The sequence below is a fragment of the Talpa occidentalis genome, unplaced genomic scaffold (assembly GCF_014898055.3).
Source record: "Talpa occidentalis isolate TD23 unplaced genomic scaffold, MPIMG_talOcc4v2.1 talOcc4.7, whole genome shotgun sequence".
Taxonomy (NCBI): Eukaryota; Metazoa; Chordata; class Mammalia; order Eulipotyphla; family Talpidae; genus Talpa; species Talpa occidentalis.
The window spans coordinates 40,037,559-40,169,113 of NW_023605083.1; the positions used below are offsets into that span (position 1 = coordinate 40,037,559).

A 131,555-nucleotide genomic window follows, 5' to 3' on the forward strand; every position below is an offset into this window, starting at 1 on the left:
TCCCTTGACAACTTTTTTCCAAATAGTTAAGATGTGCAGTGAGAAGTGAGCCTCGTTCCTCCTGTCTAACAACAGAAGCAGGTGGTAGAGGGTGGCGCATGCTGCCTCTGAGGCCACCTCTAGCCAGAACCTTCCACAGAGGCTCTTAGAAACAGCACCCACCAGGACACACAGTCCGAGTCCTAGCAGGGAGCTGCAGTCTTTGCTCCAGGAAACGGATGAGAGGACACGATCACACGGACACTGTCTTGCATTTATTCACACAGAGGAGTAAGAATTGGTACAAATAATAAACATTGCTTTAAATACAAATAAATAGCTCTGGTTTCTAAAGGAAACAACTCTATGTAATTCAAAGTTAAGTATTTTCTAAATTCCTATTAAAAATAGAAGACTATTTTGCATTAAGGAAGTCCTACTTCACCATAACCCTTTGAGGACTTAAGGATAAAAGGGTGAATTCTATACTCTAAGAAGTCACCAGAAAAATGGGAGATAATGCTCCCACCTTCCCTGAACTATCCCCCACATGGAAGAAGAGTTACTTTTATTATAGACATCATCACTAATAAACGCAGAACGTATTTAATATCTAAAGATATCTAAAAAGATTTACCTTGGGAAAGCTGTAAGAATTTCTTTGAACCAGCTGTGTATATTCTGAAGCCTTACTAGGCGATGGTTTTTGTTCAAGCGCTTCAAACTGATGCTCATAGGAAGACTTAAGTGACTTTACTGAAATGTTCCTCTTGCTAGGAAAGGTAGTGGCGGACAGGGTGCGATCACTAAGAATGGCCGCTGGGGCAAGGGTGAGGCGGGCCAGGTGCCGCAGCAATGGTGCTACCCACGCAACAGCGCCTGGACATGGCACCACCGTGACCAACACTGCTGACACAGAAACATTCCCGAACCTGCGGACTCATTTTTTTTTTTTCCTCTCTAGTGTTACATTTGGAAAGTCCCAAATAGCAAAAATGGGGGAGAAGTACGTTCCAGGAATGAAGAATCATTTAAACTCATGCTGTCTTTCAATCCTTGTAAAACTACACCAGCCACGAGGTCATCATATTCTTCGTCCCAGAGCAGTGCCTGTCCCACTGGCTTCCGCGTCTCTCGTGTGCCCCCTCCTCACCCTGCCCAAGAGAGTTCAGCTTCTACTCAGACCCCTACACAATGGTCAGAAAATAGTATGTGTGACAGCGATCGATGTAGCAACATCTAGGCTGTTAAAGAAAATTTGCTTTTCTATTTAGATTGGCCATGATACAATTCCAAATAGAACACTCTCATGCTATAAAACAACCTCATGCAATAAGAGCAATTTTAAAAGTCCCACGTTAATAACATTTGGTATTATAGAAGGCAGGATTATTTAGATTTAAAAAAAAAATGATCACTATAAAATGAAAGCTGGGTTTCCAAATAGATCTTCTGTTGTGGTATAAAATGCTAAATTTGATTCTACAGTTTTGTCGACACAAACAATTTAAAGATATACACCACGTTTTCCTAATTGGAATTCTGAATCAATAAGCATGATTCTTAAACAGATTACCACAACATTTGCTCAAAGAACCAGCTCGGTTTTGCCAAGAACTTTCCCTTTTTAGTCCAATTGGAGGGATTTCTATGGTAAATTCTGGAACAACAACTCCAAACACGATTCGTCTTTCACTTCCCTCCATCTCACACTTTTTTCCTATGTTGTAAAGACACTTGAGCACAGAAAAATGCTCAGTTTTTTTTAGTTTCCTGATTTAAATAACGTGTTTTATGTTTGCCTTTCTCTCTGGCACATTATACAATGTTTCTGGAGTTACGAATCCAAACAAATCAGCCAGCTAGAGCATCCCAGTGTTCAAATCACAATTTTGGATACAATCCTATTTATTCTGGAAGATGCTCAATTCCACACATACTTCAGGGAAGAAACATCCATAAGAACATCCAAAAAGGTTATGTCGCCAAACTCTACCATGTGATTGTGCTGTGGATAGTACCGCTCACATCTACAAAGTACAAGGCAGAGGGTTTTAGGTGTGAAGATCAATTTGCTGTTGCTGCAACAGTAAACCATCATCTTCGAGATTTCCAAGCGGTTCTAGAATAAGGAGTAGTCCTCTTTTTATCCGGTGGCTTAAAGTAGGAATAAACAGGAGCTGCTGGATACTCTGCATCAGGATTTTCTGCCATCATCTTCAGTTTTGCTTCAATGGCTTTTATTTTTGCAGTGACGCTGGAAAAAGGAGGGCAGAAGATCAGAGTGGGCCTGTTGCATTCAGAAAATAAATACTTGTGTTTTTCACCTTTCTCATGCCTCTGATGCATACCGAAGCAGCAACAGATCTTCAACTATGAACATTCAAACATTTCATGTGTTACTTAATGACAGGGCTATGTTCCGCAAAACATGCAGGCAGGTGACTTCACGGCTGTGAGGATGTCACAGTGTGCTTTGCACAAACTCAGGTGGTGTAGCCCACGACACACCTAGGACAACGTGCGGCCTATTGGGACCACTCTCTCCGCGGTTGAAGACCGAGATGTAATTAAGCAACACATAACAGCGTAAGTTTTTATTGGAAGTCCAAACACTGTGCGAGTAGTTCACATTTTGTTACATTTAATTCTCAGGCACAAACACTGTCCAGCACCTGTGCCTGGTGGATAGGAGCACTCACAAGTAACCCATGTAGGACTTAAAAGCAGAGTCTACAGAGCGATCTGCATACCCATGTTCCCAGCAGCCTCATTCATAACAGGCGTCAATAATGGTTTAGTGAGTGAGCAAAACAGAGTGTCACATTTTAAAAACATTCAGCCTTAAAAGGATGTAAATCCTGACATGCTACACGTGGATGAAACACAAGGACACTATGCTAAGGGACATCAATCAGTCACAAAAGGACAAATACCGCATTTCACTTATATGAGGTACCAAGAGTAGCCAAAATCACAGAGATAGAAAGTAGAAAGATGGTGCCTAGGCTGGGGGAGGTAGGAACGAGGAGCTATTGTTTAATGGGCACAGAGTTTCAGTTTTACAAGACGAAAAGCACCATGGAGGTGGATGGTAGTGGTGTCGGACAATATGAATGTATTTAGTATCGCTGAGCTGTACACTTAAAAATGGTTAGTATATTTCATGTGTATTTTAGAAAACTGAGGGAAAAAATTCATGTAGGATTGAAAACATCAAAGTAAGGTAGATTATAGCCTTATTTTGCAGATGAAGGAGCTGAGGGACAGAAAGCTGTCCAGGACACAGCTAACACAGCTAGTAAGGGGTGCATTTGAGATCTGAAAACACTCTGACTCCAAAGCCTAGGCTATTAACTTTTCACTCTACCACCCTTTGAATCACTGAAGAATAGTGGCAAAAACACCCTGGAAATTCTATATTCTCTTTTTCACTGACACACATGTGTTTATATAGGCCAACATTTATAGGGTGCTTATAAGAGCTGGGGACTGTGTCTAGCACTTCACTTACATTGTTCCTAATCCTTGCAACAATCTTGTTAAGTGTCATCACCCACATTTTATAGATGAAGACACAAATGTAGAGAGGTAGAGATCTGCCCTAGGTGCATACAACTAACAAGCTGTGGAGCCAAGATTCAAGTCCCGTTTGTTTATCATCGACGCCCAAGCTCTCTCTCCCCCTCCACCAGGTTGAAAGCTGAGCAGCCCTGTATTACGGAGCAGGGTGAGGAGACACTGTGGAAGCTGAGAGGAGTTCCCTCCTGATCAAGGGCAGTGCACAGCTCTCGGGCAAAGGCTGCTTTCTGGCTGACGACCCCCTTTCTTTTCCCTTTTTGATGCTGTCAACAGTCTCTAGGCAGGGAGAGAAACTTGCAAGGGAATACAGTCACAGTCTTTTACAGATCCCACAAAGTATACACATCTGCGGCAAATACTCAGTTTTACACGGGCAATGTAAAATTAAAGAAATTAAGTTACAGTAGAAGTGAACAGTGAGGCGTGACCAGATACACCCCCACACCTCTTCCATTAGTGGCCAGCCACTGGTTCATTCTGCGCGAGTCACAGGGAAACAACCTTGTCTAGTGAGCCAGAGATAATAATAGAAAGCTACAAACTGAGGTTCTCTGGATTAAAAAATGAATTGGAAACACCAGACTATCTGTAAAAAGAGAAAACATGGAAACGAAGAAACATGAAGATCATCAAGCACGAAGGCATCGTCCTTTGTGGGTGATCACCCCTAGTAGACTATTGCAAGTATCAGAAACAATGTAAGTGAAGTCTGACTTATGGAAACCAATCTGGGATCAAAAAGGTTCCCGGTATGGGGAAAACAGCATAGTGGACTTAAGTTCCCAGTGAACCTACAAAAGTCATTATAATTAAAAAAAAATTTTTTTCCAGGACTACAAAGCAATAAAGCAGCACAAAACTAAGAAATATCGATGACATGAAATTCAATGAACTATAAAATAAAATTTAATTTACTAGTTTTATCACTCCTAAAAACTTTTCGGGATTATGGCTGCTTGCAATTTAATGAGATGCTTGTAATGAGATGCTCGGTTTTGTTGGTCCAGATAATACATGAGGGGATTTTTCTTTTTCTGTCTGTCCCTCCATCAAACAGGCTCAGCTTTCCTGAGTTTGCAGCTGAGAGCTGATTTCTTTCCTCCCCCGGAGCAGGCTGCAGAAGTGTACTCCTGCATTTACAGCCTCGCTTGCCCATTCTGAAGCAGTAACTGAAAGACTGCTGCACAGTAATCCTGGCTTTGAATCTGGATTCTGCTACCTGTGTAATCTTGGCAAAGAAATTTTACCTTTCCTAGGAGGGTTTGGGGTCAAAATAAGGGGGATGCAATTGTACAGGGAATATAAAAATTAAAAAAAAAAAAAACAAAGAAGTTTTACCTTTCCTAGCTTCAGTTTCCACAAATATAAAACGAGGGTAACAATATTTTTACCAGTATTTTTATGATTATTAAATGACAAGGAGCATGTGGAGTATTTAACACAATGCCTGCTTCATAGTAAGCTCAAAAAACTCTGGCTATTGTTAAATTTTCTCCCTAGGCAATGCAAAACAAAAAAACCTAAAAAACCAAAAACCCTCTACTTCTGCTCAAACATCCACTTAACTTCCCCTTTCTCTACCCAACCCGTAGTTCCTTCTGTTTTGAATTAACTCCAAAGAAGTGACTGACCATTTGTATATATTAGAAGCAAAACTGTTATAGTTGCTGAAATCGTACACAGAATTAAAGTGTTGCAAACTGAAATTTTACATTAAGAAACTCAGACTCTGGGAGGAATTAAGTGTATAATGACAAACCTAAAGAAACTCAACACCTTACTGAAGTGCTTGTTGTCAGGACAAGGACTGTGCGTGACTTACCTTTGTAGTCCAGTGCTCAGCACGATGGCTGTTGGGCAGTAGGTACATAAGTATATCCAGCCTTTTTTGAATCAACAAATTCTACAAATGGGTAGTGTATGATCCTTGGGGCAGGGCAGGAAATGTACACATTCTGGGGGATTAACTGAACACCTCTCTCTCAATATGTCAAAGTCAGTAGATTCACTTACTTAGTAGATTCTACTCTAAATCAAGAGCCTGCAAATTTTCTAGATTTAGGAATGAAGTTCTGGAAGAAATGGCACAATTCCGTGAATAACAGTCTGTCCACGGGACACCATCTTACCTTAGATTGGACTGAGCAGGCTCAGTGCTTGAGGATGGCTCGAGACTGATTGGAAGGATCTTATCATTCTTGTTATGATCATATCTCTGAAAATAAGAAAAAGGGGAATTACTTCACCTCAGTGAAAACCAGCACGTTACTACAGTGCTGGATTCAGAAACACCAGCCCCACAATCTATTGTGAGTGTATTAACAGACATTTTAGGACTGCTTTACATTGGGGATTAATGCAGAACTCCAGAATTTTGGCCTATACATTTAGAAAAAGTTTAGAAGCTTCCCACTTAATCATTATCCCTCCTTAATCTGCAGGGAAATAACTTCAACTTCCAAATTCACGGAATGTACAAATACCCAGCAGGACTGCCCCCTCACATGCTTATTTTCACTATCATATATCACCGCTTACAATATTTATTTTGCTTTATCCAAAACACTTAAAAATTTTGCTAGATTTTCACAAGATACCAAGCGTAACAATCAACTCTTGACAGGTCTGAGTGGAGAATAAAAGTAGTAAAAGCTTTCAGCTACTGATATTGACAACATTCTACCACAAAAGAACTGTTGAATTTGGTGTCAGATAATTATACACTTCCTGGAAAAAGTAAATATAATATTAAATAAGTCAGAAGACTGATCAAAAAGACTTGTAGAAGAGAATGGCGAGGCAGAGCAGCTCTCACATGAGAGACAGGAAGGAGGATGATTTCTCTTGCCAGTCTTCTCAGGGAGGTGCAGAACAAGAACATGACAGTATGGCAAGTGAGATTTGATTTCCTTGAGTAAAAACGCATTTAGTAATTCTCCTTGTTGGTTCTATTGTTAAAGCAACGTGTCCTAGAAACTGAGACAGCTCTGCGATTGCCTGAACACTCGTAAGGAGCTGAAACAGTGTCTGTTTCAGCGTGGAGGCTGTGTGCCAGTGCCTGATTTCTGTGAGACTCTACTGGGAAGTGTGCTGGGCAGAGTATCTGAGCAAAAACCAAGCTCCTATGACTAAAGATCGAAGCTCCAATTTTAACTGTCACAATCTTTTCACGGGTAGGTCTGTCAAAACCCCACCACAGAAGGAAGAGAATCAATGCCGGGGACTGCTCCAGTCCACACACATCACCACCTCTGTGCTGGGCAAAACAGAACGTCATTCAATTCTTTTTTAATGGTCATAGTCTTTCCAGTGCATTCTCCCAAGAGACCAACTACAAGATGAACAAGGCAGTTTGCCACTTCTCCGGCATTGGAGACAACACAGGCACTGCAGGTTCCACAAATAACCCTCAAAATCTCTGGAGTAAGGAGATGCCATTGCTTTAAGCACTCATACAAACTACCCATTTCCTAAGCATTTAGAATAAACATATTCAAACCCTCCACAGAATTGAGAGGCTGGGAAGAGTCTAATAATGCCTAAAGCAACTAATTTTAAAAATAAATACATTTTTTCCTCCAAAGAACCCCCACACCAAAAAAAAAAAAAAAAGAGAGAGAGAGAAAGAGAGAGCGCGCGCGGGAGCGGTCTGCATATACACATCAGCCACATGGAAAAATCAATCAAAAACAGAATCTGTGGGTATGTGGAGACAAACAACCGAGGAACTTAATCCCTCCTGAGATGTTTCTCAAAAGAAAAATCTGGCAACACACATGGTAAATACAAGTAGGAGACCTAAGCCTGGCTGTTCCAGATGTGGAGGCTGAGATGCAAATGGGGAAGTGGACAACTGTCTTTTGGGAAACTCATTTAGCATGAGCTTGACGTTGCCTTTCTAGCCCACTAGACTCACCTTGACTTGAGCATGTGCCCACCGCACCACCAGCTTCTTCGACAGAGCCAGTTTGCCATTGAGACACTGGATAGCTTGTTCAGCTTCCTGTCCGGGAAAGAGACTGATGTCAGTGAAATAATCAAATGCCTACCTAGCCATATGTAGTCTCCTAGGTCCTCAATGCTTTTCAGGGTTGAATTTTCAACCAGCTTTTGGTAAAGAACTGGCAAAAAGGGTTTACAGTAAGAAAGCGTGACTAACAAAAAGGATAAGAGTTTTTAAGTCAAATAAGAATTCAGAGCCTGCCTGTCACTGACTGGGGGTGACAGTGAACTATGGGGGAGATCAGTCTCTCTGAATAGCACCTTTTTCACCTGTAAAATGTGGATACTATTACTTGTGCCTCTCTGGTAGATGTGAGGACTCAGAGAGCGCATGGTCAGCACTCAGCCAGTTAGCTAAAGGTACTGTTTTTCTTAGGTGACACCTCTCCACATACAGTTCTTAGGGTAGCACTTCCTGTGTCAAGAAACTGCATTCCTCTCAGGAACCCTAGAACTATATCCTGGACTCGGGCTTATACTCCCTGGATTCAAAGTTAAGAAACAGTAGTAGCTTCAAAGGATATGGGAGTGAAGGAAACTAGACCGGAAAAAGCAGGAGTGAGTCAAAGAGGCTGCGAGCAAGGTATCTGTGTGAGCCAATCTGTGCACCTGGTTTCCAGGGCCAAAAATTCCCTGACCCTTTCCCCATCAGACACGGGAGCCACAGGGTTGAAAGGAATTCCTGAAGCTGGATAACAGTCACTCCAGGACCTTCCCAGGAAACCTGGCTGTACTTTTCCATCCTGCCAAACCTTCTCTGCTCCATTTGTATCCATGAGGCAGTCAGCCAAGTGGAGCCCACGTTGGCTGGGGGTGAAGAAGCCCTTAAGGAACAGGAAGAGGAACAAGGAGCGTCTATGTGAGACTGCTGCGTAACCCCAGCATTCTAGTCTAGTTTCACAGAAATCTCTTACTCCTTTGGAGCTTGCCATCATGACATTCAACAATTTATTTATTGAGTCCACACTATGGGACTGACACTGAAAGCCACTGGCACCCCTGTCTCACTACTGCACATAAAGTGAGAGGGATAGATTTTATTCTTCTTCTAAGTTTCACTGGAAAAATCAGTGCCTATGGGGCACACTCTACAAATTCCGTAGAATCAGCAGTAGTCAGATGCGAGCAGGGCACAAATGTTTTAAAAATAATTTTCTATCTTTGTATGTTATTTCAAAGACCATATATTTAAGAATATTATGAAATGACATTGGTGTTTTCATATGTGCCCTCGTTTATTCTCTCAATTTCCGATAAGGTAAAGAAAGAGAGGATGTATTTTTAACCCACTTTTTAAATGAAAACTGAAACCAAAAGAGGTTAAGAGACTTATATAAAGTTAATAAAGGGGTCAGAGGCAGAAGTTAGGCTTTGTGATAGCTAGTCCAGTGTCTCTGAGCCAATACCCAGCCCCAACATGACCACTGGTTTTAGAATCCTCATCACATGCTCTCATTAAGGAAGAATAAGAGTTTTCAAAATGCTAACCTTATGGGGCATTCTTTCAGTTCCCTCTGAGATATTTAAACAACAATGTGCAACTTATCGGAATAACAATGTGCAACTTATCACCTACCATACCACATTTGTAAAAGTTAGAAATAAAAATTGCTAGCAGTGGTAAGGACAAGGATATTCCCAAACAGACTCCACCAACATCATTTCTCAAAGGCTATCCGGTAGTTGTATGAAGAGAAAACATGCATGGCTTTTGCTGATGTCCTCCATTTCCATGAATGCAGTGAGTCTGGACACAGAGCTATAAAGAGATTCACTAGTGTGTGTGCTTATAAGTCAATGGGGACAAACGAAATGAGCTAACAGCTGGGGATTAGTCAAGTAACTTGGCACATATTCATATAATGAAATATTATACAGGCATCAAAAATTATGTTGATTAGTTTTTAAACTGAGATGCAAGTTACATGTAATAAAATGCATAAATTTTAAAGCTGCACACATCAATGAATTTTTATACACACACATGCATATATACACACAGTCATACACAGTACACTGGTGAGGTCACAATGACATAGAGCATTCCCTTGATGAATACCAGATGACAGAAAAATTTTATACTTTGAGTGGTAAACATGATAACATGATTCTGTTTGTGTACTGTAAACTGCATGTGTTTATGTCTGTGTAAATGTGCAGAAGAGATCAGAAAAACATATATCTAAATATTAAGTGATTATATCAACTAAAACATATATCTAAATATTAAGTAATTATATCAACTAAGTGACGTACTTATCTATATTTTAATCTATAAAAAGCATGTATTTCTTCTTGTTTTTTCTTCTTTTTTTTTTTTAATTTTATTTATATGAGCACTGGGTACAGTCAGAAGCGTGGAAGGGTGAGAGAATCCATCAGAGCCAGAGCGGGGAGCAGAAAAGGCAGACTGACTGAAATACACTGCTGAGGGGAGCAGAGGACGTGGCAGGAGAGGTCTGTGCGCCATATGGGACCCTCGCCAGCGGCTGGGGATCGAACCAGCGCAGCAGAGGCTGTAGGCAGCTTCGCAGCCCAGCGCTCAACCGCTGCGCCATCAGGGGAGGCCCACCCCCCTCCCAAAAGCATGTATTTCTTTCATAAGAAAAACATCCAAATACAATTATTAATAATATATGAGGCAATGCTTTTTACAAATGACTAATAAAGTTACAGAATACTAAGCAGTATCTCCACATCATTCAAATTCAACTTATCAATGCATGTCTATTATAAGGGCTAAATTTTAATACGAGATAATACATGTATATATCACAGTTGAAGCTGAAGGTCCTCAACCTCTACATATATTTATTTATTTATTTTAATAAATGGATTCATTTATTTATTTATACAAGCACTGGGTACAGTCAGAGGCACGGGAGGGTGAGAGAATTCACCAGAGCCAGAGCGGAGAGCAGAGCAGGCAGAGTGATGAAGTACACTGCTGAGGGGAGCAGCGGGCGGCAGGAGAGGTCTGAGCGCCATGTGGGACCCTCCTCCAGTGGCCGGGGAGCAGCCGGGGATCGAACCGGCACTGCAGAGGCTGCGGGCAGCTTCGCAAGCCAGCACTCAACCGCTGCGCCACCGGGGATGCCCTCTCTACATATATTTAAATCCATATGCATTTGTTGTGAGACACTGAGAAGGGTACATTTAAAAAAAAAAATCTTTAAAAAGAGTTTGTGGGTGGTTCACCACAGAGAGGGAGGCCTTCTGTACCACGGGGCAGAACTATGGAAAGAAAAGAGGCTTTGTTGGCCAGCCACTGAGGGGAAAAACAAAACAGAGCAGGGAGGAGGATGGCCATGTGCTTCATGTGGGCATCCCAAGCATTTGGTCAAAAAGTAGGTCAGCTGCCTTAGCCGGCGAGCCCAGAAAAGCAGGTTTCGAAAGCTGCTCACGAGTGCACGTGTGCCTGAGGACGTCCTCTCAGACTCGGGGCCGGGCACGGAGAGACGGTAAGACACGGCTCCTGCCCACAAGAAACTGCGACTCTAGTCACCTGGAGAGATGCACAAATAGGGATGCGAGAGAGTGCTAGGCAGTGTGAAGGCTGGTGGGGGAGCCCAATTACCTGCTTAGTTTCAAAGTTAACGAAACAGTACCCTCGAGGCTGTCCCTCCAAAGCACCTGACTTGTGAAAGAGGAAGTCAAACTGCTTTACTGTGCCGAACTTCTGGAGGAGCTTGAGGAGGTGGTATCTGTGGAGAGAGAACAGCCTGTGAGCATGCACTGGGAAGTTGGTGTGTCACTTAGCTGAAGTGCAAGATAAAAGCAGGAGATAATTTACCCCAGGGAGAGAATCTAGTGCCCTCACCCTCCGCCTTCCTCTGAATCGCTATGTTAAGTTTATTTGGCAAAGAGAGTTGTTTGCCTCTATTTGGAATGGGAACTAGAATTGTCATGGCTATGCGTCTGTCCAGCACAAAAATACCAAACAAAAAAACCACACCTAACAAACAGCTGTCTGGCCCACAAGCACCATTTGTTTTTCTTTTGGAGAAAAGCTCAAAAATAGTGTCGATTTATTTATTTTTAATTTCTTGGCAATGACATAGTATTTGTGAGTAACTGTAACTCCATCAGAAACACACACCCACACTCCCAAAGTCAAAGCCTATCCTCTCTCAAAAACAAAGTAACAACACACAAATGACTAATAAAGTTACAGAATACTAAGCAGTATCTCCACATCATTCAAATTCAACTTATCAATGCATGTCTATTATAAGGGCTAAATTTTAATACGAGATAATACATGTATATATCACAGTTGAAGCTGAAGGTCCTCAACCTCTACATATATTTATTTATTTATTTTAATAAATAGATTCATTTATTTATTTATACAAGCACTGGGTACAGTCAGAGGCACGGGAGGGTGAGAGAATTCACCAGAGCCAGTCATTTGTAAATTTTACACATATTCACATAAGCAAAGCAACATCACTGGAAAATTTCCCTATTAGATTTCAGTTAGTTAGCCCCAAACTGCACTTGAGAGAAACTGCCCAACACTGAACCACAGCAAGGGGCACTTCCACAAGTGCTTGAGAATTTCAATCCGTGACGTGACTGGACGTGACGACAATGTGGAACCTCAGCAGACTGCGGCTGGTTCCGCACAGGGCAGGGGACCCGGCCAGTCATATAAATCATCCAGCCACAGATAGTTAAGCATCCTCAGTTGCCTTAACACAGCTTGTATTCTGGAATATAATGGAATAAAGAATACAGACAGCCAAGGAAGAAATTTACTCCTAGCTGGAGCTCATTCCCAGCTCTTGCTGCCACTCTACCCTTGTCTTCTTAGAGTCCTTGCTCTAAAACTTATTTGGTTTCTATAGAGCTTTCAAGTTATTCAAACAGATGTGGCCTTAACAGGTTGCTGTGGCCAATCTCAATCCTGACTTCCTGTCATCTGATGTAAGGGTGAGACAAACCAACAGTTCTCCTGTTTCCTTTTCCTTTGGCCTTCCTCCTGGCATCCTCCGCACTATTCAAATGGAGTCAAGGCTTTCTCTAAACAATGCTGTCCCTGTGATACTAAAAAGGTATCAGCCCACATGCTAAATCTGTTATTACTGGGAATTCTACCCCATAGGGAGTCAGTAAAGCTGTCATTACAGCCACATTTATATTCACATTGTTTTCTAGAAGAAACTCATCAAGATTTTATTCTTGAGTAAGAATCTCCTTTGGGAGGCAGAAGATATGAGATGGATCATAAGCTATGCTAAATTTGATACTGATGTACATTAGCAAGCAAGTCCATTACCCTGGATCACGTGCCTGACACGGTGGAGCAAGAAGACATAACGCAGGTCTTGGACTGGGGCAGGAGGCAAGGGTCCCAGAGCACATTGTGGCTCTAAATCTGGTCTTTAGACCCATTTCAAAATTCTCAGCTCCCTCAGCAGGAGACCTTAATTGCCAGTGAGAATGTAGGGGGTGACCATCAGGGGAAACGGAGCACGTGAAGTGCAAACCTGTGGTTTCACTTGATTTTCTGAACAGGCTTACAACTAGGGTGACTCTCAAATGCACTGACAGATGGGTTAGAAGAGTGTTTCCCAGAGTCTTTAATTCACAGCTGCAGCTCCCACTTCCTATGCCCATTCAAACCTCAACAGTGCAGCACCCGTTGCCATGAATGGTGGGGTCAAACCCATTTAAAAAAAAAAAACCCAAAATGATCTAGAGCCCTGCAGGCTGGTCATCTTTTCATTAGTTCCATTCTGCTTGATAGCAGGAAGGTAAGGCGATCGGCATTTCCTAGGAAATGAATTTTAATTTACTCAGGAAAAAAAAAGCCAACAGATTATTCTTTGAAAAGCTAACAAATGCGTTCTGCCCAGAAGTGCGACCTTAAGATTCCAAGAACATCTGCTTAGGTCTGTGTCTTTCAACTTCTCCGGCATTTCTTTTCTTGTTTGATAATTTCTTGAAATTATCGGAACACCGAAACAAAAGGAATGAAATGTTTACTATTTTGCTTCCTGGAGATGGGGACTGCAAGCTCTGATAGTGAAAAAAGCCTGGAGAATCTTGCTTTCACATCTGCAAACACTTTCATCTGCTGCTGAAGTAGTGGAGAGCTCACCACTCATCAGAGCCTTGCTTCACTCAATGCAATGTGGGCCTTGCAGCCCCCGGGAGCTAGAGTTAGTGTACCAGTTCCGCACATATTTCTGCAACTTAATCAGTGCTTTCCGAAATGGGTCTTTAAAATGGCCTTCCTGTCTAATGGCAAAAAAAAAAAATAACTCATCTATCCAAGTGTCAAAACATAACCCCACTAAGTGGCAGGAGTTTTATCAGGTATCTGGCTATCCAGACGAATACAACTAGGTCCCTGCCTTCAAGGACTTCACATTTTGGTTAGAGAGCAGAGACTTGTAATCATACAATTACAAAACAGTGCGATACTTGCACACAGAGGCATGAACAAGAGCACACAGATGAAGAGGGCCAATTGTGCAGGGAAGGTGGTGGTTAAGAAAAGTTTCTTGAAAGGGTGTATCTGAGCGGAGCGCCTCAGTGTAAGTGCAAAGACATAAAGGTGAGAAAGTCTGATCCACTGGAATAGAGTGGGTGTGGGCATAAGAGGCTGAAAGGCAGCAGGGGGCAGATTGTGAAGGATGTTTGCTTAGTAAGGGAATTTTAATTTGATGCCGCAGGCAATGGGAAGCCAATGAAATGACATTTAAGATTATTTTCATTGCACAATTTTAGAGAAAATTCTTTTTATAAACTTACAGAAATTAGTACCACAGGTCTTTAGGGTCTATGTGCTCTTTGTTATCACATTGTGATTCAAATTTAAGAGAGCAAATAAGAAAAGTTATTTCATGGAAACCAAGGCATGAAAAGAAGCATAGGCAATGAAGGAAAAGTAAGAAATGGGCTAAAAGCGAAATGGGTACTTTCAGGGTTGGCTCATGCATCTGTTCTTCCCTGTATTACAGTGTACCCAGAAAGCCACATCAGAAGGACATTCCCACCTGGATGGCTTTCCACTGCTTTTCAGTTCACTGAATAAACCTCAAAACTGACCCTTTAACTGGCCTCCCTCCCCGCCCCAAGCAAACCGTCTTTTTCCAGCTACCCCACGGTCAGTGTGGACATGATTTTTTTACATTTCTTAGGCAGAAACATTTGGGTCACCTTTAACTCTCCTTTCTTCAGTCACCTTCTTCATCTCAGACTCACCCATAGGTCTGCAAATTTACGGTGTCTATCTAGGTGGTATTAATGGCAGGTGGTGATGACGGCAGTCTCTCCTAGTTATTCTTCATTTTAGTCTTTGCCCCTATATATCATCCTACGGATATTGATGTTTGATTTCCCTAATAAGACATTACTTTTATGAAGTGAAGTTCCTGCTAAACACCCACAATAAACTCCTCTGCATGAAATTCAAGTGTGGCTGAATAGATTTAAAGACATACCTTAATCTAATGGAATTCTATCTATTCAGCTATCACTTTCAATGTCATGTTTGCAATCTGCTATCAGCACAAATTAGAGTATGTCACCATTCCCCTAAACCCAAGTCTCTAAGACCTACTCAGTCATCCAAATATTCAGACATTGTTAGTTACAAAATGGTCACTATTGCAATTACAAAGTGAACACAAATAAGCAAGGAGCAAAATATCAGAGTGCTAGATATCAGCAATGCATATTCTGTTAAGAGGAGACTGAGGAATAATTCTACTATAACTTCAGCATTAAAGCTAGGCATACACGCAGAAGATTACTAGAGTTAATTATGAAATGAATGTTTTAAAAATTGCCACTGTTTTACATATTCCAGTAACCACTCATGACAGTAGGTAGCACAATTTGTCTTCTAGCCAGAGGTGAGAACATTCAAATCAGGAGGGGCATTCAAATCAGCTTATACAGCAGATCAGGAATAGGGGGGTAATGAGTACATGACGGTGAAACAGCAGGAACTGGCAGCAATGTGTAGGTGGGTGTTAGTTTAATCACGAAAACTGGAGGGTGATTGGCAAACTTCTATCAAGAGTCATTAGAAGTTTAGAGATCTAGGTTCAAATAATACCTTAAGATTGGACTTCAAGCCAGGCACTAAATGTTTACATAAATTATATCAAAAAATCCTTCAATGTTTGGCCATTACTCTATCTCAGTAATTAGTCTGGGCCCATAGTTACCTAATAGAGAAGAAAGGGATCCAGAAATTGAAAAATTGGAAGGAAAACACATATTTTCACAAAATAAGAACTACCCTACTAGAATGTTAGGTTGCTTTGTTCCAAGGAAATCTCATGCTGACCAAAGGTTATGACTGACAGTTATATTGCTATTTAGTTTGCTACTACTTAGTTGTTTAATTAGTTACTACTTAATTAGTTTTGCTTAAAAAAGGAAATGTTTTAAGATAAGGACTCCACAGGAGAAAATGAAAATGCACTCTGGTGAGACAGACATGGGAGGCCGTCAAGGCCCTGGTCCGCAGCTCACTCTGTGATGCGATGTAAAGAGCACAGGGTTATCAGTGGGGAAGCTGATTCAGGGTTCCCACTAACAGCTCTAGCTGAAGAAAACATTCACATACTCTTATGACATACGCTGAGGTGCAAGATGTCTATTTGAACTCTCCTGTCAAGTATGGGACACAATTAGAACAAGAGTCTCATCGCAGGGAATTGGAGCCCAAAGAAGTGTTTCCACCCTCCAGATTTCCATTAAGATAAGCAGAGGTGCGGATGGAAACCACTCTTGGGAGCCTCCTCTCACAGCTTGAATTTTAGACGATGGAAGTAGTTATTCTGATCAATAGACATTAATTGAGAGGTTGGACAGAATCACACATTCATCACCAAAATCATGAATCATAAAGAGAACCAAACTAAATGCACTGTCTATATTCTAGGGCCTGTCATCAAGATAACATGATATGGGGTGGGGGAGCAACACTTCTTAAATATCAACAGTAATTTGAGCTTGAACAGGCCAAAGGAACTAAACTTTCCATCACAATCTTGTTTCCTTAATTTACATTCCTTCTCCTCTCTCCAACCCCAACTCCTTACATATATTTCCTCTCATTCCAGACTTAATCAAGTAGGTTACCTGTTTCCTCTCCCTTCGCCTGTAATCCTATTCCAAAGGGTGTACCTTCTAGGACTGCTGATCTGCTCCATGATTGCTTTAAACACTGATCCCTCCATCCACACCCGATCCGCATTCCCCCACCCCTGCAAACAGCTTAATTCACTTAATCTTAACTCTCCAGTCACCTTTTCCACAATGGAGGGAGGAAAATCCTCTTAATTCCCTCTGCTAAGAAGTTCCTTTCTATCGTAATGGCCATGATGGCGAGAGGGGAGTCAGAGCAATTCAACTATTGATAGTTTTGTGACCTTGGGCAAGGCACTTTGGTCTCCTGGACCTCAGTTTCTATTGTAGGATAAGAGAGCTGATCATAACAAAAGTGTTCAAATATATTGCATGGAGCCTCTAAGTGATTGCCAAAGAAAGGGTGGCAGTTGCCAGAAGCTTTTAGATGTACTCTTCCCCACCTTAATCAGAATAGCTCTGGGTTTTTATTTTATTTATAGTTTTCAATTACTTTAAGATAAGGTTTCTCAGACTTAAAGTTTGAAAACAACATAGCATGGCATTTGGCACACGGCAGGCGCTCAGATCATTTAATGAATAAATGACAATCAAAGGGACCAGGATGATCTCTATGACTGCTTTTAGGAATGACCCTCCCATGACTGCTCGACATGAATTACAGTCAAGTGGCAGCTCTCTGTCTGCAAAGGTACTAAGACTTCTGCTTGTTCCTTCAATTTGAGGAAGAAGAGACACTCAAGGCTGATTGTGAAAATAATTTCCTATAGTCATGGAATACAAGGAATCAAATAGTTGCAAATACCACACAGAACATCTTTGGCAAGCAGGAAAAAAATGTATTTGTTTTAAAGGACAGCTAAGTCTGTGTGCCTGCAGTAGAAGAGTCCTCATGTAAGAAAAGTGACAAGATAGCAAGCCAATATCATCACATCTCCTTCAAAGATAATTAAAACATAATAAAAGGGCCAAAACATATCCTACACCCCTTCAAATTGTCTGAACATCATCATCACAAACATCCCAATTTTGTAAATAATAAATTAAGATGACTGAGACTTACTCGGTGATTTTGGGGTCCAAATTGCCAATCCATAACCGGTGCCCTTCCTGTAGGGAACCCTCTGAAAGGATGGATGCGTTCTCCAGGGGAAGAGTTTTGGTTTCTGCTTCCATCAATCTCTATGAAATGCTAAAGAAAATGTAAGTATTCAGGCAGGAGAAGAACAGCACTGTGTGAATGAGAAACTTCAAATTTGATTCAACAAACATTTATTCAAGGAGGGCATGCTCTGGGCAGTCCCTCAAAGGCTACAGTTATTCCACAACCAGGGCTCTAGCACGAGTCCCCTTGGGGCAGCTTCTCTGGCAGCCAGAACCCAAAAGCTTCCATTTAAGGTGAAAGGGGTGTGGTTACGTGTGTAGAAACTAGCTTCCCTCTTCTGAAGCCAGAGGCTAACTGGGCAGGAGTCCAAAGTTTCTATTACTACATGACACGTTCAACTGTCACCCAAAATAAGTTATGGAAACTACCAGAGTCTTAATGGCAATGAAGGGGATGGGTGAGGAAGAACAGCATATACCTGTTTTTTCTCATCGAAGAGGGTAATAAAGGAAATTTAAGACCACAGACTTTGGAGTCAGAACTGGGCTTGGATGAAGGTTGTGACGTGGTGAGTTATGTGAACTTTCTAGGTATGTTTCCTCAGATATAAGTGGAGATGACAGTTCCTACTCTATAGGACTATTGTGAAATCAAAGATAATGGATGAGAAAGCATTACACACTGCATCTGACAACAGTAATCAATAAATGTTAACTATTATCATGTTTAATATTTTGAGACAGACTGGGAAGAAGAAACTAATTTCCTTCTTAGTCATCCCAGATCCACCATTTACCATCAATGTAATCTTGGGCAAGTGACTTAACCACTCTATGTCTCAGTTTTCTCACCTTTAAAATGGGGGTAATGCCTTTTAGAGTAGTACAGATTAAGTGAGTTAACACATCTTATGCATTAAGGACAATGTATGGTACCTAAGAAGCTTCCAATTAATGTTAGCTTCAATTATTACTAGTCTCAGACCCTGAAATGATTCATCTCACAGACATAAAAGGAAGATGAGGGTTATGATGGAAATAGTAATGGAAAGAACAAAACTGTGTGGTCACAAGACCCAGTTTCTTATTTTGGGATTTCTACTGGAAGTTACTTTTCTCTAAGCTTCTGTTTCCTCATCTCTACAAAATATATTTTTCATACATAATAAACCATATCAATTTGTGGTTGCTGAAAGAACCAAAAATAAGAAGACAGATGTAAAACAAAGCATTAATAAATATATAGTATGGTAGAGAAAGAAAAGGCCGAAGGGCTCAGAAAATGGCAGGCTGTGCCTGATTTCAGAACTCCCTGGCAGAGAAAACATGTGTCCTATGTAACCCAAAACACTCAGAGGTCAGTGCTGCAGGAACTGAGTGGTAATAACCACACCTGACACTATTGAACACTGCCATTACCTCTTATTCATCTCAGGTCAGCCTATAAAGTCTAGCATGTGTCTGCCTCCACATATGGGCATTATTCTCACTCACGTGTTCAACCTGTTCAGTAACGTGTGACAAAATAACTACTAACTGCTAAATGCTGGGCTCTACTAAAAATAAAGAAATGAGTAAGCCCTAGCTCTTACCTTAAGAGAGAAAGGAGTGAAAACAAGGGAGAAGAAACATTTTGTCCTCTCCCTGCTTTCCTCCTACTTTCCTACAGATAATTAAAAAGAAAACTGTTTAAAGGTTTATTTATTTATGCATACGAGAACTGGGGTACAGGCCAGAGTTGGGGGGGGAGGGGTGAGAGGATTCACCAGAGACAGAGTGGGGAACAAAAGCAGACTGACTGAAACACACTGCTGAGGGGAGCAACGGGCAAGACAGCAGAGGTCTGCTGCGCCATATGTGGGTCAGCTCCCTGGACGGCCAGGGATCAAACTTGTGGCTGTGAATAGCTTCACGGTGCTATGACTTAACCCCTTGTACCACCAGGGAGGCCCCCTCAAAAATTTTTTTGAACTGAATTCTGTATTCTAAGCACTGGGGTGGAGGAACTGGGGACAGATGAATGAACAAGTAAAAGCTTCTGTCCTAAAGATATTTATCTATTTGGAAGTGGGACCACACAAAAGCAAAGAAATAAACAAAATTACTGATTAGTGCTGTGAACATTATTAAGCAAGGTGATCTGGGGGCTTGACTGGACCACTTTAGAATTAGTGGAGAGACGGTCTATAAAGGAGATGATATTTGAGATGAGACTTGAATGATAGAATCTTCTGTTTTCTCTTGCCCCAAAACTGCAATAATACCAATATTATGGGAAGGTGCCATTTTTAGTGGGAAGAGTGTAGGTCATGGGGCCAGAAGGTTTGGCTGCAAATCCTGACTTCTGCACCCAGTTACTGCATGAATTTAGTAAGTCATGATCCCTTAAAAGCTTTCTCTAAGAAAGCAGCACCTTGTTGGTTTCCATCACAGTCAGTTTTTCTTTCTACATCATTCTAATTTCAATGTGTCGCGTACTCTTCTATCTTGTCTGCCTCCTAGAATGTAAACTCCTAGAGAGCAGGGCCTTGTGCATCTTGAACACTCAGTAGTCCTGTGACTAGCTCAAGACTGGTATTCAATATGCACAGAATGAATGAATGAATGAAGAGCCATTTCTTCAGGGAGCTAAGTCTCATCTTCCTTTCCAGAAAGGGCAGAATTATCCTGAACCCCTCCCCCGCACCCCGGTCGTTATGAGGCTTAAATCAGACAATATTTGGAAGAGCTCAGCACAGGGCTTTTTGAGGAGCAGCAAAGTGTAATAAGAGAGCAAAAAGGCTTGCACAGCACAAGTCCCTCGGGCTTGCAACGGTGATAACCTCGCAGCCTACCAGCTGCAAAATCGCTTTTACATCTACCCTCCCAGCTGCACCGCAACGACCCGGGGCGCCAGGGGCCGTCATCTGGGGGCACCCAAGCCCGGACAAGCAAAGGCATTTGTGCCCACAAGCGAACGGTAACGGCCGGGCAGGCCCGGAACCCCGGCCTCCCGACTCCGGGCCGAGAATTCCCAGCCGCGAAGGGTCAAAACCCGGATTGTTATTTCCGGGCCAGCGGCCGGACAATCCGGGGCGGGGCCTGGGAGGCCGTCTCGCCGGGGCGGCCTGGGCCGCCGTGGCCCGCGGGGCCGCCCCGAGGGGCCGGGGCGCTTCGCGGCCGGACTCACCTCGTGACTCCGGCGTCGTCCCCTCGGCTCATGCCCCACGGCAGGCCCCGACTCCGCGGCCCCACGGCCTTCCTGACGCGTCCGCCTCAACGCCGCCGCAGCCAGGCCGCCGTGACGCACTACGCCCGCGCCGCCGCGCCACCCCGTGACGTCACGACGTCGCTCCGTCGCGGTCGCACGAATCTTTCCCCAGTACCCTGAGCGGTAGCGGGTGAGTGGTGTGGGGCCGGCCATCGGGCGCGCTGGGCCCGGGGTGCCGGAGAGCTCCACGCAGGGACGTCCGGGGCGCGCTTCTGGGGGCCTGATCGCCGTTCCCCGACGCGCCCCAGTCGAGTCCGGCTTGACCTTTCAGATGGGGCGGGGCCAGTCGCCCCGGAGCGTGTCTCGGGGTGGGGGCGGGGTCGGGGTCGTCCCCGCCACTGGGAACCTCGCGTGGGGGGGTTAGGGCTGCGAGCAATAAATAGTAGCCGCTGCTTTAGTGGCGCAGTACTTGGCAGGAACACTTAATTTTCAGAGCCATCCCACGGGCATGGGATTATTGAGCCACCATGATGAAGAAACGAAAGCTTGGAAGAATAATTGCTAGGGTCTCACGGCCAGCAGTGGACGGAGTTTCCATCCCCAAACCTTATTTTTCAATCTCTGTCTGTGCCGTCCAGTGGCAAAACAGTTGTCATTTCAATATCCTTTCTCTTTTACAAAGTGAATTCGCAGCCCTTATCTCATTCAGTCTTCCGGTAACCCTAACAAATAGTGTTGTCAGGTACATTTTGCAGGTGAGATTGAGGTGCAGAGTGTTTGACCCGAGGTCCCGTCTCTAAGCAGTGCTGGAGCCAGAACTCATTCCCAGGTCTTCTCGAAGTTTGGTGCCCTTTTTCCCTTTGACCTCATGTTTGCATTTCCCAGCATCCTGGAGAGCTTTGCAGTGGGAAAGAATGAAAATTTTGTTTGGCCCTTCATTTTATAGCTGGGGTGGGGAAAAAAACCCGGGTAGGAGAAATGATTTAAGTCACAAGTCAGTAGTAGAGCTGCCGCACATGCTTTTTCAGTAGGAAGTGGTTGTGAACCCAAAGGTGACTGACTGGGAGTGATGAGATAGGGATATTGTAACCCACACCTCCTAGCTCTTAGGCAAAAGCCCTTTCTCCACCTGTTAAAGTCTATCATCCTGGGAGGTCTTTGGCTGTGTCAGGAATATGGCTCTGTGTAAAGTCAGATGCCACAAATACTTTTTTTTTTTAAAGATTGATTTATTTACCCATACAAGAGCTGAGGTACAGGCCAGAGATGCGGGTGGTGGGGGGGTGGTGAGAGGATCCACCAGAGACAGAGTGGGGAGCAGAACAGGCAGGCTGACTAAAATACACTGCTGAGGGGAGCAGTGGACGAGGCAGGAGAGGCCATGTGGGTTTCTCCCTGGCCTGCCGCTTATCGAACTCTTGTGCTGCAGAGGCTGTGGATTGATTCATAGTGCGGTGCTTAACCCCTTGCGCCACTAGGGAGGCCCGCCACAAATACTTTTTATTGCACAAAATTTAGAGGACATGCTATTCCATCTCTAAATGAATATCTGGTGAACCAAGAGACAGTGGAAGTGGTGCTGGGAAGTAGAACCCAGGACCTACTATCTGAGCTTAGATTCCAAATCTGGAAGCAGGATGACCTTGAGCAAGCACTTAATTTTTCTGGACTTTCATTCACAGGTTCATCACATTTATTCAGCACCATTAGTATTATTGGATTGTGCTTAGGCACTGGGGATTTAGCAGTGATCCAGACAACCACAGATTAGTGCTCATTTTTTGGAGAGAATTAGGCAATAATAAAAATAGCCGCACAGATTACAAATATTAACTGGCATTGTTAAAATAAGTGCTCTGAAAAGGTATGGGCGGTTAGAAAAGTGGACTAGGACACTAGGCCAAGTTGGGCTGAAGGAGAAGGCCAAGGAAGGAAGGCATCCTTTGAAGATGTGATGCTTAAGCTGAAATCTGAAAGAAAAATTGGAGCTGCAGTAGTTTGTTAGAAAGGTGGGGGAAGAGCCAAGCAGATTCATTGGTATGACTGAAGACGCCAGAACTGGAGTATTTAAGGAAGTGATCAGTTTACTTTCGTAAAATATGGATGGTAGTCAGTAATACTTTGTTTATTATGAGAATCCGAATATATTTAAACACCTTTTTTTTTTTAACAAGTCAAGGGCCTGTTTTGTGCACCTCTACATTTGTAAAATTGTACATATTATGAGTCATCTATAGCTGCGTTGGGAGGGGTTGCTGGGACAGTGGATAAACTTTTTGTACCTCATCTATTCCTTTCCAAAATTAAAATGAATTTTCCTGTTCATTATAGAAGATATAACTTTGAGACCTTCAACTTTGGAAAAAGAATGTGTATTTCAAGTAGTTTTTGAAAACATTTCAACAGTTTAAATAACATATTATGTGTACCTACTAGACTCCAGGAATTGTATACTTTATGCACACAAAATAGTATAGTAGATAAGAGCACAGACTCTGGAACTAGACTGTCTGAAATAAAATTGTGAGCAAATAATTTACCTGTGCCTCTGTTCCCTATTCTGTTAAGTGCACATAGTAATAGTAATTATATATGGTCAGGAAGCTCAAATAAGTTGATGTTTGCAGTATAGTATGTAGAATCATTTCTAGTAACTTTATAATATCTTTTTAAAGACTCAGTATCATCATGATAAAAATGTGGTGGAAACTGTAGCTCAGAGAGGCTTAAATGACCTCTCCCAAGTCACACAGCTAGTAACTGGGGAGATTGTGAGTCCAGTTCAAGAATGCATACAGAAGCCCAGGTGTTTCCCTCAACATTGCTTCTGCATATAGGTTGGTTTTGTTGGATAACACTTGGGATCCCGTAAGGGTTTCTTCCCTCAACTTCTTCATTTGTGCTGGACTGAGTGTTAACGTACATGTCTTTATGGTAAAGGGCCCAAGGGACAGCCTTTATTGAACTTCCACTTTGAAATTTCCTGACTTCTGTGCAATAAAAATGTACGCTTTAAGCATTTCACCAATGTGGTTTATTTATAGAGTTGTCTTCCGGTTCACGTGTACTAGGTCTGCTTTTGGGTGCTGCGTTTTCTGTCAAAGGTTGTTTATTTCTAACCCTTTTTGATTTCCTGTTGCTTTGTGGATTGGTATTATGACCTGCAACAGGAACACCAGGAAACCTATCTTAAATGGAGTAGCCAGATTGAGATCCAGTAGATTAAAAAAAAAAAAAAAAAAAACAAACCAAAAAAACCACACATTATACAACCATATTTGGATATGTGTGGGTTAGGCACTGGCTATATTAGGCAAAAACCTAGATATAGAAACCTCTCTTAGAGCCAGATTTTTGTTAACAGTTTTTCTGAAACAGGGTGGGGCTATTTGCTCTACGCCCTTGGACAATGACAGCCTCTTTGAACCTCAGTTTCTACATCAGTAACATAGGGGTTATACTTTGTGCCATTATTGAGAAGAGTAAATGAAATAATATGGGGAAAGCAAGCCCAGAGCAGCCCAAGTCTGACCTTAAATAATAGTAGCTATTGATAATAAGAGGAAGAGGAAAAATACTTCCTCATTTTGAAAGTCCGGATATTTTTAACTGACTTCACATACCAATCACTGATATCTAGCATCCCTTGCTATTAAAAATTTCATCGGGAGAAATTATTTGCCTCCATACTTATTTGCTTTTTTTCCCTTTTAAACAATAAGGATAGGCACTATCTATTAAGCAGGTACGGTAATCCTGGCACTGTGCTAGGTGTTGTGCATGCATTCACAGTCTTATTTTATTCCAGGTTCAGGATTATTTTTTTCATTTTGCAGATGAGGAAAGCTGATACCCAGAAAGGTGAAATGAATTGCCCAAAGTTGAAACTTACATCAGACCTGATGACTCTATGATGCTTTGTATATTAGTAATGACACAAAATTTCTTTATTTTTCTCTCACCCTGGGTTGAAAGTCTTTGAAAGGAAAGACAAAAAAGGACAAAAAAAAAATGCCCCTTTTGGGGGGCTGCTGCTATCTGGTAGCCACTGTGCCAAGTATTTTGCCTTCAGACTGCATTTATTACTCCCAACCCTGAGAAATAAGTATAGTTATCCCCATTTTACTATTAGGGAAATCAAGGTGCAGAGATGCTCAGGAATATCAGAACTGGGTGTTTCCTCAACATGATTTCTGTCTTCCTGACATCAAAGCCCATGCTGTTATTCAGTCTGTTTTGCTGCATCAATATTTTCGGACGGGATTTCTTTTTTTTTTTTTTAGTGGGGTACGGGACTGATTTTTAAAGATAGTAGCTTTCAGATATTTGATGCTAATTGTTCTTGATTTTAACTGAGTGATAGCCAGATTCCTAGCAGAAGGTATTCAGTTACAAATGTCAGTTCACTAGCACTGTGTTCTAGCCCAGAGATAACTAGGCTCTAGCATCTTCCATGGTCAAAGACCTCAGAAGGATAATGTGTAACTTGTGTTAACAAGAGGAGGGTGGCATCTCCAGAGCTCTAGTTCTATAATATGGAAGAAAGACCTCAAAACCTAAACCATGCTTCAGACTTACATTAAAGTACATTCTAATTGGCAATCAGTGCATAAGGAACCAAAGAAAATTTTAATTAAATGCTGTCGTGTGAATTTTCCAGTCATTTTATGCCTGTTGAAATGGTTTTCTTATTTAGCTTAAAGTCTTCTTCCAGTGCTCTGTTCTCTTTATAGTACAGCTTTATCAAGATTTTATGCCTTTCCTCATGTAGGGGTTTAATTAGCATCTTTAAAAGTTTAGGCTGATACACATTCACTTAACTCTGTGTTCCCTGTGTGCTAAGAGACATTTGGTGCAGGGGAAAGAGCAAGGGATTTTGGAATTCTATAGACTGGACAAGTTAAATCTTTGAGTTTCAGTATTTTTGCCCTGTGAAACGGAGCTAACATATTTCCCTGTACAGCTGTTGGGAGGAGGGTTGGAGATAATATGTTTAAATGGCCGAGCAGATAGTTCGGTTTGTAGGAGTCACTTGACAAACGACACATACTATTTTCTCAAGTTGCTGTCGTCGTCCCTTTTACTTAGATTTCCTTTTTGTCTCACTCTTTGTAGTGGATTTTCTCGAGGATTGTCTTCAGTCATGGCCTTGGGTTTAAGGTGCTTCCGCTTGGTCCACCCTGCCATTTGCAATTCCCTTGCGAGCTTCACCAGACCTGTGTCAGAAGTTCCACGGAAGGCAGTGACTGGAAGACAAAATGACTATTGGCAGTACTTGGCCTCTCCAGCTATACCGAGCCGTCACTTTGCCACCAAGAAAGCCAAAGGTAGAGACCCAAACCCACCTCCTCACACCTCCTCACCACTTCTTACATTTAGTCCTTGAGTTATCCCAGCTTGAAGAGATCTTAGCGATGTACTGGAGTTCTCCCTTTGCCCACAGTTGGAAATGGTGTCTCAGACAGGTCACTTGGTTAGCATCGAGGATTATGGTGGCAGGGATGGGATTAGAACCTGGGGTCTGTTTTCTTCTTATCAGGCTGCCTTGTCTGTTTTCTGAGTGGCTCAGAAAATGCCTCATTTCTCTCTTTTAAATTCCAAATGAGAGGTATAAGTGCCAAGCAAACCAGAATGCTTGTGGCAGGGCTTAGCATATTTTCTCCTTATAGGAAGATCTATGTTGGAAGTAAAATTAAAACCAGAAGGTTGCTGGGCAAGGAGGTATTGGAACCAGGGATTTAGATGGATGATCTTAATGGTTTGTGTCATTCAGGAATGAGACTTTGATATACCGCCGGGCTCAGCTTAAATGTCTCTTCCTCAGGGAAGCCTTTCCCTGGCCTCTTAGACCCCGTCAGGTCCCTGGTTACATTAACTTGTGCACACTGTTGCTTTACCTTTGGCATATATATTGCAGCACCAATTAATTAGTTAATTATAGGATTGATTATTGTTTGTCACACATCTTTCTATTAGGATAGGGTCTGTATCTTTCTTATTTACGACCTAACAGGGCCTGACACATACTATATATCAAAAATTTTGTTGAATGAAGGAATGAGTGACAAAAAATAGTCAAGCAGACCAGCTGATGCTGGAAATAGGTTGCTGAATATTTTTCCACTGACTTTCCTTTACTGATTTCATGCAAACCTTCCCTTTTCTGTCAAAAGGGAAATTAACAAGTTACTGAAAGAGCATGAATGCCTTGAAGACTTTTATTCTGTTAATAGTGATAACTGTCAGGTCTCTTTACAAGTATGGCTTGAGCTTTTTATTTTGTCGAAATACTTTCTCCACCTTACACTAAATTCCTCACTACCCAAGTCCCTGTCATAGAGTCTTGAAACTGTGTGGCACAAATCTCCCCTCTTGCTACGCACACACTTTTCTTTTTCCTCTTGGACTTTCATTTTTCTACATGAAATTTATAATCATATGGTGTGAGGTTTTCTCCACAAAGATCTTTCTCAGTTCTTTATTCAAGTTTTATTTTGGGGGTATCATTTTTGTGACTTTCATAAAGCAATTTTTCTGAGTTATAACACATCTACAGAAAAACCCATGTGTAAGTTTACGTGTACGGCTTTGAATTTTTGTAAAGTGAACACAAGAGAGAATCATCTTTCAGAGCAATTGATAGGACATTGTTGGAACTCGTGGCGCTTCCTCGTGTCTCTTGTCACCCTTCCAAAGGTAACCCGCTGTGTTAATTTCAATGCCATAGATTAGTTGTGCCCTTTGTGAACTCAGACAGATTCTTTTATGCTTGGCTTCTGTTGGTAACAATCTCTTTGTGAGATTTGTCCATGTGGTTGCATGCAGTAGTTATGCAGTTTTATTTCTTTTTGATATTCTGCTGAATATGTATATATATACACCACCATTTATGTATTCTTACTACAGTTGATGGACATTTGGGTTGCTTTCAGTTTTGAGCTTAAACAAGTAATGCTGCTGTGAACATTCTGGCACATGTCTTTAGGTACACATGTACATGTGTGTGCCATTGGTGCACATACGTTTGCCTTTCTGTTGGCTAAATACCAAGAGGTGGGATTACTGAGTCTCCAGCTATGCATGCGCTCCTACCAAAAGCATTGTAGCTCTTTGTACTACATATTTGCCAACACTGGTATATGCTTAATATAATTCTAGTCATATCTCATCGTAGTTTTAATTTGAATTTCCTTGATGAATAATGATGGTGAGCCCCATTTCATTAATTATTTATTTAAATATCCTCTTTCCAGTCTTTTGCCCATTTGTAGGAGTTTTAATATATTTTAAATACAATCCTTTTGTCATACAGTTGTGTTGCTAATAAGAGTAATGTTTTACTCTTTTAATGGTATTGTTGGATGAACAGTTCTCAATTTTCATATAGTCTAATTCATCATTTTCTTTATGGATTGTGCTTTTTTCCCTTTACTTAAGAAATTTTTCCCCCACGTTAAAGGCATCTATATGTTCTATATTACTTTATGGAAGATTTGTTATTTTAAGCTTATCTCTTTTTTAAAAATTGTGTTCTGTTTGGTAGCTTTTTAAATTTTTTAATAGAAATAACTAGACTTTTGGTGGTGGTCATAATATAGTGTATATAGATTTGAATTATACACTGGAAACTTACATCATGAATTAACCAATATTACCTCTATAAAATATATTTTCAAAAAAAGCCTATAGAGAAGCTTTTTTTTTTTATATAAGAAAAAATCTGGATAGTTTTTACACACTGATAACGCTTTTGTAATCAGTCATTACCAGATCAAAAAAAACAGAACATTTCCAGCATGTCACAAGTTCCCTTTGTGTCCCCTTCCAGTAACTACAGCCTTTCATCCCTTGCAGGTAACTATTTTTCTGATTTCTAGTGGCATGGATTAGGTTATTTTTTTAAAATTAAATTTTAATTGTGGTAATATTTGGATACCCCTATCAGGTATTACCACCATAGCACACCCACCACCAAATCACCCACGGTACATGTGTATCCTTCCCTCTTTGCCCTCCCCACTCCCCCATCCCTGTCCCCCTTGGATGCTTCAGTTCTCTAGTCAGCTTTCAAGGTTAGTTTTTAACCTTCTCTTTATCTAACCCTTAGTTTGGTTTCCCTATATTCCACACATCAGTGACACCATCAGTATTAATCTTTTTCTTTCTGACATATTTCACTTAACATTATCCTTTCCAGCTCCATCCATGTTGCCACAAATGACACAAGCTTCTTTTTTGATCACTGAGTAGTATTCCATTGTGTGTCTATACCACAGCTTCTTGATTCACTCACCTATTTGGGGGCACTTAGGTTGTTATACTTTGGCTATAGTAAATAGCACTGTAGTAAACATGGGAGTGCAGGTTTCCTTTAAAATCAGTGTTTCTGAAATTTTTAGGTAGATGACTAGGAGTGAAATTACTGGGTCTTGTGGCAGATCCATTTTTAATGTTTTAAGACACCTCCATATTACTTTCCATAGGGGCTCAGCCAGTTTGCATTCATACCCAGTTGGCATTCTTACCAGCAGTGTAGAAGGGTTCTCTTTTCTCCATATCCTCACCAGCACTAGTTTCTAGTCTTTTCGATATGGGTCATTCTCACAGGTGTGAGATGGTACCTCATTGTGGTCTGGGTTTGCATTTCAATAATGATTTGTGATGAACATTTTTTCATATGCCTGTTTGCAGTCTGTATATCTTCTTTGGAGAAGTGTCTGTTTAGTTCTTCTGCCCATATTTTGATTGGGTTATTTTTCTTTTTGTTATGTTGTAAGAGTTTTTTGTAGAGGTTTAATATCAACCCCTTGATGTGTGTTCTGCCAACATGTTCTCCCATTCGGTAGAGTGTCTTTTCATATTAGTTATGGTTTCTTTTGTGTGCAAAAGATTTTTTAGTTTGTTGTAGTCCCAGTTGTTTATGTTCTTTTTTGTTTTCCTTGATGTTGGGGATGAATTCCTAAAGGCATCTTTTGTCGTGAGTGTTTTAGCATGGATTAGTTTTGTTGGTTCACTGTATATTCTCCTGTTGGCCTTTTGTACTGTAGAGTCTGTATTTTGTCTAACATCTCAGCTTTACATTATGTTTGGGAGATTCATTTAAATTCTGAGTAGTAGATCATTCTTTTTCATGGCTATATACTATTTCCTTATAAATACCACTGTATTCCCTAATATTGACGGGCATAATTAAGATTTTTAACATGTACACTGATTTAATATTGACACTGACTTCTCCAGCCAAAGCGAAAGGACAGTCCCAAACCAGAGTGAGTCTTAATGCTGCCTTGGTTGAAGATATAATCAGCTTGCAAGAGGTGGATGAAGAAATGAAGTCTGTGATGGAAGGACTCAAGGATAATTTCAATAAGACTATCAATATAAGGACCTCACCAGGTTAGTGGCCGAGCCAGTGTTTTGGAGGGGGCATGGGAGAAAGCATGGCTTTGGCAGAGTGGGATTTTCGTCCCACTTTGTCACTTTCTAAGTGGTGACATAAGCCGTCATTTTTCTTTTCTGGTCTTCTTTTCCTTGTCTAACGCCTTCCTTCTAGCTTTGGGATGGTGTTAATATAAACGAGGTAGAATATGTAGCAGTTTCAGCACAATGCCTGGCACACTATGAACACTACATTTATTTACCCATTCAGCAGATATTTGTCTGTCCTAACGAGGCATGCGCTAGTCCATGGAGGTGAGCAAAAATATGCATGGTCTTTACTCTCATGGGATTACACTGGTAGATATTTAGCCTCACTCACAGTAACTGACATCTTTGGTCTGGTTTTTCCAATATGTCCTACTTGACCATTCTTATTCCTTATTGGGAACCACCTGCCCACCTGAAGTTTGACCAGGAAGATTCCATTTGGGTTAATAACTTCCTGAAAGTGGCTTTTCTAAGTGGGAAATGTCAGAACTGTCTAGGAGAACTGTTTGCAGATGTGATGGAAGAAGTGAGTGGTCAGCTAATGGTGCAGGCAAGCAGGAAAAATCCAATTGCTTTTAAATTGGCCTTTTGAAAATTGTCATTCTCGAGTCACGCCGGGACCCCCTCTGAAGATATCTTTGGGAGCTTGGGCTCCTCCTACTCACATCTTGGATGGGGTAGCTAGTAAGGAAACTAAAAAATGTTTTATGAACTTGTTCTTAAGAAAACCAGGTGAAAAATACACGGTTCTATTTATAAACACCAGCAGAAACATACTGAGTTCAGACAAGATCCAGCGAGAAACCAGAAGACATTCCATCATGTGTCAACCTTTGGCTGGGGCATTTCTGCCTTTGCTGACAGTAGAGCATGCCATTCAGTCTCTCCCAACTGTTTGTTTTAAACTTGCTTATTATTTTAGGTATGAAACTGATAAAGTGCTTTGTCTCCCTTGTGCTTTCTGGCCTGTTAACATTCTGCAGCCGAAACCAGAGAGCAGTTTGAGAGGAGCTCAGGGAGAAATGTGATACTTAAAATTAGCCAGCAAGCTCCACTCTTGTGGAACTTAAAAAGATGATGGGCCTGGAAAGAGGTTGGGAGTGTAATTTGTTAAATGTTAACCTCTGAGAAAATGAGGGGCAGGAATGAGGCTGAGAGAGATTCTCGCTGGGGACAGACTGAGGGGAAAGGATTTGATGCATTATGTCAATATGGATTTAGGGGACAGAGCACCGCGTTTCATACTGCAAAGCGCACGCTGGGACTTCTGTAGCAAGGGGACTTCGGGCAAGTCAGGAAAGCTGAATTAAGATCCATTTTCAAAAGGCCCCCCATTGGTATTTCCTCTTTAGGGTTATGTTTGTGTAACATCCTATGTAGAACTTGGGCTGTGAAGTGACTGGGTGAAGCAGGCTGAAATTTAGCCAGTCTTTTTTTATGCCAGATTCTTCCATCTCGTCTTTCATTACTATCTGAACCAGCAGGTACTTTTCCTTTTACACCTCCATCTGTCTACCAGCAATTTTTGCCTCGAAGATAGCTGATTGCTTTTAATAGTTGTCTAAGATACATGTTTATGCCATCTGTTCTCTCCCATTCACCTATACGTTCATTTGTTCATCAAAGCATTATTATTAATAATTATTATTATATATTATTATCAAAGCATTATTTTTATTGCTCATCAAAGCATTATTATTCATCAGCACTTATTCTGTGCTGATTAATAAGTGCTGTAGATACACAGGGAAAAGCTGTTGTCCACACCTTCCAAGAATTAGGCTTCCTATAGCCTAACATGAGGGGGTAGACAAGTAAGCCAGCGTGTGTAAAACCAGCCAGCAAAGCAGGGTAGTGAAGACCAGGGCTTTGGAGTTGAGCAGACTTGGGTTTCAATTCAGGCTTCCCTACTAAGAGCTGTTATGACCTGGGGCAAGTTACTCTGCTTCAGTTTCCTCATCTGTAAAATGGTGGAAGTAATAAATCTCTCATAAGGTTATTGTGATAATGAAAACAAATGGATTACAGAAAGCACTTAGCACAATGTCTTGCTTATAGGAAGTGTTTAGTGAATATTGGTTATAGTTGTCATTATCATAGCAATGTACAGAAAGATGTCTGGATGCTCATCAAGGGTTTATTACCCAGTCTAGGAAGTCAGACAAGATTTCTAGACTAGATGCTGTTACAGCTGAGTAACAAGAATAAACAGGAGTTATCTGAGCAGAGAAGGGCATTCTCAGTAGAAGGAAAAATATATGATAATGTTCTTAGACAGGAGAGAACAAACTGTATTAGCGAAGTTATAAGTAGGTTAGTTTGGTTAAAACGGAGAAAGTCAAGAAGTAATACTCATAGTTAGCAATTTTTGACACATGCAAATGTCAGGACACAGCTCCATGTGCTTTCCATAAAATCTTTCATTTAATCCTTGTAAACAATGCTATAAGTATGGTTTTTTTATGCTTCATTTAAAGATCAGGAAACAGACACCCAGAAAGTTGAAGGAATCTCCCAAGGGTCACACAATTACAAAGGGACAGAGTTAGTATTTAAACCCCTGTCACTGGTCTTCAGTTTCATGGAGACTTTTACCACTATACATGCTGGACTTTTCTAGATTGACGCCTCTGTTGTCAACGACTTTCTCTCGCAATGGCATTGAATCTGGTTGAGTACTACACGTCAGATCCTTGGGCCGTAGTATGTGCTGCATTATTTTAACAAGAGCTTGCTGGGACAACTCCCCATTTGTTTTAAACACTCTCTTTCCCCTCTTGCTCTTTGTATCTCAGAATGAGCCACCACGAGTGGGTTTTTTTTAATGTTTATTTTTATCTTTTTTTTTAATGTTTATTGTTGAGTGCCTATTGTATACTTGCTTTTTTCTTTAGTTGTAATCCTCCCTTTTATCCTTTAAGGCAGTTACTTTTTGACTGAGTTGGAGCCAGGGCACAGAGATGATAAGTAACTTGCCCCAGGTCTCATACTTAGTCGATGGCAAGGTTGTAAGAGGGCAAAGCAGCTCTTTCCAGTTTAGCAACAATAGTCCTGTGTCACAGGAGCCCCCTCGGCCCAGGATGGTTGGCCATCTTCACTCCTGGTTGAAGAATTCCAGCCTGGTTCTGTCAACATCTCAAAGCTCTTTCCATCACATGCTGCTCCTCTGAAAGCCCCTTGACTGGCCTTGGGGACAGGGGAGGGATCCCTAAAGGTCAGTTGAACCTGAATTAGATAGGGACTCAGTGCCAGCTACAAAGGGCCTTCTGAATTCTCGGACCTACAATTTTTCTTTCAGGATCCCTCGATCAGATCTCTGTGGTAACTGCTAATGGGAAACTTGCTTTAAACCAGATAGGCCAGATCTCCATGAAGTCCCCACAGCTGATTCTGGTGAATATGGCCAGCTTTCCAGAGGTAAGGTGACCTTGCTGGGCGGGTCCTGCTCCATGGTGTCTTTTGGAATGGAGGAAGCCAGGTCAAGTCAGGAGGAAGTGTTTCCTCCAACTTGGGATCAAACAGGAGAGAAGGCGTTATGAGTGGAACTTAAGAATAAGGAAAAGCTCTCTTCCTCTTTCTGAATTCCTTTTCTGTTAAACTCGAACTCTACAGAGGCCAGACAAGTATTCTGAATACTGAAATATAGGACCCATCTATGAAAAACAGTAGTGGTGATGCAGTAATTGGCACTTAACCAATAAGCCAGGCAGAAATTTCTGTAGGCCTGGTAATCAGTGTTAACAGAGTTAAGATTTCCATTTCCAGAAGAAACTGGTCACCTAAGTTTTCATGTAAGCTCTTTGTTAAATGTTGATAATTAATTCATTTTTCTTTTAAGACTGTGAGATAAAGAAGACACATTAATGAGCCAGATTGGGCCCCCAGGCTGCCTGCCTGACCCCTGCCTTAGTATTTGGAGTAGACTCTGCAGGAATTCACATTCCTTTCCAAGTAGACCAGCCACTGCAGAGCGTTGCACAGAGCTTGTTGCTTCCAAGGCGGGCAGGTGGTTGCCTCAGGTACTCGCAACCTTGAGGCTCTGATTTTGAGTCTAGCTGGGGAAGATTAATGGGTTTTTCCCTGTCAGTCCAGTCAGAACGGACCTTGGGTTTGGCATCCTAGTGAAGCTGGCATCTGGCCTCTCTCTGCTGCTGTCTAGCTGTTTGACTCTGTGTAAGTTACTTCTCTGAGTCTCCATTTCCCCATAGGGCAATATGAGGTGAAGGAATCCGAAACCCCTTCCTGTTCCTATTGTGTGTCCCAAAGACAGGCCAGAGCTGTGCTGCTGCATTTGACCAGCTGGGCTAGAGGAGTGAGCAGGGGAAAGCCCTGTGATGAGCATGCGATTTCACGCAGAGGCCCTCACAGCGACACGCTCGGCACGCTGGTTGGGGCCTATTACTCTCCGCTCTCCAGTTCCTTTCTCCATACCGCAGCCAAAATGAACTTTTAAAATACATATTGGATCATGTCATTTTCATGTTTAAATTTATCAATGGCTTCAAATAATCATCAAGAAGAGCACTGTGGTCTAGAAGGCTTTGCACAACATGGCCCCGCCCTCTGTCTCTAAGCTCCAGTTTTGTGCCCCTGTCATCCTTGTACTCTCTTTATCATACTGGCCCTTTACTCCCTCCAACACACCAAGCCTTCTGCACCCCCAGGGCCTTTGCATATGTTGTTCCTTTGACTTGGAACTTGCTTATCGGGTTAATTGCCACTCATATTTTGGATAACAACTTAAATGTCACTTTCTCAGGGAAACCTCTGATCTATCCTATCTATGTTATTGCTGCACACTAACCTCTCTTACTACACACAGTTCTTTACAGGTTTATTTTCCATCTCACTTTCACTAGATTTAAGCCTGGACTGTAGGAATCCAACTTGTTCCTTGTATCTAGTGGCTAATACACTGCCTGGCATGTGCAAGCACTCAGTGGGTTTCCCTCAAGTGGATGGACACTTGTCACCAGGTTGACGGAAGGGAGGTGCTCACTCTGGTGTTACTAAGGAGCAGAGAAACAGATGAAAGGGGAACTATCAACTCTTTCTGTTCCTTTTTGGACCTCTGAGGTCTCTCTGCCTTGTTCATCTAATCCCATAGACACTGCGGGCCAATTTAGGGAATAGCCTCCTAATTACACAGCTTGAAGACCTCATCAGCCAGATTGCTTTTCAGAGCCAGCCACTTCTGTTATTAAATAGCAAATGGCATTCACAGAAGAAGTCTCTGATTGGCCACCAGAGCATCTTATGAGGCAGGAGGAGGTATTAACAGCTTAATTTTTTTCTTAGGAAGTTGGAGTGTATCTTCATTTTTCAACCAAAGCATCTTTGCTGTTCTCCAAGTTCAAATTCTGCAGCTTTGGGGGGAAAAAAACTTTACAAGTATCTCAGTGGAGAGGTTTTTTGCAAGGACAGAGTGAGGAAATGTGAGTTACATTGTCTTTTGAATTCCTTTATCTCATCTGGTGTATATATTAAACAAATAGCTCTAACTAAACATTTCCTTCCTCTGGTTTAGAAGCTGTCCGTAGAGCACCCAGGTTCATAGCTTCAAAATGCTGAGCTAATCCTCTTTGTGTTTATGTAATTCCTTTCTGTTTCACATGCAGTTGGCTTTCATTCTAAGTCTGAGCATTTCTGTGTCATGCTGTAGTGACACAATGCAGATTTACATGCATAATCTGTTCAAATGCACTGAAGACAGAAAACTGTTGCATTTGTTTAACATGTGTCCTGCTTGATAAATAGTACACACAGTTGCTGCCTTCCATAAGCTGGCCTGCAGCTAGAGTTAATGATGGGAAAGAAAAGAAGGGAGTAAAAACCACAGCATGATTTGAACAAGGCAAATGAAAACAAAATCTGCAGGTTCCATCATTGCTCTGGTGAAAGGAGGCAGGCTGATGTGTGTTGAGTATCTGTCATGTTACCTGGAGCATCCTCACGTTTTGTTTCATAGGATTAACAGAGGTATGCTCAAAAATAGGAGTTATTTATTCCATTTCATAGATGAGGAAGCTGTGGCTCAGAGAAGTAAAATAATGACCCCCCAAGTTCAGACTGTCATGATTGAGTCAAGATTTGAACATAGGTCTGATATTGAAGTCTGTGCTCCTTTCACCATTCATTCATTCATTCAGCAAACATTTTTTGAGTCCCTGCAAGTTCTTAGGGACTTTGAGGTGCTGGAGATTCCTTGATGAGTCAAATAAATAAGGTCTCTGCTTTCATAGCTCTTCCATTCTAGAGATTCACTGGGATATAAAGAAAATGGAAGACCAGTCGTCAAACTGGCAGTGACAGTTACTTGAGCCCAAACTCTCAAGGATTTGTTCACCTGTCTATGAAGGTTTTGTCATGTTTTGTCCTGTAGCAGAGATTAGTTTCAAAATAGCAGTAGCCGCCATGCTGATTGACCACATCATTCTTTCCTGGCTGGTTCTGGATAGTGTCTGTGGACTTTGTCAACACTGTATCCCCCGCAGCCTCAACTGGTTGGTCAGCATTACTGTTTTGCCCTGGTACTGGCAAATATCCCTTCTTTTTTTTTTTTTTTTTTTTTTTGAAAAAGATTGATTTATTTATACAAGAACCGGGGTACAGGCCAGATGCATGGGAGGGTGAGAGGGTTCACCAGAGACGGAGCGGGGAATAGAACAGGCAGACTGATGAAATACACTGCTGAGGGGAGCAGCGGGCACAGCAGGAGAGGTCTGCCACGCCATGTGGGACCCTTGCCCGCCAGCAGGGATTGAACCGGCACTGCAATGGCTGCGGACAGCTGCACAGCGCTGCGCTCAACCTCCTGCGCCACCAGGGGAGCCCACAAACATCCCTTCTATGAGGGGATAAGAGATGGACATGCTTTTTGTCTAAACCATTAGCAGTTTAAAAGTCATGTTGGGAGAATGACTAATTCCCTGCATTTCTGCATTCTGCCATATCAAAGTAAAATATACATATTCAAATATTTTAGAAATGCACCTCTTTTAGTAGGTTTCTTTGCAAAATGAAATCTCTTCTTGATTCCCTTATTTTTTGCATATGAAAGGATACAGGAAAAGAAAACTATGAAATAAGGTTTTAGGCAATTATATCCATGAAATTGAGCAAGGGAGATACATTTTCTAACAGATAGGAGCCATTTCATTATATGCTCATTCAGCAAGCTTTCACTGAGCGCTTACCTTGTGCCTGGTGCTGGGCCTTGAACTGGAAGATGTAAATATTGAGACATAATTCCTGCCCAGCTCGGTATCAGCAGTTGGTGCTTCTGTGCCTGCAGAGGAAGATTGTGTGAAAACACTAAGCCAGATTGTGAGCGGGAGGTAGTGGTGGTGGTGGTGGGATGTTTTAGCAATGAGTTATCAGTTATTTAATGAGAAACTTCAGAAGAAAAGGATTGAGATCAAGTCACCCCTTTATTTAAAACTTTAGCAGTCTTTGCTTCATTTATTAGGAAAATAGCAGTTCTCTTGCAGAGAGGGAAAAAAAATGTTTTTCTTTACCTCTTTTATTGACCTTGACCCTGCCCTTTATACACTAGATCTAATTCCAAATTATTTTTGACTGTTAAAAAAAAATCAAACCTCCTCCTCTTACCCTCCCCCAGTAAGTGAGTCTATTATCTGGGGAATCTGAAAGAAAATACAGACAAAGTAATATTCCTGCGCTGAATGTTGAGGAGCCTAGAGTCTAGTCTTAACTCTCTCAGTCACTGGAGATAAGGGCCTCACTCTGCTGCCTGTGTTTTGGAGGTAACCCCATCCCATGGGTCCTGGGTCCATTATGAAGCTGTGTTCTTGGTTATGTCAAAGGTCCCCTCCAGCTCTAGTAGTCTGTGGTCAGAGGTACTGTTTTAAGAATTTGCTATTTTAAGCAGTAGCCACAGCAGCAGGTTCTATTGCCAGCCTCTTAAGGGCACGATTCACCTGCATGTAAACATTCTGGCTTCTCTCTTTAACCTTGTAGTAACACCTCATGTACCTACCTGTACAATTAAGGCCATTTAAAAATAAGATGGATAGCTTTGGGCACTCTAACAAAGAATAAAACAAAACCTATAAAACTAAAATAGGTGTACAGCAGACCCCAGTTTATTTAAACCAGAAAGTCTGGAGAGGAACGCAAGGCCAAGAACTGTGGTGCAGACTGGGTCTGGTGAAACCTAAAATTCTTCTGAAAATGTCTCCCAAGCTCCACGTTGTCATCTCTCTCTTGCACAGGGCTCACCTTTATTTTTCAGGGTTGCTACCAGGTGTGGCTGTGATGTTGCTTGAGGTGAGGTGAGGCACTTTGGGAAATCAATGCACTAATGTCCCAGCTGGCACATTAGAGAGAAAGATTAAGTCAGAGAAGGCCCTGGAGGACGTCAGGTGGCACAGCCGGGCCTCAGCTTAGTGGCCCCAGCTTGTCTGGACATTTTCGTGTGTTCTTGTTTATGTAATAAATTCATATAGTTGTATATGATAACTCCCCTTGTCCCAGGTATTATTGTTTTCCCGCCACAGAGCAAGATATCTCACTGTCTCTGAGGTGTAGATACTGCATAGTTTCAGATTATGAGGCTCAGGGCGGTCAAGCTTATTTCCGGGGGTCACGTGGTTAGCAGAGCCGGCATTTGAACTGAGATCTTCCTGACTCCAGAGCCCATGCTTTTGACCAGCATGCCATACTCCTTCCCTGGAGTGTAGCCAGCGGAGATTCATTGCTCCTTCCAAAAGGTTGGTGAGTGTAGATGCGAATGAGTTAAATTTATTTACTCATTCCAAATCGGCACTGGTATATTTTGAGTGTAAAATGTCAACTGGAATTTTTAATGTATAAAATCTTTCATCTTTCTTTACACCAATCTATGCACAGACCAGCCCCCCTCCCTTGAGGATTTATTGTGGTTTTGATCTGTGTTGCCTCAAACCATTGAAATCTTTTCAAAGACGCAGAGCTGTTTTCTTTTTATTTTTTCTCTCTGCTTTTTTTTTTTCCTCCCGCAGTACACTGGTACCAGGAGTGGACATAGTTTGCTATTCAGCTTGATCAAAGCACTCTACACCAATGTAACTTCCTGATCTTACTGGTAACAGAACTAAATGTTTCCATGTTCTGCCAAGATGGGTTGCCAGTTATCGACAGAGGGCTTGCATCTGGTAATAATTATTTACTAATTCTGTTTACCTTTTGATCTGGTTTTCAGTGTACAGCTGCAGCTATCAAGGCTATAAGAGAAAGTGGAATGAATCTGAACCCAGAAGTGGAAGGGACACTCATTCGGGTCCCCATTCCCAAGTAAGTTGGCCTACAGTGTCCCTATTTTGATGCACTGGGCCAGTTGTCCTTGGAAGGAAGCCCAGCCCTATATGATACAGTTCGGTCGGTAGTGCATTTTGCTTGTACTTCCCATCCTGGCAAACTCTGACATCTTTTGAGATCAGTTGGCTGAATCAGAAATATTGCTGAGCGCCTACTGTATACTTGGGAGATGTAGCAATAAACCTGGCAAAGCCCTGTTCTTCTGTAGTGTACATTCTAGTCAAGAAGAGAAGACGTAAGTCAGATTCGTCATTCCAGATAATGACATGCCAGGAGGAAAGAAAGGGCAGTGGTATTCCGTAGCGAGTGACTTGATGAGGGTAATGGTGGTAGAGACAACTTTAGCCTGGGAGGATTCTCTTGGGAGGTAACATTTTGGCTGAGAGCCGAATGCCACGGCAGAGTCGGGTTAGGGCAAGAGCTTTCCAAGCACGGTGAACAGCAAGTACAGAGGTCCCGAGTCAGAGATTTAGTTAATCTGTAACCTGTGTTCCTTGGAGAGCTATTTTTACATTAGTCCTTCCTTCTTGAAAAATTTTAGGCATAAGAACAGAATTTGTTAATTATATAAATATATAGAACATGGAGTTTTAAATGAATAAACATGTACATTCATTTTTAAATTAAAAAAAGGAAAGAAATGGCAAGATCTGGGCATGTTGAGAAAGAGAATTTGGCAGCACATCTGAAACTCAGGGAGGGGACAGAGTGGGAGGGGAGGGGCTGGACAAGTGGTTGGAGGGTGGAGAGCGAGGCCTCACGCACTGCGAGCTGAGGAGTCTGGGCTTCTTTCTAAATGTAATGGGGAACCATTGGAGGGATTTAAGCAGGGGAGTTACCTGACTTTTCAGGGGTCTCTGTGGCTGCTGATTAACAAATGGAATGTAGAGGAACAGAGTAGGTACAAGGAGAATATTGGGGAGGCAACTGCCTTAGACCAAGTAAGTCCAGGTAAATCTTATCCGCTTCCATGGCAGGCAGAATTAATTTCTCCTTCAGTAATCTCATTTCTTAATTATCTTTTATTCCTTATTCCTACATAGTGTTTCGTATGTAACAAATTCCAAATAAATGTTGAATTAATTCATCCACTTGCCTAATATTTGTTAAGCTGACTACATGCCATGCACTTTCCTAGTTGTAAACAAAACAAACAACATTGAAACCCTCCTCCCAGGGCTTACCTTATTGTTGGTAGTCATAGTAAGCAGGAAAACAAATATATACTGTAATGTTAAATGTTGGTAAAGACTGTGAAGAAAAATAACCAGGCTAAGGGACTGGAGAGAGTTGGCGGCTCTTTCTACATAGGGAGGTTCAGGAAGCAAGTGACATTTGAGCAGAGACCCAGATGAAATGAATGAAGCTTCCACGGAACTAGAAGGGAAAGGCAGTCACACTAGTTGAGTCTTTTTGTGCTGTCTGTCATCCTGTATGCCTGTACGTAGATCACCTCAATTGTCTGAAATGGAGTTTTTTTAGGTGTGGAAATTTAGGCTCAGAGAGGTAATCTCTGAGGTTCCCTGGTTTATGCTCAAATTGGTACCTCAATCCAGTTTTTTTTTTAAAGATTTATTTATGCATACAAGAACTGGGGTACAGGCGAGAGGTGTGGGGGGTGAGAGGATTCACCAGAGACAGAGTGGGGAACAGAACGGGTGGATTGGCTGAAGTACACTCCTGAGGGGAGCAGCAGGCTAGTCAAGAGAGGGCTGCTGCACCATGTGGGTTGCTCCCTGGCCTGTCGGGGATGGAACTTGTGCTGCAGTAGTTGCAGATAGCTTCATAGGTTGCATCTTAACCCCTTGCGCCACCAGGGAGGCCCCTCCATCCAGCTTGAATTAATTCCAAAGCCTCATTTAGTCACCCCTGTTACCAACAAGAATCAATACCAACTCTGAGAGTCCAGGAACTCCCCTGCCCCCCAAATTTTTTTCCTGCCTGATGACAGATAATCGCTGTTTCATTCCATTGTGTACTCTGTAAGTCAGAAGTAACACTGCTTTGGAGTCCTGTGGATTGGTAGTAATACAACCTAGTATTGAAGAACCAGATAGAACCTATGCAAGTCTGGGGCCTGCTTGACTGTTAGGTCATTGATTCACTCAACACACGTTCTGCAAGTGTGTCCTGTGGCAGGATGCACAAACTTCATGTTGGTCTTGTTGGAGCTCACTGGCTGTGTTCCAGGCCCCTGGCTTATGTTACCCGTTTCTCCCTTGTCCACGGACGAAAACTTTTAAATCCAGAGAAATTAGGGGACTTGCCCATCATCACATGGCCAGTAAGTGGCAGTCAGGATTTGAATGCTGAATTTTTCTGTTTCCTGCGTACAGGCTTTTTCTTCAATACTTTTTTAAAGATAAAAGGGTTATTTTTATCTTTATAAAGGGGTTATTTCTCGAAAATGCTCAACATACTCATGGACAGTAGAAGCAGGATTTGCCAGTGAAACGGTTAGTACTCAGCATTTTTATTGTTTAATTCTTACTCTCGTGTCTGTCTGAGATCTTGAAAAGCTACCCAGGCCTCTGAGGCCCACTGTCCTCATACGCCATTGAAGGGGTCGTTTTCAGTGGCCTGCCAGTCCTTGCTTGAGCTCCAGACTCCTGCAAGGCTGAGAATTTTTGCAGCTAAATGCTCGTCATTGACTTGGATTCTTCTTAGAGTGACCCGATTGTTTGTTATCTTTTTCTTTCAAAGATCTTTTGGGCTGTTGGAAAAAGTCATGACATATTTTTTCTATATTTTCTATGCAAAAATACATCACGACTTCTCCAACAAACCAATAGTTGCCATAACATGTACCCCTGCAGCCCACTGGAGTCAGTGGCCACCCCTGCTGTGTTGCACATGAATCTGGAGGATCAGTGAGTTTAACTTGAATTTCCACAGACTTGGGGATCTTTTTACATTATATTTTATATTACTTTATGTCAGTTAATGGGCGTAATTCAAGAGAAAGTTGACAGACCAAAACCTTCTGCTCCTGCAAACCTCATTTTTTATGTACTTTCTTCCCTTTGACAAGGTGGTAAGGTCATGAGGCCCCTCGCTGAATTATGTGTTTGGTAGTTCTCCAGATAAAAAACGACCTGTTCTTTATTATGGAGGCAGTGTCATTTGAGAGGATAAAAGTTGATATAGATGTAAAAAGGACCAAGGTTTTTATCTGGTTTTGGCAATGACTTCCCTGGGACTCTGGGCACTTCACCCTAGCAACTTGCTGCCTTCTAGTTCTTGTAAAATAAATGAAATGATAAATAGCGATAGAGATTTGCGGAATTAGTAGAGAAAATAGATTAAGTAGTATGGTTTCTATACAAGAGTGAAGTTATATAAATATAAGATCCTAATATTATTTCAGGACATCTCAAATTTCCTATATAGAAGTCATTTTACTTTAGGAGAAAAGGAGGGAGTGAGGAAGGGAACTGATAGGTTGAGTACCTACTATGTGCCAGGAACTGTTAAGTGCTCAATATATACAGGGAAAGTGTAATGGTCGAACTCACGCCCTAGTATCACAGAAGGAAAAAATTGAGTTCTGGCTCACCTGCTTTTTATTTATTTATTTTTTTGTGGGACCCTCACCGGTGGCCGGGGAACAAACCGGCGCTGTAGAGGCTGCGGGCAGCCTCGCAGCCCAGTGCTCAACCACTGCGCCACCAGGGGAGGCCCTCACCTGCTTTTTAGCTGTGTGACAGTGGCCACTGTGTCCACTGCTCTGACTCTCAGAGAGTTCACCTGAACCAACTTTACAGTCTTGCCTTAAATAGCTGTCAGGTTGTGTATATTCAGTGAAATAACATACTTGTGTTTGATGTTTCGCAAGCCCCCAGTAAACGTTAGCAACTGTTGCTGTTCCTTTCATTCCTGTTCACGTTTAGGTAAAGGTAAAGGCATCATCCCCTTCTAAGATAAGGAAACTGAAATTCAGAAAGGTGCGGCTTTGGCTCTAGGTCGTACAGCTGTTCATTGGCAAAGCTGTGAGGAAGAAAATAAACACCAAAGCTTATGTTATGAATTTGGCAGGGGGACGAGAACCCAAAGGGTCCATTCCTGATCATAAAATTGCAAGTTTAGTTCTAGGAAAATTTGTCTTTCCTGAATGTGATCTCCCTCTGCCTAATAATATCTGCGGGTTTGCTCCTTAGCACAGAGCTAAGTCCCGTCTTCACTCACCGCAGAGCTCAGCTAGTCCCTTACCCTCATCATACGCCTCCGTTTCTTCTATTCTTGCTTAAATGCAATCTACCTAGTATGTGCTCTGAACTATAACCTGCCTCTGATCCTTTCAGGAGGTGGTGAGAAGATAAACCCTAAATCAGTAACCGATCAAGCTTAGAGTCCAAGCAGTCCTTGCCACCGAGTGCTCCTTGCAGTGTGCGAGGCATCAGCTCTGTGTGGCTGTGCGCAGGTTTTTCTCTGCTTCTCAGTAAAGTACCTTCGACCTTGAGAGACTCTGGGTGAGATCCGTCCCCACCGACTCCGTTTATGCCTTTCGTTTTCTTCTCTGACCAGTTTAGAGAAGCCAGTCAACTGGGTGATTCTGTGAATATTCCTGCTAATCAGTATTCACTGGAATCGTTCCTTCTATTTCTCTTTCTCATTTATGTAATCAAATTTTAGGTAGTTTTTTTGCTTGTTTGTTTTACCATTACACTTCAGTTGTAGTGCTTAAAGGTACTTTATGGTTTCTCTCTGAATCTCATCACATTGCTATGAGGTCCCGAGACGATCCTTAGGCCCATTTGACTGAGGAGAGGCCTGAAGCTCCCGGAAGTTTGTGCCCAGTGCCCTAGCGTGAGTAATGGGCAGAAGCAGAGTTGAAACTGGGGACTTTATTGTTGCCTTTCCCCTGTTCCTGTCTCCTGAGAGCAGATCTCTCTAGAATATCAGTCTTCCACTTAATCAAGGGCCCAGAAAAGTTGTGAGCAGGAGTTCATTTTGATCCAGCCAAATTTCTGCCTCTGCTCTATTCTCATTAGTTATGCCACAAACAAACACACCCATCCTCATTGTTTTGTCCAATATCAAGGAGAAAACCACCCAAAATAGAATGAAGCTGCTTTGGTTTGAGAGCACTGAGTTCATATCTGCCTTTAAATAAACCTGTAAGGAATTATCAAAGAAACGAGAGTACGTATGATTGACTGTCTCCCCCACTGAGGTGGCATCCTTCCTTGATTATCCTCCCCTTTCATTATTTTTCATCAATGTCTGCATTAGTTTTATTTTAAGTAGAATTAAATGCAAAATTAAAATGCCTCCATCCTCTTCTCCATAGGGAAACACTTTTAGCACCTTGATTTTCTAATTTTTTCTGTGCAAAATCAAATGCATGCCTGTCTCTGCTCCATTTTTCTTATAATGGTAGGGGATTATACATACCATTCTCCACTTTTTAAAAAGGCTTAGCAGTGTGTCATTGCTCCCTCCGATGAGAATTCTTCCTCATCCTCCTTACAGGATACATAATGTTTGCATTTTCTCATAACATTAACTGACTCCCAATTGTTAAATACCTTGGTGTTTTATATTTTTTTCTTATTCTAACAGTGTTATAATGCTCTTCTAAGGCCTTGCTTTCCGTTTTTCTGCTGGGAGCAGGAGAGCGGGGATGGCCGTTGGGAAAGAAGTGCCTGGAATGTGGGGCCTTGCTGCTGGATTGTCTTGAGTGCTTGTTCGCATCCACACACTGCCTCTTGCTGAGCTTCCGAGAGACTGCCATTGCAGCCTCAGACAACCATCTACAACACACCCACACTTGAAATCATTCTCTTAGGAAAGCCCATTGATATTTGAACGATTCTCCTGACTCGCTGCTTTGCAATAATATATTCAGCAAGTGACTGCTTACGGAGTGCAAACTATATTCTCCCATGCTACATTATTTAATGCATTCCGTTATTCTTTTTGACTTCAAAACCTATTATCTATGAACTTCTGAGAGTTCGTTTTTGTATATGTTTTTGTAATAAGGGATAGCAGTTGGCATTTTAAAATTTAATTATACACCAATCCGTATAGAACAAAAGCCTAATTGCTAGTGAATTTTGTGCCACTTTGTGGTGTGAGAGGTGCTGTAGAATATCAGATGTTTGCTGTTTTCTAATCAATTTTATGGAGGTGTAACTTACATACAAAAAATTAACCCATTTCAAGTGTACATAATGAGTTTTGACAAATGTGTTTCCCTAACTACTACCTCAACCAAGATATAGAACGATTCAAGCACCCCCAAAACTCTATCCCCTGTGTCCCTTCTGTCAAGTTCCCAGATCTGCAGTTGGCAAACTGGACAGAGCAAATGGTGTGGTTCCCGCTTGAAGGCCAGGAGCTCCAGGCCCAGAGAGAGCCTGTGTTGCAGTTTGAAACAAAGGCGGGAAAAACCAGTGTCCCAGTTTGAAGACGGCTGTCAGGCAAGAGTCCCTCTTACTCAGGAGAGCAAGCGTTGGCCTTTTTGTTCTGTGTAGGCCTTTGGCTGACTGAACAAGCCCTCTCACACTCGGAGAGCAACCTGCTTTATTCAGTCTACTGAAGTAAACATTAAACTTAACCCAAATCCCCTCACAGCAGCATCCAGTGTAACGTTTGACCAAATATCTGGCCACCCAGTGAGCTGGTCAAGTTGACTCATAAAGTGAACCATCCAGTCTCGTAGACCCTTCTCAGGACTTCTGCATCTACTGGGAATGATTACCGCCCACCATCCAGGAGTCCCCTGTGCCCTCAGTGGCCATTATGGGATATGCGGCCCACAGTATGCCCATTGCTGTGACCTTGGGCCACTTGCTTAAGTTTCTGAAGCTCCAGGCTCCTGTTCTGTGAAACAGGAATCATTTCTCTGGTTTTGAGGAGTAATGGGATAGAACATGTGATATTCCTGTTGTGAGACCTGGCCTAGCATAAGTTCTTCATACATTTTAATTCCTTTATCTGACATTATTTGTTCCTGTCTAATTCTCCTGGTTAGTGGCTTCTTGGAAACATTCTTTTTCTGATTATTTTGGTGGAAACCAATGATATTTTATTTCCTTTTAGTCCTTACTCTTTCTTTCCCTCTTTTTCACACTAACCCTGTCCCTCAAACCCTTGTTCTTTTTTTTTTTCTACCTGTTCTCCATTTTTAGGGATGGGAGGAGTCGAATCATTATGTTGTAATTATCTTGGAATTTAAGTTGCTCAGGAACACTGTAGTTTGATTGTTAATGAGCACTTGGTTTGTTCTTTGAATATGAATTATGGTGAACAAGACCTCTGGGGAGGTATATCCCAAATAAGAAAATCGGAAGCCTCATCCTGCCTGTGGTGTGAGATTTGCTTTGTGTTTCTGGAAAGGCCAGGGACCTTGGCTGTTCTCGACACCAACCCATAGAACTCCCAAGTGGGTTGCTCCCAAGGCCTCGTGATAGCTGGAGAAGCACCGATCTAGTCAGCTCCTCCTTTCTCTCTGGTCGTTAAGGGGTGGGGGACAGACCTTCTGCCTAAACTAGGCTCCTAGCCCCCTGCTTGGTGCAGAGGAGCCTCATGGGGGAGAATTTTACTTAAAATTACACCTGGGAGTTTTACCAGATAATAATAAAAAGGCCTTAGTTATAGTTCTCTTCGCCTGGATTCTCTTTCTTAAGTGCTTTCTCCTGTCATATGGTCATGTCCAGTTTGTCATGGAGGCAAACCAGGTTTCTCCAGGGCAAGAACACCTCATATAAGGGTGAGGTGAGGTAGCACGGCCCCCAGGCTGGGGAAGATAGCTACTGTGGAGCCAGGGAGAGCCAGAATTGAGAGCTGGAAGAACCAAGGTTAGTCAGAAGCACTAAAAACCAAAGCCAATAAAAAGTTACACAACCTAAAGCTAATTATTTCAACTCCCCGAGTCTCAGTTTCCTCATCTGTAAAATGGGACATTAGTAGAAATTGCGAAGTTATTGAGTCTGACAGGGCAGAAAAGAATGAGAACTGTGTAGCTATACCACTGACAATCTTAATATTTTTTTGACATCCAAAAGAAATCCTGTACCCACTAGCAGCCACCCCACTTTACTCTGGTCCTCAACTGTTCTAGGGAACTACTAATGTATTTTCTGTATCTATAGGTTTCTCTATTCTGAACATTTCATATAAATGAAATCTCACAATATGTGGTTTTGTGACTGGCTTTTTTCACCTTGCATATTGTTTTCAGGGTTCATCCACGTGTGTAGCACACACCAATATTTCATTCTTTATCACCAAATAATATGCCATAATATAGAATTTTATGTATCCATTCATAAGGTGAACACGTGGGTTGTTTCGATGTTTGGCTCTTGTGAGCAATGCTGCTGTGAATATTATTGCACATGTATTTGAATTAAATGTTTTCAGTCCTCTCATTTGTTTTCCTACAGTTAAATTGTATGAATTCCTTGCAGATCTTGTATATCAGCCCCTTGGTAGATGTGTGGTGTGCAAATATTTTCTCCCATTCAGTAGAGTGTCTTTTGTTTCAGTGATAGTATCGTTCACTGTGCAGAAGTCGTTTAGTTTGATGTAGCCCCAATTGTTTATCTTTTGTTTTCCTTGCTTTTATTTTATTTTTTTTAAAGATGTATTTATTTATTTATATAATCACTGGGTACAGTCAGAAGCGCAGGAGGGTGAGAGAATTCACCAGAGCCAGAGCAGGGAGCAGAACAGGCAGAAGGACACTGCTGAGGGGAGCAGCGGGCGGCAGGAGAGGTCTGCGCGCCATGTGGCCGGGGAGCAGCCGGGGATCGAACCGGAGATGCAGAAGCTGCGGGCAGCTTCGTAACCCAGAGCTCAACCTCTGCGCCACCAGGGAGGCCCTGTTTTCCTTGCTTTTAGAGATTAATTCATAAAGGCATCTCTGAAGCCTATGTTGTGGAGTGTTTTGCCTGTTTTCTTCTATGTGGTTTATGGTTCAGGTCTTACATCCAAGTCTTTTATCCATTTTGAATATGGTGTGAGATAGTAGTCTAGTTTCTTTCTTCTGCGTGTGGCTGTCCAGTTTTCTCAATACCATTTGTGGAAGAGACTTTCCTTTCTCCATTGTATATTCTTGGCTCATTTGTTGTAGATTAATTATCCGTATAAAAGTGGGTTTACTTCTGGGCTCTCAATTCTTTTGGTCTCTGAGCCTGTTTTTGTTCTAGTTATCATACTGTCTCGATTATTATGGCTTTGTAGTATAGTTTGAAGCCTAAAAGTGTGAGAGTGCCATTCTCCTCTTTTTTTGGTCAGGATTGCTTTGGGTATTTGGGGTCTTTTGTGGTTCCATGTGGATTTCAGTAATGTTTGTTCTATAAATTTGAAGAATGCCATTGAAACTTTGATGGGGATTACATTGAATCTATATATTGCTTTGGTTAAGATTCTGTTTAACTTTTTGAGGATCTGCCAAACTTTTCCACAGGAATTACACATTTTACATTCCCACTAGTCATATATATAAGGGTTTTAATTTCTCCGTATATGCCAACACTTGTTATACTAGCTGTTATTGTTATTAGTATTATTATCCTAGTGGGTATGAAGTGGTATCCTTTTATAGTTTTTATTTTCATTTCCCTATTAACAAATGATGATGAGCATCTCTTCATGTGCTTATTGGCTATTATACATCTTTAGGAAAATATCTCTTCAAGTCATTTGCCCATTTTTTTATTGGGTTGTTTGTTCTTTTGTTGTTGAGTTATAGGAGTTCTTTATATATTTTGAATACTAAACTTTTAGCAGATATATGGTTTTCATCTCTCCTTAAATTGTAAAAATACCACATTTTAGCAAATATTTACATTCTACAGAAAAATTAAAAGTTATTTTACTGTTCCTCAGTTTTTCTTCCCAGCAGTAATTGTTGATAAATATAGTATATATCCTTCCTGGTTTTAAAAGTGTTGCATATCCAAAACTTTGTGTACATGTTTACTTTCTAGAAATGAGGTTAAATAGCTGCAGTACTACACCTTTGGTTTTTTGCTTAACAAACATCTTTTCATGGTGAGATCATTATTTTTGTGACTGCCACAAAATACCCCTTGTGAGGGGCATTATATAGATGAGGAAACTGGGGATCAGAAAATTTAAGTAATTTGCTCGAAGTCACAGATTAATAAACAGAAGAGTCATTATTCAGACCCAATCTGTCTGCTTCCGAAGTTTATGTTCTTGCCACATCATTATGCTGCTCTCTGGGCTTCTGGCCTGGGACTGCCTCCATCCAGCTCTGATTTCCTTGTCTAGCTGCTGCGTCGCCTTGTGAATCTTGCACCAGAGGTAGTGTGTATAATGTGTACATGCCAGGAAATATTGTTAATACCCTTTTCTCACACAACCCACGTGCATATAAATCTTAAGCGATCTTGAAAGGGAAAAGGGGAAAAAAAAAAAAGAAAGAAAAAGTACCTAACGACCTGAGTTGGGCGCGGGCAGCCACAAAGTACATTTGAGCAAATGCAGCTGCTTCTCCAGCCTTTCATCCCCTGCCTGCTCGCCAGGTCCCCAGGGCCATTCCCTCTGCTGAGCCCCAGGGCAGGGTTTTTCTCTGCCTTCCAAGCCTGGGCACGCTTCCTGCAGCCCAGGGTGCCTGCCTCTCCTATTTAGCTTTGCTTCCCACTGGCTTTTTAGAAGCCATTGTGGAATGGGGGGTGGGGGGGGGCTTCTTCCCAGCACAGATGTTCTAGATGGAAACACAATAGGAACTGAGAGTAGAACTTGAGCTGAGGAGAAAGTTCCTCCAATATACGTGTAAAAGCTGCTTCCTTCCCTGCCCCTTTTCTGGCCCACCTAGCTGCTGGCTGCTGGAGTTCAGGTCATTATTCCATTGCAACCTGCTGCCTCCCCTTTCTCCACGTACCCCCTGCACTTGGATTGGTAAGCTGACCCTATATACCTAAGAAAGCCTTAGTGTGAGTTGCTTAAATAGCTGTTCTTATCACTCCTCCCAGTAAGAAGACGTGCTTAGATTTATCCAGCACCAAGAAAGGGCTGTCTGCAATCCGAGAGTCAGGCTGCACTGGGCTCAAATCGCAGGTCCACCAAGAACTGGTTTGCATGGCCAGGGGCAGTTCCTTGACTTTTCTGAGCTTCCTTTTTCTAATCTCTAAAATCCAGGTAATGAGACCACCGATGTCATAGTGCCGTGAGGGGCCCCTCAGCTAGCACGTGGAGTCTGGCCTCTGAAGAACTGTGCAAATAGTGGTCATCAGGTTGTTATTGTGGAAGAGGAGCAGTGATATTGGGGTCAGATGTGAAGGCAAATAGAAGGGGGCCCCCACATGACAATAATAAGGTCTCCCCTTATCTCCTATCTTGCTATATTTTCCTCACAGCACTGTGTCATTGTGTGTGTGTGAATATGTCTGTCTGTCTGTTCTGTTTACCCTCTTCTTCTCTGGAATGTGAACTGGGGAAGAGCTATTAGTTTTGCTCAACCTATGTCCCTCGCCCCTAGAACACCCCGGCATGGGGCAGGTACAGTAATGCAGTCAGTGTTCAGGGAAGAAGTGGTTGTGAGCGCCACTGTGTGCCCCCTGCTGTTCCAGACACTGTCTGTATACTTAGTAATATATTTATGACCCTCTTTAACAGACAAACGCTGAGTCACAGCGAAGTGGGGTTCTTTGCACCCCTGTCAGAGGCTCAGTCAGTGGAGGAACAAGCAGTCTTAATCAGAGTCCGGGCTGGTGCTACTATGCTGTGCTCTCTCTCTGTAAGAAACATCACTATTACTTTTATTACTGTTATTATTGACAACTTTTAAAATAGTAGCTCTTGACTCATCATCTCTCATTTGTCTCTAGTCCTAACTGTGGAGGAAAGTTAGCCTTTTTATTACCCCTGCATTTGACAATTGAGGCAGTAACAACAGATTGTGTTCATTTAGCCTGAGCACACTGAGTAGCTCATTTTATCCTCACAACAGTCCTGACAACCATTGGCAGTTGGGAAAACTGAGGCAAAGAAGTACAATTATTTACCCGGGGCCACACAGCTAACAAATGATGGCTCTAGGCCTTCAGCCCCAGCAGTCTGGCATCAGAGACTGGTTCAAACACTTCACTTCTTTGTGATTCAGGGAAGAAAGTTAATTGTCTGGTTTCTCAGCTTATGAATAGCAGAACTAGGGCTGAAAGCAAGTCTGCCTTGACACTGAACCTGTATTCTTCCACCAGGAGTTATTGCCACGTATCTCCAGACTTGGATTTCCATCCCTCCGGGGTGACAGGGGAGAAGACAGTTGACTTAATCAAGGTCACTCAGGGCTGTGACCCCTGACCTCAGCCTCCTTTCTTCTGTTAAGCTGGGCTGTGTTGGCCTCTTGTGCCCCCAGAGAGAATGAAGCCACAATTGGTGTAGAAGTCTTCCCAGAGTGTGTGCATGCTTCGCTTTGGACTAAAGGGGCACCTGATGTCTTTATGAGACCTTAGTATATATAGGACTTGCTGGTGCCTGCATGGAGGAGGGAGGGGCTGGGAGCGTACCTAAAAGCAGAGGAAGGCTGGCTGGGCCACACAAATAAAGACTTTCCTTTGGGCCCAGTGGCCCCAAGGCTTTGGGCACCCCCTTGACCCCAGCAGACTAGGAGGTGGACGTATGCCTGTAGATGGCAGGTCGATGATTCTATTGGGTGAGAGGTGCTAGGGGAGAGGGTTCCCTGAGCCCAGTGAGAAAGTGGTGAGATTTTTCTGAGTGGAGCTGTCAGAGATGTGTTTTGATGGGCTGCCCTGGAAGGGCCGCTTCCTTCTCCCTCAGCTTGCTCCCCACGACTGCAGGGCAGGGCTGCCCTGCCCCCATCCCTGTGCCCATTTCTCCCCTCTGTGCCCACCAGCCACTCAATAACCCAAGCTCCAAGGGCTAAATCCTTCTTAAACATTTTCCCCCCTCACCATTCATGCCCCTTATGCCCCAAGTCCTGGTGATTCTGTAGTAAGAACAGCCGCCCTGCCCTGAGCTCCTGCGGCGCAGACGCACGGGCCGCGTGCCCAGCCCTGTCACCATCCCTTCACTTGATCCTTGCCGCCGCCGTCACGGTCATGTTCATCCCCATTTCATACATGAGGAAACCGAGTTTGCCCACAGTCTGAAGTGACAGAGCTGACTTCCACTTATGTCTTCCTGGCTTTCAAAAAGCATGTCCTCGCTACCTTTCAAGGCCCCTCTCAGGCACCTCAGAGCCCACTGACGTCGAGTGTCTGTTGTAATTGGCTTTCACTGTCATTGCTGGAGCGAGCAGAGGCGCCTCTGGTGCTCACCGGGTAAAGAGTCCTGAACGTGTGTTCTGTTCTCAGGGAAACAGTAGAAGGGTTGCTTCAGACAGTGGATTCTCAGCTGAGTTGCCCTCGGGACTGTCCCTCTTCTCATTCGTGGGAAAATGGTCAAGGAATTTTGCAGGAAGGCTCCCATCCAGAAAGTTGCTGGAAGACCTCCCTGGTGGAGCTTGTACAAAGCATGATCCTCCCAGCTCAGCCAAGCCCCCTGCCTCTGCTGGGGGGCTGTCTGCCCCTAGTGGGGAAGCTGGCTGTCTTCATCACCCAGCCAAGAAGCTGCTACAGGGTTGGACCTGAGCCCTTGTCTGCCTGCCTAGAGGTTCCTGGCAGACTTTGGCCTTGTGCTTAAAGTCACTCAGCAAGTAAGTGGCAGGTCCACAAGTGGGAGTCAGACTACAGCTAAGCTTCGAAGGGCTGGGGCAGAGCGCCACCTCTTCCCCTGGTGCCCTTCCTTCATTAACTAGAGAGTTCTTTTTATCTGTTTCATAAATGGGCCTCTGCTTTGGTTTTCTTTGAAGCTGTAGTTTGTGGCTAAAGAAGAATCTGGAAACTCTGCAGAGCAAGTTTGACCCCGACGTACCCTTTTCAGCCTCTTGCCCTCCTACCATGCTATCTCCCACCATGCTCTGCCTGAAATGCCCTTTCTCTGCAGCTGACGCATTACTAGCGCCTCCAGCGTTTTGTTTTCTCAATCTTAAAGCAGAATGAGCTGTGCTTTCTGAAGGTCGACCCCTCCATCCCTGCAGCCGTGTGCTCCTCCTAAGCAATGTCACAGGTTTGTCTGCATCACTGGACTGAGCCTCTGGGTAGCTGGGTCAGACCCTGCTCTTCTCTGAGTACCTCAGCCTGACCCAGGGCCTGGGAACCCAGGAACCTCAGCCAGTGCTTGATGAACGAAGGAGCACGGAGCACAGGGGTGCAGTGCCCGCCACCTCCAAGTCCAGAACCCCAGAATTCAAACTAGCCTGTGCGCACAGAACCCCATGAATAGTGAGATGGAGATGATCAGATGTATTAATCACTGGTTTGGAAAGGAATTAAAATATTTCCATAATATAGTATGTTTCTTTTCTAAAACAGATGTGCCCTCGTTGTTTCATGAGGAAGTAATTAAGTGTGTTTGATTAAAACATTCATAAATGCTATCATTTATTCAAGGCTACTAGATGCTGCTTCTTTATTGCACTTTATACGTGTTGTGTCTGCTCCTCCCGATCCCCCTGCAAGGTGTTTCTGTTATCCACATTTTAGAGAGGAGGAAACTGAGGCTCAGAGAGGTCACGTTCCTTGCCCATGCGTAGTCGGTGCTAGATACCAGGATGGGACCAGGGCCTTTCTGTCGCCCTAACTGCTTCTGACCTTGTATATTTCAGACACCTTTTAGCTCAGCACCTGAGCCAACACCGAGCCAGCACCCACGTCCTTTCTTCCTCTCAGCCTTCCCTGTGCCCAGCGCCGCTCCCCACCCCTTCTTCCCCTCCTCACTGCACTCGCCTCTCCATGTCCTTTCCTCTGTGTCTGCATCCTGGACCTGCGATATTTTTGTCAGCATTAATCATTGGTGCACTATTATGCACGGAAACTGGTGTGGATGGTACTGTGCTGTCGCATTTACATTAATAAATACACTTTATTAAGGCCAAACTGCATGTATTATATTTGCTTTCTTTATATAGTCCGACTCTTAAGATTTTTTTGAGCCCCAATTTATATTTTTGAAAATGTATGTTTTCCCCCCTCCACGTAAAATATAAATACAAAATCTAGTGAAAAGGCAGCAGCATGAAGTTTATTTTATTCGAGGTGGTCAAAACAGTAGGATACCTATTTCAAGTGATATATGAAGTTTAAGGTTGAAGCACTTCTTGGTAGAGACGTTCAAGAGGTTTCTTACAGACTTAGATTCATTTGTTTTCTGCCCCTCCTAGTATTTCAGCAGGATTAAGTTTTTTGAATCAGTGGATCAAGTTTTAATTTTCCTGTTCCTTCCTTATACTGACATATGCTTTGGCAGAACACAAAAGAGACCTAAACATGTCAGCATGATTTTTGCTCAATGAATTAAAAACCATAAAAGTAACAAGATCTGATTCAAATCCCTAAACTCCTGACATGGTGGTTTTGTCCTTGTCAGTCCCCAGATTCAGATTACTGACTTTGAAAAGCTTCCTGCCTGGAAGCAGAGGGAAGGGCAGCAGCAGGGTTTATCTGAGACAGATTACGGGGGGAGGCAGCGTGGAGTCGTGGAAGGAATACAGACTAGAAAGATCTGGACTTGAATTCCAGTTCTGTCATTCAAGCCTGGGGCAGGTTCCTGTGTGTCTGTGCACCCCAGTTTCTTCCTTGGAAACTGGACAATCAGGAACTAGTTTGAAAAGCTGTCAGACGCAGTGAGGTCGTGTAGGTGAGGTACCCACCGGGCAGAGAGGGGCTCGCCGTCGGGGTCAGGACCACTTTTGAGAATGTTTTCAAATAGCTGAATCCAGAAGGATTTATGTATCTACAGCCACGCCAAACATTTTGTCTTCCGAGCTTATATCCTTTCCTCAGAATTCTTTTAAACTTTATCTTATCCTGCCTGTCACTGTCTTGCAGGAAATCTATACCCAGAACTTGGAGTTGTCCCTATTAAGCAAGGAACCGGCACCATACTCTGGTGATGTCCATTTCAGGATCCTAGGGACAGAGGGATCTTGTCAAACAGGACCACTGGCTTTGAGACAGGCCAGCTTGAGTTGGATTTTGTGTAAGATACAAAGCAAACTTCTTTGGCCCTCATTTTCTTCATCATGAGTTCATGATCTTTGAAGACCCTGGCTGATGGACTTTCCAGTCAGTTTTCTGCTTACACCCTTCTTTGTTATGCATATTCCTGTCAGTTCCTCAGAGGAAGCCTGGTGTCTTTGTAGCTTTTAGCCTTTGAGTATGGTCTTTCTTCCTCTTGGACATGTCTCCTGGCCACACCAGTGCTGGCAGCCCATTCTTCAGATCCTGGGTGGTGTGTTAGGATCAGATGGGCTATGCTGTAGTAACAAGCAACCCCAATACTCCATGGCTTCAGTCAGCAGAAGTTTATTTCTTGCCCATGCTGCGTGATGGAGACTATGGAGACTGTTCATCACAGTCTCTCTGGGACCCATGCTGGTAGAAGCACCATCTCACCCTGAACTGGAAATGGGCCATGGTAGAGCACATGCTGCTCTCCAGCTCCTGTGCTGCAGTGGCATCCATCATTTCTGCTCACATTTAACTGCAAAAGCAAGTTAGACAGTGACATTGAACTTGAGAGGGGATAGGAAGCTCATTCCTCCTGGAAGGAACGGGAACTAGGATACGAATGAGCAGACTGAATCGTGCCACATTTAGATTTGATCTCTCTAGGAGTTTCCTTACGGCACCCTCTAGACTCAGACAGTTGGTACTAAGTCAGCAGAGCCACTTTTGTGCCTGTACTTTCCACACTTCCCACAGCAGTTCTCATGCTCCACTGTAAACGGCTCTACTCTCTCCCTCACGCCCTGAGAGCAGAACAAAACTCCATCACGTTCACTATTGTACCCTCAGCACCCAGCACTGGCCTCGGCAAGTAGTGGGCACTCCGTGTGTACGTGACAAAGAAAGGCAGGACAAACACGCCAGGTTACTTTGCTGGGTGGTTGTGATGATTGAATAGGAGCTAGGGATAATGTAATGGGGGTCAGCTCACGGAGTGCCTGACCCTGTGGTGTGTCGTAGGCCTCAGTGTGGCCATTGTTGTTATGATGAGGGTGTGAGGAATGACTGGAACTGGCATTTATTAAGCACTTACAACACGCCAGACACTCAGGGGTTCTTCCTGGAAGCTACCTGGCGCAGCGCTTCTCACATCTGATGGTGGGGCTCGTGTTTTGTCTTGCTCCTGTTTGAAGACACTCACAATTTGCTGTATAGTCATGAGATCTGAAGGTTGCTACTTTTTTGTCTTGGGTGATTTAGAGGTGATGCTATTTCCATGGCATCATTGTCATTTGCAATGCTTTTTTCTTTGGTGGGAGAGAAGAGGGTGCAGGGATAGCTAAGAATCGCTTCCTTTTATTGAGCATTTAAAACCTGCCAGGGTCAGTGCTAAACAGTTTATATACATCACCTCCTACAGTCTCCCCGCCACCCCTTTAGGACAGGTACTGACAATCCCCACTATCCAGACGGGAGCTCTGAAGAGGAAGTTACTTAGGCCTCTAGTAAGCGAATGGGCAGGATGTGAGGCCGCCTGCTTGGGCTCCAGGCTTATGCTTTTAAATGACATTCTTAGTGACTCCTCAGCTGAATCACTAGGAACTTTGCTGGCCCCGAGCACCCCCGTAGGTGTGTGTGAGGAACGTGCAGGTCATCCTCCGCCTGAGAGTGAGGCTATGCACAGCTGAGCTAGTGGACGCGTGATGTTCAGTTCATCTGGCAGTGATTCTGGAGGATAATTTTGTTGAATGTTCTTTTGTCTTTTTGTCAGAGTAACCAGAGAACACAGGGAAATGCTGGTGAAACTGGCCAAACAGAACACCAACAAGGCCAAGGAATCTTTACGGAAGGTTCGTACCAATGCGATGAATAAGTTGAAGAAATCCAAGGACAAGGTCTCGGAGGACACCATTAGGCTCATAGAGAAACAGGTACTGCCGCCAGCAGACTCGGTGCTTGTGTATCTGACCCACAGAATCCCTGTTCCCATCTAAAGGGAGGAAAAGTAGAACCACCCCCCCCCCACCCCCGCTTCTTTCATCGACGTCATCGGCATTGACTGAGCCTTGTTCTGGGTCTGGTTCTGTGCCAGGATACAGAAAGGAGATTCTCTTGACCCTATACTGTGTGCCAGCCCCTGCACTGAACACTTGACGTCACTTCCTTTACCCTCATCACTACCATGCTGTGAGGTTGGCAGTGAGGGAACTGAGGCTCAATGCGGCTGAATAACTCGCCCAGAGTCACTCATTGGTAAATCACAGAAATGGGATCCAAGTGCAGCCAACTTTCAGTCTCCCTGGATGTGCTTGGCTGTCTGGTGCTGTGAAGTGAGGCCTCATGTCCTTAGTGAGCTGAAAAGTGGCCTGTGAGTGAGTCTAAAAGGAGCTCCTAGAGGGAAAGCAGTGGGGAGGGAGGAGGAGCAGGGTGTGGTGAGGTAGAGGAACATCGCTCCTCGAGGTCACACCATGGCTTGCACTGGGGGTGAGCAAATTGCAGGCTTGGACCATGCCTGCCATCACCGGGACAGGAGGCTTGAGAAGGGAGCTGGTATCTGTTGGACAATAGTCTACCACTTGCGTCAGTCACTTGCGGCACTTTAAAAAATCCAGGTATTGTTTACTGCCCCACAGTCGCCCGTGGAAGATGGACTTTAGATGGATTGCTGGGTCCTGCTCTGCATTCTCTAGTTTAGCGGGTGTGCCTAGCAATATGTATTTTTAAAAAGTTCTCCAGTGGTCCTGAAGAAGCATGTTCCAGTGGCCCTGTGACCTGAGAGAGGCAGCAGACTCCTCGCAGCTTGTTTGTTCTGTAAAAATGGGTTTGTCATTCCTGCCTTGCTAGCAGCACCATTCAGGCAGCTGACTCTTGGGCTCTCAACTCCCTTCCTGTCATCTTTGTGCTGCTCTTTCATGCGCCTGCTAAAATAGTTTTGGAGACCTCTTCTGAACTCTGATCAGGCCTCTCGAGAGTTGGGGCCCTGGGCCCAGCAGGCCCAGCTCCTTGTCCCTCTCCAGGGGCTCCATCTGCACTCCACACTTGGCCGTTTTGTTCTTCCTGGGGGTAAACCTCGGACCCCGGGCCTGCCAGGCACACCTCATTCAGCAAGTCTGGGCCTTCACCTCAGGAGTCAGAGAGGAAGAACGACCAGGTAACCAGGGCTCTTAATGAAGTCCTGACAGAGACCTTGCTGGAAGCCACACTCGTTAGCGCCTGACCTTTCATCTTTCTCTTCACATTAGGTTGTTTTTTCTTCAGTGCTTGTTACTATTGATTATTATTCTATTTCAAAATGAAAGCAGTTTTTTTTCCTGATACTGAACTAATCATGTTTAGTGTAAATTTTTTAACAATTGAGAAAGTAATTGAAATCTCCTTGCCCAGGGATGACCATTATTAACATTTTAGTGCAGAACTTCAAGTTATCTCTGGAAGCACATAGGTAATAGGAGAAAATAGATCACACCGTATGTATTTTAACAGTGCACCCAGTGCGCTCAGTGATCTTTATTATTTGACATATTGTCATTTAAATACTAGTTCTTACTACTGTTGTTAACATTATTTACTGTCATGTGGTTGGAAGTTTGAGCAAGAAAATATTCCGGGAACAGTCTCATGCACACTTCATTCTGTTCTTTTTACTGACAGAAGGCACAGTTCTGGAGTTCCAGGTATACATTGTATTGTGTGTTTTTTGTTTTTGTTTCTTCCCCCTGTCAACATGCTCCCTGGTTTTGTTTTTTAAATAAACAAGGCAGGTAATGTTGTTTTCTCAGTTTTATAAGATGTACTTGTTGGTTTTGTTCTTGGTTATCAAAGCAATGTATGCACTTTGTATAAAATTTTGAGGAGTGTGGAAAGGTCAAAAGACTTTTTTAAAAAATGGGGGAAAATTTATCCTATAAGCCCACATTGCAGAAACAGGTGCTTTTTACATCTTGTAATATTTGTCCTCTTCCCCTATCCCTTTTAAAACTATATAATTTTTACTGTGATTGGGTGCTTGTAGTATGCACACAAGGTTGTATCCAGCTTTTAATTTTCTATTCAGCATCAAGCCATTAATATTTTTTTATGACTTAAAAAATCTTTGTACACTATCATTTCTGATGGTTGCAAAATAACCCTTGTGGTTTTGCTATAATTCACTTTCATAAGCCCTGTTGCTGGACACTGTTTGAACCTTTTTCTTATTGTAAAGATGCTTCTAGTGAACACTTTTGTACACGAATCTTTGTTGAGATAATTTTTCTAGGATACAGTCCCGACTGTGGAATTAGGGCACAAAGGGATATGTATTTTCAAGGTTCTTGATTTGCGCTGCCCAAACCTTTCACAGAGTTTTTTTTTTTTTTAAACTTTTTTTTTTTTTTTTTTTTTTTTTTTTTTATAGAGGCATGCTTTATTTGTTTGCTGGTTTGTTTGTTTGTTTTGTTTATACATGCACTGGGTACAGTCAGAAGCGCGGGAGGGTAAGAGAATTCACCAGAGCCAGAGCGGGGAGCAGAGCAGGCAGAAGGACTGAAGTACACTGCTGAGGGGAGCAGCGGGCGGCAGGCGAGGTCTGCACACCATGTGGGACCCTCCTCCGGTGGCCGGGGAGCAGCCGGGGATCGAACCGGCGCCGCAGAGGCCGCGCGCAGCTTCGCAACCCAGCGCTCAACCGCTGCGCCACCGGGGAGGCCCACACAGAGTTTTTAGAATATGGTTTTGTTTATTTTTATTTTGCCTTTTCTAATTCCTGTCATTTGAAACTAGAATTTTTACTATGAACTTAAAATGTTGCTTATCTCAGAAGTATTGCTTTTACTTTCACATTCCACAGAAGTTGATTATATAATCATATAATTCCACATAACCTTCCTAGAGGATAAGATGATAGTATATACCAAAATTCATCCATTCTGACTCAGCAACTTAGGAATTTGTCCAAAATAAATTGTCAGGAATCTTACCTTTAGAAGTGCTATATATAAATAGTAGAGAATTGGAAACTGAATAAATTTTGGACAGTGGAAATTAAGTTGTTTAATGTCCATTCATTTGAATCATTAAAGAGTTACAAAAATATTTTATAGACTTGGTAAATATTTTTAAAGACATGTAGATTACACAACAGTATTATATGATTTCATTTTTATAATGAAACATTTGATGTATATAAAAAGATGGGCAGCTTATCCACGTCAAATGTGAATGGTGGTCATCCAGGTAATGGGATTATGAACAATTTTAACTTCATTCTTTGTGAAATTTTTTTTTTCCAAAATTCTTCGAAGGTCATATTTTTAAAAACTGCATCATAAAAAAGTGTCATCTTTGGTGTGTAGGCATGAACGAGTCCGTTGTTGTAGGTGTCGCTCTGCAATCGCATCAGACCCCAGCCCGCCCTCCCTCCAACTTCTCAGCCCCTTGGCCAGCCTGAATCTGCTAAAGGACCCGGGTCTTCCCACCCAGGACTCTGACATCTGCCGGCCTGCTGTTTCACCTTCGCTTTTGTTTGCTATAAATGGGCCTGCTGAACATTAAAGCCCTTGGCAGAAACCGCCAGTAAATCCCGCCAAGATCCTTTCACTGCTGCCTTTTCTGAGAAACAGACTGCTCTGCAGCGAAGCCGGCGCGAGATGGGCTGAAGGAGGGCAGACTCCCAGCAGGCGGGCGGGCAGGCCCGTAGGTGGGATGCGTGAGGCAGCAGTTGGGAGCAGCACCCTGTGGTTTGTGGGTGTTGCGAGCCAGGCCTCCGGAAGGACAGTGCGTTACCCAAGCCTGCCCAGATGTATTCTAGCTTCCTGCCATCCCCTTGCTCTGTCTCTGCCTTTCATTTTCCTGAACATGTGGGAGCGAAGGTGATGACAATGACAGTGATTACCACCATGATGTCTTCATCTTTATGGTTTTATATTTATTGTAAAGGAAAAGGCTCTTGCGTTGGAGTCAGAAGGACCTGGGATCAAGTCCTAACATTTTCACTTCTTGGCAGTTCAGGTCAGCAAATGGCCTCGACCTTTCTGAGCCTCTGTTCCTCAACTCTGCAGTGGGAGCAGCAATGCCTGCCTTGCGGGCTGGGTAAGAGGACCACATGCCACAGCAGACTCGTGTGGGGCTGGCGTGGTTGCGGAAACTCAGAACTGGCCTTCTTGTCCATCCACCTCCATCTCCCAACCTTGTGACTCAGAAGGTGGAGCTGGGGTTGACCTTAAACCTTATCTGAAGGAGGAAGGACGAGGCCAGGTGCTGTGGGCCCCGGATGCAGTGGCAGCCCCATGCCCGCAGTCAGGGTGAGTGAGTGCTTGGCTCCGTCACTCACTGACTTCTCCTGTGGTCTTGGGCGGGTTAGTTCACGTGGTTTAACTCTTTTACTCTGTGAAATGTGGAAAATACCTGTTCTGCATGCCTTGCAGAGGTTAGGTGAGGTTGCTGGATTTGAACCAAGTAAGAGAGGACAGAACACTTGTGCATAGTATGAACTGCTAAGCAACTGTCAGGTGAATAATTATCATCCCTCTTATGTTAAAGGGAAATAATGGTATTTCGGATGTTCTGAGGATAATGTGAAAAAGTGGGTGAAGTTTTTAGCCCCGTGTCTGGCATGTGATAAATACTCAGTACGTGGGAGCTGTATGGGCATCTTGCTGTTGTTAATCATCATCCTTTTAAGAAGTCTGATGATGATGATGGAAGAGATGCACTTGCAGGCATACTGTCCCAAGGGCACTTGGTGCCGGTACTATGGGAGCAGGTTTGTAAATATTTTCATTAATTGATTAATTGAAAAGAAGTCAGGAAGTGATAGTAAAAAATCAGAGTAACACAAGCAGTATTATTTGCATAGCAAATAACCAGTTTAAAACGACCTGCATATTCATGATTTTGTTTAACCCTGACAGCCACTGTCTCAGGAAGGCACGGGCGTCCCCATTTGATAGATGAGGAAACTCAGACCCACAGCAGGGAAATGGCTTGTCCACTGTCACCCCATTGAGACATCCCACTTAACCAGAACCCATGTACAGCGATGTTACTCTAGGTCCCCTTCCCCCACCCCCACCCCAGTCCCTGTCGCTGTCCCCTTTTTCCCAGAGAAAGCTGGCCGCCTCCTTCCTGGTTCTCCGGAGCTGCCAGCCTGCAGGTGCTGGGGTGCTGCTGGGCACCCCACCACACCTCATGCAAGCAACTGTGTGGGTGGGGGCAGAGGAAGCCGCTGAGGGGCTGGGGTGGCGAGTGAGGAGGGCCCTCCCATGTGCTGGCAGCCTGAGCTCTGCTTTCCCTGCTGAAAAATGTGCAGCTGTTGCCATGGTGAGAACCTGCTGTCTCTAAATCCTTCTGAGGTTCTGCCCCTTCTGGTTCATGCGGCTCTCAGCTCCTGGCCAAGGCCTTCGGTCTGTAAATAGGGTGTCACACAGCTGCGGTGCTGAACACCCAGATCCTGGGCACCACACCACCCCTCAAGGCTTCCTGCCCCGGCTTCCTGCCTCAGGCCCCTCGTGGACAAGGAGGGAGGCTGCGACACTGACTAAATTGTATTGTTTTGTTTTTTTATTCTTAGAGGGAGAACATACTTATTACTGAAAACCTGGGAAATAGAGAAGCGCACAGGAAACTTTAATATTTATTCATTTAGTAAATATTTCCTGAGCACTTGCTATGTGCTAGGTCTTAGGCTGGCTGTGACAGAGACTGGCATGAATAATACATCACCTATCTTCCCGTCACTGAGAGATAATCACTATTAATATTTTGACATGTATCCTCCCAGCTTTAAAAATATGCATATTTTTAAAACATTTGAAATCATTTCTACTGTGTGTACACAGTTTTGTATCCTGCTTTTTCTTTCATTGAGGGTATGTGACCATGTTCCCCTGATATTATAAATAATATCTTGAAACGTTTATTTTTTTCTGATTACAGAAACATCCCATGCTTGTTATAAAACATTCAGACATTCAATATTTCAGAAATATAAACTGAAATGTTATCCAAAATTCTATCCATATATATACCCTCTCTGTAAGCAATAGTCTTAACTGTTTTTATGTATTCGGCTGTTTTTCCATTCTGTCACTTTAGAGTTTTCTGATTTTTCATTATTAAAGATAAAGCTTAGGTAACTATCTTTGCATATAAAACTTAAGAAAATCTTTTAAGATTTGTGTGGTGAGAATTTCCCAGTTGAGGGTGTTGGGGCTTGAAAAACGGTAGGAACTTTTGCCTGTTTGGCTCGTACGGGTGATGTAAGCTTATCCACTTCACCAGCGCTTTCTGGCAGTGAATATTGTAATTAAAAACCGCAACATCAAATTTTTGTTAACTGTGATAGCTGAATTATATCTTGTTTTAATTTGCATTTCTTCAGTGTCTGTTGAATTTTCTGTGTTTGTTAACCAGATATACTTCATCTTTTTTTCTAGACACATTTTTTTCCCTACCTAATTATTGACATCTTAATTTTCTTCTTCTCAGCTAGTAGGAGGGCTTTATATAGCAGAGATTCCTGAGGTGTAGGAAATTCTACATCCACTAAGGGACAGATAGGCTGGTGTCTCTGTGTTCTATAATAATAGTTCAGAATTTGGGGCTGTGGAATCAGACCACCTGGGATTAAATTTCTTCATGGCTGCTCTCTAACTCTATCCTGAACAAGTGGTCTAACAGCCTCAGTTTCTCTTTTGTGAAATGAGAATTACGGTAACATCTCACTCATGGGGTTGTTGTTAGGAATCAGTAAAAGTATTTGTAGAAAGTTCCTGGTATAGTGCCTGGCTGGGACTCAATTAATATGAGCTTCTGTCACCATTATTGTCTCTCAGGCGATCTTTGCATAGTTCTGGATTATTTGTCCCCTGCCTGTTTCCAGCCTTGGTGACCAGACTCTCCCATTCTGTGTTTCTGCAGATCAGCCAAATGGCCGATGACACAGTTGCAGAGCTGGATCGGCATTTGGCCGTGAAGACCAAAGAGCTCCTTGGGTGAAAGTCCACCAGGGCCCCTGAACCCCAGAGCCTGGCTTCTCGCGGAGCCCTCGGGTGGCAGATGGTCACCTCTCGTCCCCGTGCGCGTGGAAGACTGTCACAGTTCAGTGGTCCACCCTGTGAGGCCCCCGCCTTCTGGAGGGACACCCAGACCTGCTCATCGCTTCCTCCTGCCCCTCCTGTCCCCCTGCTTTGGGCCTCTGGCACGGGTCCCTCTCAGAGGGAGGCTCCAGGGGCCTTTACTTGGGGCGTTTACCTCAACTGTGACGTTGCCCAGTGACTAGGACCCTGGACAAGCTTTGCACCGCCTGCTCCTTGTTTCGGGAATCTCCTTTTCAAATGATGGGTTGGGCCCTGTCCCCAACCTGAAATCTGCTGGGACCTTCACCTGTGACTGCAGACCTTTGCTGGAGGCCCGTTACACCGAATACAGCTCTGAATAAAGTGGGACGCATAACCACCAAGGAGAGCAGAGTCCGTCTGAATCCCTGTTCTCCAGACCTGTCCGTGTGTTGCACATTCAGTCCTGTGCCCCTGAGTCATCTTCACACTCGCTCCTTCTCTGCCTGGACCACTCTTCCGCTCCCCTCCCGGCCAGTTCATCCTTCGCGCTCAGCTCCTATCGTACTTCCTCCAGGAAGTCTTCCTTTTCCTCCCAACCTCCCGCCCCTGCTATCGCCTCTCATAGCACTGTCTGCTGTTCTTATCGGAACCTTAATTGTTCTTTTGATAACCAGTGTGTACATCTTCAGTTCCTCGGAACTTGGCATCATGCCTGGGACATGGTAGGCACTCAGAGGCTGTTGATGAGTCGCACGTAGTAGCTCCTCAACAGCGCTGGCTTCTTTTCCTTTCTCCCCAATCCTGACACTTCATCCTGTCATTTTCCACCCTGGTCTTTGTCCTCAGCGTTCGCTTGGTCATGCAATACCCTCCCTCCAGGGCTGCCACAGGCTTGTGGTTTGTTGTGGCTCCTCTGTGGGTACAGAGTTAAGTGTTTTCCCTCCAATAATGTTTTCTTCTATTGGTTCATTCATTCGTTCATTCGTTCATTCTGTAGCCATCGTGAGCTAGACACTGCTCTGGGAGGTATTTTTAACCTTCACAGTGAACTTGTATTATTTCCATTTTGTAAATAGGAAAACTGAGACTTGCCAGTATTAGGATACTTGCCCAAAGTAACAAAGCTAGTAAGTGATAAGAGGCTTTCATCGTCCAATTTCAGCCTCATCCTCCAGAGCGCAGGTTGCGCAGAGAGGAACCCACAGCTCGCGCCGCGGACGGGGGTTCAGATGGAGGTCTGCCCCGCAGCGTGTCTCCACCCCTCACGACCCCTGCTTTTGTAAACTCTTAGCACCAACTTTAGGTCAGCCACTGGGCTATGCCCTAGGGACACAAAATGGGTCAGAGGGAGCCCTGTCTTGAGGAGTGCCTGGCACCCTGGACCAAGTTTCCATGTCTCGGGGAAAAACTAGTTCATTCCAGTTCTGCTGTGTGTCTGCCTCTCAGCCGGGCCCCTGGATCCTAGTGTGTGCCTTCAGAGCAGCCTCCCACTGGTCTCTGCTGCCTGACTCTGTCCCTCCTAGAGGTAACGGTGGGCGCACTCCTGCCCTGCTTGTACGGCCCGAGCACACTACATAACAGCGTGGGATTCATGGGCAGAACTCGTTCAAAGATGAAAGAAGCCAACACAATCTGCCCACTTACCTGTCCTCGCTCCGACCCGATTTGCCAGCGCCGAGTAGCCATCACACCATCGGAAGTCAGCTGGGGGAGATCAGGGATAGAAATAGCAATCAAGAGCCTTCTCAGGGGGTAAGCCACATGGCGAGGGCTTTGCAAGTCTTTCGTGAGTGGCCGAAATCCCCCACTCACTGCAAATGTGCTTCTCAAAGATGCAGGATTTTTTAATAAACAGAGGAAATGATAAATTATGTTGTAACTCCACTCCAAAGGCATTTGGTTCTTAACAGCCAAATCCTCTGTAGTCTTTAAATAAACAAAAACTTATTTGGTGAACAGACGGGGGGAAAATGAAAGATTTTCTGTACTTGGGTCCCACATGTCAACAATTTCTCTCCTGTGTGTGTGTTGGCCAAAGCCGTATATCATGATAAATGAATAAAGGAAAACCTCGAGCCCAGGGCGGTCAGACAACTCAGCAAATGGCTTTCAGCTGATTGCTCTATTTCAGCCGACATCTAGCAAAGAGTTTCTCTGTTCCTCTGTCAGGGCTGCAGTGGTGGCAGGGACGAGAGAGAGACTACCTGTGGGGATGTGCTGAGTAATGAGTAACACTGGAGCAATCCATCTGCCCCCCTCAGCCTCTCTCGCAAAGAGAAAAACTGGGCATGGAAATCCTCATGCTTGCCAGGAGAATGGTCCCCCCCTTCTGTTTAGCTGCTTTCGAAGTCCTGTAAAAAATCCAGGCTAAAGAGAATTACATGACTTTTTCTTTCTGCTGTTTATTCTCGTGTGGATGTGTGTGTGTGTGTATTGGAAACTATAAAAGAAACTGGGATGTAAAAAGAGAAACTTCTCACAAGTTCCCAACCTTACTCTCCTATAACAAGTAGATATATATTTTCCCAAACCTTTCTACATATTTAATTATTTTTTAAGTGGAGAGCGGAACTATCCTGTCCATATTCTGGAGCCTTCCCTTTTCTCCCCAACATGGCCATTTATCTGTGTGTCCATGTATTGATACATGTCCTTTTTCATGGCAGCACAGTATTCCACAATATGTTGCACCATAACTTATGTCACTATTACCCCTGTGGTATTTAAAAAATGATTACGAGTGCATTAGCACATGTTTCTATTTAAAGATTTTTTTGAGAACAAAAGAAACCCCTACTTTATATTTATCTGTTTGATAAGTTCCTCTATTCCTCAACCTCATACTAACATTTATTGATTGCCTACTGTGGAGGACTATCACTGAACACTTCATATGTGTTTGCATTTAAACTTCTGAACAGTCCTCATTAGTGTTGGTGTTACTATTATCTGTGTTTATGCTTGAGAAAATTGAGGTTCAGGAAGGTCATTTAACTTGCCCAAGGTCACACGGCTAATAAGTATCAGAGCAGAGTTTCGTGAAATTGGTCTCAGCATCCCACGGCTTGTAAGTCCTCACGGATCACTTACTTAAAATGCACTTGGCAATGTTTGGGGCCCTGAAGGTGATAAGAGAAGCAGAAAGCTTCCTTTCACCGTACGTTTGACAAGGCGCTTCTAATACAGACCTGCATGTAGCTGGCTCGTGGTGAACGGTGGCAGATGCTACGCTATGGAGACAGTAAAGACGACATGTTCATGCCTCACCTGTCGGGCTGACTCTAGAAAGTGTCAGAGGACCAGGGAGAGGCAGAAAGGCCACCCGGCAGTGAGTGGCAATAGTCACTTCTGTTTCTCAGCTTGGTGCATTTTCATATTCAGTGTTTCTGTGGATACATCCTTTTTCCCATAAGCCCACTGGGCGAAGCTTTGCTGTTTCTTTTGCCCTCTGTTGTGCCAGCATGCACAGGGCAGGTTCTCTATTTGGCCAAGTGGATCAAGGAGAGTCCTGGAGCCCTCAGTGGCTTTTTCAGGCTTTACTGATCTTTCTACACCAATCGTTGTGGGGCAAGCCCACAGGCTGGCAAGGCAGGCAGGCTGGGGGGCCGGGAGGCTGGCAGGCCTCCCAGCCTCCCACGAATCTTTACTCTTTGGGCTTTCTCTGGCGTCCTCTCATAGCTGTTCTCCACTATAGCCATCTGAGTAATGCTGCCCTTATAGCCTTAGCCTCCAGGCTCGGGTGTGCACACTTAGGCGTGCCCACACCACACTCCAGGTGTCCACAATCAGGCATGTGTGCCCCAAGCCCACACTCCCAAGCACCTCCCGCATTCAAGGCTGCAGGTGATGGCCACAGAGGCCAGTGACATAAAAGCCTGACCATCACTTAACCCTACATGTATCAGTTTCACAATGCATGTCTAAAGGGATGCTTTCTTTTTGGGGTGCCCATTTCGACATGTACCTAGAACATGTAGTCTGTGTGTAGGTTTCCTGTGCTCTTACTCTTTTGACCCTTTGATGAGTCTTGACCAGAAAGTGGTATGTTTCCACCTCCTGTTACAAGCATTTCTTTCCTTTTTTTTAAAGATTTATTTTTTAAAGATTTATTTATTTATACAAGCACTGGGTACAGTCAGAAGCACGGGAGGGTGAGAGAATTCACCAGAGCCAGAGCGGGGAGCAGAGCAGGCAGAAGAACCGAAATACACTGCTGAGGGGAGCAGAGGGCGGCAGGAGAGGTCTGCGCGCCATGTGGGACGCCTCGCCTGGCAGCTGGGGATCGAACCGGCGCTGCAGAGGCTGCAGGCAGCTTCACAACCCAGCACTCAACCGCTGCGCCACCGGGGAGGCCCATTTCTTTTTTTTTTTTAAAGATTTATTTATGCATACAAGCGCTGGGGTACAGGCCAGAGGTGTGGGGGGTGAGAGGATCTACCAGAGACAGAGCAGAGCAGAACAGGCAAATTGACAGAAATACACTGCTGGGGGGAGCCCCGGGCCAGTCAGGAGAGGTCTGCTGCGCCATGGGGGTAGCTTTCTGGCCGGGGATAGAACTTGTGCTGCAGAGGCTGCAGACAGCTTCATAGGTTGTGTATTAACCCCTTGCGCCCCCAGGGAGGCCCTGTTATTATCATTTCTATGTCTTCTTGCATTTCCTGTAATTTCTGCTTTATGAAAACGCTGTTGTGTCATTTATTGACTCATATCTTCTTCTCCTGCGCTGTGTGGAGTCTGAATTCTGTCTTGTCACATATCAGCATCAGAGCCCTGGTGTTTGCATGTGTTTGCTATCTCTTTCCTGTTCTTTTATTATTAGCCTTTTGAGTTACTGTTGTAGATGTTTCCTCTTTAGAGCTGGGTTTTGTCCTAAGAACCATTCTGAAACCTCCTTAAAATTTTTTTTCAGGGCCTCCCTGGTGGCCTAGGGGTTAAGTCTCAGCGCTATCACCTCTGCAGCCTGAGTTCGATCCCCGGCCAGGGAGCTACCCACATGGCGCAGCAGACCTCTCCTGTCTTGCCCACTGCTCCCCTCAGCAGTGTATTTCCGTAAAATCTGCTTAATTTGCTCCCCATTTTCTCTGGCCACCCATTCTTTCTCTGGCTCCCCATTCTGTCTCTCAGCCCGCTCCCCGCACCTCTGGCCTACACCCCAGCTCTTCTATGCAAAAATAAAATCTCTAAAAAAAATTTTTTTCATTGTGGTAAAGTCCATAACAAAGTTTATCATTGTAACCAATTTTAAGCATACAGTGCAGTCGTGCCAGCGTTAAGTACTTTTTCTTTGCCGTGCAAGGACTCTCCAGGACTCTCCAGAACGCTCCCCACGTGCTTACTAAACAGCTGCCTTTCCTCCAGCCCCAACACCTACCATGCTACTTTCTCTATGTATTTGACCACCTGGCGTAAGTGGCATCAGTGTCTGTCTGTGCTGGCTTGTCTCGCTTCGCGTCGCTACCCTCAGTAGAACCTGCTTACTTTTTCTGCATTATGAACACAAAGCGTTCGGGTGTCTAAATCCTCGGCTCATGAGAGGCTGGAGATTAGCTAGAGGAAGTTTGCCCTGCAGAGAAGTTCACTGTTGAATGAACAAGTTAGCGATGGTCCCTGTCTGGGTCCCTTTCTTCTGATGTTTCAATGCAGCCTGCACCGCTGGGCGTCAGAGTGTGGCCTTCATGTTACCAGCGCTCAGAAGCCCTGGTGGGCCCCCGCTGCCCCCCGCCTGTGGCCAGACTCTGCTCCCTGGCTCGGGAACTCTGCTTTTCGGGTGCATCAGTCTCGGAACTGCCCTCATGCAACCCGCACTTAAGCTGAATGGAATTACTCGTTTTTTTCCTGAAATTTGTGCTGCCTTGTTCCATTTTTTAAGGCTGTTTTCTTTTCCTAATATGTGCCCCGTAAGTCCCTGCCCCACCCAATGGGCAAAATGTATGTAGCCTTCTTGGTCCTGCGGCCTTCCTTGCACAAATGCATTCATTTCTTTGGCCTTTCGTTTCTCCGGATCTCTAGACCGGCCTGTGCCTGTTGAGTATCTCTAGTGGGCTGTGCCTCAGTTGCCCCTCAGGCCCTCTGTTTGCAAGCACGCACAGGGCAGGTTCTCGATCAGTTCAGGCAGAGAGCCAAAGGAGGGTTCTGGAGCCCTTAGTGGACTTTTCAAGCCTCCCTTGCCTCTCCTCTCCAGAAATGACATCATCACCTACCCAGGAACCATGTGCTCTCAGGAACCAGGCACACGAGGCAAGGAGGCTGGCGTGCAAGGAGGCAGGCACGGACCAGGCAGGGGGTGCTGGGGGCCAGCGGGCCAATGAGCGTCCCAGCCCCCAGCGCATCTCAGCCCGCTTTCTCCCGCCTTGCTGGCGTTGGGGCGCGGCCCCACCTCTTCTGTAGTCACACCCTTCGTCCTCCCATAGCCGCAGCCCGTCTCTGAGTGACACCACCCTTATAGCCCTGGCCTCCAGGCTTACGTGTGCACACTTACACATGCATGCCTGCCCTCACTCAGGGGTCCACAGTCAGGCACGCGTGCCCTGCGCCCACACTCCCAAGTGCCTCCTGCATTAACACCATCAAGGCTGCAGGTGATAGCCACAGAAGCTAGTGGCGTAAACAGCCTGATTAATTCATTTACCCTGCACCCTCCCTGCCTGGAATAAGGCTCCCTTGCCTCTCCTCTCCAGAAATGACATCATCACCTACCCAGCTGCCAGGTCAGGCCAGGCAGAGCCACCTGTCTCCCTCCCTGCCAGCCCCTCGCTCCCCCAATAGGTCACCCAGTCCCAGCAGTTCTACCTTCAAAGAGCCCCCCACTTCCCCCTCTGGACACCCTTCACATACTCACCAGGCGTCAGATGTGACTGATGTTCCAGGCTGGCCTCACCTAGGGCTGCTCCCCAGAGGCAGAGCACCGCCAGGCTGCAGTGCGGCAGCCGGGCGCTGGGAGGGCAGGGCCTGGGGCTGGGAGCCTGCAGGCCTCCCAGCCCCAGTGAATCTCTATGCTTTTCTCTTTGGGCTCATTCTGGTCTTCTCTCCTGGGCTCTTTCCCTCACAGCCATTCTCCGCCACAGCCATCCCTACGTGACCGGGCCCTTACAGCCTCAGACTCCAGGCTCAGGTGTGCACACTTACGCGTGCCCACACCTCACTCCTGGAATTCACCATTGAGCATGCGTGCCCCGCCCCACGCGCCCAAGCGCCTCCTGCATTCAAGGCCGCAGGTGATAGCCACAGAGGCCAGTGGCGCAAAGGCCTGACCATTTCACTTACCCTACACAGCCCTAGGTGAGCCTGTGTCAGTCCGTGGAAAGAAAGTTCCCTGCTGCTTTCACCTGCTTCCTCTCGCGAGCACAGTGCTTGGCGCAGAGCAGGTGTTACGGAAATGTTTGTCCAATGGTAACAGGCCTGGCAGGCCTTGAATACAAATGAAGTCAATTTACATCAATAACCCAAAGTTCCTCTAATTACTCTCACCTGCTTGCTCAGACCTCCAACCTCAGGTGCTCAGTCGACCTCAAGAGTTTCTGGGCACCTAAAAAGCTGCCTCCCTTGGGGTCCACAATTGTTGCATCCACTGTGCTCCCTTCCCCACCCAGGCTCCTCCTCACTGGCATCTGCACCCTGAAGGCCACCTGAGGGAGCCTCGCCTTTGCTCCTACCTAGCGTGTCAGTGCCAGTGCCAAGAGTGCTGGCCCCTGGGCCTGGGATGTCTGAGATGCCAGGTGGGTCCCTGCAAAGGCAGAGAAGAGGGCTCCTCCCCACTCCCATGTCCCCCCTGGACCCTCAGTGCCAAAGCGGCCTCGCTGGGGTCTAACCTGGAGAGTCCTCCAGCTCAGCAGCTCTTGCACAGGCTGGCCCTGATGCCAGGCTCACTACTGGCAGGGTGTGGGGGCAGACGCACAGGCCTTCTACCCCTCCACGCTTCAGCCTCAGCCAACACCACTCTCCTGTTAAGAATAACAGTCCAGGGTCTTGCTCTGCACCAGCAACTCTAGAAGCAAATTCTCATTTTGCTTATTTTACAAATGAGGAAACTTACGTGCAGAGGTGAAATTACTTGTTCACAGACACATAAAACCAGAGGAAGATTTGGGGTACAGTGTCTGACCCCCAGCAAGGCCACCCCAGTAAGTCATTTTAATTAATTGACCAGAGGGGCTGGGAAGGGGCTGGGGAGGTGCAGAGGTGGCCAGAGAACCTGTGGGGCCCGTTTTGCCTCCTCTCAGTGAAGGTCACTGTGTGTCCTGGGTCCAGAGGGGTTTGAGCAAGATCAGTGGTTTCCACATGGGGCCAGAGAGCCAGTGCTGGCCCCTGCAGCACCCCCTCCCACCTGGGGCAAAACAGGTGTGAAAAAGGCCGTGTAGCCAGTGTTTTCATAAAGTTAAATTTCTTTAACTTGAGGAACTAGTCCATAGTCTGGATTAGATCTTGCTCTTTCTACCCTTGTTTCTGGCATTCAAGTGTTCTTCCAGTGAGGAGCCTATGAGAAGTTGGTGACTCTGCAAGAAAGAATCCTCCTTAAGAAAAACAAAAAGTTGGTCACCTTCTGACGGCCTCTCCATTTTTTCAACTTTACAAATTCCTGAGTCCGCCAGCCTGGGCTGCGGGGGCCGCACGCCCACTCCCAGCTCTGACGCCCCAGGCCGCCCTCCCAGGGGCGCCGGAGCCGTAACCAGGGAGAAGCAGTTTGACCCGCGTGGGTGTCAGGGCCCCAGTGGCTGAGCCAGCGGCGCGGGCAGGCAGGGGTTGGAAACAGGACAATAGTCAATCAGGAGGGTTCAGGGACCCACGGAGGCGGAGGGACAGGTAGGGAGAGGTGAGTCAGAGAGAGGGAGACAGAGACAAGCAGAGAGGGAGAGACAGACGCACACAGGCCCGGAGCGGGGAGGGAGGCAGACTCAGACAAAGACGGCCACGCACACGCGTGCTCGCGCGCCTGGGTCGCCGAGCGGACAGACGGCCACAGAGACGGACAGATGGTGTCAGGGAGACGGTGAACAGACACTCGGGCAGAGAGAGGGGGAGACCGAGAGGAAGTCTTCTGCATGAGGCTCAGAGACGCAGGAGGGCGAGCCGGGCCTGGTGGCTGGGGCTGGTGGCTGGGGCTGGGGCACGCAGGGTGTGGGTGGAGGAAGGGGCAGCCGCGGCCGGTGGGGCTGCAGGGACCAGATAAGGCCGCCTGCCAAAGGAAAGCAGGGGAAGGAAAGACGTTTAAAAATCCCCGGGGGAGAAGCCAGGGAGGCTGCCCCAGGCCCGGAGAACAATGGGTACTTGACTCCAGTGGGTCATTAATGAGACAATTAATGGAAAGAGTAACAGAGGCCTCCCCGGGGAGGACTTGGAGAGCAGCTAAGTGGAATTATCGTGGAGGGTGTGTGGTGGCTCTAAGGGCGGGCCTGTCCCCCATCCCAGATGTCCAGCAGGCTCACTGCAGATTCCTTCCTGAGGCGGGGCCCACCCCACCGCCCCTCCACCTGCCCTCGGAGCCCCACACCCTGGACCCTTGCCAGCCTCCAGCTGCATCCCGGCCTTCCTAGCCCAGCCTCTGACGCTGCCTCACCCTCTACCTGGAATGTCCTCCCTGATTATCTCCATCCATGGAAGCCCTACCCTTTCCGGGGTAAATAAAGGGGGTGCACCCACATGATGCAATCGTGGGGAGGCATCTTTCAACAATAGGACCCCCGAAATAGAATGTGTGGTAGAAAAAGCGAATGGGTCACATATGTACAGTATGAGGCCACTTATAATAAATAAGAATGCTACAAGTACAGCAATTCTTAAAAAAAAAAATATTCCTGAGCCTATTTTGCATTACAAAATTATTATTATTATTTTTGGAAAGGGGATTTTTTTTTTTTTAATGAGGGGATACTTAACCAAATGAATGATGATATCGCTGGATAGAGGGAGGCTTAAAGGGTGCCCTGAAGGCATCTCGTATATAGACACAGGTAGAAACTTGACAAAGCGTTAGTTTTGGTTCTGAATATAGGAGTGGTTGTTACCATGTTTTCATTTTCTTCTGTGCTTTAAATTGTTTTACCAGAGCAAAATCCTAGCTGTCCTTCAGACACAGCTCAAACACCACCTCCTACAGGAAGCCTTCCAGGAACCCACCTACCAATCATGTGGTTTCCCTCTTCCCTGCTACCCAACTCTGGGATTCAGAGCCCTTGTCCCCTTGTATTTCCCTTGGTGAAATTCATGGACTGTCTTCCCAGGGGACAGAGCCCGCCCCTCACAGGGACTTCCAGCACAGGGCAGCACAGAGGGGGTGCCCAGAGTGTCAGAGACTTTCCATCCCACTCTGTAGGAGGCAAACCATGGAGACTCTGGCCACACCTCAGGTCCAATACACAGTATCTTGGGGGCTGTAGGGTGGGGCGGGGCTGAAATTCAAAGCACAGCTTCTAGAATAGGGACCTAGGGTGAGGTTGGAGCTGCTAGTTTCAAAAAAGTTCATGGAGGAAGGAGGAGGTCCTGTTTGCTGTGGTCAGGACATCGCCCTCTTGCTAGTTAGCTAGTTGCTGGCGGCAACATCAGAAGAGTCTCAAGCTAGAGCTCCAGGGGGTGCGCCCACCCCTCCGAGGGAGCAGAGGGGTGTTTAGCTCCTGCCACCCAAATCTACCCAATAAAAGGACGCCTGGATCCCACCTGTCCCAGCGAGCCCCAGTTGCAGGTACAGTGGCGCCCGTGTAGCCGTGGGATGCGGGACCGAGGTCGGGCACAGCAGCTGGCAGCGCCCGACTGCCATAACCACAGCCGCATATTCTGAGCATTTACTCCAGGTTCTGCCCCAAGCTACGAGTCTAGTCCAATCCCCCCACAGCCTTCTGGTTTAAGATTCGTCACCCCCGAGTTACAGATGAGGACTCGGGGCAAGTGACTTGTTCCAGGCCACAGGACGGCCTGAAGGGGACACCGAGGCACAGAGGAAGCTCATCCACCGACAACACAGCAAGCGGGTGGCAGAGCTGGGACCTATTTCCTGTCGGCATCAGGCCCCAGGGCTGCCAGGGGGGCTTCCGCCTACAGGGCAGACTTCACGGGGCATTCTTAACCCACGGGGCTTGGCAGTGTCTGTCCCCTCACCTGGTGGAACAGAAAACCGCAGGACTTGGGGGTAGTGAGGGGCGCAGAGATATTCCTGTCTGGCTCCCTCTTTGTCACGATGAGGAGCTTAAGGTTAGAGAAGGTAAATGACCAAAGGCCTCTCGAAGGCAGGCCCAGGCCGGGATGGCAGCCTGTGCATTCGCAGAACCTATTGACTCCAATTTTTTTGTGCTTGATTCCGAATTTAGAGTCCATTTTAATAACATGTAACTTGGGCACTGACCGCAGAGCAGACGGGAGTCTGGAGGGAGGGAGGGAGGGGGGAGGGGTGGGGGAGGGGCAGATAGGTGGATGGGTGGGTGAGTGGGTGGATGGATGGGTGGGTGGGTGGATTGGCAGGCGGCTGGCTGGAGGGAGGGAGGGCTGATTTTGGCGACACACCTGCTCTCTCTTCCTTGCTTGCTGTCAAATGAATCGTCGCAAAACAACCTTCGCCAGGACACGGCCCTCTTCAAAAGCCCCTTGGCCCGGCTCGTGGAATAGTCTCCTCACCAGTGTCCACAGCTGGCCCCTCGGACCTGTCTCCACGCGGGAATCCCTTGGAAATGTACATCATGACACTCCCTTCTGAGACCCCCGATCACCCCAAATTCTCACCTCGAGGTCTCCACTGCGAGGTTTGACCTGGACTGTCTTTCCAAGCCCTCGCCTGCCGCCTCTGCCGTGTCCTGGCCGGGACTTCTGCTTCCCACGGGGGCCTGTCCCTGCAGGGGCTTTGCACGTGCTCTTCCTCCTGCCTGGGGCTCACCGGACCCCCTCCCTTACCGCCTTGTTCTTTAGATTTCCACCCAATCTTACTGTTTCTGGGCCACCTTCCCTGACCCCCACCCCACACTGGATCCTACCCTCCACAGCACCAGACTGCCCCGCGCTGCACTGTCCCGTTTGATTAGCTGCAAGGCCTCCAGCGTCTGCCCCACCAGACTGAGCCGCGCGAGGACTCCCCTTCACCCCCGCAGCTCGGTGCTGGAGGGCGCCAGGCTCGCTCGCTGCTCTCACCAAGGACTGTGCTGAGGGATGGAATCAGTTTATTTGTCTGCTTATTGAAATGGAGGCATTTATTCAACCGCTATTTATTGAGCATCTACTAAACATCAGACCTGATTCTTCAAAACCACCTGCCTTCGTGGAGCTCACAATCCGCTTGGAAGAGGCAGGCGTTTCACGGGTCAAGAGATAACACAGGGCCAGGCACAGCTAAGTGCTGTGAAGGAAAACAGAGGAGTGAGTGTGTGTGTGTGTGTGTGTGGGGTTGGGGGTGCCGATTTAGAGGGGGTGATCAGGGGACGCCTCATGGAGGAGGTGACATTTCCGTGATGAGCCAAGAGAGACACAGACCTTCTCCCTCCCTCCTGGGGCTGCCTGGGCCCCAGGTGTGCCCAGGTAGGACAGACCCAGGTCTCCGGGGCCCTGCCTGCCCCTCCACCCCCAGGGACACACACACACAAAAACCTTTGGCGGGGCTTTTGAGGCGGTCGAAAGCCCAAAGCTGCTCTTCACCACCGCTGTGATTGGGCTCGCTCTGCGCGGCGAGAGGCGGCGATTGCTTTGTGCACGAGGAGGACCGGGCTGATTGTGGCCGGGCGATTGGCACCCACAGACCGCGGCCGCCAGGGTTTACCGCGCACCCCCAGCGCCGCGGCGGGCCGTGCGCAACGCGCCAGCCCAATCTCGCCTCCTATATTCAGAGTTGATTAGACGCTATTTCTGCCTGGATTTTCAGAAGGCTCAAGAGCTTTTTTAATCACTACAGTGGCTCATTACGGTTTTGCAGTGACACTCATGTCCTTCAGTTCTCTTCTCAGATTAGATTCTATAGTCAGATGAATATTGGATGATTTCATTACATACAAATGCAATCAACAGTTTTGCATAAATTTCTTCTCTTTTCTTGAGTTTCAATTGACCCCAGCACCCATGGTGGCAGGCGCGATCCACATGCAAATGAGCCGGGTTTGCAGCCGCCGCGCGGGCCTGGAGGAGGCGGGCGCTCGCGCCGCCCGGGGGGGAGCGGGCCTTGATTGCTCGGGCTCCGGGAGAGGCGCCGGGGGAGGGGGCGCCGCGCGGGGCCGCCCCTGGGCCGAGGGCACCCCCGGCGTGGGGTGATGGGCCTGCGGGCGGGTCCCCCCACACATGCGCCCGGGGATGCTCTCTGGGGACTGGGAGGCCCTGGCAGGGGAGGCCTCGCTGCGCTCGGGCCTGCTGGGCCCCGCTTTTCACCACCCAGTGTGGCCTCATTGCAATATTTTAGCAACTCGCAGGGCCCTCCTGGTGCATTCTGCTGCAGGCCAGCGCCGACCCCGTGAAAGCTACTGTGATTTCCATCGCCATCAGCGTTATTTCGTGGGGTGTGGAGGGGTGTCTTGGAATCTGGTGGTGAGGACAATAAGGAGAAGTAGAGGCCAGCTCCGAAAGCCGGGGGCAGCTGGCCTGGCATTGCTTCTTTCTTCAGGCCGCCCCGGGTGGCGGGTGGCGGGGCAGCTATTCCTGGAGCTGGCTCTCAGAAGGCCCAGTCGTCTGGGGACTGAAGGCTTCCCACCCATCTCCCCGTGGCAAGCAGCTGCTGCTTGTTCTCCCCTGGGAATGAGGAGCTCCCTCCCTGCAGCGCGCCTCTTAGGGCCCATTCAGCCCCTGCTGACAAGGTGCTTCCTGTCTCCCCCAGAAGTAACAACCTCCAGCTTCCCACCTGGATCGTCTTCCCGGGTCTCCTGGTGGCTGTTCTGCTCACGGCTCCAGCCTGGGTGCCTGCGGGGGTGTGGGGGGTGGGGTGGTGGTGGGGGTGGTGTAGGAAGCAAGCTGTGTGACCAGGGGACTCACACTGTGCCCCTCAGCAGGGGGGCTGAGCTTTATGAACACCCCTCCCCACAGAGTGTAGGGTCAGGGACCCAGAGAGAGATACAGATACACCAGCAGTCGGGGGCTGTAGGGATGTGACCCCAGCGACAGTCCCATGGACCCCGAGGAACCGCAGCCCCCTGTGTGGGCGGGAATGACACATCCCTGCAGCCACAGCCCCGACTCAGGCTTCTCCTGTCACTGCCCTTGGCTTCCTCGTGGGGGTTGTGGAGACCCAGGGATCTGAACTGAAGCTGGGGGTGCTGGTCTGGCGCCCATGTTCCTGGGGGCCCTCGAGGTCCTGGGTTGGCATGGAGTCAGAGCCCCCCCCCATGTGGCATGGGCAGCCACAGTCTGAGGACATGACTCCTTGTCATCCTCTCCTGCACGGTCACCAGGGTCCCTGCTCAGTGTCCGGCCCCCCACTGCCTGGACGACTGCCTTCTGCTGCGTCTCAGCCTCCCCAGGCTCCCCGTTCTGTCTGCACCCCGCGAGCACTCCTCTCCCCCAGCCTCCTTGAGTCCGACTCTGTGTCTCGGTCACGTGCTCGCCTCTCTGCCTAGCTCCCTGGCCCCCCACGTGACTGGGGGGTCCCTTCACCAGGCCACCCATGCGCCTCGACTCTCCGCTGCCTATGCTGCAGCACTGGCCTCTGTCTGGACTGGGGACTGCCCCCCTTGGAGCCGTGGCCCTGGAGGAGGGGTGGCTGGGGGTTGGCTTCTGAACCCTAGGAGCTTCCTGCAGTGGCCGGCCACGGGCCGGCCATTTTCTTTCCCAGTCCAGGGCAGCAGGCCCTTTCTCACCAGCTGGAAGAGGGGGCAGGGTGGTGGGGTGAGCAGGGGTGAGGAGGGCCCCCACAGACCCTTCAAGCACCGCCGTCATCTTAGGCGGCCCCTGTCTTCCCGCTGCGCCCATGGAGGCGTCCCCCAGGGGCTCCCCGCAGAATGGAAATCCGCCCCCCACCAGTGGAAATCTGGTCTGTGCCCATCTTACACCCCTCTCGGTCCTCACCCTCACTCACCAGGAACAAAGGGCTGCTGTCTTCTGGCTTCCCACTCTTGTCTCAGCACACGGGTCGGGGGGGGGGGTAGGTAGGAGTCCGTGCCCAGTCCCATCCGGGGCACTTGCTTGCTGGGTCATCTCAGGCAGGCAATGGAACCGCTCTGGGCCCAGCTTCCTCCTCTGTAAAATGCAGTCAACACTCCCCGCCTGGCAGGGCTGGCAGCAGGGTTGAGTGAGAGAATGTCCAGGACGGCGTCCAGGAGAGCTGAGCACACAATGGCTGTTCAAAAGCGTTTGTTGTGAATGAATGGGGGAGTGAGCAAGTAGTAAGTAATGGCAGGGTAGCAGAATGTGCACAAAAAATAAAGGGGCATGGAGAAGGGGTGTCAGGAACCCCAAAAGCAAAGGTATAGAGGTCAGAAATCTTGAGGGGAGGGAACAGGGGGCCTGAGTACTCAGTACAAATGCAGAGTCCAGAACCCCAAAGGGAAGTCTCAGGGGATGAGGCTAGATGGGCCTGACTGTCTTGAGGGTCAGGCTCGGCGTTATTTTATTTATTTAAACATTTTTTAAATCCAGCATCCCTTCCATCAGCGAAAGGCACAGTCAGAGTGTAAGGAACGTGCTGAGTGCCAGGGAGGCATCGGGCCGCTGAGTAGTTGCAGCAGCAGCCAGACCACAGGCAGTTTACAAACATTCTCTGACTTAATCTTCCCAGCACCTGGAGGCAGGTGCCACTGCAATTCTCACTTCACAGACGAAGAAATTGCTACCTAGAGAAGTAAAGCGCTCTTCTTGGGTCACACAGCAAGGAAATGTCCCAGGCAGGATTTGAACCCTGCTCTACTCGGGATCCAAAGTGGATTCTCTAGTCCCTTCCAAAGAGAGACTCCGCTTACCCTCCATTTCTGGGCAGGTGAAGCCATGTGAACAAAATGGTTTCAAAACATTTTTGGTTAGTGAAAGAGAACAGAGAGCGAAGAGAACATGTGAGTGGATAGGAGCACCCACATGATCACAGCTTGGATGGTGTGAATCAGGGAAGGCTTCCTGGAGGCAGAGATGCTGACAGTGACTGCTGCGCACAGACAGGGGCTGGGGTCTTGACCTAAATCTACTTTGGACTGGGGTCCATTCCCTCACCTGACTCACCTCTTACTGCTTGCCGGTGCTGGAGGCCAGTCTCCCTGAGATTCTGGACCTGAGCCCCATTCCTACCTCTGCTAGGTGCTGCAGAGGCAAAGCTAACCCCCTTCCGGTCCTTACTCAGCCTGGGTGCAGCAGAAGGTCATCATGTGCCGGTGGGGGGTGGGAGGACAGTGCAGAGCAAGTCATGTCTGTTCCCTCTCCCTTCCCCAGGAGCCCTGGCCCTTGGGGCAGCCCAGACCCCCATTTCAGAGTATTAAAAGCCAAAAGAAGAGGCCCTTTCTGCTTATGCAGTAGTCAGACTATAGCCAGGCTGCCTCGCTCTCTCTTGCTATTTGATCCTGAGCAAGTTCCTTTACCCAGGTCTCTGGCATAGGGTCCCCATCTGTAAAATAAGGATGTGACTATAAGCCCAGAACCCCTTATTTAAAACCTGTGAAGCCAGTTGGTTTCGGGACTTTCCTGATGCTAAAGTCCAATATAGAACACATCCCACACCCCGGCCCCCCACCCAGTGGGTGTCGGGCTATTTCTTATCATCAAACTCTTTTAGATTTTTTCTAACAAAACAGGTGAATACCAGGTAGTGAAACGAAGGTACCCCTCAACCCCCCTATAGATCAGTTTGAGCAACTGACTCCAGCCTCGGGTCTCACCCCTGCCTCTCATACCCTGAGCTTCAGCTTCATTGTTTTGTCAGACACACTAGTCCCCCCCCCAACCCCCCCCCCCCCCGCGAGCAGGCTGCTGCTACACTGGCTGTGCATTCTGCCTGAAATGTCCCCTTTCCTCAGCCCCCTTTCTTAGTCACCCCCCAGGCCTCACAGCCTTCACCTAAGATCAGTCGTGCGCTGGGAACCTAGCCAGCCTCCTCCGAGAGATCTGAGTGCTGGGAAAGCAGAGGCCACACTCCCATTACGCTTCTCCAGCAGAGTCACCTTGAATGGATACATGTCTTCATCCCCCATGACGTTAGCTCAGGGACTGAATGCATGTTCGTTGAATGAATAAATGAACTCACAGCTCTGGAAAGAAGATCCCACGCCCATAAATACCCCCGGAGAAGACTCTTGAAGGGCTCTTCCCTCCCTCTCTCTCCAAATTCCTTAAATGTTTTTTAAAAACAGAGACCCAGTCCACTCATGCAGGGGGCCAGCGGGGCCTCCAGGATAGCAGGGCTTGGGGAAGGTGGCTTTCATACATTAGGCAGAAACCTCTTGTCGGGTTGGTAGAAGCCTCTGGGGCCTGGGGAGCAGGGGGTGGGGTGAAGGGAGCCTCCAGCACTCTGGAGCAATTGCTATAAAATAAACTCCATAATCAGGTAAATGCGTTCGTGCGGGGGATGATTCCCGTGCAGCTGCGGGCGTCCCCTGGCCAGAGGGGACCTGTCTAATCTCAGGGTAATGAAAACGTGGGTCCAATTACTACAGCGGGCTGAGGCCTGGGCCTCGGCCGGAGTCGGGGAGCTGGGCCCCTGGCAGCGGAATTAGAACATTTAAGCTGTCAGGCCGAATCCGGGAGAGGCCTGATTACCTGGCCCGAGAAGGGGCCGCTTTGGTTTGGTGTCGACTATAATTTCCTGGCCGCCAGCCGTGAAGCCAGGGGCCACCTTCCATTCCCTGCGATGGAGGTCCCGGCCCCGTGTCTCTGACCTCCATCCCGCCCGACCCACCGAGAGGGGCTGACCTGGCCTCCCAGGCTGCTGCGATGCGCACCCAAGGGATACGTGCTGAGTGTGTGCAACACGTGGACACAGGCTGATGCTTGTGCCCTGGCGTGTGCACTGGCCACAAGGAGTGATGTGCGCACAGGAGGTATGTGTGTTACACTTGGTCTGCATACCTTGGCTGTGTAATCCAGGTCGTGTCTGCATGGATAATGTGCAGCGGCCCCAGCTGTGAGGCCTGGGGTGGGTCACACATGTGGCGGCAGGTACAGGAAACGTGTGCACAGGTTGTATGTGCTGTGTGTTCATTGTGGGTGCCGGTGTGCAAGGGCCATGGCTGCAGGGGTCAAGTCCCCCTGGCCAGCTGCTGTACCTCTAGGGCATCTGGCTACGTAGAGAGATGTTGAGTGAATTGGGGTCCCTGTTGCAGGTGTGTGGGAGTCATGTGGTGCTGTATTAAGGGTGGGAGCAGAGTCTGCATAGAAGCTGCCTGGTGCGTGTGTGTGTGTGTGTGTGTGTTTGTGTGTGTGAGACTTGTCCCCATGTGTCACAGGGGCCTGAGAGTTGGATGCTCAAGGGCTCAACTGTGTGGTCACAGCGACCTGGGCTGGGGCCTACCTCCTCTACTTCCAGGTTGTGCGACCTCGAGCAAGTCGTTTGAGTCCCAGCCTCACTCTCTTTTCCATAAATTGGATAATGACAACAATCAGACCCAGTATTTATTGAGCACTTGCTATGTGCCTGGTTCTGCCCCATATGCTGCTCGTGCATCATTATCTTCCTGACAAAACTACACCACAAGTGTCACTGTCCACCCCCCCTTTTACAGATGGGGAAATTCAGCTCCCAGATAGTGCAAACCCAGGCCACCTGACCGCAGTGCGAGCTTCTAGCCTCCAGACTGTGTGGGAGGTGCCTACTACTGGGGATCGTCCTGAGGACTGAACGGGACATCCCAGGAAGCACCAGCCGGCGCGGCATTCTCTGTACATGTCACTACCCTGTTCACACTGACCCCTGTGCATGGGAGGACCCGTGTGGGATCTGCACATGCAGGGCGCCTGTGAGCGGGAGACGTCTAGGGGTGTTTGTGGGTGTGCACAGCGACACATTTACTCAAGGCTTAGTGCAGGCACTTGGGTTGGTGCAGATGTGACATATTTTACATAAGGAACACCACGTTTTAGGACGTGCTGTATTGACAAGTGGCTTTTGAAATGAGAAGCATCAGGCCTGGGGGTGTGGTAGGGCTGTGCTGTGAGTGGAAGAAACACATCCCTCGAGTGATGATGGCTGAGGAACGGCGTGCTCAAAAGTCCGCAGCACCAGGCGTGCGCAGACACATACATGACACACACAGATACAGATGCACACGCAGTTCGCCGCGCGTGCTCATGCATGGGTGCCCAGATAGGCACACGATGTCAACAGTGCGTTTGTGTACGTGCACACTTGTGTGTGTGGGGGTTATTTTGCAGACCCTTTTGAGATGTATGTATCTGTAATGCCTGCGTTTGTTTCTCTCCTGGGTTGAAGCCATAAGGGCCCCACTGAAAACCGACCCCATTTTCCATTTCAGTCCCTTCTTTATTTTCTCCCCCAAACGTAATCACTTGTGAAAACACTAGAATTGGGCCTCCCTGGTGGCACAAGGGGTTGAGCACCGCACTGTGAGGCAATCCCCAGCCTCTGCAGCACGAGTTTGATCCGTGGCCGGCCAGGGAGCTACCCACATGGCACAGCAGACCTCTCCTGTCTCCCTGCTGCTCCCCTCAGCAGTGTGTTTCGTCAGTCTGCCTGTTCTGCTCCCTGCTCTGTCTCTGGTGGATTCTCTCACCCTCAGTATCTCTGGCCTGTACCCCGGCTCTTGTATGCACAAATAAATCCTTAAAAACACCACCACCACCAGAATTCGGGTATTTACCCAGTTCACCGTAGTCTCCCTCCCTAGAAGAGACGCCTCAGGAGGTCCAGGGGTGGTTTGTCCCCGAATTCCTGGTCCCCAGCACCGGGCTTGGCCCGCGGAAGAGGCTCGGCCGCAACGTGAGCCCCGCGGGGGTGGGTGCGCGGCCTCGGCGCGTGGGGGGGGTGTGCGGGGGGGCCCTTACCCCTCCCGCCCCCCCCTCGCCCCGGCTCCCCCGCGCGGTGCTCTGTGGCCGGACGCGCGCAGCCGCCCCCCCCCCCCCCCCCCCCCGCCGCCCCCGGGCCGCGACCCCGTGTCCCGAGCGGCCGGCCGGGCCCGGCCCACTTCCCGGCGGCCGCAGGGCGGGGAGCAGGAGCCGCGCGGGGCCGCGGCCCGGCCGGGCGGCAGGAAGAGCCTCATTGTTCGCGGGCCGCGGCCCGGGCAGGGAGTTCCCGGCCCCGCACGGACATAAAAGGCGAAGGCAGCGCCCGCCGAGCGGCCCCGCGCTCCGCTGACCCCCGGCATCCGCTCGGGGCCCGCGGCCGGGGAAGGCGGCACGCGCCCCGCCCTCGCGCAGAGGCCCGGGTTCGAATCCCAGCTCGCTGCTCCCCGAGCCTGCGCCCGCCCGACCGCGCGAGTCACGCTAAACAAAGGCCCTGGAGGCCCGGCCTCGCGCGCCCCTCGCGCCTCCTCGCGCCATTGGCTTGTCCCAGAAGACACTGAACCGGTGCCGCAGCCGCTGGAGCGACACCCTTGTGCCAACCCCCGCCGCCCATCCTTTTGGGGTGCACCTCTGTCTGCAGGCGCCGTGAGGGATGCACGGAGCCCTGGCGGGGGAAAGACTTGCCCAAGGTCATCAATCACGAGCCCCGAGCCGGGCGGGAGGGTTTGCGAACCCAGGGCCGCCTCGGGGCTGTGGGCTGTGCTCAGATGGGCGCGAATCCTGCGGGCAGCCGGCGCTGCACTGGCTGCTCATCTGGGCCTGACCTCTGAGGTGGGCAGGGGTCAGCCCAGCCCCAGCGGGTGCAGTGTCTTGTCTGAGCAGGCTGGGGAAGGGGTGGGGGCTTGCTCCTGGTTTGTTTTGGGAGATGTTCATCTCTACAAGTCTGGCACATTAATCTTGGGTGGGGATGTATTTGCCGAAGGGTTAGGATCTAATCAAGTCGGGAAAAAGTAAGGGATTAGCATCCCCACCCCATTCGGCCCACCCCAGCCCAGCCCACAGCCCTCCGGGCCTGGGTTGTGCTCTGGCCCTCTTGGGAAGGAGAGGGTGGAATGTTCACCATTTCCACAGGGGCCCAGAGAGGTTAGGCGATTCGTCCAGGTCACACAGACAAATGGCTATGAAGCAGAGGCCCTCCACCCACGGCCAGACCTCTCCTCCTGGGGAGAGCACCCTCCTGGGTCCTGACATTTTGGGGACCTGTCCTGGGGTGTCTTCATCACTAGGCCAGGAGATTCTGATTATGGAGACGCGGCCTTCCCTCCACCCCTGCCCGCCCGGCCCTGGGAACCCAACACCGGGGGTAATTGAGATCAGATGCAGCTGTGACCCACGGAATGCTCCCTGGGAACCTGGAAGCATTTATTGTCTGGAAGAGAATCCAGGGCCCACTCTCTCTCCTGCCCTCCCTCCCTCCCGCCCTCCCACTGTCTCCTCCCCAGGCGGCTGAAGGTGGGTCCTGGCCCTGAGGAGCCCCTGGTGCTGCCTGGGGGTTAGCGCAGTTGGCCTTGATGAATACGACTGCTGAAAGCGCCTTCCTGGCTTCCTCCTTCCTGGGGATACGGTTACAGGGGGCCAGACTTCCTGCCCAGCCAGCCCAGCTCTGCAGTGTTGATCTGCAGGCTCTCTGGGCAGGCCGCCCTCAACCCCCTTCCCTCCTCAGTCGGGGCCCCATCTCATTCAGAGCTCAGCTCAAATGTCACCTCCTCAGGGAGGCCCTCCCTGACCACCATATATGAACCAGCCCACCTACCAGCAGGCTCTCCCTCCCATTCGCTTCACTTTTCTTGTTATCACTTATCTCTAGCTGGTTGGTTCATTTGTTTGCTCTTAGCAATGTTTATTTCCTCCTCGCTGCCAAGATTGTGTGCTCCGCGAGGTCAGGGACTTAGACCTACTCACTGCTGTATTCCAGGGTTTCGCACTATGCCTGGCACATAGGAGGTGTTTTGTAAATACCCACTTAATCAACAAATAGTGAGTGAATCCTCGCCTCTGGCCTCTGAACTTGGAACTTGACCTTGAATCTCACTCTGTGCCGATTCGCACTGTGTGACCTGGGGCCAGTATCTTGCCCTTCCTGAGCCAGCAGAATTCTTCTAGCAAAAGTTTCCATGGGAAACCCAGTACATAAGACAGATGCAAGGGTAAGAGGTGGAAAGGGTGCCTGATGTTTGAGAGTGGGTCCCCTCGTGTCCCACCTCACTCAGCAGCTCCCTACAGTTTGGCAGAACAGTTTGAAAACCCCAGATTCAGTGATTTCTCAGTCTCTTCATTCTGTAATTCCACTACACCAGGCTTAGCTGTCAGGTCTCAGGGGCTCCCCGAGTCACTCATTAGTCCTTTGTCAATGTCAATGAGTCACAGTTGTGTGCTGGGCTTTGTGCTAATCTCTGCTCTCCAACTTCTTGTGTCCAATTTCTGGTCCCTTTTCCTCCTTTGACGAGCTGTCTAGAAGGCAGGGAATCTCAGAGAACATGGGCAGTGCAGCTGCTGGCCAGCACTGCCCTTTGCTAAATGTGACTTAGGAAAAGGCACCCCCTACTGGGCATATGCAGCCTTGCAGGACACCAGCTTGGCCAGCGGAAAGTGCCCTTGAGTGAAGAAAGAGGTCACTCTCTTCTGGGTGGACAAAGCCCTCCATCTGAGTGCAGTTCTGGATTTCAGAACCTTCATGGGAAAAATTCATGGTGTTTCCATCGATATGGGTCCTGTGCTTGGTATGATGCTCTACTACCTTTATCTTGAAATTTAAAAAAAATCTTTGTACAAGGAACTGCCCATTTTCATTTTGCACAGGACTCTGCAAATTATGCAGGCAGTTATGATCCTACACACCGTAGGTTAGATGACAGCAGTCCCCATGATGCAGAGGGGGAAGCTGAGGCCCAGGAATTGTCACTGTGACTTTAGATGAGGCTGGGCTGCAAGTCCTAGGGGTGGGGGGTGAGGTCACACACACTCACCTATGGAGGAATCTGCCATGGGCCCCAACTAGAGGGGCTCAGGAGCAGGGGCAGATGCCAGTGGCCTAGGATATGGGATCCATATGGTGGTGGGGCTCAGTGAGAGAGGCGTGGGCACTGTGGGGAGTGACTCTTCCTACCCGGAGCTTTGGAGAATCCTTCTGGGGGAAGGTGACATTAAGGGGAGAAGAGAACTGAATTGGAGGGGGGGTGGTTTCCCATGGGAAGCTCTAATCCAGGCTGGGAGCATGGAAGAGTGTGGTCAGGGTGGAAGGATGTGGGCACAGGGAGTAGTAGGTGTTGGCACTGGGGCGGTGGAGAGAGAAGCACCTAGAATGCCAGGGTGAGGGGTCTGGACTTTATCCTCTGTGTGAGCCTGGGCGGGCCCCCTCATCCACTCTAGCACATCAGTATAAACTTGTTCTGTTTCTGTAGATGGGATGGGATGGGAAGCACTTGAGATTTTATTTCTAAAAGTAGATTATTTGCCTTAGCAAATCTGTTTGAAAGCCACACTACTAGGGGTAGAAAACCAGAGAAGGGATTGAAAGTTTCTCTCCCAGTTTCTGGCTTCCCTGCAGGGGGGAACCTGGACCTCTGAGCGGGGCAGGCGCTGACTCGGGGTCACAGGCAATATCCAGAGCCCAGGACACCCTTCTCCTACATCAGGGCTCAGCATGCACCTCCTGCTGCTCCTCCGCTGACCTCGCTGACCTCTGCTTGGCTCTTCCTTCCCCTTTCTCTGGGCGCATTCGCCACAGGCAATAGCCAGAGCCCAGGACACCTTTCTTTTACATCAGGGCTCACTTACTGCTTGCTGTCCCCACAGGAACCAGCACTCACAGGCCCCCAACCCACTCTCCAAGGTCTCCCAGGGGGGCCTGCCTCCCCAGCAGGGCATCGCGCCTCCCCTAGCCTGCTTCCTGGAGAAAGGTGGCCTCTGCTGCCACCAGGTGGCCGTTCTGAGGTAGGTGAGGCTGCCGTGCCTGGGCTCTGGAGCTAGTGGCGTCATCCTGTCCAGACAAGGGACCCTGTGCCCAGGGTCATTGTTCTGGGTCACTGACCCCTTTGTGCTTCCTCTGCTTCCTCTTCCCCATACCCCAGAACGTGCCCCATAGTCCATACCTGATCAGTGGCAGCACCTCTGTCCCCCATCAGCGTGTGGGCACCTTCAGGCCAGAGAAGCCCGGTATTATTCTTCAGGCCCGGGTGTCCAGCACTAGGTCGGCAGTCGGGTGGGCTGGTCTCCATGTTAAGATGAGGACGTAGCAGCCAGAGAGGTGGCGTGTTGGCCTGAGGTGACACAGGGAGCAGGGGCTGCGGCAGGGCCCAGGCCTCCTGGGGGACTAGCATTGAGGCAATCGTGTTCCGTCTCCCAGGGAACATGACCGAGGCTGTGCTGAGGCAGCAGTGGGGAAGCCAGGAAGCAGGGTTCAGTTGCCTGGTCTCAGGACCTTCCAAAGGTAAAGGCTGCCTGGCCAGGTGGGAGTGAGTGGGTTCCAGCTGGGTGCAGGCTGACAGATTATGAGAAGGCAGGGGCTCAGAGGCCTCTCCTGTCTCCCCCAGCTTTGCTGGGTCCAGGGTGAGGGACAGAGGGGTGCTGAGAAAGGGGAAGGAAGCGCCAGGCGGAGGTCAGCGAGGTCAGCGAGGTCAGCGGAGGGGCAGCAAGAGGCACAAGCTGAGGCCTCCGGAGGGAGCTGGGATTTGGCTGAGCTGTGGCTTCTGAGGAACATGGTGCTCTGGGCTTGGGACAATTTGTGCTGGGAGCTAACTTGCCTGAATGTGTCCTCTTGGGCAGATGCGGCAGGCTCAGGGCCCAGCGAGCTCCACCCAAGAAGCTGCTGTGGAAACACCCAGATCTAAGGCCCAGGAGCCCCCTCCCGCGCCCCCATGGTGGATGGCCGCTGCTTCTCTGCTCTGTAGCCTCGGGAGACCTCCTTCCCGCGGGGCTCTGGACCTGGTCAGCGGAGGGGCAGATCTAAAGCCTCCCAGGCCGGCCTGCAGAGGCAGGAGCAGGGGCCGTAGAGCTGGGAGAGAGGCCCTGGGGGGAAGGTCAGGACCTGATCTGGGAGCGCCTGCCCGGGGCCTGGAAACAGCTCCTTCCGCCCCCTGCCGCCCCCGCCGGGCTTCTCCCACCACACCGACCACAGCCTCTTCTCCTTTTCTATTTTCAGACCTCTGAGAGCTGTGAAGAAGGGCCAGGCCGGCGCCTGTCCAGGAGCTCTGGGCTGCTGAGGGTCATCTCCGAAGAAGCTACATGGCGGCGAGTTTGGACTTAGGGGCGGTTAGGGCTGGAGAAGGGGCCCTGTCCCTGGCTTGGCTCTGCCCAGACCCCCTGCACCCACCACTGGTTCCTTTGACTCCAGGACTGGCCAGGAGGCTGGTGGCCAGTGGGGCTGGGAAGGAACACAGACATGGCGTCTGCTGGAAGCACACCCTGAGCAAGACCAGGCCAGCGTCTGGCTGGACAGGGAGCTGCGCCCAAGGGCCCAGTGGCTGAATTCTGGGTTCGGTCTGGCTAGAGCCCTGGCCTGTCCCTCAGGCTCTGTTACAGGAGGCCAAACCCCGCCTAGGAGGGCTCCCCTTTGTGCTCTCAGCACTGAGTCTTCAGGACACGCTAGGTCCTGGCCCCAGAGGTGGGAAGGGGCAGGTCAGTGGCGAATGGCCTTCTCCAAAGGGGCACCCAGAATGCTTCTGGTCTCCTCTCCTCCCACCTCCCCCAGAGAATACATTTCGCTGTGAGGGAGACTGACAGGCAGACAGACAGGGAGGCGAGGCCTTGAGCTGGTGTGGCAAGGCAGATAACTCCATCCGTTACCCTGAAGGCTTTGGGGTGGAGCCTGTTGCCTGTCCACTCCCCGGCTCCCCAAGACTTCCTACTTCAGGTTCAGGGTGTGGGGTCTCCAGCTCAGGAGGGCCTTATTCTCACTCCGCGGTGACCTGAAGCAAGCCCCCTAGTTTCTGGGGCTCAGTTTCCCATCCATAATCCGAGAAGGCCTTCCCTGCTAGCTCTGGGGACTGTAATTCTGACTTCCTGACTAGGGAAGCAGTTTTAGGTTTGGAGTCGGGGCTTCAGGCCAGGTTCAAGGTCTCAAGTGGGTCTCAATGAGGCAGCCTGGAGGTGACTGCTGTTCTCACAGGAGGGATAAGGAGGAGGATGCTACCGGAAATAGAGACAGATATGTTGAGGGAAACGGCAAGAGGGAGATAGTAACTCTGAGATATGGAAAGAGGAACAGGGATTACAAGGCAGAGATGTTGAGATGGGGTGACCACAGACAGCAGAGATAATGGGGTGAGGGGAGCGGAGTGGGAAGAGGGAGAATGGACAGGGAAAGAGAGAGATAAGACTTGAAGAGTGAGAGATAAGGGCAGGCAGAGGAGGACAGGAGAGCCATCGGTGGTGGAAATGTCAGGGGGGAATATGTCCTGAGCAAACTCCACACAGGTTTTGTGGACCCCACCTCCACTCCAGACCAAAGCCATCAAGACACCGGCACTACAAATCCCATCATCACGAAGGAAGGGCTGCTGGGACCTGAGGGTGGAGTTAAGCAAAGGTTTGGTATAAAACCAGACATGTGGGTGTTGGGGGCCCTCTAGGCCTCTTGGCTTCTTGGCTCTTGACTCTTGGCTTTTAGCCCTCAGCTTGCCATTGGGAGTCCAGCTCAGTGGAACTGGTAGGACGCATTCACCAATTTCTCTTTCTCTCTTTCTTCCTGAGTTATTCATTTCTTAATTTCCTCTCCCTTTGTAAATAAACCCTTTATTAACCTTTGTGTGTGTGCCTGCAGTTGAGTATTATAAGTCCCTCTTAAGCGCATAGGTGAGGACCCACAGTTAGGCAGCCCATTTCATATCGGGGTTGCCCTGTAACAGAAAGAGGGCCAGGTGGATGGGGCAGAAAGGACAGGGCAGATCCTCTGGTCCCCTGAGGAGGTAGCTCCAGCCGACCCCACAAGGTGCCTGGTCTGGAAGTCCTTCTTTGCTCCCTCCAGGTTCCTCTGGGACTCGAACCCTCCCTGCCCGCATCTAAATGTCCCTTGACCTCATCTCGCTGGGGGTAGTGTGTGCAGAGATGAGAGCCTGCACAGGCTTCACGGCCTTGGGGTTTCATTAAAGGGCTGAAGGTGGGGGAGCAGGAGATGAGTGGAGGTGTTACCTGTTGGGGTGTGGCTAGCACTGGGAGAAGAGCAAGGAGGGAAAAGTACAAGAAAATGTCTCCTTCTGCCTTTAGATCTGGCTTCAACTGTGTGTCTCATTAGGGAATGATCATGAGTCTGGCAGTCGGGGGAGGCAGGTCCTTAGGGTTGGAAGGAAGGAACTGCGCAGGGATCAGCTTAGTGGAGTTGAATTATGTTGAATTGGGCTGAATGTGATGGCTGGTTTGGGTGGGGTAGAGTCGTGTTATGTTGGGTTGGGTTGAATAGAGAATTTACTTTGTTTTTATTTATTTATTTTTAAAAAAGATTTATTTATTTATTTATACAAGCCCTGGGTATAGTCAGAAGCGCGGGAGGGCGAGAGAATTCACCAGAGTCAGAGCAGGGAGCAGAGCAGGCAGACTGACGAAGTACACTGCTGAGGGGAGCAGTGGGCGGCAGGAGAGGTCTGCGCGCCATGTGGGACCCTCACCTGGCGGCCGGGGATCAAATCAGTACCTCAGAGGCTGCGGGCAGCTTCACAGCCCAGAGCTCAACCGCTGCGCCACTGGGGAGGCCCCTATAGAATTTACTTAGGATGGATCAAGGGGAGTTGGATTTGGGTTTGGCTGAGTGGAGTTGAGCTGGTTTGCCCTAAGTTGAATTTCACAGAATCAAACTGAGTTGGATTGTGTTGAGATGACCTGGGTTGGGTTGAGTGGAGTGAATTTGATCAAAGTGGGTTAGGTTGAATTTGGGTGGGTTGAGTGGCAGTAAGTTAAGCTGGGTTGACTTGAGTTAAATTTAGGAGTAAGAGGGTGGGTTAGGTTGAATTAGGATGCTTGGTCTGGATAAGAAAGCTAAGAGTCACCAAGGAGACAGGAGTAGGAGGAGCCTGGACTAGGGAGACATGGGGAGGGGTGATGGCCACGGCTGAGATCCAAGATGCGAGTCACAGAGGGTGTGGCACGGTGACGATCAGACTCCACTCTCCATCTTTCTGTCTACATCTGTCTACACTTCCACTGGCGTGAGGCTCACCACAGCTGTGATCAGCACATCAGACTCTCACAGCATGTGTGCACGTGTTCACGTTTGTGTGGATTTGGAAAAAATACCCAAGGTCAATTCTTTTTTTTTCATAATAAATATGTGTGATAGTTTTAACTTCAAATATGGTAAATTTATATAAACAAAAGTTCAATAATATATAAGAGTTTACAGAGGTCCTGATAGGAAGGGCTTGAGAACTGGCTATTTAAAAGACAGGGGCAACATGACCACAACTGTTTCTAAGGCTGTGATTGTCGAGGTGGTATGGGGAACAGCTGAAAGGGTGGCACAGCGAGGCAAGGAGGCCCGCGAGGATGATTAAAATAATTGGGATGAACATTCTACAATCTTAATACAAAGAAGTAGCACTAGCCCAGGGAAGAGGTTTCAATTCAACAGAAACTTAAGGACACTCAGACTATAAGACACCATTTTCATCTAACGGATGGGCAAAGCTGAAGAAGCCTGCTAACAGACCTTTGCTGGGGAAGGCACAGAGGAACAGTCACTTGCACACATAGCTGGTGGACAAAGACTTTATCAGACATTGACAACTATCAATATTTAAAATATGCATGATTGTGAAATGTCTCCCACGCTACTACGGCATGCCGTGCTTGAGAATCCACCTCCCACCACATTTCAATAAATCTCTGCTGGTTGAAGAAATTGTGAATGGCTGTTTTATGACTGGGGTAAAATACCCAAATATAAAAGTGCCCATTTCAACCCTGTTTGATGTACAACTTGGTGGTATTATTGTGCAACCATCTCCTCTGTTCTAAAATCCTAAATTTCCTTTTTGTACAATTATTTGCTTGTTTAGTTTTCTGCTCCACAGTATCACCGACTCTGGCCACGCTGTGTGCCCCCAGCATGTAGTCACCGGGTGGCTGGAACCCACACTTTGACCACCATCACCCACATCTCCACGCCAGTCCCTGGCAACCACCAGTTTACCTTCTGTTTATGAGTTCAGGATTTTCCGATTCCACATCTAGGTGAGATCACTCAGGATTTGTTCTTGTCTGTCTGACTCCTTTCACATAGCACAGTGCCCTCAAGGTCCAGCATCTGTGGTGAACGACAGGACACGATCCCATTGGACAGGTAAACCCCATGGAATTTTTTAACCTATTAATAGTGTTTCATTAGAATCTTCTAATTAAATAGTACTGGTTGTTTACAAGTTGCTTTGATACTGTTCTGGGGATTTTGAAAATTAATTTATTTTTAATTATACTATTTTTTTTATCGAGGAATGTCAGTTTACAACACTGTATGATTTAGGGGAACAGGTCCCACCTCTTCAGATGGCTGTCGCCACAGCACCCCCCACCAAGGCACCCACAATCCCCCGTCACAGTCCACTGGGCCTTCCCCGACCCTCCCCTTATGGTAGCCTCAATTCTGAAGTCAGATTTCTAGGTTTTGTTTTGGTCTGTGGGTTTGTTTTGTTTCTTCCTACTCCACATACGAGTGAGATCACCTGGCGTGCGTCTTTCTCCATCTTAGTTATGTCAGTCAGCACAGCCCCTCCAGTTCCATCCTTGTTGTGGCAAATGGCATGAGTTTATCTTATTTTAAAAATGTTTGATAGCTGAGTCGTATTCCAACGCGCATCCAGATCTCACGTTCTTCATCCCTGCGATGTAAATCCAGGCCCTCATGTGTCCAAAGTCCCCGTGCTTTCCTTCATGTCAAGAGAGGGAGGACATCTGAAGGGCTTGGGTGGAGGCGAGAGGGAGGGAGGGGCTGGGTCAGAGCTGGCTGGAAAGGGGGACAAGGTAGACTGAAGGGTCGAAGAAGAGGTGAGAAGCTGAGGGAACAGGTGGCCCAAAGCCGCTGTGTCTTCGGAAGACGCCTGGCCGTGGGAGCTGGAGTCTGGGCGGTGGCACCTCCAGCATTTGGCACCAGGGAGTTTCCAAAGGGCCTGGGCACGTGGGACCTGGAAGGAGATCCCCAGCTTCTCCCTACCATGTGTCTTCTGTTCCTCTGGGGCTCACCCCATTGTCTGAGGGCAGGAGTCCCAGCGGCCCAGCTGAGGTTGGCCGGGAGGCCCTCAGAGCGTTTGCAGGATGGTGGAGTGAGAGGAATCCAGAGAGGGGAGGTCAGAGGTACCCCAGAGGTACCCACAGAGCAGGGCTTGTCTCCACAGAGTGGGAAGACTATGGCAGACAGCCGGCCAGTCCTCCCTCACCAGCTAGTTCTTTCTTGTGGTCCCGGCCACATGGCTGGGCTTCCTTCCTCCTCAAACCCTCCGTGAGTCACACACAGCCCACAGCCCTGGGCGCCCCATGACAGAGCTCAGGGTGGCATGGGTGGGAGGCTTGTTCTCACGGATGCAGGGCCGGTCAGAACAAGTTCATTCCAGCTCCCTGGTGGCAGCATCTGTTTCAGGACCGGGCATGTGAGCAAAACCAGAGCAGTGAGCAGTGCCAGGAAAGAGATTGTCCTTTCTGTATGGGTTTGGGGGACAGTGTAGCCTGGAGCTGCCCGACCTTGGGAATTCTTGCCTGATGATGAGGACAACCAAGAAGGATGAGAGAAAGAGAGAGAGAAAGAGAGAGAGAGACAGAGAAAGTGAGAGAGGGAGGGAGGTAGAGGAGGGAGACCAGACTTCTGGATCGAGCCATACCTGACCCCAGTTTTCAGCTTGATTGCAAACATGGTCTTTTACCAAAATCAGTTTGAACTGGATGCCTGTTTGAACTGGGTGCGTATAATGGAAACAATCCTGACTTATCCAGGGGCTAAAGGATCTATGTCAAAAGAAAGCTGCTGGGTGGATGAAAAGAGGAGATGATGTAAGTGAAAACATTTTTCTACGCGGTGTGTAGCTGAACGACAGTGTTATTAACGAGGTGTTAAGGCCAGAGAAAAAACATTCCATCTGAGAACAGTCAGCCCCGCTCTATCTGCAAAGTCAAGCAAATGGACTTTTAAGGTTCTAACTGGAGGTGAGTTATTTGGAAGTGTGACTTACCCCTGGATTTTCAGTTCATTTGGGGGCAGGATTTCAAAGGATTTAACCCCTGCGTCAAGCACAACTGCTCCTCACAGCGCTTATTTGGAGGCTGGTCATTTTACCAGAGTCCAGAGGACACAGGCGAGGAGCTGGCCTGTCTGGGCACATCCCAGCTGGACGCTGCGTGTGTGGGAGAGGCTGGGCAGGGTCTCCTCTTAGGAAGCTTCTGGCTCTGACCCGCTGTGGCCATGTGATCCCCAGCCTGTGTCCTGGGACTGGCGGTCTTCTGCCCCGGAGACTGCAACACCCGTGTTCCCGGACAACACACGTATTCTCTGGACAAGCCCCATGTGAACATCACAGCAGAGTCCAGACACTAGGGACACTGGAGTCCAGCTGATCTGTCTCCCCTTGCTCTTGTCCCTCCAGCCTCCACGAGATTTCCCCGCCTCCTTTGTATCCAGAAATGTGACACAATTCTGGTGAAAGAGATGCAAATGGGGCTCCTATGAGGCCACCTCTTTCCTTTCTCTCCTCTTCCTGCCTGGGTCAGGGCTCAGAATGTGACACGTGGGGGTGGCCAGAAGCAAGCAGGAGGGAGCCTGGGCTCTTGCTAGTTTTGCTGAGCAGCCGTGTGTGAGGTTCCATCTGGATTGTCCGTTTTGGAAAAGGCGCTTCCTCCTTCCTTTCTCCCCCATGAGCTTCCATATTGTTATTTGTAGCTACATGCACTTTGCATTCCTGGCACACTAGCCCCGCACTTGCTGCCACCTTTCTCCAACTATTTTTTGGTGTCTAGTGCATGTTTTCTTCACATCCAGGACCACACTGACAGAATTGGATGAGTGCCACATGCTTGTTAATTAAAATAGTTTCACTATTTTATATTCCAGTATATTTCTATATACTATATTTCAGTATAGTAGATGGCACTTTATGATCTGGTCCACTATACAATCAAATCACTTTATGAGGCATCCCTCCTAATAAAATATAAATCACTTTATAATTTAATATTATCATTATGATTGCTGCCAACTAGACTACGGGGGTGTAGCACCTGTGGGAGGGACATTAGAATAACTCAGCACATGAGCCAATCACAGCATGTATCAGTTTGATGAACTTTTGTCACGTGGATCCACTATTTTTCTAGTAAAGTATAGAGGTGTTTTGTCTTTTGGTCTCTATCCTTTCAAACAAGTGGTGGTTGTTGACTGGCATAAAAATAATGTGCTAAACTGTAACTGTGGGCCCCAAAGAGTGTATTAAAAGAAAAAATTCAATTAAATTGAAAGGAGAAATTATAAAAAAGCACAATGATGGTGTAAAAGTTAGTGAATTGGTATGATAATTTACTTTTTACCACTCACTTCATTGGCAAAATCTAAGTGATTTTGAAATAACATTTTCCAATTTGTTACTTTACTTGTTTTTTATTTCACCTTTTTATTTTTTTATTTTTTTTAAAGATTTATTTATTTATACAAGCACTGGGTACAGTCAGAAGCGCGGGAGGGTGAGAGAATTCACCAGAGCCAGAGCGGGGAGCAGAGCAGGCAGAAGGACCAAAGTACACTGCTGAGGGGAGCAGCGGGCGGCAGGTGAGGTCTGCGCGCCATGTGGGACCCTCGCCCGGCGGCCGGGGATCGAACTGGTGCTGCAGAGGCTGCGGGCAGCTTCGCAACCCAGCGCTCAACCGCTGCACCACGGGGGAGGCCCTAATTTCACCTTTTTAATGTTGATAAAAACAAGACTCTCTCAGTATTTTTGTTGTTTTATCATATAAACAATAAATAGTCTTAGAGAAGTTTGGTTATGTGCCAACATTTTCAAATTCTGCCTTTGTAGGGTGAATCTGGCAATATCGAGATATTACTGGGTTCACATGATGGTACTGCCATTAAAAGATCGCTTCTGTAGAACAGATTAGTATCAGAAAGCGGGGCCCTACTGTCATATCACTTACTGAGGGCCTCTGAGTGCCAGGAATTGAGCTAAGTGGTCTTATCCTCACAATGGTTCCAAGGAATAGACATTATTACTGTCCACTATTGCTTTTCTTTTTTAAAGATTATTTATGCATACATGAGCTGGGGTGCAGGCCAGAGGTGCAGGGGGTGAGAGACAGAGTGGGGAACAGAACAGGCAGACTGACTGAAATACACTGCTGAGGGGAGCAGTGGGCGAGTCAGGAGAGGTCTGCTGCGCCATGTGGGTTGCTCCCTGGCAGGTCGGGGATCGAACTCATGCTGCAGTGGCTGTGGACAGCTTCATAGTGCTGAGACTTAATCCCTTGTGCCCCAGGGAGGCCCCACTATTGTCATTATGTTATCATCGTTACTGTCAGCAGAGAAAACTGGGGACCAGAAGTGAAAAATGACTGTTTGCAAGTCACACAGCTAGAGTTTGAAACTGGGCTCCAAATCCAGTTCCGTGGACTCCGCCCCTTGCCTCAGCACTTCTAATTCAACAGGCTCACTTAGCAAGTGGGGAAATGGTGGTCCGCGAGGGAAAATGAATAATGTCTATTCCCTGGGACCATTGTGAGGATAAGATCACTTAGCTCAATTCCTGGTTCCTAGAAACCACATCTTTCTCTCTGTGACATTCTGACGCTAGTGAACGCTGAGACTTGAAAGTCAGGCTGAGGTCTGGTGGGGAGCAGGAGCTATGAAAGGTTCTGGGAAGAGTTAGGAGGAGATTTCACATACCAAAGAGAGCTATGGAAACAGCTCCTCTTCCTTCAACTCTGATGGAGGGCGTGTGGGGACTGGCAGCCAGGCCACCTTCACAGTGGAACTGTGGCTCCCTGCCAGGGCTCCTCTGGCTGCATCGGGGTGACTGGGCCCCAGAGCTGATGTCTGATGCTCTGCAGATTACCCTGATGGTGGGGGCGGGCTGGGGAGGATGCTGCGACATGACTACTTGGTCATTCTGAGCCGATCAGATGGCGCCAGCTGCCACTGGTGAGGTCGGCAGGACAGGGGACCCTGCAGTGGAAACTCCCCGGATGAGCCTGGCGACTCTCCACTCACCCATCTCCTGCTTGTTTATCTGCCCTCTTGGCCTGGATTTGGGGCGTAGCAGAGAGCCGAGCTTGTGACGTAACATCGAACAGACCAGAACTCATCTCAGCCCCACCACCTACAAGTCCGCTACTAGAAAGTCAGCTTTCCTGTTTACAAAACTGGAAACTAGAAGAAAAATACATAGAAAGGAGATGATGCACCCCTGGCCCCCAGTTTTCCTTAAGTCCCCTGACTCATGTTCTAGGAGGGTCTTTATCTCTGTTTCCTCATTACTCAGTGGGGATAAGGATCCCTTCTTCTGGAAGCTCCTGTGAGGATTTCACTGAAAAAGGGATGTAAAAAAAATCACATTTTGGGACCCTCAGTTCTTAGCTTGTCAGCTGAACTATGTGGTACAAGTTGGATCCCTGACCCCACCCGCACCCCCTGCTGACCTCCATCCCGACCTTGACCTTGCATTTTTGCCAACCCCAAGGCTGTCCGGCTGTGCTGGGGCTAAGGTGTGTGGTCCCGAGAGATCCACACAGAGGTAATGGGCCTTGGAGCCTTAGCCCTGCTGACTGTGCCACCTCACCCTGCCGTAAGTGATGGCAGCCTGAGTGGCCTGGACCTCACTTCCTCTGGCAGATGCAGTGTGTAGGACCGTTGAGAAAATTACATGTAACCTTAGCACACGCAAAATGCACGGCACATGTGAAATACGTAACACTCTGCCTGGCACCGAGTAGCTACTCGAGACACAACCACCGACACCCGACCCTTGCCTGGCACCGAGCAGCTCGAGAGGAGGGAGAGGACAGCACGGAACCCTCCTTCTGGGGGAGACAGCAGATGGGAGAGCCCGCTGGGCTCTCTCTGGAGACCGGGCCCGCCTCCTCAGACTGTCTTACTCTGTCCCGAGAACTTGTGCAAGAGTAGAATGGTTAATTCCCATCCGGGTTATGGATGGGAAAGTGGGGACCCAAGGGGGCAGCAGGCTGTTTGTGGGGCAGCAGAGGGGGAGTAAGGGGGGGGAAGCACGTGGACTGCGACTTGAAAAGCAATTGGGCCGATTCCAGGACTCTGGTTCCTCCCAGTTCTGTGCCTCCAGAGGTGGGGCTGGGTGGGGCTGGGTCTCTGAGTGATTCAGGTGAGAGTCAGCAGCAGATTTCCAAAGAGTGGGTGGGACCCAGTAAGGTTGAGACCTCTCCTGGGGCATTAAAATCCAGGTCCCAGCTTGGGCCTCCGGGCAGGGTGCCAAGAGGCCATGTGTTCGGTGAGGCCTGGGGTTGGGGTCTGCAGAGAGAGAACCACCCCCATGTCACTGGTGGGTAAGGGAGGGGGACCTTTGCTGCCTTAGCTTGTACTGACTCAGGGCTGGGATGGAGCTGGACCCTTGAGTGGGGGGATGCTGGCCACTGGGCCCAGCTGGGAAAGGCTGGGACCAGCCCCCGGCACTTCATGCGGTTGTCACAGCAGATGGGTGGGCGGCAGTCACTGAGGTGGGCCTAGCTCTGGCCCTCACTCCCTCATAGAAGGTCTGTAACTCTTCACCACTCACACAGTCATTCAGCCACTCACACAGTCATCTCTATAGTCAGTCAACCATCTTCTGGACTTCAACCCCAGATCTTGGCTTGGCCCCGGGAGGACAAGAGTGAACCAGACATTTATGGCCCAATAAGGGACAGAGAGGGACAAGACACCCATTGTACTCACTGCAAAGCGGGGAAGCACCTGAGTCTGTCCCTCCAAGGACAGAAGGAGGAGGAGTTTCAAGCTTCCCAGGGGACACCGCAGCTGGGCCTGGCCAACTGTAACAGGTGGTCCCAGGAAAGGGGGAGGTTCCAGGTTCCCTGCCCCACCCAAGGGGGAGTAGAGCTGAGCAGGGAGAGAAGCTGCAGAGGAGACTGAGGAAGGAGGGAGGCAGGATAGAGCCGGAAGGAGGCCTGGAGGAGGCGCATGGAGCCTAGAGTCATGTGAAGAAACTGCGCTTGCCTTTTGGTCGTGGACGGGGTGACACAGATGAGGGTGAGACCCGTGGGGAGGTGACCATGGCAGCTTTTATCTTGATGTTGATTTTGCTCTTTTCCTTCCGGGCTTGTCTGGTGGTTTCTGACCCTTTTCTGTGGGTCCCCACTGGAAGGTGTTTTCGACTTGTGGCAGGCTGTGGGGCCTTGCTCTGGGCCAATCCCATTTGGATGGAGTTTTACCCATGAGGGGACGGGTAACTTTGGGTGCTTGATTTAGAAACTAGACTCTTTGCCTTTCCTGTATTGTTTCCTAGTTTTATCAAAGTTCCTTCCCATTGAAGTCTCCTATGTTTTGTGTTGATGCGGCGGATGGCAGAACCCGTTTAGAGCAGGCAGGTTTGGGGGTCTGGAGTGTCCCCCTCCCTGCCTTGTAACACAACCAGGACAAGTTCACCAGCCAGAGGATTAGAAAGACCCACCGGATGCTGGGGCTCTAGGCCTTGGGATGGGGTTGGGGGAAGGTTACTTTCCCAGGCCCCAGGGGGAGCTGGGACCTTTCCCCTGCAAGTCGATTGTGGACTCTGCGCCACACCGTAAGCCCACACTGGAACTCCACCTATCCAGCCACCTCCCTGGCCCTCTCTGAGCTTTATCGCCACCATCAAGCCAGGAGCCAGGTGTCCTCCTGCAAACGCCTCTTGCCCTGAAACTCCACTGTCAATCAGTCGCCAAGCTCGGCCCTTCCGCTGCTATTTGTCTGTGCTTTCCTGCCCCCATCCCTGGAGGACAGCACTGGCTGTCTCCAGATGTCCAGTCACAGAGCCTGGCCACAGGAGGGCTCAGTCACTCCATGCTGGGACTGCACTGTTCCCAGAGGCCATCTGATTTGAACTCCTGAGGCCAGGAGGGCTGCCAAGGTCTGTCCAAGGTAAAAAACCAGTGTAGAACTGAGACTTCAACTCAGCTGAAGAGCACACAAGTGTTTGCTCTTTAAATTCAGAGGGTGGCTTGGGGAAAGGGCAGGTGGGGGAGGCGTGATGAGTGCTGGGTCCAGGGCCCGAAGGGAGGGAGGGTCCGGGAAGGGAAGAAGAGGCTGTCTTCCAGCTCGGCAAGCCCTTCTTTTCTTTGAGTAACTGGAGCCCATATCTGTACCTTGACCCCATTTTTTGTTGTTGTGCTGATACTCGGTGACACACTTCTCCCGGCCCTGTTGGGTAGTTACCAGGGGGTCCTGCCTCTGGGGAGGGGGAGGCTGAAGCCTGTCCTGGCACTCCAGGGCCTTGGGCCGTCCACCTGCCCATGTCTGCCCTGGCTTGCTGCCTCCCTGGGGCAGCTGGCTTGGGTCCCAGTGGAGCATGGGAGCCACTCGGGTGGGGACCTAGGAGGGGCTCACCAGCAATGCTCACCTCCCCCACCTGCCACAGTTCCCACACCCCAAAGATGCTTGGGAGCCAGCACAAGGACTTCAACGTGCTCCTGCCAGATGTTCCCCATGTGGGTCCACGGGGTGTGTGTGCAGGGGAAATGGAGGGAGAAAGCCTGTGGGTGTGAGCACCAGGGGACTCTGGCTCAGGGCCCGACCCCTCTAGGATCCGTTTCCCAGCAATAAAAGAAAGGCCTGGATGCAGCACAGTCAGCAGGTAGATGGAAATCCAGCTGGAAATCCAGAGCAGCCAGCCCTGGAACCCCAATCAAGAGATCCTGGAAGACAGTGTCTGGGCGGGGGAGGGTGATATGGTGAGACATAGGGCGCAAGGGGGAAGACGAATACCAGATGATTTCACTCCTGGAATATAAACTACACCAAAACAAACCCTAGACATCTGACTGTAGAACCGAGGCTACCAGAGGAAGAGGCAGAGGGTGGGGAGTAGAGAGAAGGGGCCCCGTGGTCTGCCGTGAGGACTATGGGTGCCCTGGTGGTGGGTGTGGTGCGGTGACCTACACCTGGACAGGTGAGAACCTGTACCCCTAAATCATATAGTTTTGCAACAACATGACATCAATTGAAAAAAGAAAACAGTGCGTCCTGATAACTGAGCACCTACTATGTGCTGAGTGCTGCATTGGGTGCAAATCTTCAATCCTCAAATGTCACCCAGATATCTTTCTGTTATTAATTTTTTTAAAAAAAGATTTATTTATTTATGCATACAAGAGCTGGGGTACAGGCCAAAGGTGGAGGATGAGAGGATTCACCAGAGACAGAGCGGGGAGCAGAACAGGCGGATCTACTGAGGGGAGCAGCGGGCGAGACAGGAGCTGTCTGCTGCGGCATGTGGGTTGCTCCCTGGTCTGGGATTGAACTCTGTGCTGCAGACACTGCGAATTGCTTCACAGTGCTGACGCTTAACCCCTTGCGCCACCAGGGAGGCCCTGTGTGCAAATCTTTTAACCGCCTTCTGCAATGGGTCTTGTTATTATCCCCATCTTAGAGATGAGAAGACGGAAGACCAGAGAAGGTGGTGCCAGGTCCCAGGTGACACAGCTGATAAACCCGAGACTCTGGATTTGAACTCACATCTAGACTTGGGGCCTAGGACTTTCAGAGCAGGGGCTGGGGCAGAGACCAGGGACCTCGGGTTCTGCAGTCAGACATCTAGGGTTTGTTCTGGTTTACTTCAGTCTCTTCTTTTGTTTCTTTATAGTCCACAAATTGTTAGGGGGAAAAGGCTGTCCTAAAGCTAATCCCATACAGGCTCTGTGGACTCCACCCCCACCCCAGGCCAAAGCCAGAGACACTGGGAACCCCAAATCCCATCACCACCAAAGGGAAGGTGGCTGGGACCTGAGGGTGGGGTGAAGCAGTCAGGTTGGTATAAAGCCAGACACTTGGGCTTTGGAGGGGTCCCCCATTTTGGCTCCCCGCCAGCTCGCAGCGTCCGGCCAGCTCTGAGAGTGACTTTGGGTTTCCAGGTCGGCGGATCGGGTAGGACGCATTAAAGACTTTATTTCCCTATTTTCTCCCTGAGTTGTACATTTTCCTTATTTCCTTTTCCCTTGTAAGTAAACCTTTTATGAACCTTTTGTGGGTGTCTGTCGTGGAGTATTCATAAGTCCCTTTTGAGCGCGCGGGTGAGGACCCACAGCCAGGAACCCGCTCAATATCGGGGCTGCCCTATAACAATACGAGCGAACTCATCCCGCATCTGTCTCTCCCTCCCACCCTGGCCTCGGCCCCTGGGGGAGGTCAGTGCGCCCCATCAGATCTGACCGAGGGCAGCGGGGTTCTCCTTTCGGACAGCCCTGCAGGCCAGGGGAGGGGCTGCTCTTCCAGCCCCTTCGCCTCGGGGCACGGGGGCTGGTTCTGCCCAGCAGCCCCTCCCCTGAGCGCCTCCCCAGCCGCCCGCGCCCGGGACCCTCCGCGCATCTCCCCGGGGGTTCCTCTCCAGACGGCTCCTGCACCGGCGCCCTGGAACAATTAGGAAAATGCCTGGACCGGGCAGAGGAAGTGGGCGGGGGCCGGCTGGCGGGGGGCGGGCCGCGGCGCCCGGCAGTTCCAGGCGCACCCCGGGAGCCGCGGCTGAGACTCGCCCGCCCGGCCGCGCGCACCATGAGCCGTGAGTCGCGCCCCGCGCACCCCGCCACCGGCCCCGACACCCCGCGCGCCTCCCGGGGCGCCCCGCATGCCAGCTCAGCCTCCGCCTCTCTCCTTCTGCAGGAAGGAGTCTCTCGCTCCGGCTCCCGCTGCTCCTGCTGCTGCTGCTGCCGCCGCCCCCGGTCACTCCCGCGAGCCCCGGGGCGCCCGCGCCCGGTAGGCGACTCCCCCTGCCCCGGGCTCGCCCCGCGCCGGCCGGGCCGCCCTCCCTCCGCTCCCCGCGGGCCGGCCCAGCTTCCCCTTTCTGCTCGCCGGGCCCGGGCGGCGGGAGGGGGCTGGTCGGGGTGTGGGGTGGGGGCTCTGTGAGGACCCCTCGGGGGTGTGGTTTGGCGAGCGTTCGTTTTGGAGGAAGCAGCTGTCCGGGATCTCCCGCCGGCTCTGGGGGAAGGGACACCCCCTCACCTGCGGATGCTGGCTGGGGGGCCTCCTGCCAGGAAGCCGCTTCGCCAGGGGAAGGGCGGGTGCACGGTTCCTCTTCTCAGCCTCTAGCTTTTTGGGGACCCATCAGGGTGGAGAAGAGCTCCCCTGGGGAGGATGGGGGAGTATACACCAGCCATGCTGCGGAGAAGGAAGGTGGAAATACATTTGTGGAGTTCTGTTGCTTCCCCTGAGGTTTATTATTTTTTAAATGTTTATTTATTTATCTATGCATGCAAGAGCTGGGGTACAGGCCAGAGGTGCAGGGGGTGAGAGGATCCACCAGAGACAGAGTGGGGAGCAGAACAGGCAGAATGACTGAAATACACGGCTGAGGGGAGCAGCGGGCGAGACAGGAGAGGTCTGCTGCACCTTGTGGGTCAGCTCCCTGGCAGGTCGGAATCGAACTCGTGCTGCAGAGGCTGCGGATTGCTTCATAGTGTGGAGCTTAACCCCTTGCGCCACCAGGAAGGCCCTTCCCCTGAGGTTTAAACCCCCACCGGCAGGTCTCCTTGGGTAGAGGAGTGGAGACTCAGGTGCTGTAACTCCCTCCCCCTCACAAGGCTCTGGAACTGAACTTGTCTGACTCCAGCACTTTGCAAGGTCTTTCCAAAGAGAGACCCCCCTCCACTTCAGACCTTGATGTCATCACCCTCAAGATGATGGGGAAAGTCAGGGCCTATGAAATTCCACCCCTGCACCTGCATGTCTCAAGTTCCTTGGGAAGGAATTCAGCTCCTCCCTCGACCACCTTTCCTCCCCAGCTTGGTGGCTTGGCTGTCCCAAGGGCAAAGAGCAAAGGGCGCTGCACAGTCCAGCTGGAAGGTCTACCCCCTCTGGGTCTCCAGGCCCGTCTCTAACATGGGGACAAGAGGGCTGGGAGGAGGGGAGGGCGCTGGGCTGTTCTGGGGTGTTCTGAGGAGTGGGGGGGCAGAAGGGAGAGGACCTGGACCCTGAAGAGGGGCTGTGCTGTCCACGGTGGATCGGACCAATTTCCCTGGAGGAGGGCGTGAGTGGGTGGCTGCCGGGAAGCCAGGGGGAGGATGGAGGGACACTGCAGGCACACAGGCACTCGGGCGTGAGCTAAGGTTTGTTTGCGGGAAGAAGAGAAAGAAGCCCATGAGGCCAGAACTTTACAGTTTAAAGAAACTGGCTGTGGACTCCCATGTTTTGGGGGCTGATGGCAGCCCTGCCAGGAGAGTGTCAGGCCCATCCTGTGGATGGGGATTCTGAGGCCCAGAGGGCTGAGTCCATTTTCTGAGACCCCAGGAGGATTGCTGAGACTTCCCCTGGCTGCCCCGTTAGCCCCCACTTGGCAGCCACCTGGTCAGCCTAGCACTTCCTCAGAGGCTCTCCAGCTCCTGCCCAGGGAGCGTGGTCTGTGCCATTTTGTTTTTTTGCCTTCTCTGATCCTTCTACCCGCAGTGTTCACATGGAATTGCCTTTTTTTTTTTTCAGTCAACAAATATTGTGTGTGGGGGGGCTGGCTTCATGTCGGGGTTCGAGGGAGGGAAGCACAGGGGTGAGTGGGGCTCTGGGAGGAGTAGCTCTCAAGTGTGTGGTGTTGAGGGGGCTTGTGGAGGTGGTGACATTTGACCTGGACCCTGAAGGGGGTATGAGTAGGGGTGCTGTGGGACTGTACTATGACCTTCGGAACCATCTTGTCTTTCTGGTGGAGACGACATGAGCTGAAGCCTCGAGGTCTGAAGCACAGGAAGCAGATGGGGGCTGAGGGAACGCAGGGCAAGAGGCAGGTGAGGTGAGGAGCTAGGGCTTGGGCCTGAGGGTAAGTGGGAGCTGGAGAGTGGGCTGGATAGACACGGGGGGGGGGGGCAAGATTGGAGGCCAGGAAGTCACGAGGGTGCTTGTTGCAGGGAAGCCACTGCGCTCTGGCTGCCTTCGTACTTTTAAGTCTATGAGCTAATCAAGGCCCAGGATGCCTGGGCATCTCCTCCGGGGAGTGGAAGCCTGAGTTTTGCCCCCAGTGGGGCAGCAAACGCTGATCCCCCAGGAGATGAGGACTGGAGACTCCCCGGAGGGCAGGTGCAGAGAGAGAGGGAGGGTTGCTTTTGCCTCTTATATGGGGGAAGGGATTTTTGTCCAGCTAGGAGGGCCAGGTAGGGGGTCCTTAGCACTCAAGTCCAGCATACCAGCCCCTGAACTTGGCTTGGTGCCTTCTTTCTGGCTGGAGAGAGGGCGTGAACTGGCAGCCAGAGCTCCATGATGGTGGAGGGGTACGAGGCCCCCTCTTGGCCTGGTGCACAGGCCAGGAGCCCTGTGCTGAGGCCTCTGGCTGCCTGCCGCCTGCCTCCTCCTATCAGCAGTACCAGCTGGGTCTGTGGGCCAGCAAGGGCTTCCTTCCCATCTGGGCTCTTCCAGCTGTGGGCCCAGCTGTTGGGGCTGGCAGGCAAACGCCCGGCCTCTGGCTGCCGATCTCTGGGTATTGGGGCTGCGGCACAGGCCTGGCTCAGTCAGGGCCCCTTCTTTTTCTCTTTGACTGCCAAGCTCCTGGAATTTCTCTAAATATTATTCTTAGAGGATTTCGCTCCATCCTCTTTAATGGGGCCTAATGCTTCCAGAGCCTCTGTATCCTGGAGGATTTGGTGTTCCCCCACGGGGCCTCTTGTCCTAACGCCCTAGCTGGGGAACATGGGCCTGAATCCCAAGAAAGCTCTGGAGCCAGGCGGTCCTGGCTGGTCTTCGTGTGTAGGGCCCATGCAGTCCGGGCACGCTGATCGTGAGGGCACATTGTCACGTTCTCCGTGAGGGGCTGGGAGGAAAGGACCATGTTGGTATGGCCGATGGAGAGGGACAGATGGGCTCACCCGCAGTGGAGAAGGGGAGGCAGAGAGGGAGGTCTCCGTAGAACCCCTTTGCTTCCCCCCCTTCCCGGGACACACAGAAACGTGAGGCAAGAGGGTGGAAAGGACTGGCTCAAGGACACACAGCACTGGGACATATCCTTGCCCAGCACCCACCTGCCGCGGGTCCTGTGCTGGGTGTGGGAGCGCAAGAGGCCTCAGACTCAGCCCCGCATCTCCCAGTTCTCTTTCTTGAGGGTTTATTATACTCGGGGTCTGCTACTGAGCACAGAACTGCGCTGGCACGAAAGCATGTGGGATTTCAGGTAGATGGTCGGAGGCTCTTTGTCCATAGTTGCCAGAGCTGGGGGATCCCTCTAGCGCCCTGGTTTCATTCATTCAGGATTTTCAGTTCCACCAAGAAGGAACGATGATGACTCTACCTCATCTGGGGTGACTTCCAGCCTATGATCCAGGTCTGGTCACTGCCAGGAAGCGGAAAAGAGAGGCAAAGAATTCAAGTGCTGGCTCTGAGCTTCTAGCGGTGGGGCTGGGGCGCCCTCCTGCCTGCAAGGCTCGCATTCCGCCCCTGTGCCTGGCAGCCTCGCTAGCCCTCCTCGAGGCGCTGCGCAGATAAAGGAGCAGCGGGCCGCTGGGCCGCCGGCCGTGGAGCAGGCAGCTACAGCCCTGACTGGCCCGCTGACCACGACAGCCCAGCTATGGTCAGGCTCACCCTGGGGGACGCAGCACCTGGCGTCCTTTCTGCTCACCCTGACGCCCCGAGGCCCCGGTGGCTGTTGTTGTCTTCGCTGGAGAAAACTTTTCCTGCCCCGGAGCAGTTTATGGAAAGATCGTGGAGGAGGAGGGAGGAAAAGTTGGGCAGTGGGCCTGGGAGGGAGGCGCCTCTCTCTGCACAGGCTTCTTGGCCAGAAAGCGAAGCGCGGGAGGCGGGAGCAGCGACGCAGCCTGCTGGGCTGGAGGGAGGACGTGCAGGCAGCCTTCACTGCCGACTTCAGAGCCAGGCGCGGGGTTGGGAGGAGAGGAGGCCTCTGGCCAAGCTGCGGCTGGCCCGTCCGCTGGACTCATTGGGTTAACTCCAGCACATCAGATCCATATCTGGGTGCTGGATCTCTGCGCCTCAGCTGCGTGCTTGGTCTGCGCTGGGGCAGAGAAAATCAGGGAAAGTGTGGCCCTGAAGTGGGGGCTGAGGAAGAGTCGATGGAATTGGAACCTGGAGTTTTCTGGGGGAGGCAAGGCCTGGGCTTGGGTGGGGGAGGCTCAGGTAGACTTGGAGGGAATTTATGAGGCAGGAGCAGCTGTCGGGGTGAAGGAAGGAGAAGAGCTTTGCTTTGAGGCCAAGGGATGAAGGGGCCACAGAATGAACTGGAAGGCCCTCTTGAGCCCCCTACTGTGGTGGGGATGAGGAAATAGTCCAGACAAGGGCAGGTCCTTGGCACCTGTGACTGCTGATCCTTTGGTGGTAAAGGGTCTTGTGTGCAGGGACAGGAGCCAGGCAGGGGGCTCCTGGACAGGTGAATTGGACAGGTGAGCAGAGTGTCCTGGGCAGGAGGGATCAATGAGGGAGGTACAGACCCCTGAGGCTGAGCCGGCTGCAGGGGTGGCTGGGGGCTCCTTGGCATTTCCCGGCCTGTGTCTGTGGGTCCTGCCAGGCCACTGCCCTGCGTGCTGCCCACCCTGCACCTGTTTCAGCAGATAAGACATTTTAGTTTGGCCTTCTTCCCCTTCACCCCTCTTTCCCCACCCCTTGCACGGGCCTCAATGGTGCCTTTGTGGGGCTACAGGGAGTCTTTAGGACTTAAACAAAACTATTTGCATTGCTTGTGTTTCTTTTGTTTGATTTGTTTATGTGCGGTGGGGAGAGGGTAGCACCCTCCAGAGAGGGGGGCCCAGGGGACCCTGCTGTCCAGGACCCAGGCTGAAAAGTGGGGAGCCCTAGACTGGAGGGGTCAGGCCTTGCTCAGGGTCATGCCCTCAGACTCTGCACCCTGAGATGACTGTCCGGGCCTCTCCTGCTTTTTGTTGCCCTCTTGACCACTGAGAATCAGCTGCACAAAGGCTAGGAGTTCCCTGTGATGTTGGCTCCAAGTCCAGATCAGGAAGTATTGATATATTTGCAGAGGAAAGCCTGGCATGTTCTGTGTGAGGCCAGAGAAGGCACCTTCTGCCAGGGGCCAGGTTTTGCCAAGCCTCCGCCTCTGTGAGAGCCTCGGTTTCCCCTGCTGAGGGCTGGAGGAGCTCTGAGGAGCTTCTGGCTTTGCTCAGCAGCACAGACTGTGCAGGGGCTGTGGCCAGTGAGTGCTAGGGTAGACCCCAGGAGGGGCAGCCTGGTGGGGGTCTTGCCAGGAGGCAGTGGGCAGATGCCAGGGCTCTATGCACCCTCTCGGGAAATTTTTCCTGTCACGTCTCCTGTTTGTTTGGTCCCTGACTTGCCTCAGGCTTCTAGACCCCAGATCCTACCCTGACATGGGCCAAGCCTGGGCCATTTAGGAAGAGCAATGGAGATGCCCCTCAAACCCTTGCTCTGCCCCTGGCCTCAGTTTCCCCATCTGTATTTGGGCATTATGATACCTGCTCTTTCCTCCCTTCTGCAGAAATAGAGGGTGGGCGGTTTTGTCCTCCTAGTCTCCAGATGTTCAGAAGTTGGGGCCTCGTCAGAGAACCCCAAGCCCTGTCCCTTTCCTGAACCCCACACCCCCTGCCCTGTTGCTGGGCTCCGACTTGGCAGGAAGTGACACTCTAGAAGCCGGTGCTGCAGTGTCTTATCAGCTGTTGCCGAGCCTTAGATGTCCGCCTGGGGCCTAGACTGCCTCTACCCCCCTTTAGTGGCAGCAGGAAGGGAGGGGGGACGTTCGCCGGGGACTGATGTGGTCAAGGCTGAAGATCCAGAGTCAGCCTGGAGGGGGCCGACCCAGGGGCTCTCTGTTCAGAGTCGTGAGGACAGAGGGCCTTGGGGGAACCCGGATGGCCAGAGAGTTAGGACAAAGCTGCAACTTGAGTCCCTGCTCCTGCCCCCCAACCCCCTATCAGGGGTGACTCCAGAGCAGCCTGCAGTGTCTGCTTCTCGCCCACAGTGAACCCCTGCTGCTATTACCCGTGCCAGCACCAGGGCATCTGTGTCCGCTTCGGCCTCGACAGCTACCAGTGTGACTGCACCCGCACCGGCTACTCTGGCCCCAACTGCACTATCCGTGAGCCACCCCCTGCCCGTGCCCTTCTGCCCGCCTCTCCCCTGGGCCCCCCCCCCCCCGGACCCCCTTCCTGGCCTCTCCACTCGTGGCTCCATTCTCACGCCTTCCCTGCCTCTGGCCTCTGACATTGTCCCTGACCTGGCTCCTCCATGAGCTCATTTCTGACACCTCACTCCTGGGTCCAGGCTCTGCGGTGAGTCACCCCTGCCCAGCCCGGACACATCCTGTGGCCCTCTCCCCTGTCCTCACGTCTGGCTCTGGCTCTGGCTCCATCAAGAGCCGTCCTCTCCATGGTTCCCTCCTGCCCCCACCCCATATGCAGTGCCCTGTTCTGTCCTGGCCACACCCCCAGTTCCCGCCTCCCAGTCTGGTCACTTCTGGTCCTGCCAGGAGGGCCCGGCTGAGTGGCTCCCATGCCCTGCAGCTGACCTGTGGACCTGGCTCCGGAATTCCCTGCGGCCCAGCCCCTCTTTCCTCCACTTCCTGCTGACGCACGGGCGCTGGTTCTGGGAGTTCATCAATGCCACCTTCATCCGTGACATGCTCATGCGCCTGGTGCTCACAGGTGGGCGCGGGACAGCACCCCTCTAGTCTGGGAGAGCGAGAAATCCTGCCAGTTCTAGCAATTCCTGGCATCTGATAAGGGCAGTGGGTGGGGAGGCTCTGTGATGCCAGAGAAAACACGCGCGAACCAAGGAGACGGGGAAGAGGTGTGACTGGGGGTGGGAACCCCTGACCACCATTATTTTTGCCCCCTGCAGCACGTTCCAACCTTATCCCCAGCCCCCCCACCTACAACTTAGCACATGACTACATCAGCTGGGAGTCCTTCTCCAACGTGAGCTATTACACTCGTGTTCTGCCCTCCGTTCCCCAAGACTGCCCCACGCCCATGGGGACCAAAGGTAATGGAGATGGGGTGAGGGACCTGGGCTGGGGGACTGCCAGGGGAGAGTCTTCCTCTGTGGGAAAAAGTAGGCAGAAGAGCAACCAGTGACCCATTCTCCTGGTAGAGACCCTGTCCAGAGCCAGGGGTGAGGACAGGGCGGGGAATGAGGACAGGAAAGGGCAGTGAAGGGTCTTACCTGAAGTCACCCAGAAAGTCAGGGAATCAGTGTTTCCATATTTCCAGACGTCTCTTTGCCTGAGCCTTGTCTGCTGCATGGCGTCCTACTCGGATGAGGGACCTGAACATTGAGACACGGGAAGGAAGGAACAGTGTGCTGTTGAGTGGTGTAACTCTGATTCTGTACTATTATAGTTTTTTTTTTTTTTAAAGATTTATTTATTTATTTATACAAGCACTGGGTACAGTCAGAAGCGCAGGAGGGTGAGAGAATTCACCAGAGCCAGAGCGGGGAGCAGAACAGGCAGACTGATGAAGTACACTGCCGAGGGGAGCAGCGGGCGCAGCAGGAGAGGTCTGCGCGCCATGTGGGACCCTTGCCCTGCGGCCGGGGATTGAACCAGCACTGCAGAGGCTGCGGGCAGCTTCACAACCTAGCGCTCAACCATCGCGCCACCAGGGAGGCCCAAAAATTATAGTTTTTCATGCTTCATCTCTGTAGGTTACACACATGGATTTTTTTTCCTTTGGTTACTCAAGAACCCCCTTGGTCTCACCGGCAGTGGTCTTCCTCTGAAGGCCTTCTTCTCCCTCCACTCCTGATTGTCCAAAAACTTGGGGGCAGGGAGATGTGTACTTAGTTCAAAGCCATCGAGTGCTTTGAACTAAGCGCCCTAGGGGGGCACTGCTGAACACTGGCCCTGCACAGCTCTAAGGTTGTGTCTTCTGCAGGTTCAGAACTTTGCTTATGTATTGATGTCCTTCCTTGAGCCTCACCAGCGTTACAAGGATGTTCTGCCCTACACATGCAGTTGCTATTCCCAAAGGATGACCATTTTGCCAGGAAGGCTGGGTCTTGCAGAGCTTCTGGACTCTGCTGACACTGCTGAAACTAGTCCTTGCTCATTGGCAGCCTGAGCAAGGAGTACAGTTCATTCCTCTGACTTCCCTCTTGGTCACTACCCTTTGGGCTGTTTGATATCCTGCCAGTCAGAGGAAACCAGTTGATGATCTCAACCCAAATAAGTTCTATTGATCTCGAATCTTCAACTTTGGACTTCCCATGAAGAGCTGTGAAAGGATGTCTTTAACAGAAGACAAAAATCCAATTCTTGGGCCTCCCCTGGTGGTGCAGGTTGCGGTTGAGCACCACGCTGTGAAGCTGTCTGCATCCTCTGCAGCGCCGGCTCAATCCCGGCCGGCCGCCGAGGGTCCCACATGGCGCAGCAGACCTCTCCTGTCTCGCCCGCTGCTCCCCTCAGCAGTGTTTTTCGTCAGTCTGCCTGTTCTGTTCCCCACTCTGTCTCTGGTGAATCCTCTCACCCTCCCACGCATCAGGCCTGTACCCCGGTTCTTGTATAAAATAAATAAATAAATCTTTTTTTTTAAAAAAAGAATATTCTTAAAAATAAATAAATAAATCCAATTCTTCCTTTCTGTGAAGGCACAGGGGACCTGCTTATCTGACATTGACATCTTAATACTTATTGTCATAATGACAGATAGTTGCTTCCAGATGATGACTTGTCTTTACCCCAGATAGAGAAAGACTGGGTAAAGTCACATAGAATATAGAATAGGTTGGCAAATTCTAGACCACAGGTGGGATCCCACTCATGTGCTGTTCTTATAAGTAAAGCTTTATGGTCCTGCTCATTTGGGTACTTACCATCTATGACTGCTTTGTTGCTCAAAGAGCAAAGCTGAATAGATGCAACACCTGTTGGTAAAGTCTCAAATATTGACAATCTGAAAAAAAATGGACTACCTGGCCTTTTGCTGAAGTTTACTGACCCTTGCTTTAAAAGATTCTACCTCACTAGTTCTCTGTCCTATTTACATCAGCTCCTGCACCCTTCAAATCTGCTGCATGAAATAGGGATCATTTGCCCTATTTTGTAGATGAAGAAATTAGGACTCAGAGAGATGAAATGGCTTCTTGATGTTTACACAGTTAGGAAATGGCGTAGTCACTGTCAAACACTGGATACCGTGCTTCAGGGCCTGGAAGTCCAAGTTCTTCTCTCCTCCTACTCCCCTCACGCCCCTTTTCCTCCTCCTCCTCCTTTTTTCTTTTCGTTTAATGTTTTCAAAGTTGCAAACATACACACAAAGGTGAGAAGAAAGTCCAGTGAACGCCTGTGTGTCCACTTCCTGGTTTCAAGACTTGTCCATGACTTACCAGTCATATTTTATCCATCCCTCACCTTAGCTTTGATGGAGTATTTGAAAGCAAATTCCACTGATGCCATTTTGCCATAAAAACTTCTAGGGTCTTTGCTAGAGAGGGTGCCAGGGGCCCACTGGTGAGAGGGAGGAGGGCCTGGGGAGGCTGCTCTGGGCATCCTGCTTTGACCAGTTTGGTCTGGTGAGTCTAGAAGGCCCGGAAAGGGGGCAACCACTGAGATCTCCCACCTCTCCAACCAGGGAAGAAGCAGCTGCCAGATGCCCAGCTCCTGGGTCAACGCTTCCTGCTCAGGAGGAAGTTCATACCTGACCCCCAAGGCACCAACCTCATGTTTGCCTTCTTTGCACAACACTTCACCCATCAGTTCTTCAAAACTTCCGGCAAAATGGGACCTGGCTTCACCAAGGCCTTGGGCCATGGGGTGAGCACCTGGGCGGGGCCCAGGACTATGCTGGGCCTGCCTTGGCACATGGAGGTCATTGCTGGAGGGCAGGACCTGGTGATTTGAGTGGACCCTCTCTCTCCTCAGGTGGACCTCGGCCACATTTATGGAGATAATCTGGATCGTCAGTATCAGCTGCGGCTCTTTAAGGATGGAAAACTCAAGTACCAGGTAGCGCTGGGCCTGGGGGAGGGCGCTGGGAAGGGCTTCTGTGGTGCTCCCTGCAGAGGTCAGGACGGTGTCCTGAGAGGGCCAAGGAGGAGGAGAGGAATAAGCCCTGGGAGATGTTTCGAGGCATGAGAAACAAAGAGCAGACATGTCTCTCGTGTCTTCCTGGGAGGTGGATTTTGGGGCTCAGCAGGAGATGGACATTTGCAGGCTGCAGTCATTCAAGTTATTATTCCACTGTGTTGTGGGCACCGTGATGCACCTGGCACAGGGGGTGAGCAGTGATCATGGCAGTTAACTGGTCCTGCCCACAAGGAACTCACAGTCGGCCAGAGACCAGACCACAGACAGGAACTCCTGGCTGCTGGTTCCACAGGGACCTTTTGCTGGACATGTGCTGCCCATGAGCTATAGAATGTGAGCCACAGGCAGTTAAAATTTTCTAGTGGGCCTCCCTGGTGGCACAAGGGGTTAAGACACAACCTATGAAGCTGTCTGCAGCCACTGCAGCATGAGTTCAATCCCCAGCTAGGGAGCTACGCACATGGCGCAGCAGACCTCTCCTGTCTCGCCCACTGTTCCCCTCCCTCAGCAGTGTATTTCAGTCAATCTGCCTGTTCTGTTCCCCACTCTGTCTCTGGTGAATCCTCTCATCTCCCACACCTCTGGCCTGTACCTCAGCTCTTTTATGCATAAATAAATAAATCTTTTAAAAAAAAAAGAATCAGGTGGGAGGTGAGGGTGCGTTGCGGGAGGGTGGTGGTAGTGAAGATGGGGAGAAAGGGACCCATTTTAACAGATGTCAGAGAAAGAATCAGCAGGTCTTGTTTGGGGAGGATGGGCGAGAGCAGGAGGGTGCCAGCTGTGGCAGGTGTGGGCGCTCTGCACGTGCCCAGATTGCCAGGCGGCCCCATCCCACAGGTGCTGAACGGAGAGATGTACCCGCCGTCAGTGGAAGAGGCGCCGGTGCTGATGCACTACCCACGGAATGTCCCGGCCCGGAACCAGATGGCCGTGGGCCAGGAGGTGTTCGGGCTGCTCCCTGGGCTCATGCTCTATGCCACGCTCTGGCTGCGTGAGCACAACCGCGTGTGTGACCTGCTGAAAGCGGAGCATCCCACCTGGAATGATGAGCAGCTCTTCCAGACAGCCCGCCTCATCCTCATTGGTGAGGGCTCCCAGCCAGCCCGGCCCTGGAAGGTCATGCTCTGCTCTTAGATGCTGGGGTTAGAATCCTAGGCTTCTACTGATTCCCTCTGAGACCCGGAGCAGGCCCCTCCCACTATGTGAGCCTCAGTTTCCAAATCTGGACACTAGGGATAAGGATGGTTATTAGGAAAGGGAAAATACTTGAAAGCACTTAGCACATAGTAGGTCTTCAGAAAATGGATGGCCATGATGGCTGATTATTAGCCCAGCAAATTTGACTGGCCGTTCTCACTCTCGGTTTCCCCATTGTACTATGCACAGTGACTGAACTAGCGCGCGCAGGGTCACACCTAGCTTGCCCAGCCTTCTGGGCAACTCCTTTCCTCCTCTGCATTTATCTGCCTTCCTGGAGTTTGGTAACTTCTAGGTGACTCAGGGACAGGATATTTTTGTGTCCCCTACGGGGGCGAGTCTGCAGCCCAAAATGTTAGATGGTTTCCTGCCTGGGAGCTTGGCCCCTGGCACCCCTGTCCAGACCACGTTCACTCTGAGTCACCAGTAACCCTTTCTCCCGCCTCTGGGCATCACTGGGCATGGCTGGTCCCAATTATAGAGCCTGATTCACTGGACCCTGGAAGAGCTAGGCATCGGGCATAGGAGCAGCCTAAAGAAGGGGTTGGTTCCAAAGTCTCAGCATTGCAGAGATCTTGATCAGAGAGGACAAACATGTGCCTGGGGGCTGCCCAGCGATCACTGGTGATGAAGCTGTGACCAAAGGCCTTTATGGGCCAGATAAGATTACCTTGTGAGCATGAAGATTCAGAGAGACTGAGTGAATTCTTGAAGGCCACTCAGCAGAGGGAGACTTGAACTACCCATAGTCATGCTGTTTCCACCACATCCACTCTCCTGGGTGGGGAGGGGGCTGTTAGCCTTAGTCTAATCTTTTGGTATGTGTGAGTCTGGGGAGGGGCTTCACCTCCCCCCCACCCCCCGATGCCACACGCAGCCACCTCCTCCTTCTCACCTCACTTGATTTTACCAGGTCCTTGCCAAGCAGCTTGGGTTCATTGTCTACTCCTGCCAGAGACCTCATGAATATCATTCTACTGACTCAATATAATACACATTTTTGCAGATAAGTGAGGTTCAGAGAGATTAAGTAACATGGCTTCAGTTCATTGAGAAGCCAGGATTTAACCCAGGTCTGTTGACTGCAAATCCAGTGGCTCTGGATCAACAGACTATAAGCCAATTTGTCTAATAACTAATTGGCCAAAATACCAGTTTCTCTTAATATCTAGTTGATCCGTTTTCATTTTGCTATGGGATGTCCCATTTGTTGGCTCTTTGCTCTGTAGCTGGTTATTGAAGGGGCAGAGGAAAAATCTATTTGTAAGAATTCTGATATTCTGTAAGGAATATATTTGGGGCACACTTTGCCCTCTGCCTGTGGTATCCTTCTTTAGCTGCGGACAGCGGCTCTCGGAGGGGTCTCTTTGAAAGCTCCTCTCCCACTGAGTTAATCTCCATTTTCCCATCTCGTGCGGCCTCTCCAACATTTTAGTGGGCTGTGGGAGGATGGTCACTTCAGGGTCATGAGACCCATTCTGGATACTTCCTTTGCACGCCCTGCTTAGCTGGGTCTTCAGGGACATGGGAGTAGCAGGTGTCTCTTGTCTTGGGACATCAGTGTAACCTCAGACAGAAAGTTCCATTTTCACACCCATTACAGAAAGTCAAAGTGAATGTGGTCAAATATAATTAAGCAACAATGACAACAATAAGGAAACCAAAAGCACCAGCTCCAGTGGAAGGCTGCCTGGCATTTCCTCATAAGACTGAAAATGGTTCTGCCATATGGTGCAGCAATTCCAACTCCTAGGATTTATCACCAAACACAAAAATACTAATTCGAAAGGAAAACTGCACTCCTATGTTTATTGCAGCACAATAGTCAAGCTTTGGGAAACTAAATGCACCAGAACAGTTGAGTGGATCAAGAAGATGTGATACACACACACACACACACACACACACACACACACACACACACACACACAATGGAATACTACTCAGCCATGAAAAAGATAAACCCATTCCATTTGCAGCAACAGGATCCAGATGGAAAGGATTATGCAACGTGAAATAAATCCAAAAGAGATGGTGTTACTTATATGCAGAGTATAGAAAAAAAACAAACAAGGGTCAAACAAAGACAAACTATAAAATCAACCCTTGAAAACTGACCACAGATCTGAGACATCCAAGAGGGGAGGGGGTCGGGGGAAGGAAGAGCAGGGTGAGAGAGCACTATGGTGGAGGATTATGGGTGCTTTGGTAGTGGGAGAGCTACAATGCCACACCTGAGAAATCCTATATTGTCAAATATTAATAAAGATGTAAAACAATATGTCATTAATAAATAATTTTTTTAAAAAAGAAGCAAAAAGCAAGCACTTTGCATGAACTGGCCTGCTTCCCAAGCCAGGTGGGTAGCTCAGCATGCCCTGCTGATTTCTTTTCTAACCTCCCTTCCAGGGGAGACCATCAAGATAGTGATCGAGGAGTATGTGCAGCAGCTCAGTGGCTACTTCCTGCAGCTAAAGTTTGACCCGGAGCTGCTGTTCAGTTCCCAGTTCCAGTACCGCAACCGCATCGCCATGGAGTTCAACCAGCTCTACCACTGGCACCCGCTCATGCCCAACTCCTTCCAGGTGGGCCCCCAGGAGTACACCTACGAGCAGTTCTTGTTCAACACCTCCATGCTGGTGGACTACGGTGTCGAGACCCTGGTGGAGGCCTTCTCTCGCCAGAGTGCTGGCCGGGTAAGCTGCAGAGAGCGCTCACGAGGGCAGGTGGCTCTGGGGTCCCACAGATCAGGGCCCAAATTCCAGTTTTCTTTTCTGCTCCTCTTACAGGGTAGTTGTAAGCATTCCTTCCTTCCTCTTCTCTGCTCTTGTTCTTTTGTTCATTCAACAGTCCTGGGCCTGATGCCCCATACTGGGGATGGAGCAGTGAGCAAGACCATTGTGATCCTTGGGTCCCTCGGTGCTTTGATTCTAGAAAGGAGCAGTGGTTGTGTGACTATCACATCATTCGAGCATGTTCTGATTGTTAGTACTGGGCCAAGTGCTTTCTGACCTTATCAGAATTACCAGAGCCTGTTAACCATAGGAACTCAGAGAGGGGCTTCTGACCAGAGTTAGCGGCTATGGGTGAGGAAGTGATGTCTGATCAGAGACCTGAAGGATGCCTTGGGAGAGGTGGTGTTAATGGCCGTGGTCCGGATGGAGGAGCATGGCTGTGGTCTGGATGGAGGGGCAGCACGGCAAAAGCCTGGAGGTCACTGGGCATGCATAGCAGATTGAGGGCCAGGAAGACATTCAGGGTCTGTAACACATGTGAAGGTGCCTGCACACAGTAGGTCTTTATTACATCAGAGACTTCCACCATGGACTGAATAGTCTGCCCCGAATTCATATGTTGAAGTCCTAACCTTATACCTTAAAATGTGATTGTTCTTGGAGATAGCATTTTCAAAAGGTAATTAAGGTTAATGGGTGATTGGGTGGCCCTCATGGAATGTGACTGGTGTCCTTCTAGAGAGAGAGGGGTCCCCCCATGCAGAGGAAGACCCAGTGAGGAGACAGCCATCTCCGAGCCGACAAGAGAGCCCCAGAGTAAAGTCAAGCCCGCCCACATCTTGATCTTGGACTTCTAGCCTCCACAACTGTAGATAATCAATCTCCGGAGGTTAAGCCTCCCTGTCGGTGGGGCTGCACTGTGGCAGCCCTAGGAAAGGAACAGTCGCTGGCCTGGCATCCCTCCCTGATTCGTTCTCTCCTAATTTGGAAGCTCCCGGCTCTCTCATCCCAGCTCTCTGGCTCCTTCGTCCCCTGCTTTCCAATTCCTGTCCCTGAGCCCTGGCACGAAGCTCTGGCACCCTCCGCCCTAGGCTTCCTCCCGGTGGTGATTTGGTTGAAATCAGCATGTGCTGAACCCGATGAGCTGCTTCTGGCTGCTTCTTGACCTCTGTGCGCTGTGGACACACAGGCACGCAAGGAGACAATTGCCTTGCTGTGGGCTGTACGGTTTCCATAGCATTTTCATGGAATTACCATGATGTGTGGGCAAAGCCCGGGTGTTGAACTTGGCACAGAGAGAAGGGCAACAAAGGTGATTAAAAAAAAAGTGAAAAGAAAAGACAACTCTCAGGATATTAAGAGAGTGTGAGAAGCCATGAAAGAAACCGGCTTCCCGCCTGATGACCATGACAGAGGGCTGCCTCCTTGGGGAGCCCACATAGCCAATACTGTGATGACTGCTTTGCTAACTTGATCTCGCCCATTTCACCAGGACTTTACCCAGTGGGGTGCTTTCATTGTTCTTATATTTGCATAGGAGACCGCATCACGGCTCAAGTGACTGGCCTGAGGCTCCTGGATTAGTTTCCTAGGGCTGCAATGTGGATGATTTTAACAGCAGAAGTTTTTTTTTGTCCTATTCTGGGTAGAAGTCTACAGTCTGGGCATTGAGGGTCCTGCTGTCTCTCAGGCTCCAGGGGGAGAATCTTCCCCAGGCCTTCCTCTTACTTAGCTGCTGCTGGCTGCTGACAAACTTTGATGCCCTGCATTGTATAAGCATCACCCCAACATGGTATTCCCCCAAGGCAGCTCTGTTTTCTCTATTGGTACATCAGTCACTGGATGAGAGCCCAATGAATGGACTATGACCTCATTTTAACTTGTTTACAACCATTTCCAAATACGCTCACATTCTCAGGTGCTGGGAATTAGGAGTTCAACATGTCTTTTTTGGGGGACAAGTCAACTTCCAACAGCCTCCACCACCCAGCTTGTATACAACAGAGCTGAGATGGCTACCAGCCCCTGCTAAATTTGCTCCAAGGCGTGCTTTCACTCAACAAGGGTTCTCCTCTTTCCCATCTAGTTATACTTGCTCTATTTACACAGCAAGAAATAACTCTTCTATGTTTTTTATGGAGGGAATATGAGTGCAGGTCACACCCCTGTTCAGGCTTCAGGGGTACAGTTTCTCACCTCAGCAAAAGAATTGTATATCTCATACCACACTGCCTCCAAATGTCCACTCACCATCCACACAAAGCTATTCCCTCCCCCTCTCCTGCCCCTCTGATAACCACTATTTTGTTCTCAAGGTTTGGTTTTGTGGTGCTAGTTTGGTGGTTTTTGCTTTTCTTTAAATTCCACAAGTGAATGAAATGATGCAGTATTTGTCTTTCTCCTTATAACTTCTTTCACTTAGTGCAATCCCCTGAAGGTCCATCCATGTTGTTGCAAATGGCACGAGTTCACCTTTTTAATGGCTGAGTAGTATTCTATTGTCTATATATACCACGTCCACTTAATCTCTTCATCTATCATCGGGCACTTGGATTGTTTCCATACCTTTGCTCTTATAAATTGTGCTGCAGGGATCATGGTGGGGGGTGGGGGCACGTATCTTTTTGAATAAGTGTTTTCATGGAAAGAACTCTTTCTTAAACATTGACATTATCCATCTTGAGAGATAGAGCTTTCTTTAGACCAATGCTCTTGAACTGTTATGAAATAGAATCTTCTTCTGCAGCCATCTTTTCCTTACCAAGTTTCCTGGCCTTTAACCCATATTTTCCCTTCCTTTGTAGGATATTACACTACTCCTTGGTCCTGGAGTTAAAGTCCAAGTTTAGTTAAGTTAAATTTGCATATACAGATAGATATATGTGATAGTTTTCCTGGGAAGAGTTTAGCCTGCTCCCTGCTAGCTTGTGACCATTCCCCTTCCAGAAGGCCTTGTAGAGGGGGAAGAAGGAACAGATATGAATGGCTTTCTCTGGTCTGAATGGAACATGACACTTTGTATTCCTACAGTTTCACTCTGATGTTCTCTTTTCTGTGGTGACTGGTTCCTAGACTGGTTTCAATATTAGATGCTCAGTAAATATTGAAATGTCATACTATAGTACCAGCAATAAAAAGCCATAAAAATAGTTTCCTTAGCAAGATCCTTTAAATGATCAAGCATCTCTGACCTATGATAAGAACTGATCTGGTGAGTGACAAACACACGTCAGTTTTGCCAGCTGTAATCTACAAAATATCTTAGGAAAGCCATGAAGTTCTGGCCCCCAAATCAATATTTTTCTGTCCTTTTGTTTCTATCCCTTGATAGCTCAGAAACCTTTCTGCCTGTCCCCCCCACAAAATTGCATTTCCAGAGCTGGGGTGCCCCTTTCTCCCTGCTTGAGCTCGGGGCTGTGGCTCTGCTGGTGTTCTGCTCTTCAGAGTCCTCATCTCTGAACCTAGTAGTTCCAAAATCTTCCTTAACAGGATGTTAGGGGCTTTCAGTTAAATTCGAAGGGCTGGGGAAGAGTGTGACATGGTGAGCCACTGGAGAGGGCCTCCTGGCGCACATGACACTTTAAAGATGAGGAAACTGAGACCCAGAGGGGGCCTGAGAGAAAGCATCCGCGTGGCAGAGGCAGAGCCAGGACCCAGATGTGGTGGCGGCTGGGCTGAGTCCTGCTCTCTCTCCTAGGCCAGGAAGGACACCTGGCCTGAAGTTCATTTCCAGGACCAAGTGACCTGGCTCTCAGACCACAGCTGTGTTTGTCTCCCGGCAGATCGGCGGGGGAAGGAACATGGACCCGCACGTCCTGCACGTGGCCGTGGAAGTCATCAAGGAGTCGCGAGAGTTGCGTCTGCAGCCGTTCAATGAGTACCGCAAGCGGTTTGGCATGAAGCCTTACACCTCCTTCCAGGAGCTCACAGGTGCGCACCTGTCTCCCGGCCACGGGGCCTGCCCTGAAGTGAGGGAGACATCAAGGAAACAGAACGGCGCCAAAGCCTGGGGTGGAGGAAGCATTGTGCCTGGTGGTGAGGGTGTCAAGTCGCCCCGCCTGGGCAGAGAAGGTGGCTTCTCATTTGGGTTTGAAGGCTAATGGGAATGTTCAGGCTGAGAATAGAGGAAGAGCATTCCAGGAAGAGGAACAGAAAATAGAAAGGCACAGAGGTCATAAAGAACGAGCCATTCTCATTGCTCAATTTGCTCTTCTGAAATCTCTTATTCTCCCCCAGGAAAAGGTAGGTCTAGAACTTTCTCTCCCTACATGAGCCTGAATGGCATCGTGACACTGACTCTAGCTCCTTCCCATTGTAGGAGAGAAGGAGATGGCAGCTGAGTTGCAGGATCTCTATGGAGACATCGATGCCTTGGAGTTCTACCCGGGCCTGCTTCTCGAGAAGTGCCATCCAAACTCCATTTTCGGAGAGAGTATGATAGAAATTGGGGCTCCCTTTTCCCTCAAGGGTCTCCTAGGGAATCCTATCTGTTCTCCGGAGTACTGGAAGCCAAGCACATTTGGTGGGGAGACGGGCTTCAACATTGTCAAGACAGCCACCCTGAAGAAGCTGGTCTGTCTCAACACCAAGACTTGTCCCTACGTTTCCTTCCACACGCCCAACCCCCACCAGGATGAGCGGTCTGCTGTGGAGCGGCCACCCACAGAGCTCTGAGGGCACAGGGCGGCAGTATTCCAGAAAGCTGACACCAGGGTTGACAGTCTTAAAGGTTCTTCTATTGAAGAACCTTATACGAAGACCATAAAATTGGATTCTGACGGCAAGAATGTCATATTTGCAGAGTGAGGATGAAATAATCTAGAAAGTTGGGGCATTCTTATTTTGTATTCTAGAATTCTGGTTGGCCCTCCAGAATGTTGACTTCATGATGGCAATTCGGAATGTTGTGATCCTGGCCGTTGATCCAGAACACTGGCTGGTGAGCCAGATCAGTGTCGATCTGAATGTTTAGAATGTTGATTTGATTCATTTTCCCCTTTAGGGGAATCTGACATCTAATAAGAATGCATTGCCTGAATCTGTGCCTGCACTGAGGTGGGGGGGGGCTCTTTTTGGGACCCCAATTTAGACACTGGTCTGAGGATATGGAGAACAGGTTGACTTTTATCACCTGTTCCACCGGAGCTCTGTCCCCATCCATGTCTCAGCTCATGGCAGCTGTTTCTCATGAAGCTAATAAATTCGTTCTCCAAATTGCCTGCTACATATCTCTTTTGGTCCTATCTCCAGCAGCTGAGCAGATGCCAATATGGCCTTTCTGCTGACCACATGCTGGCTATGCTGGAGGGTGCTGGAGACTTGGACACACTCCCCCCAGGGTCCCTGGGCTTGGCATCATGTAGATCATTCCTCACTGATGCTCTCCTCCCCCATCCCTACTGTGGGTTAGACACTGCCTTTCCCAGGCTGCTCTCCTAAAACACACAACTCCCCAAACCCAGAAGACACAGCATTCTGCTGACATCCCTTCCCCCTACCCACCAAGAGCCAGAGCCAGCTCAGGACCCAGGTCTGGCTGAGTCTAGAGCTGTGCTCTTTCTCCTACGCAGCTTCCTCTTATTTCCTCCTGGACTGAATTCCAGCTCTGATCTAGTCTGCCTGGCTCAGGGTCAAAGGCAGAAGGTGGGGTGTAGCCTCTGCCTTACTGCATGCTATTTGTTCAGTCACAAGTGTTTATTTTTCTAAGAGCTTACTACATGCTGGTCGCTGTTACTGGCTTGGGGCTACAGCAGTGAGTGATCAAAACAGGCAAGACTGCCTGCCTGGAGCACACATTCTAGTGGGGGCAGAGCTGACACCTAACAAGGCAACAATGAAACCAGAGCAATGCAAGGCAGGGTGAGTGCGGTAACCCCTCTAAGGTAATGTGCTCTGCACCCCCTGCTTGATTCCCAGACCTGAGACCTTTCCAGACCTGAGACCTTTCCCAGCTACATAGTAGTGGCTGTAGTACTACTATAGCAGTAGTAGGCAAAGCCAGAAGAGAGGCCAGAAGGGTAAGGTGCGAGGTCAGGAGCTCTCCATTCATTTGGCTTAGAGGTCTTTGGGAAGAACAATGATCCAGAAACCATGGGGGAAATTGGGGTGCAGGCTGAGGTTCTTTGGGGCCAGGCCTCCTGTCTTAAGGTTCAGACACACCTTGTTTTTCCTTGGTTGACTGGGGGCTGCTGCCACCATGTCCCCCTGCTCCCCAGCTGCACTGATGGGAAGGATTCTTTAACATGTTGAAAGTGGGCCTGGAGTGTCTGTGACCTGTCCTTGTCCCCAACTGCCTATTTCCCCTCATTTGCTGCTATACCTACTTTGTCTGAGAATCCCCCCTCATTGATTGCAATCTCAGTGTCTCCACCAGGGACCCTATCCTGGCCAAGGGTGGCCTATGAATCAATCCCAGTCAATCAGACACCCTCTCCTTAGAAATAAGCTATATAAGACTAAAAAGGTCTTGCACAGTGAAACTACTGAGTGGGAGAAAATATTTGTACATCATCCATCCGACAAGAAGCTGATTAATACCCAAGATCTATAAGGACTCATACAAGACAACGTGAAAACAAATAGCCCGGTTAAAAAATGGGCAGGGGAGCTAAATAAGCACTGCTCAAAGAAGACATACAGAGGGTCAACAGGCACATGAAAACAATGCTCATCATTACTTATTATCAGGGAAATACAAATCAAAACAACAATAAGAGGTCACTTCATTATGTGAGAATGGTTCATGTCAAAAAGACCAGTAACAACAAAGGTTGGAGGGGCCTCCCTGGTGGCGCAGGGGTTAAAGTCAGTGCTACCAAGCTGTCGCCAGTCACTGCAGCACGAGTTTGATCCCAGCCAGGGAGCTACCCACATGGTGCAGCAGACCTCTCCTGCCTCTCCCGCTGCTCCCCTCAGCAGTGTATTTCAGTAGATCTGCCTGTTCTGCTCCCCACTCTGTCTCTGGTGAATCCTCTCACCCCCTGCACCTCTGGCCTGCACCCCAGTTCCTGTGTGCATAAATAAATAAATCTTTAAAAAAATGTTGGGGAGAATGCTGAGGAAAACGAAGCTTGGCATACTGTCCGTGGGACTGTAGACGGGACCAGTCCCTGTGAAAAACAGTATGGAGGGGTCTCAAAATACTAAAAATAGATCTAACTTAAGACCCAGCAATCCTACTCCTAGGTATCTAGCCTACGGATGTAAAAACACTAATTCAAGGGATATGTGCTCTCTGATGTTTATTGCAGCACTTTTTACAATAGCCAAGTTTGGAAACACCCTAAGTTCCCAAAGCAGATGAGTAGATTAAGAAGAAGTGGCATCTACACAATACATACACAATAGAATGCTACTCAGCTAGCAAAAAAGATGAAATCTTTCCATTTGTGACAACTTGGAGGGAACTGGAAGGGGGTTATGCTCAGTGAAGTAAGTCAAAGGAGAAAGACATACTGGATGATTTCACTCATATGTGAAATGTAGTGAAACAAGACTAAGGCACAGAAAATGAAAACCAAAACAAATCCTATAAATCTGAATGTAGAACGGAGGCTACCAGAGTGTGGGGGTCAAGGAGGCAGAAATGGGGGGAACAGGGCCCAATGGTGGAGGATGACGGGCGGGTTTGGTGGTAGGCCTGGTATTATAACACGCACCTGAAGAGGTGTGCACCTGTATCCCCAACTCACACACAGTGTTGTGACCCATTATTAACCTCACTAAAAAGAATAGAATAAAAAGAAAGAGCTACTGGCCCCTGGCTGGAGTTCCTGGAAATGAGATGACTGGCTCTGATTCTTCTCTACAGGGGGCTCTGAAAATATTTTCCATTAATTCCTGTTTCCAAGATCAGGGAAGATCACCAGGAAATTCCTGGCCTTCTCAAGACCTGGGCTTTCCGTCCATCGTGGCGGCTGTTACATGAACACTTTCACTAGAATTAATCACTTGATGTCCGTTGCCTGCAACCAGGCCTTAATGACTGCTGCCTGAGGTGACAGAAGCACAAAGATGGCTCTGGAATTTTAATCAGGAGAGGCACAATCGCACTAGTGTTCCTGAAAGAGTACCCTCTGGTGGGTGGGTGACAGAGTGGAGCAGGGTGGACAGAGGTCAGCAGAGCAGCGAGGGGGTGGTGGCCGTGGTCCGCCATCTGAGATGATGGCAGCTGGGGTCAGGCGAAGGGGCTGAGGGAGTGGGAGGTGGACTTTGTTTGGTGAAGACAACTGTGTGTGAAAGTTTTGCAAAGGGAAATATATTGGCTGTACCAAGAAGGATTCCTTCCATCAAAATGTTCCAAGAAGGGTCTTAATGCTCGTGATATGAATGCTCATTTCTGGAATTTTCATGTGGTGAGTGTGATGGTTAATTTTATGTGTTAACTTGGCTGGGCTTCAGTACCCACTTATTAAATCAAACACTGCTCCAAAACAGTGGCCACTGCTCCAGTAAAAATGCTTCTGCTCTAGCCCCTGGGCCAGGCATCACAGGTTGCCCCTCTGCTGCTCCCATGCCACTCCTGCTACTCCAGGGCTGCTTCCCTAGCCACCCTTGCAGATGATGGGTGCGGTGCCTGCTTCCCCCTCCACTAAGTAATGAAAGTCATTTTCATTTTTTTATCTGATTGGTGGAAACCCCTGTGAGAGAGGGTGGGAGCTTGCAGCTTGAGGCAGGTGGCGGGGACACCTATAGCTGGGAAGGTTGCTGGGATGGACGGCTGACCTTGGTGAATCTGAGTTCTCCAAGTCTGCTTTGCCTCTGTGAGCACTAACCCTACATGACTGAAACAACCTCACAGCGGCACCACGGCTGACCTGGCAGCAGCTCAGGCTTGCAAGCAGAGACCTTCAGAAGTGAGATTACAGAAACACAGAATAACAAAGATGCAAAGATGGGGTGGCGGTGCATGGTGCAAATCATCTTCCAGTAAAAAAGTGTCCAAAATATTAGACAAGCCGACAACCTACTTTTTATCTTAGTCATGCTTTTCCTATAAAGATGGACTTTAAACTAAAATAGTTTAGAATACTATATGGATGGCAGTAAGGAATATGGAAACGCAAAAAATGCTTTTTAAAATATTTATTTATTTATACAAGAACTGGGGTACAGGTCAGATGCGCGGGAGGGTGAGAGGAGTCACCAGAGACAGAGCGGGGAACAGAACAGGCAGACTGACGAAATACACTGCTGAGGGGAGCAGCGGGCATGGCAGGAGAGGTCTGCTGCGCCATGTGGGACCCTCGCCAGCCGGCTGGGATGGAACTGGCGCTGCAGAGGCTGCGGACAGCTTCACAGCGTGGCGCTCAACCTCCTGCACCAGCAGGGGAGGCCCGCAAAGGATGCTTTTATAGGGGATGGATGAGGGAATGACCTTGAAGCACCTTCATCATTCTCTTATGCTTGTTATGCTTCCTTTAAAGAGGATTTCCTCTAAGCCTGGGTCAAATGCTTTTGTTGCTCTTTCTACTTTTGGCCCAGAGGAACTTTGAGCCAGTTGTATAACTTTGGGCTTGGTATTTCAGCTTACAGGACAACATAGCAGTACATTCTCGCAGCTGTCCATGCAGGTTTTTGCCCCGCCCCACCGTTGGAGATTGTCATTCATGCAGCAAAATGCACTAATTTTAAGTTTGTCCCTTGATGAAAATTTACATGTGCATAAGCCCATCTGGGGGATAAATGGGCACATCCCTATATATGTAGATTTCGCTATCTACAAACCCACAAGAAAATCAAGGTAGAGAATATTTCCGGCCTCTACGAGGCTCTTTTGTGTCCCTTCCCCAACAAAAGCCTCTGAAATGCAGCCATTATTCTGACCTCTGTCACCATTAATTGGTTTTGTCTGCTTGTAACCTTGGATGGAGTGATACAGGATGTTCTTTCTTTGCCTGGCTTCTTCGCGCAGCACATCTGGGGACATCTCTGCTGCCTGCGTATCAAGCTCTGATACTCCTCAGTGCTGCTGGAAGCATTCAGTGTTTACTGTTTGGACATTCGGGTGGTTTCCATTTTTCTAAACATTAAATAAAACTGCCTCTAGGCAGATTTTTTAACTCTTACAACCAGGTTCTATTTAAAAAGTCATCTTTCATCACATTCTGGGACATGGTTCCTGGTCTCCAGTCAATGCCCCCTGCTGTGTCTTCTCTTGCTTTCCGTATGGCCTGATGAATTCAAGAGTGGGGCAGCCTAGTTCCAGGAGGAGAAACAGAGAAGGTGAATTTAAGAGTCTACTCTGCTGCGGCAGGCGCCCTCTCTGACGGTCTCATTACCTATGACTAGGCTTTCCTGTTCCAGCAGGGTGGAAATTAGGATGCAGAAAGATTCGTGACTTGTCCCTCGTCATGCAGCTAAGATGGGGTGGGAGGCAGCAGTGACATTTCAGTGTGTGGCCAGTTTGCATCATCCCTCCTGCAGGCTCAAGACCCCCAGAGCCAGAACTACAGGAGGGAGGGGGAACGGAGGGTGGAGAACCTGTGATGTGGTGGGCACGGATGCTGTGAATACACTTCTGGATGATTCTGTTAATAAGCCTCAGATGGAGACCTCTGCGCTGTGTCTGCCGCCCCTGGGCATCCTTTCCTTCTTCAAAGGAGTGACGTTTTCTTTCCTCGCCTTGTGACTTACTTTTTCCAGGCTTGCAATCTCTTTTCTGATCTATGACTTACATGCTGCACATCTTGATGATGTTCACTGAAAACTGGTTCCCTAAAATCGGAAAACGGTGCCTATTTATCTCCCATCTGCGGCTAAAATGTATTCAAGCGCCGGCTCTTGTCTTGGTTTGCAGCTCTTTTTTTTGCCATCATTAATGGAAATATTTAATTTCCTGTTACACATTTGTTGGTTCCTAGTTCCTGCCTCCGTGAAAGAGACTCAAGACAGATCCTAATTTTTACGTCCTTTCTACTCACTTTATGGGGGCGGGGGCTGGCAGGTTTTTTTGTTTGTGTTAAATACGTAGAACACGAAGTGGACCATTTTAGAGTGCCGAGTGACATTCAGTGCACTCCCAATGCTGCGCAAACAGCAACAGTGTCTAGTTCCAGAACATTTTCATCATTTCAAAAGGAAACCCCATTTTAAGGCGTCACTCCCCACCCCCTATGCCCTTTAGCTCCTGACAACTGTTAATCCGGCCTGACAGTGCTTTGAGTGCTCGTTACATGCCAGGCACTGTGATAATCCCATTATCACAATCTTGCTAATCACCAGGAAAGCAACTCTGTGGTTCTTGTATTTCACAGAATTGCTGTCCGAGACTCAGAGAGATAAGATTTCCATGAAGTTCTAAAGTTCTGTAAATGGCAGAACAGGGCCCAGAACTCCCAGCCAAGTGCTGTGTCCAACGCATGCTAATGATGACGAAGATCTAAGAGGCCTTTCCTGTGATAAACACGGCCTGGGTCTGGGTGACTTCTCAGTGCGTATTCTTTCCATTTTGAAGGTCAGCGGTAACAGAAAACGCAGTGAGCACACATTCAAATGACTTATGCTTTAGGAATTTTCCAGGATCTGGATGGAGGGAAGTAGCTCCATGGCCAGGCCAGATCCCAGATGATGTGACCCAAGGCACTGGCGATTGGGAAAGCATGTGGGGCCCACAGAGTAAGAAGAAACTGCAGGGCTCCAAATATGCCCAGGCTGAAGGATCTCAGAAGGGCAAGTCTGGAAAGTGCCAGAGGCCTGGTTCTTGTCTCATTGCTCCTCTAGGGCTCTCTTGTCAAGAGCCAGAGCTCATGGTTCCCAGGACAAAGTAGGCTGAAAACACTTGTGTTTCTGGAAGTTAAAGAAGTATTTGCAAAGGAGGCTTTATTTGATGAAACAGAAAAGTTACCACATGACTGGTAATCAAGGCTATATTGTCCCTGGCTTTTGGGCTATTAAGGCAAATCTATTTTGGAAAGCTCATCCTACATCATACCAAATATATAACAATGCATCTGTATAGCATATTTGCGGTAAATAACGTGTATAATTTACATATATGTTGGATGGGTTTTGGTTGACTAGCTAATATGTCATTTTGTAGACATGTAATTACACACTGATAATTTGGGTTGTATCATTTTAGTATTTTCGACAATCTATCCTTCCAAAGCTCAAATAATTCCATCATCCCTTGAGAAGTTCAGGTGGCCATCAGGCCTCATGTCCACGGGGTTTCCTGAACAACCTGGCTCTGTGGGTTTCGCTGGATGAGCCTGCATCATTGCTGCCTAGTTCTGTCCTCAATGCGCTAAATCTGACCAACTTTATCATGTAGCCAGAGCAGAGATCAGAGTGAGTTCTCTGCTGCTTTGGAAAAATATGGACATCTAAGTTTCCCAAATAAGTGTCTCCGATGAAATATTTTTACATATCATGCCTTAGAAATGTAGCCGCCCTAGAAGTTGCCATTCAAAATGGCGGCTGCATCTTATGCCTTTGTTGGTGTGGAGACTTCTAACTGCTGTTGAATGAAGGGTCAATTAGGGACTCTCACTCTTGAGTGAACTCCAAGCTGTATAAAGGTTAACAAAGTTTGGGGTACCTGTGGGTATAACCTGGCTAGTGGAAAAGCAAGGTAGATAAATCAGCAAAGACTTATTATAATGTGGTGATTTAAAAATTACTTTATAGCACATAGTTGAGGTACACATTACGTACATTAAAATGCATAAATCTAAAGGATACAGCTTGTTTTTTTAGATTTAGGTCTAAAATCCATTTTAACTTAATTTTTTTGTCTCATGTGAGAGAGGGTCAAGGTTTATCTTTTGCTTGTAGACTTCTAATTGCTCCAGCGTTATTAGTTGAATAGACTATTCTTTTCCCCATTCAAGCGCGCACTGGCAGCTTGGTTAAGAATTAAGTGACTGCATATGTGTGGGTCTATTTTTGGACTTTCCGTCACGCTT

General features: G+C 48.3%; 3 protein-coding genes across 4 annotated transcripts; 2 read left to right on the forward strand and 1 right to left on the reverse strand.

Moving 5' to 3' along the window:
• Positions 1-206: 206 nt before the first annotated feature.
• On the reverse strand, positions 207-21,053 carry RBM18 (RNA binding motif protein 18). 2 transcript variants are annotated; one of them, XM_037495133.2, is made up of 6 exons: positions 20,951-21,053; positions 17,741-17,859; positions 11,141-11,267; positions 7,478-7,564; positions 5,691-5,776; positions 207-2,236 (listed from the first exon to the last, which is right to left on the reverse strand). In XM_037495133.2, the coding sequence occupies exons 2-6, from the start codon at positions 17,851-17,853 to the stop codon at positions 2,077-2,079; spliced, it is 573 nt and encodes a 190-aa protein (XP_037351030.1). In that variant the 5' UTR covers positions 17,854-17,859; positions 20,951-21,053; the 3' UTR covers positions 207-2,076. The 2 variants fall into 2 exon arrangements, with proteins under 2 accessions (XP_037351030.1, XP_037351029.1); XM_037495132.2 differs by having other exon boundaries at positions 17,741-17,869.
• A 12-nt stretch (positions 21,054-21,065) lies between these two features.
• MRRF (mitochondrial ribosome recycling factor) lies at positions 21,066-66,831 on the forward strand. Its single transcript, XM_037495135.2, has 7 exons — positions 21,066-21,161; positions 26,087-26,298; positions 30,212-30,367; positions 33,699-33,817; positions 39,603-39,694; positions 57,479-57,638; positions 64,606-66,831. Exons 2-7 carry the CDS (start codon positions 26,115-26,117, stop codon positions 64,681-64,683), a joined length of 789 nt encoding a protein of 262 aa, XP_037351032.1. The 5' UTR covers positions 21,066-21,161; positions 26,087-26,114; the 3' UTR covers positions 64,684-66,831.
• A 37,609-nt stretch (positions 66,832-104,440) lies between these two features.
• On the forward strand, positions 104,441-123,931 carry PTGS1 (prostaglandin-endoperoxide synthase 1). Its single transcript, XM_037493585.2, has 10 exons — positions 104,441-104,496; positions 110,651-110,767; positions 111,192-111,332; positions 111,529-111,672; positions 114,261-114,442; positions 114,551-114,634; positions 115,553-115,799; positions 118,322-118,608; positions 122,430-122,577; positions 122,966-123,931. The coding sequence occupies exons 3-10, from the start codon at positions 111,308-111,310 to the stop codon at positions 123,319-123,321; spliced, it is 1,473 nt and encodes a 490-aa protein (XP_037349482.1). The 5' UTR covers positions 104,441-104,496; positions 110,651-110,767; positions 111,192-111,307; the 3' UTR covers positions 123,322-123,931.
• The last annotated feature ends 7,624 nt before the right edge of the window (positions 123,932-131,555 follow it).

Bases quoted from the DNA above. Each gene is read 5' to 3' on its own strand.
- RBM18 (XM_037495133.2), bottom strand. From the start codon at position 17,853: ATGGAAGCAGAAACCAAAACTCTTCCCCTGGAGAACGCATCCATCCTT. The intron at 7,565-11,140 runs GTAATTGGGCTC...TTTCCCGGACAG, and splicing joins TTAACTTTGAAACTAAGCAG to GAAGCTGAACAAGCTATCCA. The intron at 2,237-5,690 runs GTAAGATGGTGT...TCCTTTTTCCAG, and splicing joins CCTGCTCAGTCCAATCTAAG to CGTCACTGCAAAAATAAAAG.
- MRRF (XM_037495135.2), top strand. From the start codon at position 26,115: ATGGCCTTGGGTTTAAGGTGCTTCCGCTTGGTCCACCCTGCCATTTGC. The intron at 33,818-39,602 runs GTAAGGTGACCT...TCTGGTTTTCAG, and splicing joins ATATGGCCAGCTTTCCAGAG to TGTACAGCTGCAGCTATCAA. The intron at 57,639-64,605 runs GTACTGCCGCCA...GTGTTTCTGCAG, and splicing joins TTAGGCTCATAGAGAAACAG to ATCAGCCAAATGGCCGATGA.
- PTGS1 (XM_037493585.2), top strand. From the start codon at position 111,308: ATGCTCATGCGCCTGGTGCTCACAG. The intron at 111,673-114,260 runs GTAATGGAGATG...CTCTCCAACCAG, and splicing joins CACGCCCATGGGGACCAAAG to GGAAGAAGCAGCTGCCAGAT. The intron at 114,635-115,552 runs GTAGCGCTGGGC...CCCATCCCACAG, and splicing joins ATGGAAAACTCAAGTACCAG to GTGCTGAACGGAGAGATGTA.